The 121896-nt window shown below is 59.3% G+C and overlaps 1 protein-coding gene and 1 long non-coding RNA gene across 5 annotated transcripts; both read left to right on the top strand.

Moving 5' to 3' along the window:
* The first annotated feature begins 821 nt into the window (after positions 1-821).
* Positions 822-76806, top strand: TSNARE1 (t-SNARE domain containing 1). The gene is given in 15 exon segments (XM_057497673.1): positions 822-2042; positions 3359-3474; positions 9773-9819; positions 9821-9926; positions 11136-11559; positions 11561-11613; positions 25275-25352; positions 26146-26215; positions 38025-38115; positions 40720-40794; positions 41316-41375; positions 50905-51063; positions 63139-63211; positions 68489-68571; positions 71520-76806. Coding segments are annotated over 14 exon segments (1668 nt in total). The 5' UTR covers positions 822-2042; positions 3359-3386; the 3' UTR covers positions 71781-76806.
* An 11614-nt stretch (positions 76807-88420) lies between these two features.
* LOC130683138 (uncharacterized) lies at positions 88421-118933 on the top strand. 4 transcript variants are annotated; one of them, XR_008996742.1, is made up of 6 exons: positions 88421-88495; positions 89653-89717; positions 93622-93678; positions 101624-101730; positions 106772-106933; positions 108684-108909. It is a non-coding gene; the product is annotated as an uncharacterized LOC130683138 (long non-coding RNA). The 4 variants fall into 4 exon arrangements; XR_008996743.1 differs by lacking the exons at positions 106772-106933; positions 108684-108909 and adding an exon at positions 118454-118933; XR_008996741.1 differs by lacking the exons at positions 106772-106933; positions 108684-108909 and adding an exon at positions 114528-114638.
* Positions 118934-121896: the final 2963 nt, after the last annotated feature.

The following is a 121896-nucleotide window of genomic DNA, read 5'->3' as shown; positions in this document are numbered from 1 at the left end:
GCGGTGTATCTGGGGTTGGGCTGAGCCCTCCTGGGTTCCTGCGCCTGCCTGGGTTCCGCATGGCCACCTAGGACGATGCTGGTAATTTTCTGGGGCCGCCTCCGGGGACTTGAAGAGAGCATTGGGTCCTACCTGGACCATCTCCTCAAGGCAGACACCACACCCACAGCCTCCACCCTTCCTGCACTGATCTTTACAGGTGATGATTTCACTAGAATTTTACAAATTAAGCTTTAAAAATTTAAGATTATGCATGCACAAGGTTTAGAGAATAAATGAGTTTTACGTGGTTAGTTAAGAAAAAGCAGTTATCCCCAGGCCCCCCTTCTTCCTCTCCACACGTCAGTGGCTTCTGGTCCTTGGGTCCTTACCTCTAAGAGGCATGCCTGAGTCACTGCTCCTTCGTTTCCCTCAACATTTGCACGTTACTTATTGACTCCCGAGATGAGGAGTGATGTCTTTCCACGTGTGGGCTTGCTCTCACATGCGCAAACATGTGCAAACATGCACACCCACTGTCACGCACATAATTGTAGATGAGTATGCACCTATGCACACATGTGTACACACCCACATGCATGCCTCGCATGTTGCTCGTGCACACACATACACATACCTATACATGTGTATACACAGCTCACATGTGTGTATACACATTGCATATGCTCACACACACACATGCACGTGCATGCCTCCCATGCGTGCATGTGCATACACTAACGCCTTGCACATCACACATGCACATACACATGCATGCCTCTACATGTGTATGCATACTTTGCATGTCACATGTACACATGCAAAGGACACTTTGCACATCACAGATGCACACATTGGCATGTGCCCTCCACTCTGGGCATAGTTGTGTGTTGTGTCATGCCTGCAGGTAGACAAGGCACCTTTTCAGTGCAGCTGCATGTGCTCCAGAGAGTTGGGCCTTGTGAACTACGGGTCAGGCCCATGCGGGCCATGTGTGTCCTGCACATGGTTCAGATGTGTTCATTTGGGGATTTATTTTGTGTTTTAGCTCGTTTCTTTCCCTAGGATTCCTCTCATCTGGATTCTTTTACTTGGACTTGGGGCTCTGGGCTGGTCCCGTTTCCTCTGTCTTTGGCTCTACGTTCTACTCTTTCCTCGTGCTTTTCTACGAGTTCTCCGTTTCTGCTCCTGTGGCTTCATTTCTCGGCTCTCCCCTGTGTTCTCTGGAAGTCCCTTTTTGTAGCGCTCCGTTCTGGTTTCAGAACAACACATGCCGTCCTGGGGATGGCAACGAGGGCATGTTGTGTGGAGCCTCCTTGGAGGCCTGGTGCAGTGTGGCTCAGACGTGAGTGCGCCTGGTCGTCTGGAGCCTTGTCCTGCTGCTGTCGGCTGCATGGCCACGGGCACGTTCCCCCTGACCTGTGCCCAGGGTCCTCGTCTGCAGGGTGATGCTGTCTTCGCCACCTGCAGTCTGTGAGCATTAGCCTCTCTCCTTATGACCACGTTTTCATCTCTGGTGATGCTGTTTCCTCCACGCTGTGCCCCTGTGTGCCTCGGGCTCCGCCTGCCACCTCAGCCACCTTCAGCTGTGGCCTGAGCCTGCCAGGTGCTGGGGAGTGGGTGAGCACGCTGCTCCCAGCCGAGACCTGCACTCCTCCAGGGCAGCATGCACACCGCCAGCCTCCTCTCTCCCTGCTGACTGGGCATCTCCTCTCAGGAAGCATCAGGAAAGTGAAGGGAGGTCCAGTGGCGACTTGGGCAGGCATGTGGGATTGAGGCCTGAGGGACCCATGGAAAGGCAAACCGTTTTGACTTCATCAGGGATTGTCGAGAGTATGCACCGAGAATCCCTGGCACCCCCAAGTCCTTCTCAGGGGTACCTGAGGTCCTCTGTCGGCCAGCTCTCGCTGTATGGGGCTGGATTCCTTCATACGCTTCAGGTGAACTGCTGAGACCGCTTGTGCTGGCGGCAGGCATGGGAGCCCAGCGTTCCTGAGTGTAAGACTCTGCTGCTATTGGGGAAGATGTTATTTTTCATGAAGATATGCTGTTCACATTAATAGGTAATTGTCTGCTTTGGTTATCTAAACATGAGTTAATAAATCTATTTTTAAAACTTCATTTTACTTTGTAGTGTGGTAAATAGCGATAAAGTCCCCCTAAACCAGAGCTCTTTAGGGTCTTGGATACGTCCTAGCCATGGAAGGGTCCTGAGACAGGGATGTTGGGGCCCACAGTGTGGGCCCCACAGTCTTGCTCTTGCAGGCACACGGGGTCCCAGGAAGCCCACGCCGGCTTGGCAACTTGGGCCTGCCTCTCTGCCTCTGTGGCGCTCCCATGGCCTTCTTGCTTAGGGTTTTGTGCCGGGGAGTTGAGGGGAGGCGTGAGGTGTGGAGAACTCAGCCTGGGCTGGCCTGTGTGCCCCATGTGCCGTGCGGACGTTGTGAGGATGTGTCAGACCAGACAGAGGCCCTGACAAGCCTCTGTGCACACAGGCCCAGGTGTCCCTGCAGAGGCGTGCCAGCAGACACACCCAGATGCTGGAGACACTGTAGGTCACGGGCAGTGTTTAGGCTGGAGACACCCCACTACATCCTGGAGCCGCGGTTCACAGGAGGGGCAGACTGGGTGGTCATGATGCTGTCACCCGGGGATGTGTGGACGCCACAGGCCATCTGTTCTGAGTGCCTGCTGTTTGCCACCCCTGCTCTGAGTGTATCTGCTTCTTTTTGGCAACAGGCTAGGAGGGACTTCTCTTCATTGCCCTCATTTTACAGATGAGGTGATTTTACAGATGAGGTGACTGAGGCCCAGAGAAGCTGGTGGCCCAGCCCCACCGTCCAGGTAGCAGTGGTCAAGGCAGGCTCAGTGTCAGGCAGCCTGCTTCCAGCCCTCCTCCGTCCTGCGTGGCTTGTGAGGACCGAGCTGGGGGCTGAGACTATACACACGGCATGAGCCCCAGGGGTTCTCCACCGGGCACGTTGCTCGGCTCCTTTAGTGGGTGGGTGCTGACCCCCACGGGGGCCCAACAGTCTCAGAAGCCAGGAGGGGGGCGGGCTTGCTCAGAGGAGAGCAAGGGGAGCTGGGGCTCTGGTTGGCACTGCCATGGTCTTGAGAGGGTCGCTGTGGGGCACAGTTGTTCCTAATGTCCCCACACTAGGACTCTGGGGAAGAGGATGCTCGGAAGGGGCTCAGTGGGGCTGCTGCCCAGGGCTGGGAGGAGCCGGCTGGGCTGAGATCTGGGCTTGGGTTTGCCTGGAGTGAGGACCCAGCGGAGCCAGGCTGGCTGGTGGGCTGGGTGCACAGGGTCCCGTGCGTCCCCGAGTCTGCGTGCCAGCCCTTCTCTCCCTCTCCTGCCCTGGTTTTGTGTTTCCTCCAGCTCCGTGGGAAGGTGACCTTCCAAGAAGATGTCCTATGGATCCGTTGCTGGCAGCAGTGGCTTGGGGAGCCATGGCCCTTTCGGGGGACCCTCCAGACAAGGCTGTCAGCCCGTAGGTAATGAGTGTGTGGCAGTGTGGGCTGGGGAAGTGGGGGGTGGCAGGGGGTGGGTCTCTGCTGTGTCGTGTTGATGGCAGGCTCTGTCCCTTTGACCAACACTGCCTGTGACTAGGGCTGTGGGTGTCGGGCTGAGTCGGCACCAGGAGAGGGTGCCTGCCGGGAGTGGACCTGCACGTCTGCTGTCACCCCACACTGAGCTGGTGTGCAGCAGGTGCCCCAAGCGGGGCTGGGGGTGGTCAGGTGCTGGGTGAATGGCCCAGCAGGCACGTAGTCTGGTCTGGCCTTCCTAATGAGTGTTCAGCAGGTGTTACTTCTTGTAGTGTACAGAGGCCAAAACAGGTCCAGTGTGATGCCTGACTCCCCAGGGCCACGCAGCTGCTACAGGGCAGAGCGACACCCCCTCCAGATTTTTCTGAGCGCAGAGCCCCTGCCCTGTCCACAGAGCTGCATAAGCCCTCAGGCTGGCCCCGCGCCCAACCACGAGAGCCCTCCGTGGCCTCTGAGTGTGCTCTCCGCTGGCCTTGCCTGTCCCTGCTCCCCACCTCTGGCCTCAGCACCTGGGTCAGGACAGCCTCCATGAGCAGCTGTCTGGGAGGGGGAAGGGGATGGGATTTGGGGTCCCTGAGCCCTGTGTTTATCCCTGCAGACCCCGACTGCTACAGGCCCAGCCTTAGCCCTTCCGCTGGGGAGGAGCCCTGATGCCTGCGGCCTTTCTGAGGGTGCACCCTTTTCTTTCCTTATAGCTTCTCCCTGGCTCTCGTCTGGGGCTTGGTCCCCCAGGTGTGCCATGCAGGCTTAGCGAGGGGCTACTGCTGGCTCCGTGGCAGCCCCTTGAGGAGGCCAGCAGCATGTGCCCGGGCAATGGCCAGCCTCCTGTATCATCCATGCAGCAGAAGCATGAGGCCCTGTGGTCATCCCCGGTGCTGCCATGCACGGGGTCTCCCTCCTCACCACTGGGCGCATTGCCACCTCCTGACTCCCAGGGAGGCCCAGGCCTGGCTGCTGCGATACACTGATGCCTGGACCCGGGCGCCACCCCTAGGATGGTCCCATCATGTTCCTCCCTCGCTGCCCTTCCTTTCAGCTGGGCACCCTGATCTGGCACATCTGACCAAGGCCTGGCCTTCTCCCACGGCCGTGTCCCACGCCTTCCTTCTGGAGACACTTACCCAGGCAGCCTTGTCCGCATCTGGCATGGTAGAGGGGAAGGCAGGCACACCCTACATTCTGGGGCCCACCCTCTGTCAGGGGCCTACCTGGACTTAGGTGACTAAGGAAGGAAGCAGGTGGGTGCAGGGAGGAGGCCAGGCAGGAGGCCCTGGGGTCCTGGCGACAGGGTGACTGGTGTGGCAGGTGGGCAGGCTGGCCCGTGTGGCTGTGGTGATTTCAGCAGGGGACTGCGTGAACTGCGCAGTTGACGTTAAGCCCTCTGGGCTGTCCTGTAGACACTTGGCTGAGTGGGTGTGAGCATGCACATGATTAGCTGCAGGGTACAGGTTGGTGGCCCATATTCCAGGTGCCCTCCCCATCCTCCTGCCCAAGTGGCGTCCAAGGGCCTCTGCTCCTCTTCTTGGTGTGCTCCTGGCCTACACAGAGAAGCACCTTGCTGTGCACGCCAGGCTGGGCTGTGTGCAGTAGAGCCGACAGTTGCATTCCACTGTCTGCTGCTTTGTCGGCCTCACTCCTGAGGCCCTGATGTGGCTCAAAGCTGTCCTGTTCCTTGGTCCTGGTGTCGGAGTTCAGTTTCGTGCTTCGCCTGCGTGGGGTGCTGGGCGTTGCTTGCTGGTGGTGTGCCAACCATGCTTCTGCAGGCGCACGCCCTCTGTGCCCGGCCTGGCCAGCTCCACACCCCACGGGTGCCGCCTCCAAGCGTGTGGGGTGCTGTCCTCTGGTTCTAATGCGGTTGCCCTGCTCACTGATGGGCTCCATTGACTTGTGTTTACCCTACGCTTGGCCTCTCCCTGGGTCAACTCTGTTCACTTTTCTCCCAGGGTTGTCTTGTTCTCACTGATTTGCAAGGTTTTCTCACGTGCTTTGGAACTAAATCTGGTCGGATGTGCTGTGAGGTCTCCTTGCCCTTCGGGCGCCTGCTGACGAACAGAAGTTCCTCCGTGATACGCTTGTCATTATGACTCATGGTTTGCACTTTTCTGTTTACTGTGGTAAATTCTGTCCCAAGATGATAATGATGCTGTCTTTACTTTCCTCCAAAGCTTATAGGATTTGTTTTTATGGCTAAGCCTTTCCCTCCGCTGGAACTGAGTTTTGTTTACGGTGTGAGGTGGGGTGGGGAGGGGGCACCCTGCTGCCTTTCTCTCTGTTTGAGTAACAGGTTGTCTGCGGATTCCTCTCCTATGACCTGCAGCTCGGGCTCCATGGTAAAGGTTTCCATATAGGTCCCCTGAGTCAATTTTTCTGTTTCTGGGCAAAATCCCATCTTAATTTCTGTAACAGTTACTGTAATTTTTGATGTTTTTGAGGACAAGTTGCTCTACTTGTTTTTCTTCAGAAATGTCCTAGGTATTTTTGGCCCTTTGTTGTGGGTCACAAGTTTTAGAACCTCTGGTCATACTTGGAGTTTTGATGGGAAGTGCTTGGTACCCACTGTATTACTGTGTTGAGAGCTGGCATCTTTCTCATTCTCAGCCACCTAGTCCACTCATATGTATGTCCTATTTACTCATCTTTTAAAATAGCTTTCAATAAAGTTTTATAATTTGCTCCATAAAGATCTTCCATATCTTTTATTTAATTTGCTTTAGCAAAATAAAAACATTTTTTGCTGCCATCCTAAAAGGTACTGTTCTGAATGTTACACGTTCCCAACCTTTGTTGCGGCCGTTTGTACACACAGTTGGCTTTCTTAAGAAGCAAAGTCTAGAGATTTTAATTTTTCAATGTCTCCTCTTCCTGACTATGAAAAATGTCAGACACAGACAAGTAGACCCATTCTGGTGATGAGTGCACTGCACGCCTGCTCGTGCTCAGCTTCCCCTGGCACTGGAGGCTGGTGGAGCCTTGTAGTGCCATCGGACCCCCATAACTCCGGGTCATTTTGCACTAAATCCCAGGCAGTTGCACATGTCGTCTGTTAATATTCCAGCATGTGTCTTAAAAAAGAGAGTACATGTGTGATGCTCATCATACTTTCTGCATAACAAGAGTTCCCCTGGAACACACAGGGTGGCCATGGCACCCTGCCCATCAGCTGCCCGTGTGTCCCAGTGCCTTGCATGGCGGCCCACTGACGCCCTCTCATCTCTTCTCACCTCCAGGGTCTCCTCCACCTTTTCCATTTTGTCCCTTCAAGTTCATTTCCTGAAGAATTGTTTTTCCTGTCCAGTGTCACTGGCTTTGGTTCACTGCCTTTATGTCCGCCCATTTTGTTAAACTCTTACTACTTGTAATTGTTTGTCTGCAGAACCTGAAGTTAGCTTTCTGTTTAGACGGTACCGTTGGTATCATTTGGGATTAATGGTTTTTTTCCTCTTTTCCAATGCTCTCACCTTCCCCTTCCCTTCCCTGCTCTCCTGAGCCGACCAGAGCCTCTGCACAGTTTGGGTGGAAATGGTGCCTGTGTTGTGTGTGAGTTTTTGGAAGCCTAGGGCTTGTGTTCCTAAATGTGTCCAGGATTTTGCTGACGAGTTCTCTGGGCCTGGGGTTTTCTTGGAGAGTGTTTTGTGACTACTGGTTAATTTCTCCAGTTGCAAAAACTATCCATGCTCTCTATTTCTTCTTGGGTTAGTTTTGTTAAATTGTATTTTCCTGGATATGTATCTGTTCCATCTAAATGTTCAAATTTATTGACGTGAAATCATACAGAGTAGGAGCCCCTTGTCAGCGTAACACTGGGGCAGCCACAGTGTGCGGGTAAGGGCGGCCCCTGGAGCAGCCCCGCTGGCTCCTTCCCCACCTACTCAGCGCGGGGAGCTATGCCAGCCGCCTGGGACCCAGTGGAGGGTATGGGACCCCGCTGGTCATGGTGAAGAGGGAATGAGTGAACTGTGCTCACCTCCAGGGTTTCATGAGCTCATGGTGTCTGAATTGCATTTCTTCCTAATAGTGTTTTATTATACCTTCCCTGTTTCCTTCTTATAATTAATATTGACAGACTTAGCAGTTTTCTAAGACTCCCAAAGAACTGACTTTTGACTTTCTTGATCCCATTATATGCTTGTTTTCATTTGATTGATTTCTGCTCATAATTTTATTTTCTTCTTTTCTTTGTTTTGTTTTTCTGACTCCTCAGTTGGATATTTACCTCATTCATGTCCAGTTTTTTGCATCTAAGATTATAAATGTCCAAATAATTACTGCTTTGGCTGAATATCATACATTAAAAAATATATAGTATTTTTTATTGATGTTTAGTTTAAACAATTTATTTTCGTTATGACCCAGGATTTATTTGGGATTATAGCTCCTCATTTCCAAACATCTAGTTGCCTTTAAAAATGGTTTCCATGTAATTGTGCCATCAGAAGACAGTATGCATCATCCTGATTTGCTGACACTCGATGACACAGGGCCGCCTCTGGGGTGCTGTGTGGTCCTGGCTTCTCAGCCTCCTCTTGGGGGTGATCTGGGGAGGCTCCCTGGAGGCAGGGGCAGGGCCTCTTGGGCAGGGTGCCGGGCAGGCAGACCCGACTTCAGGAATGGCTGCTGTGAGGTACCAAGCCACCCCATAGGTTATGAGGAGTGTAGGGTTCTCCCCTCTTGGTAAAATCCTGTCACAAAGGCGGCAAAACCCAGCTGGCAGATTATTAACATGTAGAGAGCTCACGTGTTAGGAAGAAATCCCCAGGTCTGCGTACAGATGGGCCTGCTCTGTGGTGAGAAGACACTTGGATGGCTCACAGCCTGTGGGATGCGTTCGGTCTCACTGCCATCCAGAGATGCATGTGAAGTAATTGCCCACTGCTGCCAGGCTACACCCTCCTGCCCCCCAAACCCACACCCCCATGTGGCCCAGCCATGTTCTTCTAGATTGTCAGGAAAAGGGCAGAGGTGGGCAGAACTGGCGGCTGCAGTGTGGTTTAGGTGAAAATGCAGAATGGTCGTCGCTCCCAAGCCTGGGACCCAGCGGAGGGAGTTCTGTCCGTGATGGATGAGATGCAGTCGTCAGGGTCGCCCGAATGCGGGACGCCTCCGTCCACGGGGATATGTGATGGCGGATGTGGTGAATGAAATATCAGCGCCTGCCCACAGTCTCTGGTGTGCAGACCCTCACTGTACCTGCTAACAGCATTTACCTCTGCGTGCTGCAGCTGCACGTGATCTTTATTGTTTTCTTATAATTGTCTGCATTTGAATTTTTTCCTGTAACTGTGTGTATTATTGTAATAATCAGAAACAAGCAATTGTTGTCCCCACCCCCCACCCAAAGTTCAGGGTCATGTGATTCAGGAGGCTGACCAGCCTGGCCTCCCTACAGGTGTCTGAGGACTGTGTGGGGTAACCCGGGGAGGTGGGCAGGGCCTGGACTGCTCGTGCCAGATGCCAGCGCAGCGAGGCCATTGGGCAGCAACACAGGCTGCTGGCCAGGCCTGCAGGGGTGGCTCTGGGAGCCTGAGCGGGTGGTAAGCACTGCCCCTGGGTATGCGGACAGCTGTGTCTCCTCTTTGTACACCGTTGTCTGGGCAACAGCTGGGACTGGGGTTTCCGGGCCCAGGGAGCATCTGCCCACAGGGGCACCTGGCACAGCGTCTGGGGAGGAGACCCTTCCTGCAGGCTCCCCACCAAGGCCTTCAGGAAGAGGGAAAATGACCGATCTGCCCTCTTGGGAGATGGATCCTGTCCCAGAGGCTCACAGCCAGACCCTCAGACCCGCGGATGCCTGGACCTGGGCCTTGGCTTCAGCCCCATCCCAGGCCCTCTCTCATGTGCTGTGACTGCCTGGGGTTGCATCTGCCTGCCCAGACCCCACGGAGAGTTCTCTTATTCTGACTTGGAAAACCACTTTACAAGCAGTTCTCTGTGGCTTGGAAACCTCCTGCCGCTCTGTCCACCCTTCTCCATCCCTCCCCCAGCCTGGAGCCGGAAGAAAGAGTGTGCTTTGGGTGGTATGCTTGGAGGCAGGAGGATGGACAAGATGGCCTTTTGAGACCTCTACCTCCCCCAGGGGGTGACCAGGTGGGAGAACTCAGGCAGTCAGGGAGGACTTCCTGGAGGAGGTGGGCTTGAGTGGAGTGTCTCAGCGTGGATGTTTGGAGGGCCCAGGGTGTGTGCTGTCCTGCATGGGGGCTGCTCTGCGGGCAGGCTGGGTGTAACTGTGACTGTCGCTTGCTGTCTGTAGACTGTGCTAAATGTTGGACTGAGTATGGAATCCGCCACTTCCCCTGCCTGCCCATCGCCAGAGAGCAGCCCTCAGGACCCCGGTGTGGGCCAGGATGGGGAAGGTGACCTGGGCCCGGCGGGCACGCCCAGAGGCTTGAGGGCCAGGAGGCGAGGTACTTCCGCTTGGGTGCTGGATCTGGGGGGTCCCAGGGAAGGTCGCACCCAGGTGCAGGAGCAAAGTGCAGAGGCCGGAGGGCAGGGGTGGGGAGCGCCTGAGCAGCGTGGCGCTGAGGGGCTGGGGCAGGGGCTCAGCTGGTCTGCAGCCTCCCCACTTTGGCCTTTCCCTCTTCCTGGGATGGATGGTGGGGTGGGGAGCTGGGCCAGGGCAGGTGGTGCCTGGGGCTATGGGGGCCCATGGGCTCCAGGGACAAAGCCTGCCCGAGGGCCTGAGTGAAGGCGGTGTGTCCCGTGGCGGGACCAGCTCACAGCCTGGCTTCTCCTTGCAGGGAGGGCTGGGCGGGGGCAGCCTGTGGTGTGTGCCCCTGGGGCCTCTGCAGAGGTGGGCCTCTGGGATGTAGGGACCTGGAGAGATGTAGTAATGCTGCTGCTCTCTGAGTGGCCCTGCGAGGCTCAGAGGTCCTTCTGCCCTCAGGAACTCAGTGTTGGGGCTCTGTCCCTGCCTGGGAACCTGAAGCAGGTGGGGAGCCACCGTCTCTGCCCTTTTGGATAGTCCCCTGTCCCTAGGAGACACAGGCTGGCTGGTGATGAAGCTCCCAGATCAACATGGGCCTGGAGACCTTGGCACTACTGGCTGGCCCTGCCCAGGGACCCTATTTGCTGAGTGGAAGGCTGTGGGGCCCAGAGGGCCACCGTCCACCACCCTCCTGCCTCCCGGCCTGCCTCCAGCTCGCTGCTCAGGGGTCACCAGGGCTGGGGCTCTCTCAGCTGGGCAGGAGGGCTGGTGTGAGCCAGGGCAGCAGGGCCCGTCAGTGGTGAAGGCTGTTCCCAGGCAGGGGATGTCCTAGGAGTGGCCTGGCCCTGGCCCCAGCCAGAGTGCCTTCCCCCTGAGGACAGGATGGCCACCTGTCTCACTCCTTTGCCCCTAACAAGGGCTGCGGGCAGGAGGTGGGGCCAGAAGCGACCCTTTTTGGAGATGGCGGTGTGGCCTGGAGGTGCAGTGCCTTGCTGGATGGCGCCCCCCCAGGTAGCACAGTGGAGCCAGGACTCCAACCCGGCCTCTGGACGCCTGGCAGGGAGGGGGCGGTGACCCGGAGCAGCCCCCTGAAGTGGAAGCCAGAGAAGAGGCATCCCGGGAGCGGCGCTGCAGCTGCTGTCCCCACTGGCCCTGGGCCTTTAACACCCGCCTTCTGGTGCCTTTCCAGGGCCAGGGGCTGCCCCCGAAGGAGGTGGGACTCCGGAGCCCACCTTGCCAACCGCGACCAGCCCAAGAAGGGATTTGGCTGCTGGGATCTGGGGCCGGGTGGCGGGGTGCAGTGCCACCCGGGCCAAGAAGAGGAAGCCCAACTTCTGCCCACAGGAGATGGAGCTGCTGGTGAGCAAGGTCAGCAAGCACCACCAGCTTCTGTTTGGCCCGGGGCTGCTGAAGGCAGAGCCCACCCGCAGGTACCGTGTGTGGAGCCGCATCCTGCAGGCCGTGAACTTGCTGGGCTACTGCCATCGTGACCTCGTGGACCTGAAGCACAAGTGGCGGGACCTGCGTGCCGCTGTGCGGCGCAAGCTGGGCGACCTCCACAGGCTGGCCCGTGGTCCGGGCTCTGGCAAGCCCCAGGCCCTGGCCCTCACACCCATTCTCCTGCCAGGCCTCGTCCTCCAAGGGCCTCGGCCAGGAGCCCCTCAGAGGTGAGTGTCTTGCCCCAGGTCGCCCTGGTGGCAAGAGGGCAGGGACCCCTGGGCCTGTGGGGTGCCCCCTTTAGGAGGCCTCTGCTCCCTCCCCAGGGCCTGACACTGTGATGGCTGATCTGCTGTGCCAGCACAAGCACTCGCCCTGTGCTGTGCCCTGTGCCTCCTGCATCGCCTCGGCCCCCTGGGGTGGGGACCTGGCACACTGCAGAGGGGACAGGCAGCTTTCCTTCGGGAGCATTTGCTTCCCACTTTTGGACCATGAGCTATAGTAAGAAATACATTTTCCGGGGCTCCCCGGGGCACGCACAACTGAAACAGCTCTTCCCCTGCATCGTCCGTGCGAGCTGACTCCCCTGTCCCGTCCATCACAGGAAGGGTCCTGCTGACTTTCTGAGCTGGTTCTATGATCCAGTGGCACAGCCATGGCAGGGGATGCCCGGCTGTATTGCTGGAGTCTCAACACTGGCTGGGCTTCTCTGAGTGGCAGCATGGGTGGATGGAGGCCTCAGGGGGCAGCCCGTGGTGTGGCACCTCCCTGGCTGGGCTGTTTTCTGGGGAGTGTCGTTCTGAGGGGCTTGAGTTCCCCAAGAAGGCCCCAGTCAGACAGCAGCTCAGAGAGGTCAGCGGAGGTCAGGGTGAGCAGGACATCTGGGGGCTTGGAGTGCAGTGGGCCCCAGACAGGTGTGTGCTGCAGACACGTGTGCCCCCATGGTAGCAGGACCATGGGCCACCCATGTGAGGCCATTACAGCAGCAGCTGCAGGAGTGGGGTGCCGTCCCCATGCTGGACCCCTGCTGCATGTGTGTCAGGCCTCTCTTCCATCATGGAAGCTGCCAGAAGGCCGCACCTCATGGGACTGGCCTGCGCGGGGGCTGCGGCAGGTGCCCACTCCTCCCCTCAAGATACCAGCCAGCGTTGCTCTTGTGCTGAGCGGTGTGTGCAAAGTGCTGGCAGTGCTGGGCATGTGTCCCTGACGGAGGGCAGGCCTGGCAGGGTGTCTGGGGTGCATGGTGTGACCTCCCTTCACAGTGTCCTAGAGAAGGGGTAGGAGTGCAGCCCCAGACCAGGCAGGCTGCCCTTGGGCAGGAGGTTGTTCAGGGCTGGCTGTTCCCCTTGTGTCCCTGCCGGGACAGCCTCTCTTCTGGGATGCTGGGACTGGGCTCCCCTCCCACAGCCCTTGTGCAGGAGGTAGAAGCCCACGTTGAGCCCAGGGCCCCCCCTTTTTGTATGTGAGACAAGGACAGGTACCCAGTGGGGCAGGCAGTGTGGTGAGGAGGTGGGAGTGATGCTGAGGGCTGCTGCCTGGGCCCAGGGCCCCTGGACCTCTGCTTCCTTGTGGAGCAGCCCTCGAGCCTCCTCACAGGCTGGGGGCTGAGTGTGTGGCGGCCCTGTCGGGCCTATGGGAGGGCTGGGTGCCAGCAGATGTGGCAACACCAGGGGGCGCCATTTGGCCAGGGGGCTGACGCACTTCTCTCTGCCTTCTGTCCAGCCTCACGTCCCAGGCCTCTGGGCCCCTGGGCCTCTGTCCTGAACTAGGGCCCAGGGACACACCAGTAGGCTCAGGCCCCCAGGCCAAGGAGCTGATGCCCCGCTGCTCTGCCCAGCCTGCAGCTCATCCACTGCTGGCTCTTCCTGAGTCCCACCCATGCCCTCCATGACTGGCCTGTTCTGTTCACCAATGGGAATGCCTCTGCCCCTGCCTTCTCAGGGGACGGGTGTCTCGACTGTTCCCGTAGACACCCCGGACGGGCGTGGGGTACAGGGGGTCACTGCCCTCAGTGTTCTGTGTCAGTTGAGCCCTCCTCCGTGCAGGGCCCTGTGCCTGGGAGCAGCAGAGTGCTGGGGATGCCAACCGCAGGGCAGGCGTGGGTTACTGCGGAATCTGAGTGCTCAGAGTTAGACAGGAAAGGGAGCAGGGAGGCATGTGACCCTCCCAGGGGGCATTAGCCTGGGGCACCTGGGCACTTCTAATTCCTTCCCTAGTTTTTGAAACAGGGACAGAAAATAAAGAATGTGAAAAAACAGAAGCCATACCATGTTTGACCAGCAGCCAGAACAGGCTCTGTGTCCTTTCTCTGCTGCCAGCCCTACACTGTGGTGATGTCGGTGACAGGCCGTGGTCTGGGCACCACTGCTCATGTCTTAGTGGCATCTGGTGTCTGGAAAGTGCATGCCCTGCCTGGGCCGGGGTCATGGAGTTCTGGGGTCCCTAAGGCTGAGGGTCTTCTGCTCTGAAGTGGGGTGTGGGGGCCACAGGGCCTCTGTGGTCATGGGACTCTGCAGTGCCATGCCTTCAGTGCCCTGCAGGCCTCTGCTTCCCGTATTGGCTCCTGTGATCTTCCCAAACGGACAGGAAGGTCTGCTGGCCTCCCTCCTTGAGTCAGGAGCACTGCCCCTGCAGCCCGGCCTGGGGCCTCCCACCCCGCCACACACAGCTGTCTGCCTCCCGGGCTGTGCTGCACCCTGGCCTGGCAGCTGACCCCGGCCTGTCATGCGTGCCTGCCCTGCCAGCCTCCTGCCCTGCCCTCTGGCTGGGAACTTTGCAGCAGTCCCCCCCAGGGGGCCTGGTTCCCTGGGCCCTGTCCACCAGCCGCTCCTCCCGGGCTGGGTGGGGTCAGCCTTCACAGCTTTAGAGGGCCCACCCTCTTCCACCGGGCCTGCAAAGGTTAGCCCTCCCTTGCATGGTGACCTGTCATGGACTCCCGTTTCTGTGGCTTCTGGAGCACGTGGGGGGTTGGTAGTGTGGCCCAGGTGTGGCTTCTGGCGGCCTTCCTGTCTGCTGCTGCTCACTGGGGACACCCTGCGGCCTGGCCGGCCTTGGATCTGGTCACAGCTATTCTCCCCAGAGCACTTTGCAGGCCTGCTGTTCAGGGTGGGAGAAATGCTTGGTCAGGAGAAGTAGGGAGTTCGGCTTGGGCGCCCGCACCTCATCTGTGGTAGATGTTGCCAGTCGCAGCGCCATCAGCTCCTAAATCACGAAGCAGCCTTGGTGGCCACCCTGCTGTGGGCACTTTCCCGGCCAGGGGCCTGTCCCCCTCCCAGTTTTCCCAGCTGCAGGCTGCTGGCCATGCCCTCCTTCCCCTGGCCGGCCTGCGCCTGTCCCTGTGCAGCACGCCCTCCCCCTGAGATGCGGCCGGACAGTCTCTCCTTGCTCCCAGCCCTGTCCTGGTCCCTCCCTCCTCCCCTGCACACAGCATGGGCCCAGGTCTTGGCCCTGCCTTTGGGCCAAGCTCCACTCTGCCTCCAGCATCTCCTCTTGTCCTGTCTGCTGGGTGCCCTGAGCTTCCTGCTGCTCAAGAAGGATGCCAGTCCCCGGTGCCATAGTGCCACTCTGCTTCTGAATGAATGAGTGAGTCCTGGATGTTCGCTCTGGTCAGTGCAGGCTTGGGTGTGGTGAACCTTTCACAGCCACACGCCCGGGTTTCTCCTTTGAGGCCCACCAGTTGTGGCTCTCAGAACTTGGAGTGTATGACGTTTAGAATGGGGGTGTCTCCTGGGGGGTTAGCCCCATACCTCTGTACTCAGCCAGACTGACTCGGGGTCCACCGGGGGGAGGGGCCAGGCCCCAGTGGATTCCATATATTCCAGCAGCCACTCCCTGGGCCCAAGGTGGGAAGTCCAGGGTTTGCTGTGGGGCTGGCCTGTGAAGTGGGATCACAGGGTCCTCCAGGGCTCTGTCCTGCCCTCCACGGCTGGACTTTAGGGTGTACTCAGACCTGCCTCTTGTGGGAATCACTACGTGGGGCTTGCACACTGCTGTGTCAGTCTGCACCCGGGGAGCTCTGGGCCCCGAGGGTGTGGGAGCTGCCAGGTGAACCCCCACAGCCTGGGAGGAGTGGCCAGGCGGCAGCCCCAGGTCCTTCCGCCTCAGGAGCCAAGCGGGCCCCCCTTCCCTGGCTTGTCTGGCATCTGGGTACTGTGTTGTCACATGGCCTCCACCTGCGTGGGACCCAGCCCTTAGCCCAGCCCCAGGTGGGAGGTGGGGGGCGTCGATCGGTTCCCAAGGCCCTCGGGGCCTGGACAGCCGTGTAGGGTGCTCCCTGAGGCCGGCGTGGAGCACAGCCCTGCCGTGTGCCAGGGGCCGATGTGCATTAGGAGGCTTAATTTCTCTCCTGTGCAGCGGGCAGATAAGGCCGGCTGCTGTAAGGTGGAGATGTGGAGCAGTCGCTTTTTTGGGTCTTCCCATTATCTCAGCTCACAATAGAAGCAGAGGGTGGGGGTGGGTCGCCAGGGAGAAGCCCCAGAGGCTCTGCCGGGTGTTTGATGTTTGATTATCTTACTGAGTGCCTGTGAAGTGGTTCAGGTGGTGTGAAGAACCTCTGAGGGGGCCTTTGCTCCCCTTAGGAGTGTGGGAGGTGGAGAATGGGGCTCCCCTCCCAGCACTCCTTCAGGGCTGTTTCTGGAATAGCCTGGTGCAGAGAGGGAGGGTGGGCGGCCCTGCCCAGAAGGCCTGCCAGGAGGGGGTGTGGCTTTAGTGCAGTGAATCTGTGCACAGTACACTGTGCCCACGGAAGGGTGCCGGTCAGCGAGATGCACCTAGGATGCGCGCCGCGCCACAGAACCGCCCTGCCATCAAGTGTGGTGTAGGGCATCCACAGCTGCTCCTGTGCCCCTTCACCTGCCCAGGACCACCCCTAATGTGCCTTGTGCCACTCTGGGCTGGGTCTCTCTTTCTGGACTCTCCCAAACATGGGTGCTTGCCGTCAGCTCTCTTCCTGGGGAGACTTCCTTCACCATCCCCAATGCACCTGAGGACTGGCTGTGTTTGCTGGTGTCTGAGGCGTGCCCCGTCTTGCTGCTCAGGAGTGGGTGCACGGTAGCTCGTGCCTCTGCCTGTGGCAGGCGGTTTCATGGCTGCCAGCTTTTGGCTGAGTAAGAGCGATGCAAACATTTGTGTAAAATCTTTCTATCGACAAACATTGTCACTTTTTGGGTGTGTTAGGAAGGAAGGAACTTGGCTCGGTATGGCAGGGAAGTCAGATACAATGAGATGAGAAACCAAAGTCAAGAAAGCAAAGTAAGTTTAATGCACTCTGCACAGAGTAACAGATTGGGGCTGCCCAAGGTGAGACAGGCCCTGGTGCTCATTCTGAGGCTTCTTTTATGTGGTTTTGGCAGGGCAGAGAGGTCCTTGATTGACAGCTCTCAGCTCTCTAGGCTTGTTCTGACTGGTGAAATGGGGACGGGGGCTGTGCTGTGCCTGTGCCTCTGATGTTTCTTATCTGGGGGACCCTGGACATTTCCCAAGTCACTCTTGGCCCCTGTGGCTTCATCTGATTAACTCTCTAAGTCATTTCTGGCTCTCTGGCTCTATCTGATCCACTCCCTGAGTCATTTTTGGGGGCCTTCTCTCCTTTTCATCCCTCTCATTTCTGTCTTTCTGCCTAACAGCAGGATTGGATAAACACCTAAGAGTCAAATGCTGGTCATGTGTGAAGTGTAAGCCTGGCTTTTTAAGAAGCTGCCAAACTGTTTTCCAAAGTTGCAACCATTTTCAGTCCCTGTGTGGTATACAGAATCACCTGTTCTGCAGCGTTGTCAACATTTGGTGCTGGCATCACTTGGAGATTAGCCATTCTGGGGAGGGGGTGCAATGGGACTGCGTCGCGTTTGCCTGACCTTGAGAGCTTGCCGTGTGCCCACTGGCATTTGCACGTCTTTGCTGGTGTGTCAACACCCGCCGCCCGTTCCCTAGGGGCTGTGGCCTTTCTGCTCCTTCTGGGCTCTGGACTTGGGCCCGTCAGGTCTCTGTACTGCGAGCCACTCTCCTCTGGCGGCTCTGGCTTGTCTTCTGTTTTCTCAACTGTGTCTTTTTTGAAGGTCAGAAGTTTCATATTTTGATGCTATGCAGGTTTCTTTTATGGATTTTGCTCTTTGTGTCCTTCTGAAAAAGTCTCCCTGCTCCAAGGCCCGAATGTTGTTTTTGTTTTTTAAAGCTTTATGGTTTTAGTTTTTACGTTTCAGTCTACGATCTGATCCGTGCTGAGTTAATCGTGGAGTTAGGTTACATTCACACCAAGGGTCAGCGAACAGCTCATCAGTCAGTGCCGTCAGGTGTAAAGACAGTCCTGTCCCCAGCGAGTTACCTGCGTGCTCCGTCTGAGGCCATGTGGCTGTCCCCAGGGGGTGCTGACCTTTTCCGCCCGGTGCAGTACCACATCGGCTTGACAGTGATGACCGTAAAGTAAGTCTTACTGAGGGGGGAATTTTCTCCTCCTCTGCTTTCTGAGAGACTGTGTAGAATTGGTATTATTTTTCCCTCAAGTATTTGGCAGAATTCACCAAGGAAGCCATCTGAGCCAGTGTTGCCATCATGGAGATTCGAAATCACAGCCTCTTTAATGTTGCAACACTTCTTCTCTGGTTCTTGAGTGAAGTTTAATCATTTGGGTTTTTCAAGGAACTTCTTCATTTCCTCTAAGTTATCAAATTTATTGGCATGAAGTCGTTCATGAAAATCTTTTGGTGTCATTTGAGTGCCTGTGTGATTGACGAGCACTCTTGTGTTAGTGCTAATTGGTGTCAGCTCTGGTTTGTTCTTGACCGGTCTGACTGTAAGTCTATCTTAATTGATTGCTTCAAAGAACCAGATTTTGATTTCATTAATTTTCTCTATCCAAAATCAGTTTAATTGATTTCTGCTTATCTTTATGACTTTCTTCCTTTACCTTACTTTGGGGTTAATTTACTTTCGTGGGGCCATTGACATTGAGACTTGAGACCTTCTGAATACACGTGTTTATTGCTATAAAATTTCTTCTGTATCACTAACTTCCATAAATTTGCATATATTCTGTTTTCATTTCATTCAGTTAAAAATATTTAAAAATTTCCTTTGTGATTTCTTCTTTTACTAATGGTTATTTTGAAGTGTGTTGTTTAATTTTCAAGTAATTTTCTATGTTTCCAGCTATCTTTCTGTTACTGACTTTGAGCTTAATTTTGTCGTGGTCAGAGAAAATTTTTGTCTGATTTCAACTCTTATAAGTACATGGAGACTTGCCTCATGGTCTGAAATGCAGTGTATCCGGGTGCGTGCCCACCTGCCTTTGGCCAGAGTGCGTCTGTGTTGTGCTGGGTGGTGTGTCCTGTGAATGCCGTCCAGGTCAGGTTGGTGTCGTTGCAGCCTTGCTATCCGCACCGATTCCTGTCTGCTCATCCTGTTAACACGGGGAGGGCTGACGTCTCTGGTGTGCCGTGACCTTGTCCGCCCCCCTTTCAGTTCTGTCAGCTTCTGCTCTGTGTATCTCCCAGGGGCAGCGTCAGGGCCTGCATGCCCAGCCTTGCTGTGCCTTCCTCAGCCGGGGGCCCTTTATCATCGTGGAGATGTTCTTATCCATGCTCACGTGGACTGTTCTTACTTCAACCATCTGATATTCGTGTGGCCGCTCCAGCTTCTCACGAATGCTGTGTACGTATCTCCCAGTCCTTTATTTAAAATGACCATGCCTGGGTTAGAGTGGGCTTCTTGTGTCCATTGTAGACTTTGGTTTTGATCTGGTCTGACCATCTCCACTTAGGATTGGAGTGGCCACAGCGCTGCGCACTAGACGGTGGAGCCGTAAAGTGGTCCGCCCTCCCCAGCGTGGCGGCCATGGCCACATGTGGACTGTGTTGGGTGACTAGGTTGAGGTCATTTATCTTTGGAGGAAATACCAATATGTGTACGTTTACATCTCCCATCTTGATATTTGCTTTCTGTATTTTCCCTTCTGTTCTCTGTTTCTTTTCTCTCTCCCTTTCTTCATTTTTTTGGAGTGATTGAGCGTTTAGGACTCCATTTCACCTCCTCTGCTGGCTTATTAAGTAGACCTGTTGTTGCTTTAGAGTTCATATTTATGTCTTGGCTGCTCACAGCCTGCCTTCAGGTAATACCCTGTCACTCTGCCTGCGGCCGCGGCCCTACGGGCAGGGGATTCCAGTTCTCCTTGCCCCCGACGCTGGTCACAAGTCCACCGCTGCACGTCGTCAGCAGCACACTATTGCTGGCAACATGCTGTTATTGATTTTGCTTTAATAATTACTTGTCTCCTAAATAAAAATTAGAAATGAGACAGAATGTCTGTTTCACCTACCTGCGTACCTACCACCTGGCTCCCCTCAGTTCCGGATGTAGAGCCACGTTTCCTTTAGACCTGAGGAACTTCTCTCAACATTTCCTGTAGGGCGATCTGGCTGGAACAGATTCTCTCAGCTTTTTTTGTCTAAAGTAAGTCTTTACTTTGCCTCTGTTTTTGTAATATATTTCCCCTGGGTATAGGATTCTGGTTGAAAGGCTTTTTCCTTTCTTGCCGCCCTTTAAAGGGGTCTTTCCTTGTCTTTTGGGTCCCATGGTTTCTGGTGAAAGGACAGAGTCCTTTTCTGTGTGTCCTTAGGAGGGTAACATGCATTCCTCTCTGGCCCCTCTCAGAGTTCCTTCCTTATCCCAGCTTTCTGTAATTTTGACTATGATGAGGCTTGGGTTTTTTATTTTTAATGTTTATACCCTGCTTGGGAGTTATGCCGAGGAGTACATAGTTGCATAAAATTTGGGTACTTTCGGTCCTTTTTCTTGAAATCCATTCCGTTTGCTCCCTGCTCCCTGCACGCCAGATGCCACCCTGGGGGCACGTGGCTGGGCCTCTGTTGTCATCTTCTGTGTTCCTGGTCCATTCGCAGAGGCATTGCCCCGCCCCCAGCTGCTGACCCCAAGTGGGGGTTCACTCAGATGCCTTCCTTGTGTTGTCGGAAGTCCCTGGCGCTCTGCCCGCCAGCTCTCCTGGCTGGTGGGCTCCCTGCAGCCTTGAGGGCTCTCACGCGGTTAACACGTCCTCACCATTGGGCTGTCCCTGTTGTTTCTGTGTCTGTGAGTCTGTGTGTCTCTGCGTCTCTACTGTCTCTGCATCCCTGCGTCTCTGCATCTCTGTGCCTGTGTCTGTGGAGGGTTCTCATGCTCGGGTCACGTTCTGCTCCTGGGTATGTCCTTCTGCTCTGGGTTTGGTCGTCCATCTCTGTGGGAGGGCTGGCATACGGCTGCTCGGACGTTGGCGTTTCCCCGAAAGCTCTCCTTTGCTCCACCCTGTGTGCACATGGGCGTGTATTTGCTCAGAGACCCAGGAGGCGGTGCCGTCGCTGGGCTGCTTCTGCCCCAGGACGCTGGCTCCGCGGCTGGCCTTGCCGGGAGGAAGCAGCTGGGAGCCTGGAGGCTGCTCTCAGGGCCGCGGCGCTCCACTGAAGCCGCCCACGAGCGGGCGGATTCCCCTGGCTGCCGGCTTTCAGCTGCTTACAGGGGGAGGGCTGCCCTGGCGCTGCCCCCTTATGGCAGAGGCAGGGTGCTCTGAGGAGCTCCGCACGGTTATTCTGTGACGACTGGGGCTAGATTTCTTTATACCATTGGCCCCCAGATCCTGTGCAGTGCACACCGCTGACCTGGGGCACCCCTGTGGTCCACGGCTGGCAGTAGACACCTCACCTGCCCCTCAGCCAGAGTGACTATCCCTCTGTCCCTGTTGTACTGACCAGACACCTGGGCTGCTGGACGTAAGGACACCTGTCCTCCCTCTCCCTCAGTTGTTGGGGCTCCCTGACACCCCTGGCCTCCTCTGTACCTTGCCCCTGCCCACGTTTGGGCCTGTCACTTGTCACCCGTGCTGAGTGCACAGGCCCGACTATGTCTGTGCTGCCTGCCTGCCCGTCAGGGGCCACCCTGGGTAGTGAGGCCCGGAGCGTCCGGGACAGCGCCCAGGAGAACTGGCACATGTCAGTCATCTGTCCCTTGTGCTGGGCTCAAAGTGTGCCGCCTGTTGCTGAATGGGGCTGTGTGTGTGGTTGGTGGTAAGGAGGCCCAGCTGCTGGGGCAGAGCCCCGAGAAGGCACGGCTGCGTCTCCCTGTGCAGCCCAGCGGCCAGGCCTCCGGCAGCTCTGCCCCAGGGCCCAGGGCCCAGGCCCCCTCCAGCTTGTGGCTCTGCCCCCCCAGCTGCCCTGGTCTGTTGGATGTGGTGCCCCATTGCCTGCCCGCTAGGGTGGAAGGGAGAGGCAGAGGGCGTGCAGTTCCTTTTGGGGACATGAGAGAAAACCACACTCCACTTCCCACATTCCAGAGGGGGGATTAGTCCTGCGGTCCGTGTGACTGTAAGGGGGTTGGGAGATGTCCTGTGCCGTGTGACCAGGGGCCGAGCCCATTGGAAAGGCTGGGTCTAGGAGGCAACTTGAGTTGCCTGACAGTGCAGCTGGCATCCACCCTGGCATCTCTCCAGCTGAGGTAAGAGGCCCCCACGCCCTCGCCCAGGTTCCAGTGGGGGAGGGGTGGACCTGGTGGGGGCCTGGCAGTGGTCCTTGTCCTGGCCGGAACTGCCTTACATCTTCACCCAGGAATACACACACCACCCCAGCCCTGGGTCCGCAGCAGCTCCAAGGCAGTGGCTGGCAGCCCCCACCCATGCCCCCAGCCCTCATTTCATGCCCGCCCATGGTGACTCTAGGTGTCTACAAACCCCACAGTGGTATCAGAAATAGCCACCTGACCTTCTGCATCTGTTGCAAGACTGGCACGCCCACCGTGTCATCCTGAGGCAGGGGTCTCTGTGGGCCGCTCACAGGGAACTCTGTGATGGAGGCTTGGCATCTGCCCGCTGGCTGGGGACCAGACCTGCCCTGGACCGTGCCCCTCAGGGAAGCTTTGCCCAGCCCTGCAGCTCCTGCCCGGCTCCCGCCTCCTGCACCCCAGGCCAGTGGGGGAGCCTCTCTGGAAGGACCTGCTTGGCCCCAGGGGGCTCTGCCCTGACTCACTGCTGGAGCAGGGGCTGGTGAGCTGAGAGCCTATGTGGCTCCGGGGCAGCTCCAGGCTCTGCTCCTTGCCTGAGGCCTCCTCACTGCTGCTGCGTCTCCATGGGGCTCTCCCTGAGACCAATGGCTGCCCATGGGGTAGTGTCACCTTTGTGAAAGCCGCCTGCTGTCCCTCCTGGCACCTTACTAGCTGGTGCACTGAGCCACCCACTCAGCCTCCTGGAGCTCAGATGCCTCATGCCCAGATCCGAGACAGAATGTCTCAGAACCACAGTTGTCTGGAAAGATGCAGGCCACTTCATGGGTCAGTAGTTTTATGACAAGGACTTGGTTCCAAGTGGCCCATCAGGCCACTGCCACAAGGGCAGGACGTGGTGGTCAGAAGACAGGGCTTGAAGAGGTATCCAGAGCCCAGCCTCAAGAAAGGACAAGTGTGGGGTACATGCCCCCACCCGTCTGCCCCAGTGTGAGGGGCTTCTGGAGTCATCCGCAAGCATGTGGAGGGCAGGAAGGATTCTTAGAGCTGAGTAGTCCCTCTGCCTCATGTTGCAGACGAGGACAGAGGCCTGGGAGCGGGCGCCGCCTGAGCCCTGTTCCTTGTGTGTGTCCTGTAGAAGAAGCTCATGGGCTCCCAGGGGCATGTCGCCATGTTACAGGGGAGCTCCAGGCTCACCCTCTGGGTATCACCGCTGCAGGCTCCGCTCCGTGTTTGTGCGCCTGTGTGCGGTTCCCCGCTCGTCTCCATGCTCTCCTCTTTCCGTTCAAGCCTCTTGGTCAGAGTGCGACATTGTTACCATTCTCAGGGGACCTGCCAGGTTCGGAGAGGGAGCCCCTCCTGTCCAGGCTGGAGGCACCATCTGTACTGGGGACTGGGGACGGGGTGTGGCAGTGGAGACACATAGCATGGTCCTGACAGTCTGGACTGTGTGTCAGGGAGACAAGGGGTCTGGGGGACTTCCCAGGGGCTGGGCTTGGGCTGGCCAGGCTGTGACTCATGCACCCCCCTCCTGTTTTGTGTGTTTATTCATCAGTGAGGTGGTGCCTGGCAGTGTCCAGCCTGGAGCCAGGTGGCTGAGAGGTGGTGGTGGGAAGAAGCCCCTCCGTCATGGACCTGCCTCCTGGAGACCACTCCGGGTACCACCTCGCCCCCAGCCTGCATGTGGGCCCTCCGAGTTGGTCACCCTGTGCTCAGGGGCCATGCTTCCTGGTGGCAGCAGGACAGAGATGGCTGAAGGGTTGGGAGCCAGAGTGGGAGGCGTTGGCGGTTGGCAGGATGGGCCTGCAGGCGGCCTGTGTCCTCCTGGGAGCCCCACACGGGAAGTCTGTGCTTCTGCCCTGGGACGCTAAGCAGAGCTGGTTGGGGCCTGCATCCTGGTGTGTGGGCCCAGGATGGTGGTGTTTCCCCTATGCCAGGTCACCACAGGCTGGCTTGGGAAGGGTCCCCACACTCCCAGCCCCTTCCAGACCTCACACCAAGCTCCTTTTTTATTGCATTTACCTGGGGCATTTTAAACACACAGAAAAGTTGGAAGAATCACACAGTGGCCACCACGTGCCTACCCATTGTGCTGCGTGGGGTTGGTGGGAGTGGGCCGCCTGCCCATCATTGATCCCCTTACTTTTGCATGTGTTTTGGAGAGAGCTGTGGGTCTCAGGGCACACCTCCTAAATATCCACGTGTCATTCATTTCTCTCTTGTATAGTGAGATGCACAGATCCTAGGTCATCCAGGGGCTTTGACAAATGCATGTGCCTGGTAACCCTTACCCGGAAGTCCCCTAGCCTCCCCCCAGCCCAGGGCACCAGGTGACTGTTGTCTGCTGAAACGTGCTGTAAACTGGCTTGTGATGAGTGTGCTCTGGGGCCTGGTCAATCCCCTGGAGGCAGAGCTGTGGGATCACTGTGTGGCCTGTCCTTCCTCCGTGGCTCGGTTGCATGAAGGGACTGTGCCTTTGTGTTCTGCTCATGGACAGTGGCACCCTTTCCTGGTGGTGGGAACATGACCTGTGGCCATCTCAGCCCAACTTCTGTGGGCGTCATGTGTTCCTGTGCACAGTGACTGCACGTGGCTGGGCCGCAGGGTGGCCCATGTCCGGTCTTCTAAGGGATGCAGGGACCTTCTTGTGGCACGTGCTGTTTCGAGCTCTTCAGCAGGGTCTGGCCATTCTCATCCTCGCTGGGACTTGGCAGTGTCTGTAGAACATTCTATATGGAGTTTTTGGTTTGGTAAAATTCACACAACAGAAACTTTCCTGTTTTGGCCGTCCTGGTGCAAACACTGAAGTGGCTTTAGTGCATTTGGTGTTGTGCCATCACCATCTGACTCCAGAGCATTTTGGCCCCAGACAGCAGCCCCCACCCTGAGCAGTGTCCCCACCCCCGGCCCAGTCCCACAAGCACAAACCCGCTCGGTGCCTGTGGGCTGGGGGTGGGCGGTTCACGTGAGGGGAGCAGGCGACACGGTCTCCCCTCACAGGACGACTTCAGGCTCCCCCGCCACGTGAAGCATGTCATGCTCATTTTCGTGGCTGGGCAGTGCCCCACTTCCAGGGTGGACCACGCTTCTTCACCAGTCGGCGGGCCTTCTGGGTTGCTGCCCTGTGTGACTCACAAGTACAGCTGTGGTGAATGTACTGCTGGCCTTCATGTGGGCCCGGTGCTCGTCCCCTGGAGTGTGCCCAGCAGTGGAGTTCCTGGGGGCTCAGGGCAGCTGGTGCCCTGGGCTTGCCCTCCCGAGGAGCCTCCCTCTTTGCTTTCCCCTTTCCGTTGGCTTGTGGGGGCTGCACCCCTGGTGCCCGGCCCGACCCTGAGCCAGGGAGGGGGTGTGGTGCTCTGGTGCCGACTTCTGCAGGCAGCCCAGTGAATGTGTGCTCCTCCCTCCTGTGGTCCTGCAGCTGCCCAGGCGGAGCCCGGTGACCTCCACAAGCTGTTCCAGGACACGTCGGCCAGCGTCTCCCGAATCAGCTCCAATGGTGAGTCTGTGCCCAGGCCCACCTTGTGCCTCCGGAGGTCAAGTCACACGGGGTGGTGGGTGGCCACAGCCTCACCCCACTCGGCACCCTGCAGTCAGACCCCGAGGCCCCTGCTGTGCCCTGCACCCCCCCGCCCACATGGCTCCTCCTGTGGCGTGTGATGCAGGCGAGTCTCCGTAGGGAGGGAGCTTGTGAGAGCGTCCCTCAGCCTGGCAGGCCAGGCCCACTCACAGGTCACTGCGGCTGGGGGGCGGGGCAGGAGCCATAACAGCAAGGCCAGGCCGGGGCCTGTCCTCAGCTCCCACAGACCTGGGGACACGGGACAGGCAGGGCTCGCTGCACCCTCCTGGGTGAAGGGTGGTGTCTGCCCCAACCTGGAGCTGTCAGGCCAGTAAGAAAGCACTGAACAGGAGCGAGATGTGGGGGAGGAGAGAGGCAGCCCCTCCCCAGACCCAGGGTGAGGTCCCTGGAGGCAACTCCTAAGAGCCATTGAGCCCCACATGGACCTAGGGGTCTGTCCCAGGACAGGCGGGAAGAAGGTCCCTGCCCAGGGGTGTAACCGACCAAGTGTGGGGTTGGGGGCTGTGCCAGCCCGGAGGCCCCCAGCACTGCCGGGTCCTGATGTCTTGACCCTGGCAGGCCCTTGGTCCCTTGGGTGGCCCCCTGGCCTTGGCATGCTTGTCCTGAGGCTCCCTCTCCTGCTTGTTCTGGGGCCGGGGGCACACCTGGAGCTTTGGGGCTTGCGCAGTGCAGGTCCTTCTGCTCCTGACATCTCTGCTCCTTCTCTCGGCAGTGACCTCCTTGGAGCAGAGCCTCCGGTCCCTGGGGATGCCGAGTGACACGCAGGAGCTGAGGGACAGCCTGTGAGTGTGCAGCTGTGTGCAGGTGCCGCCTTCACGGGGCACACCGTTGCACCAGTGCCCCGTGTGGATGCCTGAGTGGGCGCACACACAAGCAGATGTGCACTCGGGTGGCGGGGCACACATCTTTTCGCACGCTTTTTCCCCAGATGTGTCTGCCTCGCACCAGAGCTCGTGGGCAGGGTCTGCACACCTGTGAAAGTACCTGTGGACATGATGTGGCACAGTTGTGCCATTTGCATAGCTGGTTTGCCAGCAGTGGACACACAGGCTGGTTGGAGCGGGGCTGGGTGATTGACTCTGCCCCTGTGGGGGTCCCACCGCATTTCCTTGGGCTCCTTAGATACCGGCTCTGGGCCTGGCTGGGTGAGGCAGCTGGTCTGTGATGAGGTTTGGCTTCTGACAGAAAGACTCCTTGAGTGCTGGGTTTCTGAGGAGGGAACAGACATTTCTGCAGGGGACCTGGCAGGTTCGGGGTGGGTAGTTGGTGCTTAGTAGGCCCTGCCATCGGGGCCAGGCTGTACTCCACAAGTTCTTCTCGGAGAGCTTTCTATCCCAGCATGGTGCAGCTTGGGGAGCCCCAAGGGGAACCCAAGGCCTGTGTCTGAGTCCCAGTTCCCTTTGCCACCTCCTTGCCAGGGGACCCTGAGCTGGTCAAAGCACCTCTCTGAGCCTGAGCCAGCCTGTCTAGGAAAGGGAACAGGGTGGGCTGGTGGACAGGCTGGGCCCTGGGGCTGGGCTAGGGCTGATACTGAGTGCCTTCCTGTGTGGATATCCCCTGGTGAGGTCACAGCCCTTGTCCCACGTGGCCCCCATCCTGAAGCTGCCGTCCCTGGGAGCCTCCAGGGGCTGCTGGCTTCCTGAGGAGCCCTGGAGTGCTTGGGCCAAGCTGAACCTGTTGTCCCATGCACGGACCTGAGGAACTTCCCTGTCTCTTCACATGTCCCATTGTCGCTCAGCCTTGCGCCCCTGCTGACGGCTCTGTCAGACCCACTCCTGGCCTTCTCCTTCCCCTTCCCACCTTTGCTCTGGGCAAACTGGGCAGTCTGGTGGCCCCTGGAAGAGAACTGGTACACTGTTTTGTGGGTAGCAAGCATATGATGGCCAGTCCCTTGGGCAAGGAATCCCCAGGGCCAGCGCTTCCTGACTCCAGGCCAGCACCTTGTGCCTACTCAGTCTCAGTAAGTGTCCGCTGCCAGCCACCTTCCCTCCCTGTCTTCTGTCCATACAGGACCCTGGCCAGCCTCCCCAGCAGGGGGCCTCAGAGTTTGGGGACCCATACTGCTTATACTTCCGAAATCTAGGCCAGTCGTCTGTGGGTTTGGAGTTTTCTGTCCTGATGATTCTTGATGCATTTGGAGTTAGCCATCGAGGAAGCACCGAGCCCCACAGATGAAGACACTGAGGCTCTCAGAGGGGTTGGGTGTGGCCAGGACCACACCCTTCTGACTGGCAGGCCCAAACCCACCTGCCCCCTATCCATCACCTGCCCATCTGCTCCCCACCTCACCTTTCCTTCTGTCCATCTGTCTATGTTAACTGCACCACCCTTCCAAGTCGGGGTTCCAGAACTCGAGGCAGCAGAGAGCCCTTTGCAGATTTTATGTACAATTATGTATTTGATTATCCTTCCTATTTCTTTTTCAAGATGAGCTATGTTGTTTCCTGACTGTGAAAGTGACACATGTGAGTTACAGGGAAAATGGACGTTGGAGCGTCTGAGGGGCACTGCTCCCATTTCTGTTTCCTGCCTGCCTCTTCTCAGTCCACAGTGTTTTGTGAACTGGGTTGAAGTGAATAGTGTTCTGGGATCCTGCTTTTCACTTGGGATGGCGGGGTGCATGTGCCCTCATACACGCCGACGACAGGCCTTCAGAGGCATGCGGACACTGTCGGATCCGCATGATTATCGCGTGAGACTCTGGGCCACATCTTCGGGCCCCTCCCGTCTCTCAGTGTCACGCACAGGGTTCTCAGGGGGTGGTGGTGTGGGTCATTCTGGTCTTGCATCCCGTTCTCAGGTTAGGTCCCTGGAGTGGTGTCCCTTGGGTCACACTTGGTGTTTTCAGGGCCCTAGGTCTTGAGTGTGTTTCCTGGGCGGCCTTGCCCAGCTGGCTGGAGGGTGACCTGTCCAGTGTGGGTCTGGAGAGGAGCGCTGGCTCCTGGGCCTTCCCTGCTGGACACCGGGCTTGGCCCGCGGTGACTGGCCCACAGTGATCGCATGTCCCTGGGCCACTGCCCCGTCAGCCTCTACTTTCTGATGTAGAAGCCCACCACTTTAGCGCCTCCTGCCTCCCCTGCCCCCAAGCCCACCCCCTGCAGAGCCCCGACCCTCTTGCTCCCCTCCTGCAGGGCGGCTCCTAACCAGGCTGCCAGCCTCACTTTCTAGCCATGGCCTTCTGGGACCTTCCATGACCTATTCCAGGTGGAGTATATGTACATCGTGGACTGTTAGCATTTTGAAATGACTAGAGGCCAACGTATGGTTGCTAACTCAGTATTTTCTCCATACTGACAGCTGCCAGCTTTTTTATTTGCCAGGTAAGGACATAAAAAGCTCAAGTACCCACCATCCATTACTGCCAAGGTTTAACAGGGGAAAGGGCGGTTCAGTGTTCTGGAAGTAGGGCATCTGCTCTCAGGAGAGAGGACAGCTCTTTGGACGGAAAGATTCGGCTTCCTCCGGCCCTGGCAGGGCCTGACCTGCCTTCCTCACCTGGCGTGGCGTGGGTGTGGGCCTTGTTTCTGCCAGCCGCCCAAGGGGACTCTGCCCTGGTGCCCCCAGCATGGGCTCCCTGATGGCCGAGGTGGCCGGTTGGTGATCTCTGCCCCCTGTGGGGTGAGGCTCAGTGGTGGTGGGGCTGTGCTTGTCCCTGTTGGAGCCCCTGGGGAATGGTATCTGCATGAATGGATGGCCATTCCAGGAGCCCCATCCAGGAAGTCTGCCTGTGGGCCCGGGCCCTCTGCCCTCAGCCTTGTAATTGTGCTGTGGGGCAGCCCTGGCTCCTAGTCTGTAGGCCCAGGGCATAGAGCACGGCAGCGACGATGGGTCCAGGCCTGGGGCAGGGCCGCCCTGCACCTGAGCCCACAGCTGGCTCTGGTGAGGCTGTGCTCATGGCAGGTAGGGAGGCTCTTCCCAGGCCCGGGGGGCTCTCTGGCCCCAGAGCTCTGGGTGACCCGGCCCCTCCTAATGAGTGTGGGGCTCACAAGCAAGGCCAGGGTCCTGTACTGCACTGTCTGCTTCTCACAGTGCCCTTGGGCCCCCCATATGGTCAGACCCCCGACAGGCCCTCCCTCTAATTCTCACGCTACAGGACTGTGGGCACCAGCCTCACTCAGGCTCGGGGAGGGCCTCGCCCAAGGCCTGGTGCAGCGGGAGCCTGGGCAGTGGGCTGGGTCCCCTGGATTAAGACTAGCACCCAAAAGGGGCAGAAAGTGGAAGCAGAGGGGGCCCTGCCTGGGGTGCGTGGGGTGCATGCCAGCCGCCCCCCTCTCTCTTTCCCTCCTTCCTGTGGGGCACCTCTTCCTCCAGGGCCCTTCCTAATGCTACCTCCCTCAGAGGCCGCATCTCAGCTCTCCCCACCAGCAACAGCCCCTGTCCTTGGACCCCACTCCCTGTTCATAGCCAGCCTTGGGGACCTTGTGGGGGTACGTGCCTAGAGAGAGACTGAACTTCCACCCTGAACTTCTAGGGTGGGGACGTGAGTACCCAGCGTCCCCTGCTGGGGTGGGGCAGAGAGGACCGTGTCCCCAGACTTCCTGGTAGGTTCCCTTGTATCTGCAGGAAGTCCTGTGTGTGTGTCTGCTCACCTGTGCACGTCAGGGTGGCCCGAGTGGGGGTGTGCTAGGAGGTCCACTGGGGGTCTGCTCAGCCACCCCAAGGGGTAGTGCGGGGGTCCAGGGTGGGATCCTGGCTCCCGGGAACAGGTTTCCCCTCCCAGTGGAGATCTGCTTGTCAGGTCGCACAGGGGCCAAGGAGGCTTGGCCCGGCTCAAGCCAGGGCTGCAGGGGCCCTGCTGCTCTGCAAGAGGCTCAGTGCTGACAGCCCTGCTGCTGTGAAGGCCGCCGCAGGCTCTGTCTCCCTCCTCCCAGAGCTCAGCCTGGAGGCTTCTCACTGCACCCCAACCATGACCACGTGCCTGCACGTGAAGACCTTCTGGGCGTTTGCTTAAGAACCAGGAGCAGGGAGAGTGGGCTTCCCACCTCCTCCTGTGCCATCTGCCGGTCATCCGGGGTGGAACTCGCCCTGCTCCCCTGGGCTGACCCACATCCCACACTGACTTTCCAGCGTTCTGCAGGGCCCAGGCTCACCAACCAGGGCACAGCCTGGGGGGTCCTGCCAGCTCGTGGAACCCAGGCCCCTCCTGTAATGCATGGGGCAGGAGGCCAGGAGAGGGAGGGGCTTTCCTGGGGCTGCAGGGCGAGAACCGAGGGGAAGACGCTGTCTGGACGTGGGGTGGCGGCTGCTTGTCGTCTTGGGCCTGGAAGACACCGTTGAGAACTGGATGTGGGTCGGACCTTCTGTCTCGAAGGGGGAGCCTTCCAGCAGCCCAGGGCCAGACCCCAGCCTCCAGGCCGGGGGTGGGAGGCCATGGAGCTGGTGGCTCAGCATCTGGCAGGTGCAGTGCGGAGGGTCGTGTCAGCTCCTTGGGCCTCGGCAGGACCACCTGAAGCCTTGGTGCTCCGCAGTGGGGGCTGGAACATCTGGAAGCTTCCTCACCCACACGACCAGCAGGGACTGATGCTGAGGTCACCTGCGACGTCCCTGGAGCATCTGCATATGGACTTTGTGTGACTGGGGCTCCCCTGTGGCTTGGCATCCCCACCGTCCCCAAACTTAGGTGTGGGCCGAGGCTCCAGCACAGACAGCAGAAGCGACGTCACCCCTGAGGACTAGCGTGGAAGTCATGTGGCATCACTTCTGCCATTCTGCGTGGTCAGAGCAGCCCCCAGCCTGTCCTTCAGGGAGGGACTCCATCCCCCAGTGGGAGGAGCGGCAAAGAACTTGGTGGCTGCTTTTTTCAAACTGCCGCACGGCCCAAGCAGCAGCAGAGATGGTCTGTGTGGGGAGCCAGAGGAGGGGCTGCGGCCAAGCCTGGCATCAGCGAGGCAGGCACAGGTCGGGCCTGGTAGATTGTTTGGGCTTTGTTTCCAGAGCAGTGGGAAGCCAGTAGAAGGGAGTGGCATGATGGCTGGCACTGAAGGCAAGTCCTGACTCATGCAGAAGCCCTGTCTGTGGACTCAGCCCTCTTCAGTGTAGTGGCCAGTCCCTTGAGGCAGCCAGGACATGGCCCGCATGTGCCTGGGGGTGGCAGGCAGGCCGGGGCATTGGCCACATCTCACTCCATCCCTCCACTCCTTTCCTCTGCCTGGGTCACTGACAGCCCAATGTAAAGGGTCCCATGTGAGAGAATGGACTTGGGCTTGCTTGGCTTGTATGAGGGCTCCCTGGGGCCCAGGTGGTGGGCAGGTGGTCCTCTGGGTATGAGGGCTGACCTGGCCCGGCCTCGTCTGTCCTGCCTGCTGCCTAATGGGGAGCTCGGAGGGGGTGAGGCCAGCCCTGCTATGGGTCAGGGCCCCCTGCACAGGGACCCCTCCTCTGGACAGGGCAGGCAGTCACTGTGGGGGGCGGAGACCAGGGAGGAGCCTCACCTTGGCCTCGTAAGTCAGGCGTTGTGCTGTCTGGCCAGTGGCTTCAGAGGCACAGACCACCCCCAGGCTACTGGGACCCTCCCAGCACCCTGACTGAGGGGCCTGAGCAGTGTCTGAAGGGCTGCCCTGCTGCTGGTGGGTGGGCCTCAGCCCCTGGGCTGCTGGGGCGGGCAGGACATCTGCCCCAGGGGCTCACCGGAGGTCAGTGAGCTCATGCCAGGCACAGCCTTGGCCTGTGAGGTGTGAGCTGTTTCCTGTTTCTCAGAACCTTCTCTAGGGCAGGCTCCAGGATGGCAGAGCCACCCCCACCCAGGCCTCTACCCAAGCCTGCTGAGCCATTTGGATTTCTCCTGGGGGGGAGGCTGGGGGTGGGGGGTGAGGGAGGGATTTCTGGGTGTTTCCAGGAAGGATGGCAGTAGAGAGCTGCCTGCCAGATTTGGCAACAGGAGGCTGCTGGTGACCTTGAGAAGACAGGTGCGTGCAGTGCCCACGCTGGAGCGTGGCCCAGCCCTCGTTCCCGTGGCTGACGTTCCATCGTGTGGAAACTCTGAGCCCAAAAATGATGGTGTTAGGAGGTGGGACCTTCGGGAGGTGATAGTTCACAAGGTGGGCCTCATGCATGGGGTTCGTGCCCTCCTACCAGGGGCCCAGAAGGCTCCCCACCCTGCCTCCACACAAGGACATGGCGGGGAGGAGCCTGCCGTGAGTCAGGAATGCTGCCCTCACCAGACATCCCACCTGCTGCCGCCTGCATCTTGGACTTCCAGCCTCCAGACTGGGATCAGTAACTGAGGGCTGGGGCCTGGGGTGTACCCGGCAGGGGCGTGGGGGCCCACCCTGACTAGCAAGCCTGTGGAGGCGGGATCCCCACTGCAGTGGGCCACGGGGGGCAGAGCACAGAGCCAAGGTGGGTCATCCTGAGCTTTGAGGTCTGGTGGAACGTGACCTGGAGAGGAGGAGCCGTCTGTGAGCCGGAAGAGGACACTTAGTGCACACCGGGTCTGCTGGCGCCTGGGGCTTGGGCTGCAGCCTCTGGTGTCGGAGCATGACTGCCCTTTGTGAGCCCGTGTGGGGCTCTGACAGCCCCTGCGTGCACCAGGACGCCCTTCGTCTGTGGATAGCTCGGGGGTTCTCTGGCTGCTGTGAGTCACGCTGCCAGCAAGGGCAGTGTGCAGGCCTGTGTGGGCATGTCTCCAGCTCCCCTGGGAGCATGCCTTGGCTGGAACCGCCAGGTCTACTGCCTCGAGGAACTGCCAGCCCGTTTTCCCGAGTGGCGGAACTGTTTACGTCCCGCCAGCAGCACGAGGCGTTCCGGCTGCCCTTCCCGAGTGCTGGGTGCTCTGCCTCTGAGCCGACCGCCTGCTGGGGATGAGGGGCCTCGCCCTGTGGATTGGTCTGTATTTCCCGATAACTGTGACACCGGGGTCTTCATGTGGTGCTGACCATTTGTGTGTCCCCTTTGAAGGCCAGCCTATTCAGATCCTATGCCTGTTTTTGAATTGGGTGATCTGTGCTTTTACTGCTGAGATGCTCCCTCTTTCTAGAGGCTTCTCCCAAGCTGTGCCTGGCTCTCCTGGGCTCTGCCTTCCCTCATTTGGGTCATGGGTCAGTCTCCTCTGCTGGCTCCTCCACCTTCTTCCAGCCTCTGCTTCACTGGTAACCTTCCTGTGCTGGGGCTCCTGCAGTGGCCTAGAGACTGGGGAGGTGGCCATGGGCACCCCTGCCCACCCTGGCCTGTGCTGTTAAAATGTGTCTCCTCCTCCCCAGCTCCCACCACCCCACGGCCTCATCTCTCCCGGGACTGTCCAGCCTGCTGGGTCCTGCCAGGTACGGGGTCAGTTCCTGGGCCTGGGACCCCGAGCCTCCCTCCCCGGCCGGCTGCACTGCTTGTTGCCTTCCCTGGCCACCTTTTATGTGCAGTGCTGCCCCCTCAACCCACCCACTCACCTGTTCCCACCTCCACCAGACCACCCCTCCCCGGACTTGCCTGGCCACCCCAGGCTTCCTGCTGTGTGTCCCGGGGGGCCCCCAGGTCCCTGCCTTGGGCACAGAGTGCTGCATGAGGTACGAGTCCAGGCTAATTAAAAACACTCTTACCCAGTTGTCCCAGCTCCATCTGTTGAGAGGACTACCTTTTCCCCATTGAACACCTTGGCACCTTTTCCAAAAATCACTTGGTCATGCATATATGGGTGCATTTGGGGACCGTCCTGTGTTGCCGACCTGAGCTGTCCTTGTCACAGCACTGCTCCGTCTTGATCCCTGAAGCCTCAGAGCCTGAGATGAGCCTTGCATCCATCCCACAGCCTTGTTCTCCTTTTTGGAAATTATGGATGCTTCCAGTCGTTTGTATTTCAATACAAATTTTAGAGTCAGCTTGTCTATTCCTGTGTTTTAAAATGTCTGCTGTAATTTTAATTGAGATTACATTGAATCTGTGGATCCATTTCAGGAGAATTGACATCTTAACAATCTTGAGTCTCCCCACCCGTGAATGTGGTCAAGCCTTTTATTTATGTGGTCTTCCATTTCTCTCAGCAGTCCTGTCCAGGTCTTAGTGGACAGGTTTTGCATGTGTTTTGTTATATTTATCATAGCAATTTCACATTTTTTATACTGCTATATTACTACTATTTAAATTTCATTTTCCATTGGCTGTAAGTACACAGAAATGCAACTAATTGTGTCTGTTGCCTTGTGTATGTGACCTTGTTCGATCCCCTCATTAGTTCTTGGGGCAGTTTGGTTGACTCCTTAGGGTTTTCTTGATGGATGAGCATGTTCTGTTTGAATGGAGGCAGTTTTACTTTGTTTTTGATCTTTATGCGACTTCTCCTTTTCTGCTTAAATGTTATGAGTGTGTGATTTCAGAGTGTCGAAGCTTGTAAAATGCCGAGGGACAGCAGAGAAAGTGCGCCTGCCCCCCGTCCCCATCTTAGGGGCGGCGCTGCGTCCCTCCACAAGCACACGCGTGCTGGTTTGTTTTACAGGTTCCTATCAGCTTGAACAAATTCCCTTATTTTTTCTAGTTTTCTTAGCGGTTTTATAATGAATAGGCATTGAATTTTGACAAATGCTTTTTCTGCATGATTTATTGAGATGATTTTCTTTTAAAAGTTATTGTGTTAATCTGAGAATCACATTAATTGGTTTTTGAATGTTGCTTTCCCTGGGTGGACCCCTCTAGGTTCTGATGTATTATTCTTCTCCCATGTCCTTGGATTCAGTTTTCCAGTATCATGTTCAGTATTTTTACTACTGTGTTTGTGACTGACTTAGAGTGTTCTTTTCTTTTAGATTAAGTTTGGGTTGTGGTGCTGCCGGCCTCATGAGAGGTAGATGCCGTGTGTATTCTGCAGACATTTGTGTGGTATTGGCATTACCTCCTTAAGTGTTTGGCAGGGAAGCCCCTGTATGTGGCATCTGTGGGATGCTTTTAAGGACAAGTTGTATTCCTTCAGCAGCTGTAGAGCTATTTAGGTTTCCTCCTTTCTTCTCGAGTCGGTTTTGATGATACATGTCTCTGAAGAAACTTTTCTACATCATCAGGGTGTGGAATTTATTGATGGAATGTGAGCCACAGTCCCTCCTGACCTGCCCTTTCCTGCGGGCCTGGAGGCCTGGCCACTCGCTCCTCATTGGTCACCTGGGCTTTTCCTTGGCTCGTCTGGACACAGCTGTGCCGCTCTCTGATGCTTGCTAAGAGTACCTTCCCGTTCTGTTGATTGTTCCTGTCATTGGTGTGTGTTCTGCATTGTTAATTACTGAACTTCGCTATCTCTGTCTTTCCTCTTCCATTGTGTTCAGCTTGCTAGCTGCTTAGGTAGACGGTGCAGACACTACTTACCCTTTGCTCTTTCCTGATGGAAGAATCTAAGGTCCCTTTAAACTCTAGCTGCGTCCATAGCTCACTTCTTGTGTTTTCATTACCATCTAGTTTGTCCTCTTTTTGGGGAGGGTGGTTGCACCATTACCCCTCACAGCCGTCAGCTTGGAGGTGGGTCATCCTGGCCCCTGCAGCTTGCCGCCCTGCCTCGCCCGGTGCACTTCCCCCACCGCGGGCCTTCACTGCTGTCTGGCTGTGCTGGTCGCATCCTCTGGTTGGCAAAGGCCTCAGCAGAGTGGCGTGGCACTTTGGAGTTGCAGGTGGGTGGGGAGGCCTCTTGCTGGGACCCTGCACAGCGGATCCCACCCGATCCTGAGGGAGACAGCCCTGGGCAGACTGCGTCTCTGGCGCTGCTGTGTTCTGGCTCTGGGCCTGAGAAGCCGTGGGCAGATGGCGCAGGTGAAGCTCTGCCTGTGTTGAGGTAGGGTTGGGGAGGGGAGAGAGGCCGCAAGAAGGGCCAAGTGGGGCAGCTGTGCGCCAGCCCCTCCCGGGTGGCCTTGGATTCGCTCCCTCCGCACCCCGAATCCCCACCATCCAGGTGGCTGTTTCTGGCCGTCGGAAGCTCTGGCACAGCCGAGCATGGCAGCAGCGGTAGCCGTGGGGCAGGAGGCACTGAGGCAAGGACTGTGGGGTGTGGGGGTGGTGAGCATGGCGTGCCAGGGACTCACGGAGGGCTCTGGGCTGGGAACACAACCACACTCCCCTTTCATAGGCTGCTACAGCTGCTGTGTGCGGTGGGCACAGGGTGGTGCCTGCACTGGTTGCTGGGGCCCGGCGGTTACCCCGGGGAGGCACGCGGGAGCAGTGGGGTGTGGGATGGATTCTGAATGGTGCCCCGTGGACCTGCTGATGGGATGTGCCGGTGGGCCGGACGGAGGGCTGGGAGGGGGAGGAGCCACACCAAGGCTTTCGGTTCTGGGACGGGAGGGGCGGGCCTGCCGTGAGCCGGTCCAGGCCCCGCGGGACAGGCGAGCTGGCGCAGGAAAGCCAGTTTTGGTCCGTGGAGTTTAAGATGCCTGCTGGATATTCAGGTGGAGAGTCCAGGGGGACATGGGACAGGCCAGTCTGGAGTTGAGGCCCAGGTGGGGATGTGAGCAGGGATGGTGGCACACAGATCATGAGGCCGGATACGTCACTGGAGAGAGTGTGGGCTGTGGGCCATGAGGTGTGGGGTGGCGTGCTGGCCACAGGGAGACGTGTGGGCCATGATGGAGAGGCATGCGGGCCATGGGGGGTGTTGTGCAGGCCACGGCTTGGGGAGAGGCATGCGGGCTGTGGTGAGAGGTGTGGTGAGAGTACAGAGGGTTCAGTGGGGTGTGACCCTGAGAGTGACCTTGGGGGGAAGTTGATGCAGTGCCTTGGCAGCCCCAGTGGGGAGGGCCCTCAGCCCATGCCCTCAGGCTGGTTCTGGTTCTCCGCTTTACCCCACCCCGTGTCCCTTCCCGCACAGGCCACTGCCCCTCCCTCGGTGTGCTGCATGCTGTGTCAGGGCCTGGGGCCCGCCTGTTGTCTGCAGGGCATCCCCCTGTCAGGTGGTGCCTGGCTGTATGGGTGCCTTTCGGGCTGTTCCCACATGTGCAGCCCCATGGCCTGTGCTGTGCCCCCACTCCCGCCGCCGCTGTACGAAGGCATTGGGTTGCGGCTTGCAGGGTCAGGAGGGTCTGTAGTATCTGCCTTCACTCACCTGGGTGTGTGCCCACAGAGGGCCTGAGGGCAAGCTCATCCCCAGGCCCCCTATGTCCAGAGGGGCTGTGGTCACCCCACGCCGGCGAGGGGCTGGCCTTTTCAGCCCCTTAGTGGTCACACTCGAAGCGTGCCTGCAGGCTGGAGTGACTTGGCCTGCAGGTGGGAGTCTCACCACGGGCCCTCAGGGTCCAGCTGAGCGGGCTGGGATTTCCGCACTTGTGGTCCACGGATATCTGTGTGGCCACCTGTTCCCTCCAGGTTTCTGTCTAGCTGACCCCCAGGGGCCCTTCCACACAGAAGGCTCATGAAGGGCCTCCACAGGGGCAGGCGCTGAACCCACTGGGCCAGGGGCCCGGACCACGGTCCGGATGCAGCTTGTCTACAGGTCTGGGGTGGCTGCAGTGGGCAGCAGGTGCCTGACCCTCACTGTGTACTCTCCGTCCTTCTCCAACCCCGGCTCCTCTGTCCCTGTGTGTGGGCCCTGGGCCTGCGCCCTGCCTCTCCTCTTCCTGCCTCCTCCCGTCTGGCCCTTTCTCATGCCCTGCCCTCTCCCTTCCGGCCTCGCCTGCCTCCGCCCCGCCTTCTCAGGCGCATGGTGCAGCAGGAGACCAACAGAATAGTGGCCACCAGCGCTGGTGCCCTGAAGCAGATGGCAGAACTCCTGCAGGGCTGCCCCCAGGTACGTTGGGGAGCACAAGGGCAGTGGGCGCAGTGGGCAGCCTTGGCGGGGCATGTGGGGGACCGCGGCATGCTGGTGGCACTCAGGCTGCCCGGGACTTGGCTGTGCGCAGCTTGGGCCAGAACCTGCTGGGCTCACCCATTCATAGGAGTGGTTTGTGGGGCTTCTGCCAAACGCCAGGGCCTGGTGGGTGCCTTGGCTCCCTGCCTGGTTGAGGGCCCCGAGTCCTCTAGGCTGGGTGCCTCCAAAGGGAGGTTGGCGACACCCCTCCCCTCTCCCGCCTCCCCGGCCCCTGACCTCGGCATGCACCTTCCCTGTCCTCACCATTACTGTGTCCTCCCCCGCATAGTCTGTCATCAGACCACAAATGTTACCACTGTGGTCACAGCCACCACTGTACCGGTGCCCCTGTCCCTCCACAGCTCTGACAGTCACCTGTCACTGCAGCCCTCCCCGACCCCCATCACTTCCACCATTGGCCTCATATCCCTCTACCCACCCTTGCCAGGGCAACACACCCGTCTTTGTTACCTGCACCCCATCGAGGTCCCCAAAGGTTGGAGGGCATGTATCCAAAACATCCAATCCTGTTAAACCTTCAAGAGAGCTGGAGTCTGCTTTCACGAACAAAGTTGTGCTTGCTTGACACCTGCTCATTTGCACATGGCCCACGGCTCCGTGTGAGCTACTACAGCCAAGTTCAGTGGTTGTGATAGAAACTGGCCTGCAAGTCCTAAAATACGACTGGCCTCTTACAGAGAGAGGTGGGGCTCTGGTGGGGAGGAGGCACACGGCATGCCACCGCCTTCTGGAGGATGCCGCCCAGCAGTCAAAGGGGTGGAACACTGATACTGCTCCAGCCTGGGGGTCCGCCAGGCCCAGACGCTGAGCAGGAGGCCAAAGGCAGAGCGCATGTCCTGTTTATGTGCAAGTCGAGCACGTGCAAACCTGGGGGTCAGACAGGAGATGAGTGGTGGCCTGGGCTGGGGCTGGGATCTATGATTACCCACAGGACACGAAGGGACTCTTTGGGGCAATGGAGTTAGATTAAAAGTTGCCAAAGTGTATACTGAAAATGAATAAATTTTATTTCATACAATTTAAATTATACTTTAATAAAAGTAGACCCAGCTCCAGAAGTTGAGTTAGACTTTGATAAACCAAATATGCTAAAAGAAATTTCACAGGCTGGGAGTCAGTTGTCCGTGGATGGGGTGGACAGCTGGTGCCCGAAGCCTTGCAAGTCCCACGGGAAGCTCAGAACTGCTCTGCACAACTTAACCACAACTGTCAGTTGTTCAGGATGGGAGACGAGCCCCTGGTTCTGGACTCTGCTGGAAATCACCATGGCTCTTAGGAGGAGATCACGCAACACCGGGCCAGGTCTGAAGTGGTTTTGTGGCAGTGGCACTCACAGGTGGCCTTTTCATGTGTGGCTTTGTTCTTGACCCTGCCTGCCTGCCTCATCCACTGGGGTGCTTATTCATTCCTGGACATGTCTTGGGAACCTCTTAGGTGTGGCCCTGTGCTTCTCCCTCAGTCCTGCGGACCACCTGCTGGCTGGTGTTCCCACCCGCTTTTTGTGGAGAAGGATACTGGGACTCAGTCCTGCCCAAGGCGTCTCAGCCAGGGATGAGCCCTGGGCAGGTTTGAACTCTGGCCCTCCTGGGCCCACAGCCCATGTTCTGTCCTCTGTGTGTGTCATGAGGGCCAGGAAATCATAGCTTGAGCTCCTTGGGAGTTCCAAGGGTCACTTTTAGCCTAATCTGTCCTTCTTTCCACCCACCCACTTACCCACCTGTCTATACACTCATACACCCACCTAAGAACCTGACATTTATTGAACACCTACTCTGTGCTAGATATTGGGAGGAGGATACAGCCAAGACCCCCTTTGAGGCTCATAGTCCTGTGCGTGGTGGCTTGGCTGACTTCAGGGGACAGCGCAGGGAGGGCTGAGGGTGGAGCCTGTGTCTGAGGGGTCTACCTTGACAGTCCTGCTCGCTGCTGTCAGGGCAGAAAGGCTGTGCTGATCCCACGGAGCTGGTGGTGGGTGATGGGGACTGGAGAGCTGCAGGTGTTCTGCCCAAAAGATCTAAAGAGCTCCCTGGGCTCTTGGCTCTGTTCTGGGCACACATATGGTGCGAATTACAAGAGGCTCATGTGGACACTGAAACAGGCTCCACAAATCTGCAGCCACACAGGACTGTTAGGCCCAGATACCACCAAGTGCCTTTGAAAGGTGTCCATTGGAAACCAGAACTCACTGAAACACAACTCACTGAAATACTGGCACATCTGTGGCTCCCTCTCATCTGTGGACTTGCATGGCAGTGTGTGGTGGCAGTGGAGGGGTGATTCCAAGCTCAGGGACTGGGTTCAGGTTGAAACTACACAGAAGTCCCCAGGCTGGGGTGGGCTTGGTCTGTGACTTGAGACATGGGGTCTGGGGAATGGCCAGGGCCCTCCTAGGAGGTGCTGGGGACAGGAGGGGAGAGCATGTTGCTGTTCTGGTTCAAGGGTGCTGGGCACTGACATGGCTTTGTGCCAGGGCTGTGTGGAGTTATGTGAGGGCTGGTGGTGACACATACCCTCTCTTTGTAGCAGGAGCGTCTTCGGCTGAACTGCCTAAAAACTCATCTCTCAGATGCCATTCAGCACTACGGAGTGGTGCAAAAGGTGAGAGCCTATGGGTAGAGGTTGTTGACCAGGTTGCGGAGGGCTTGGTCCCTTAAGCACCCACTCTGGCTGTCTTGTCCCTGAGTTGGCCTGGTATGGTCCCATCTCTCAGAGCAGAGGGAAAACCAGCCTTGGGAACATTTGACAGTTGTCAGGATCAGGCAGGCATGGCTTCAGGGGATGTGCACTGAAGGGCATTTATTTTCTTGTGCTGCCTGAGGGGCATCATCCCCATAGCATCCTGGGAGGTGGGAGGAACAGGTGTCACCCCATTCAGACAGGTGAAGAGACTGAGCCCCAGAGCTTAATGTGTGGAAGGAGGCCATTCAGCAGATCATCAGCAGAGCCCAGCCAGGCCCCCAATTTTCCTGGCACTCCAGGACTGCTCTGTGTCTCAGGAGCTGAAAATGTGCTTTGCTGTCAGTCACTGTCAGTACTTTGGGTTTTATCTGACTGTATCTTTTCTCTTCCCCACCTTTCCTGTCCTTCCTGTCCCCTTTGTCTTGTACTTTTTCCAACAGAAAATTGCTGAAAAGTCCAGAGCACTACTTCCTACAGTGCAACGCAGTGGCAGGCAGCAGGTGGGTGCCGAATATTTACTGTGGTTAGTGGGGTTTAGGGGACAGCACAGGGAGGAGCAGGGAGGACTTGGGGCACGGCCCCCATCTGAGGGGTCTGCCTTGATAGTCTTTCAGAAATTGGCCTTTGACCTTCGGTCTCTGGGTGGGGGCCCAATACAGGGTAAGGATTGTTGACAGTTCTGCTTGTTCTACAGAACTAACCTGCATTGGACCAGCCCTGCTGTGAGTAGAAAATGGTAGGAAGGAAATACAGAAGAGAGTGATTGGAGCCCTGGATAAGCAGGAGGGAGAGAATTGACAGAAACAGTGTTTGAAGAGGTCATGGTTGGGAATTTTCCAAACTGTCCAAATAGTTCAAGCCACAGCTTATAGAAGCTCTATGACAAATAGGGTAAATGTATCCTATTTCTTAAAACCACCCGTAGTTGCATCAAAAAATGTTGGAAAACCAGAGACTAAAAGAAAACCTTAAAAGTAAATGAAAGCTGCAGAAAAAAGTCACATTATTATTATAGGAGCAACAAGACTGACACCTGATTTCCTAAAAAAACCAATGGAAGCCAGTGACAATGGAAAGCCATCTTTAAAGCCTTTAAATCCCTGAAGGGAAGTAACTGCTCACCTGGGATTCCACATCTGGTGAACAATTTTCCAGACATGAAGGTGGAATGAAAATATTTTTAGAGAAACAAAAACTGATAGGATTTATCATCAACAGAACTCTCTAAAATTGGAAAAAGGAAAATGATCCAGATGGAAGCCCAGAAGTGGAGAAAGGAATGCTAGCACTGAGGATAGTGAGATGCAGCTGCATGTCAGTTGAGGGCCCCTGGGAGCACTATGGTGATGACTGGTGGGGTTTGCGACATGCGGCAGGTGAAGACACTGGGACGGCAGGCGCACAGAAGACACAGAGGAGGTGGGTGGTGTTAGGGTTGTAACGTCCTCGCACCATCATAGACGTGACAAAGATGCTATCTTAAGGTGGGTGGTTCTAAGTAGAGGATGCACGCCTGTTACTAGGTGACACTGAAAAGACAGTACCGAACCTACGCTGTAAAGCAAGCTAATAGAGAGGAACACATGAGATGACAACACAGCATGATTAATTTAAAAGAAAGCCAAAGGAAAGCCAATAGCAAATGGGAGAAGTAGGAAAAAAAATTGTAAGATGATAGATTTATACCAAATTTATTTATAATTACATTAAATTAAAATGGCCTACCACCTCCAATTAAAAGGCACAGATTGACAAACTTGGTTAAAAAAAAAACAACCCAAACTTGTATAGTACTTACGAGAGACATCTCTTAAATATAATCCAGAAAAATGTTGAAAGTGAAAGGATGGAAAAGATAGATAGCTATTGTGCAGCCAAAACCAAAGGAAACTGGCACAGCTCTATTAATGCCAGAATCAGCAGGTGTCACACGGAGAGAGAAGTCTACTGGTGATATAGAGGAGCATTGCATAAGGGCACAATGTTAATTCAAATGTAAGATGCAACTACATTTATATGTACCGAATGATATAGCCTTAAAATGTATAAAGTAAAACTGACAGTAATAAAAGGAAAAATAGCAAATCTGCAATTATAGTTGGAGATTTTGAAACACCTCTCTCAATGACTGATAAAATAATCTGAAAACAATTCAGTAAGGATGTAGAAGAGTCAGCCAACACTACTAATTGATGGACTTGGATCTCATCAATGTTTACTGACACCATCACCAGCCACAGGAGAATGTGTCTTCCTTTCAAGTACACAAAATGTGTATGCTGCACTGCAGAGCAGGCTTCAACATAGCCCAAAGGGTCGACATAACACGGAGTATGCTCTCTAATCAGAGGGAAGTGAAACTAGAATTTCAGAACAAAAACGAAAGTGCCAAGGGCTGAGAATTTAAAGAATACAATTTAGATCTCTATGGATCAAAGAGGAAATTACAGTGGCAATTAGAAACCATCTTGAACAGAACAAAAATGAAAATGCAAGGAATCAAAACCCGCAGGATGCAGCTAAAGCAGTGGTTACAGAGGAAATTTCTAGCTTTAAATGCATATATTAGAAAATTGGAAAGTGTGAAAATTAGTGATTTAATTCTCCATTTTGAGAAGTTAGAACAACAGATTAAGTTTGAAGACAATATATAGGAAAAAGCAGAAATCAGTGAAATATAAACTAGATGCACAATAGTAAAAGCTTAGAAAACCAAAAGCTGGTTCTTTAGAAGGATGAATAAAATTATTAAAACCTAGGAGATCAATGAAAATATATATAGAAAATTCAAGTTACTAGTATCAGGAATAAAAATGACTACTTTGTTTTAGATCCTACAAATTATAATAAAGTACTACGAAGCTCTTATGAACAACTTTATGCCAAAATTTGGCAATTTAGATAAAGTATACATTTTTTTAAAGAAAAATGTAACAACCAAGATGTATAGAAAATCTGGAAAGTCCAGTATTTATTAAAGAAATGGAACCCATTTCTTTTCTTTTAGTTAAAAAACATCTCACCAAGAAAACTCCAGACCTAGATGGCTTTACTGGTGAGTCTCTCAAATTTCAGAGGGATAAATAACACCAATCTACCCAAACTTTCACAGAGAATATGAAAAGGGAACATACTCAACCTTGCTCTATGAGGCCAGCAAACCAGCAGATTCTTAATGAGAATATCATAAGAAGGAGAGTGACTCCTGACCGATGTATTAATAAGCTAAGTCTGGCCTCATATAAAAAGATGGCACAGCATTATAAAGTGGGGTTTATTCCAGGGATGCAAAGGTGGTTTACATTCAGAAATAATCAGTCTAATTTGCCATGTTCATGGACTAAGAGAATCTACAGGATCATCTCAGTAGATACAGAAAAACATTTGGTAAAATTCAACACCAACCCAGGGGGCTTAAAACTGTCAGTGTAACTAGGAATAGATAGGAATGCCTTTAATCTGATAAAGGGTATCTTCAGAAATCCTACATGTAACATCACTCTTACAGAGATATTAAAATCTTTTCTCCTGGGATCAAAGATAAGACATGGAGTCTAGTTTTAAGTCTTCTCATCCCCATTGTGCTGGAGGGCATGCCCAGGGCATGAAGATACGAAGAGTAAATAAAAGGTATGAGAGCTGGGAGGAGAGAAAATACTTCAGAGACAAGATCGTGTCACCAGAAAATGTGAATGCATCTGCAGATAGCTTAGAACTAATGAGTGAACGTGACAGGATTACTGATACCAGGTCAACCCCCAAGAAAATGGTATGTGCAAAGCATACCTTGGAACTGCCACTTAAAGAGCGATGCCATCTGTAGTGCCATGAACACTGGGGAAGATGTCAAAAGCTGTTTAAGGCCTGTATCTGGAAAACTGCAGACCTACACAGTGGAGGTATATACCATGTTTATAGATTGGGGAACTTGGTAATGAGATGTCAGCTCTCACCAAGAGGATCTGTAAACTCAGTACAACCCAAATAAAAACTCCATCAGGTTTTGAGTGTGTGTGTAAATTGTCAAGCTGGTTCTAAAATGTGTATGGAAGTGTAAAGGGCCCCGAAGAGTTAAGACGATTTTGAAGAACAGAATTGGGGAATTTACTCTACCAGGTATCAGAATACGATAAAAAGCAGTGGAAATGGAAACAGTGTGGTGTTTGTTGAAGGCTAGACAAGCAGACAGTCGGAGAGGAGGGATCTAGAAGCAGAAGCTCCCACCCACGATCGCCTGGTTTGTGCAAGGTGCACTGCTGTGCAGTGAGGAGTGGAAGGTGTATCTGGGACTTGATATTGGGTTGGCTGGGTGCTTGACCTGGGGAAAGGATCCTGCTGAGAAATGGCAAGTCCGCGTTGAGCACCGCTGCCCCACTGCATTTCAGTATTGGAGTTGCCAAGGAAACAGTGCAGCCAGTCACTGACGGAGGAACGCTCTGCTCGCAGAGAGGAGAGAGCCAGGTCAGCTTCCACAGTGGGTACCATCCCCATGGCCATCCTCCTGGCAGCCGACACAGGGCCGCTGGCCTGCATGCACCCTTGTGCTGTAGCAGTAGGACCCTGTCTGCAGCAGGGAAAGACATTCTCACACGAGGCCACAAGCCCAGCCCAGGCCAGGGCTCTGTCTTGGTGAGGGGGCGCTCCAGGCTCACAGCTCATCCTGCCTTGGCTGGGAGGGCGCCAGAAGACTGCCATTCCCAACAGACCCTCTGCCATAACTCACCCCCACACAAAACCCTTCAGCTAGAAGTAAGCCTAAATGTGAGAGACAGGGCCATGAAGCTTCTAGAAGATATGTAGGAGGTGATCTTTACATCTTTATGGTAAGCGTACAGACGAAAGAGGACTAACTATAAAGAAAAAGTGACAACCTGACTTTGTGAAATTAACATGCCATTGAGAGAGCCACAGGGCAGCCCGCAGAGCGAGAGAAGGTGTTTGCAGAGCCACGCATCTGAAAAGGATGTGTCCAGAATGTATAAAGGACTTTCACCAATCAGTAAGAAAAACGCTCACAGTGCAAAAACACAAATGGGCAGAAGCCTGAGGTGGACACATCACAAAAAGGGTCACCCAACTGGCTAAGAAATGCACCAAGGTGCTCAGCGTGTGGCATCAGGAGGCAAAGCTATCCCGCGGTGCTCTGTCAATACACACCACCAAAATGACCACAAAAACCACAAAAACAGGAAAATACTGAGAGTCAGTGAGGGGTGGGGCTACTGGGTGTCTGGCACACCACATGAAAACATCTCCTGAAAACAAAATGTTAAATGTCTCTTACCCACGACCTTGCAATTTCACCCAAGTGTATCCCCAGCTCAGTGCACACTCATGTTTTCCGGAGTCTCGTGGGAGAGTGCTCGTAGCTGCCCCCCCGCAGTGGCAGAGGCCCGGGAGGACTGCCCGTCTGCCGTGGCAGGGGCAGGTCATCCGTGCGGAGTCTGAAAACGGACGACCGTGGCAACAGATAGAATGAACTGTTGCCATCAAGGCCACCAGGCTTGGACAGGACGTTGAGCCAAAGGAGCCTGACACCAGAGAGGGAGAGAGGGCAAACCAGGCTGAAGAGACATCCCGCTGCAGCCAGGCGGCGCCTTCCTTGGCTGGGGGCAGCGCGGTGACAGGGCGGCGGGCGGTGGGCGGGACCTGCATCCTGGCAGGGTCCGGCATCTTGCCTGGGAAGTCTTTCCTTTGTAGAATTTAGACCATTTATGATTTGGGCTTTTAACTGTAGATGTTTATATTGCAGTAGAATTTTTTTAAAAAGGGAGAGAGTGCTCAGCAGTGCTTCCGAGAAATTAGGAAGATTAAATATTTCCGGGGGTTTGGCAAGCTGTAAGCGACGAGGGGACGTGCTACCCTGTCCAACATGGGGATTGGCCACTGTCTGCAGGCCGGGAGTCCCCGCAGGAGACAGTGCCCGCCGCCCGGCTTCTCTCATCTCAGCCAAGTGCTGGCTGTGCCCATGCGCAGGTCAGCCTCTGTGGAGTCAGCCATCCAGGGGCTTGGCCGCAGCCTCCACCAGGCCCAGTGCCAGTCGCAGACCCAGATCAGGCCCAGGGGCATCTTGGGCAGCTCCTGCCCTGAGGCGAGGCTGCGACTGTTGGGGTCTGGGCACAGGCCACGTGTGTGCTGTGCTTGGCCAGCTCAGCACAGGGTCCCAGCAGAGTTCCATGTTTCCCTGGGCACAGCAGTCTGAGATGTGCTTCACCCTCATGGGCTAGCTGGGCATTCCCTGGCAGTGGCTCTGTTTGAACGGGAGTCGGGAACCATTGCTACAGTCAGGCCAGTTCTGCCATCTGGGCTTTGACAAGCCTCCAGAAACTTCCAGTGGTTAACAAAGTAGAGTCTTCAGCTATTTGGAGAACTCAGTGGCCAGCCCTGGGCTACTGACCAGCAGCTGTGTTTCTCAGATGGGTGGCTGGCTCGTGCCTGGTCCTGCCCTCCCACCAGCGTCACGAGTATTCCCACACGGAGCCCTGGGTCGGAGTGCATGAGAAAGTGGTCCATTTCCCAGAGCCCCTGAGAGCCCTGGGGCCACGGTGTGTCCTCCCCGAGCATCGGCAGGGCTTCGTCTCTTCTCACGGGAACCGCTCACAGCCCCGGAGCCCAGCTGCCACACTGAACTGTGGTCTTCTCCCCTACATGCCAGGATGGGACCCAAAGCCTTGGCCTTGGAGGGAGGAGAAAGCTGCCTTTGTTGGCTGCCCCTCGATCTGGAAAACCATCACACGGCCAGCCCCTCGCTTTGCCAGCAAGTCCCTAATCCCAGCTTCAGAGCTAAAGACCCGAATTGGGCCTTTGTGAGGAGAATAAAGGGGTGCTTTCTGATCCTTCCAGGAGATCAGGCATCTAAGCTATTTCTTTCTGCCCAGTGTCTGGTCATGGGCTACTTGGGGAGCGTGGCCCAGTTACCTGTGGAGGTGAGGGTGTGCAGGCACCCTTGGCCCTCAGCTTTCAAGGGGCCTCCCCTGAAACTCCCAGTGCCAGGGGAGGTCGCCTGTAACATCCTGTGCACTTCCTCTGCCCAGCATGTGGGCTGGCCTGTGGGGCTTGCGTGGACGTGCCAGCATTTTCCCAGGGCCTCCTGCTGGCAGGGCTTTGCTGTCACAGACACTGCAACTGAGAGCGTTCCTGGGTCCCACCCTGGGGTGCAGGGACCTGTGCACAGGGGATCGCCACATTTTCCTGGGGAGCCCTGTGCTGATGGAATCAGAGCGGGGAGTAGGCCTCCGTGGGGCGTGGGGCTGAGTGCCCTATTCTAGAGCAGGCCCCTTTGTGGGGGGACATCACTCTCTGGAGGCCCGTGCCACAGGCCCCTGGCATGGGGTTGGCCCCCTCCTGCTCTTGCTCCGCTGCCTGGCACCACCCCCATACACACTGGGAAGGGGAGGTGACAAATGCCACTTGTCCACAGATTGCTCAGATCTTTTACTTTATAGTCACCTGTCCATGTATATACATAGAGGCCTCTGGCTTCTGGGGAGCGTGGTGCACTGGAGAGTGCTGGCTTTGGGCAGAGAGCTGGGTTGGCATAGGCTCCACCATTCCCCTTGGGGGTCTGGAGAACTGACCCTGACAGTGACAGCCTGGCCCTAGCAGGGCTGGCGGCAGGATGAGGGGAGCAGCCGGCCCCATGCAATGTCCCTCATCACCAGCGCTTCCTGTAGGCGGGTCGCCTGGCCACCTAGATGTCCCCTGTCCTCTGTCACACTTTCAGTGTCATGCACCCACCCATGCTGGCGTTTGTCACAATATGCTGGAGTCATTTGTGCCATTTGTTGTTTCTGTGGCCAGCTGAGTAGTCTGTGCACCTCCATCCCCAGGCCTGGCACGGGCAACCATCGTGGGAAAGGATGAGTTTCCAGGCTGTGTGCCCCCACGGACGAGGCCATCTGTAGGTTGCCCTGGCGGGCTGTGTGGGGCCACAGTGGTGCCTGCAGAGAGTGGCTTTGCTGGGAGGACAGGCAGGTCCCGTAACTGCCACCTATGAGACGGGCTCACTGGGGCTGCAGGGGCGCGCTGCCCAGGTTCCCCTGGAGTCCTATGGGCTGCCCCCACAGGCGTCAGTGTGGCCAGTGCTGTGTCACATGGCCCTGCACAGGAGGGTGGGAAGGTGAGCACGTTTCAGGCAAATGTCAAGGGCCCCTATAACGAAGAGATAGGAGAAGACAGGCAGGTGGCAGCCTGTGCAGTCTCCTTCCAGGTGACCAGTGCGAGCGTCCTGCACATGTGGGCCAGCAGAGGGGCGTCTGCGAGCCACGTCCAGCCCTGCATCTCCATCCTGTCCCCATTGCCTGGACACCCACAGAAGGGGCTCGAGGAGAGTTCTGAACTTGAATTGGGTGGGTCAGAGGCGGCAGCTGTGCCTGCCACCTACTGCACACCCAACACTGACTTTCAGAGTCCACAGAGTCCCTGCCACCAGGATGGCACTGCGGTGGCCAGAGGAGAGAGCAGACTCGGTACCCAGACCCAGCCGAGGGTGTCACCAGCTTGGGCCAGGGGAGGGGTGGGGACCCCTGTGCTGCTTGGCGACTGGATTGGCAGGGAGGAAGCCATTCCAGCCAGGACTCCTGGTGGCCCTTGGGCACCCCTGTGTTCGGGCAGCACCAAGCTCCTCCTGGTCTTGTGGCTCTTGCCTGGAGCTCCTCTGTGCTGGAATTGGAGCCTGCAGCTCCACCTCCGGTCTGCGCCGTCCCATCCCAGGAGCTGCGGCCTGAGCCTCTGTGTCCTCCTTTGCAATAAGGGCTTGGCGCCGCACCTCGCGGGGTGGGTGGGAGCCTCAGAGATGCTGGCATGCCTCCCTGGAGCCTCAGCCGCCCCCCCGGGCTTGTGTCTGTCATCTGGGCCTCTGCCTGCTGCCCTCTGGATTACAGACATGCACACACACACACACACACACACACACACACACACACACACACACATAGATGTATTGACTTTCTCACATATAATCTCACGCATTCACACCCATACACATGCTCACATTTGCACACATTCACACGCTCACACTTGCACACACGCATTCACACCCATACACATGCTCACATTTGCACACATTCACACGCTCACACTTGCACACACCCCCCACTGTGGAGAAGAGCCATGCCTGGGGCTGGGGTGGGCGCCGGTGTGCCACCCTCTGCTTCCTAGAGGGGCCCCAGGGACCTGGCCAGGGACTTCCATAGTCACACATTTTCAGTTTAATTTAAAATGTCATCCGTGAGAAGCAACAGCTCCCATTCTCATTGCAGCTCTCCCCTCCCCTCTGCAGGCTCCCCCACAACCCCACTCAGGACCTGATACCTGAGGGTGAGAGTTAATTGGAGGGAAAAGCCACCACTTTATTGAAAGCATTTCTCAGGTTTCCCTCCCCCTGGGGACCATGTAGCATGTGCTCTTCCCTGTGGTGTCTGTCCCTGCTGTGTGTCCATGCCTCGGTTCCTCGGTTTCCACAGCCGCAGCCCGGCAGCTCGACTTGGTCCTGACTGACTCGGAGCAGGCTTCCGGGGGGCTCAGCCCCGGGTGAGCAGCTGGAGTTCATGCTTGTGGCCTGCGTGTGGGTCCCAGGCCTGCCGAGAGGCACATGCCCCCTGAGGGCTGCGAGCGTAAAGCGTCTTGCTCTGCAGGGTCTTCTGTGTGGCCCTGGCTTGGGCAGGCCGTGGGGGTCCTGCCAAGTGCTCCAGGCACCGGGCCTGGGGTGGCCGGAGGTGGGCACGTGGTGTCCATATGTCCCTGACCCCTGCCTCCGCGTTTGCAGCAGCTCCAGGGCCTCAGCCCTGCGCAGATGTCCCCAGGCCCCAGGCATCAGGATGAGGGCCCGGGGCCCATGGCCCCTTGGGCTGCAGAGCCCGGGGCTGCCTCCTGTCCCCTCCCCAGGGCTCGGGGGTGGGGGGCACGTGGACTCCTGGGGGCTTCTGGGTCCTCTGAGCCCCGACTCAGCCCAAGGTGGAGCTGCCTGCCATAAGCACCCTGGGCCTGGCGCTGAGACACGCCCTGGAAACCGGTCTGTCTCTTCAGCAGGGTCCCCAGGCCACTTTTGCTGAGCTGGCTGACGACGACAAGATCCTTAGCGGGGGTGACAGCATATGGCAGGGCCAGGAGCAGGTGCTGCTTCCCGAGATCACCGAAGAGGACCTGGAGGCCATTCGGCTGCGCGAGGAGGCCATCCTGCAGATTGAGGTGCAGGCCCGCATGTGTGTGTATGTGTGTACAAGTGGGTGTGCAAGGGTGTGTGTGGCCTCCTGTCCCTTGATGCTGGAAGTGCATTTAGAATGCAGCAGTTGGACGGCTGGCTGGATCATGCTGCCTCTCGGTGGGGTCCGGCCCCGACTTGTGGCCGTGGGTGGTGGGGTCTGGCCCCTGGCCATGTGCTTTTGCTTCACCCTCTGGGCCTCTGTGTCCTCGTCAGCAGACGTTGGAGCAGGTGCTCTCTGAGGGCCTCCCTGACCTGAAGCTCACAGGGGCTGGGCTTGGGAAACAAATGTCCCCTAAAAGCAGCTTCTAGAAAAATGGACCTGGGCGAGTTGGTAAACCAAAACACTGGCTCAGGGCCTGTCGCTGCGTCTGCTCTCCTGGGAGGTGTGGGTGCCCTGCAGGGAGGTGGGGTTCGGCCCTTATATCTGGGTCCCCCACTGGCCCTGCTGCCTTCTCCCAGCAGCCCTGGCGGGATGCAGCCTGGGGAAGACAGGCCTCTCCCTCTGGCTGTGACGGCCCAGAGACTGACCGAACACATGGGTGTCATGACAAGATGGGCTTTTTCTGGAGAAGTGGAGAAAGGGATCTAGGAACTGTTGCCCCCAAAGACTTGGGGCTCTGGGAGGCAGAGGCACCCACTGCTCCTTCAGTTCAAAAACTGAAACCCCTGGGCAAGGGCCCCTGACAGCCTCTCAGGCCCCGGGAGGTGTCTGGGCTATGGTGGGTGGTGGGAAGGGGCTGGAGGCTGGGGGCGGGGCTCTGCCCTTGATTGGTTTGGCCTTGGCCTGGCACCCAGGGAGCAGGGGCTGTGGCAGGCTGCCCCCCAGGGAAGGCTGGCGTTCCTGAGCAGGAGGGGGCTTACCTCTGCGGGCAAGATGGGTCATGGGGTTCCAGTGTGACACCTTGTTAGGGGCCAGCGTGCAGCTGTGTGCCAGGGCAGCAACCCCTAGGACGGGTCAGATGGCTGCCAGCCTGGCTTCTGTGCTAGCAGGGTTTTCTCATGCCCTAGGCAGCTGGCCTGGGTGCTGCTCTGCGTGGTGAGTACTTGGCAACTGGTCAGCTGGGACGGAGGGGCCCTCAGTCTTGCTGTGGCCATTAGAGCCGAGCTGGGGGTTGGCCGGAGGACCGCGTGGGTGGTGGCCAGTCTCTCCTCGTGTCCCGTTTCCTCATCAGGAGCACAGGTCAGGAGACCTTGTGGCTGGTCAGGAGGTGCTATGCACTGACCACCACACCCGGGGGTCCTTGGAAAGCAGCTGTCATTGTGTTTGCAGGGCCCTTCTTCAGGTATCCAGCCTGTCCTGGTGACAGTGCCTCCCAAACATGGCCAGTGATGGGGGCCTGCAGCACCCACCAGGAGTACGTGGAGTGAGGTGGCAGACGCCTGGCAGTCTGAGGGGCAGGTGGGCGTCCCTAGCTCCTCCAGGGCCAGTCTGGAGCCCACTGCTCGGGGGTCTCAGTAGTTGCTGTCCAGAGCCACGGCAGACAGTGGCTGGGGTAATGGACCGAGGTTCGGGGCAGGGGTTTCGGGGAAGGGGCTGTGGGAAGCCCACACTGGCTGCCTTCAGACTGTTGCTGTGGGACCGAGCTGGCTGCTCACCCCCTCCCACTGTTCCCGAACTCCATCACCTGTGTCCCCACTTCCCCCGGCCACATTTGGGGGATTTTGGATTTACGAGATGATGTGTTCATGAAGTCATAGAAGTAGACTTGGGGTCCAGCAGAGCCCCCTTTGAGGCCCTGATCTGCTCTCAAGAACTTACCTTATTGGGTAGGGGGTGGGGGTGTTGACAGATGGGGAAACTGAGGCCCAGTAATGGAATTAAGGTTGCAGTAGCAGGCTAGTGTTTCATTTGATTCCTGTGTGCCTGTCTGTCTGTTCTGACGTGGGGGGCATCCATGGGGTGGTCACAGGCCTTGGTGCTGAGGGTCAGAGCTGATATCTCCACTCAGTGTCCCCCTCCTCACGTTAATCCTGCTGGGGTGCTGTGTCCTGGCTTTAGTCCCACTGACCTTGAACCTGCCATTTGCCTTGGTTGTTCCATGTATGAAGTGGGCGGGTGGAGGGGTGGCCTCTCTCCAGGGCTGTGCTGTCTCAGCCTGCATGTGGCAGAGTGTAGCAGGCCCTCCGGGGGGCTGTCCCAGGCCCTGGAGGGTGGTGACAGCCTGTCGGGAGCCAGTGGAGTGCCTTGGCTTGCAAGGGACTGGAGAGTGAATGAGCGGAGACAGTGCTGACCTGGGGGTGTGGGTACCCCCTCTGTGATCCTGGGCCCTTCCTTGGCCCAATGGGCTGACCTGGCCCTGGCCCAGTTAGGTCCTGAGTGGGGGTGTCCTGCTCCCAGGGCTCTGTAAAGGCCTCCACCCCACCTCCCAGGGCAGCTGTGCTCTGCCAGCACAGCGTCCTTTAAGACCTTTGAGGGCTCCGCCTGTGAGCTCACCCTGTGCTCCTCCCCCAGCCTGGACACCCAGGGACAGGCTCTGTTGCTCCTCGGGCCCCTCGCCCCCTGTGTCCCCTGATGCCCGGAATGGGCCTCACCTGCGCTGCTCCGGCTTCACGCCAGCTTTCCCGCTGCCCAGAACCCTCTCCCCAGAGCCTGGCACTGCTGGCTGCTGCTCGTCCTGCCCACCAGCACCCTGAAGGTCGGGCCGGGCTGGGTGTCCTCCAGAATGGGTCTTCCCTTCTGGTGTTCGGGTGACCCCCAGGGCCTGCAGGCACCTGCTTGGCGGAGGGCCCCATAGAGCTGGCAGTGCCCCCAGGCCAGTGGTCATGCTCCCAGTGATGGAGGCCTGCCCTGCGCCCCACCTCGGGGTACGTCACTGTCCACCTCGGTGGGTGCCGTTGTCCTTCGGCTCACTGTCGTGGTGGCTTACTGTCTGGGTGGCTCACTGCCTGCTTGTCCAGTCCCGGGCACACTTTTTGGCAGTGTTGCTGTCCAGGGGTATGAGGGGGCCCTGGAGGCCTGCAGATGGACTGGGCACCCTGCTTCTGCCCCTCAGCATGTGTGAGGTGCCTGCATGGAGCCGTGGTACCTAGGTGCCCCTCCCACCCCCAGGCCAGCTCCCTTTGCCTGTGACCAGACCCTTGCCCCAGAAAGCCCCATGCACTGTCACCTCACCCCCTGCCTCCACTTCCCCAACAGAACTATTTAGCCCTGGGTGGGGTGCCCCCGCCCTTCTCAGCCCCAGAGGCCAGGGCTGCTCAAGGCACCCTCCCCCAACTGAACACACCTGCCCCAGGGCCTTGTCTTGGCTGCCCTTTGACCTGAGCCCTGGCCTCCCAGGCCTGGACCACACATGCTTTCCCATTCTGGGCTCCACTGCACACTGCCATGTACCAGCACTGTGGCCTCCCTGCCCCAGCAGAGGGCAGTTCCAGGCCCTTCCTGGGCCTCAGTTTCCCTTCTGAGAAGTAGCGGCCTTCTCATACTGGGGCCACCAAAGTGTGTGGAGTGCCAGGGAGGGGCCCGTGGAGCTGTGCAGGGTGTGTGCAGCCAGGACAGGAGGTGGCACCAGGAGGCTGGGTGGCCTGGGAACACCCACCCCCCACACTAAATGCAACCCCTCTCCCGAGTCTGCAAGTGGGCGGTGGGCTAGTGAGTGGCTCCCTGCTGTCTTCAGAGCCCATGCTGGGCTTCTCTCTTGTCATGTCCTGGGTGAGATGGGCTGAGCAGCAAAGTGCCTGGTGCAGGGGGGCTTCGGCCATCAGGAGCGTGTCCTTGGGTGGTCCCTGTCCACTCACTGCCTTGGGAATGGCCTTGCTTGGCCTGTGGACCCCTTGGAGCAGGAGGCCTCAGTGGCCAGCCCCTTCCAGCTGTAGGAGCCCAGGGGTAGCCTGTGCCGCAGCGGGCAGACTGTGACCTGCCACACCAGCCTGGGCACAGGGGTCCCAGCAGATGCTCACGGGGAGGCAGGACATCATCACCCAGTTCCCGATAGGGCGGGCACACAGCTGCGTTCCCCAGTCTGAACCCTGCCTTGAGCACCACTGGCGTTTGACCCGGCATTGCCCGGCCTCTCTGGGCACCGGAGCGTCAGGGGGGCCAGCCAGGCCTGCAGGAAGGTCTCTGCGACAGGAGGGGTGAGGGCTCTGCCCGCGTCCTGCCGAGTGCTTGGGCTCCTCTCTGGGGCTCCTTCTCCCTGTCGCTGGTCCCAGGTGGGCCAGGCCTTGGGCAACACCAAACCAGGGTCCGTGGGTCAGGATGTTGGGTGCTGCCAGGCTGCGAACTGGTAGCCTGTGGCCTCCTTACTCTCAGCTCTCTGTGGAGTGAAAGAGAGGGGGTGATTTCCACCCCGTGATAGCAAGCGTGAGCCGGGACGGGTTTGGCAGTGCCGAGGCCGGGACTGGGCAGGGGGACCCAGTCAGGCCGCGTCCAGGGGCTGTTCCCCGCCCCACTGGGGCTGCCGGGTCCCAGAGAGCAGCGGCTCTGCAGGCCCGTTTGCTGCCTCTTAGCGGTTTGTCTACCACTGCTGTGCAGGTGCCGCCAAGCCACGCTTCCTCCGGGGCCTCAGCCCTCCCCTCGCTGGGGCCTGGCCTGTTTCCACTGGCCGTGTGCCCTCTACAGCTGGCATGCAGGGCCCAGGAAGGGTGCTGGGGTCCCCGTGGCCAGCCCGGGTGGAGCCCGCTCAGCCAGCCGGCAGCCTGTCACACCCCTGTTGCCCCGAGTCCCTGTCAGCTGTTTCCCAGTCCTGTGGGTGGTTGGAAACAGGGCGCCCTCAGATAAATGGCCTGCGGGACACTTTGCCAACTGGAATGTGGTGGCTCCTGAGGACCAGGTGACAGAACTGTCTCTCTGGAGGGGCAGGAGGGGTACCTTCAGGGCCACACAGGCCTTCTGGAAAAGTCAGACCCTCGGTGGAGTCCCCTCTCCTAGGGGTGTCCTCCCAGAGGACAGAGGGAAGGTGTCAGGGCTGCAGGTTGGGGGGCCCCTTCCTTCTGCTGGAACAAGGCTCCCCGCAGAGCTGGGGCCTCCCTCTCTCCCCGAAGGCTGCACGGGACAGTGGCCTGCCTGCCCAGTGTCCCTATAACTCCCTCCACATGGCCCTCGGCCCCCCACCGTGAAGGGTGCCCCCCACCCCACCTCTGCAGGGCTGCCCCTCAGCCCAGCCACGGGTCCCTGTTCCGTGTTCCTGCCGCCTCCACCTCTGCCTTCCCCCTGGCGGCCCTCCTGGGTCCTCTGCGGCCTGCCCTCTCGGCCCCTGGAGCAGTCAGCTCCACCTCCCGCCAGGGCCTCCTTGTCACCCTGTGGGTGGGCGGCCAGGTGCCCCCCGTCTCCTGCCCCCAGCCTGACTCTGTCTACAGCCCCACGGGGGTGCTCTCTTGGGCTCCCTCTGGACACACGGCCAGGGCCCACCAACAGGACCCGTCAGCTCAGACCACCCGTGGTCTGATGTGCCCTGTCACCACCGGAACCCTGGTTCCATGGGCAGAGCACCCTCTCTGCACACAGAGGGCAGGTGGCCTGGAGGGAGAGGCAACTCAGGACCCGCACTGGGGACTTGCTGTCCCCTTGCCAGGAGGCGCTGGCTGGCTTTGGGCTCCTCCTGGGAGCAGAGGGCATGTGGGAGTCTGGCCCTGGGTCCCAGGCCCAGCCGTGCCCCTGTGAGGCCATGGGACCCCGAGGAGCCTCTCTTGGAAGCCTCGTTTGCTTATCTGTAAAGTGGGCACAGTGACACCAGTTGAGAGGATTAGGTGGACACGAGACCTTTGTCAGCTGAAAGGTGAGGCTGCCGCAGAGGCTGCCTGCCCACAAGGCACACCCGTGCGGCAGGGGATGGTTAACATAGCCCCTTCCCTGCACATCCACTCCGCTGGCTGAGGGTTCGTCCCAAGGGGACGCTGGGCTGTAACTGAGGCCCCGGGGTGGTGTGGGGGCATTTTCCTGGGGAAGGAGGCTCTCGTGTCTCCAGGGGCTATGATCTAGCCAGTCTGCACTCGGAGAACCAGGCTGCCTGGTGACGTTGCCCTGGAAGGCATGCAGCCTCATTGGATGTGTGCCAGGGTCACTAGGAAGAGTGTGGAGATGGGTGTCCACTGGTGTGGCAAGGGGGCAGCCAGCCACTGCAGCCCTGGGACTGTGCCATGCTAATGCCCACCCCCCTCCCCACCGTCCCTGGCTGCCCCCTGCAGCCGTGTCCTCCCTGCTGGGCTCCTGCTCCTCTGTCCTCTGCACTTAACTGTCGGGGACCTTGTCTCTCCAAGCTTGGGCAGCTGACTCCCTTTTGCCTTCGAGTTTTGTCCCAGATGTTATCCATACTGTTTAATGGTCTTGTCTTCTGAGAACACATGCCCCGTGGGGGCATCTTTGTGATGGTCACTGCTGTATTCCCAGGGCCCAAAGGGTCCAGGACACTATCTGGGCATTCGGGTACTGTTCCCTGGTAAGCATGGATGAGTGGCTAGGGGGTGGATGGATGAGGTGGGTGGGGGATGGATGGTGGGCGGGGGTGGACGCTGGGGTGCCGGTAGGTAGATGGGTGGGGTTAGTGGATGGCAGGTGAATGGTGAGTAGGTAGTGCAAATTGGGACTCACAGATGGTTTGTGTTTTAATAGAAGGCTCTGCTGCCTTTATTTATATGCATCTTGTCATCAGCCCACACGAAGCCCTCTGGGAGCGAGCGCTCCTGCGTTCCAATTTTAACAGAACTGAAGTGAAGAGGAGGCTTGGAGAAGACACAGTAGGGCCCAGGCCACACAGCCTGGGTGGCAGAGCGGGGGCTGGAGCGCAGGCTGCCGGCTCAGGAGCCCTTGTCCCAGCTGCCATGGCTGACACTTGCCCCTCAGTCAGCCTCCTTTCCAGGTGAGGAGGCCACCGAGGCAGCCCACGAGGTAGTGGCAGGGCCCAGCAGGGGAGCCAGCCCAGGAGGCCAGCCCCACCCACCCGAGGCCAGCCGTGAGCCTGGTCAAGGCTCGTGCAGTCTGGGGCCAGGGCAGTGCTGCCTCCCTGCGGCGGGGGCGGGGCGAGGAGGACGGGGGGTGGGCTCTGGTCTGGCCGCCTGAGCTGGGCCAGGGCGCCTGTCCATGCCTTGCTGGGTCTGCCCTCTGCCAAGCCCGTCTCACCTGCTCTCACCTGGAGGGCTGGAACTCCCTGCTTCCCGCCGGAGTACATGTGCCACCGAGCCCTTGCGCAGGCCTAGGGCTCACCAGCTGCTCTGTTGCCATGGCTGCCTGGCAGGCCTAGGAGGAGGAGGCTGGGATGGAGAGGGGGCCAGGAGGGGCCTCCAGGATGGGCAGGTCCCCTCCCCACAGTCGGCATTGTGCAGCCGAAATGCAGGGGGTGGTTGGTCTGGCCAATATCTAACTATAAATACATGAATAAATCAATAAAGTTTGGCTAGTCCATTACCTGGAACAGTCTTTGTAGGTGGCTGGTTGCCAAGATCCTAATTATAAGGAGACATTATGTGTTAGAGAAAAATGCAGTGGTATTTTCTTTTCTTTTGTAAAAGTGAAGAAAACACACATGTGTGTGTGCACACCCCAAGGTTTTATTATGTCCCTTGCAAGATTTCTATTCCACGGTGCCAGTGAGAGAAGGAAGATTCTAGGACTGGTTTTAGAAGTAATCAGGAAAATAATTGCCTAGCTTCAACATTTACTAAGTTGAGGTGTTTTTAGTGTCTCCCTCTGCCGCTCACCCTCAGGCCCTTGCCCGGGCCCCTGGCTGCATGCACCTCGGCTGAGGCTGTGCCATAGCCCCAGAGGGCTCCATCCTGTGGCAGTGAGGGGGCTTCTGGACCCCGTTCCCTCAGGCTCAAGACCAGCCTGGCTTTGAGCTGCACCCCAGACTGAGACTGGGCTTCTGCCTGGAACTTGACTCCTACCCAGGTTCCTGCAGAGCTCCGCTGCATGCCCGAGGGGTGCCCTTGGCATCATTGGCCAGGAGCCACGCCTGCCCAGGGCCCTCGCACCGTGACTACAGGGACCCCGCCGTGCCTGATGCTATGCCCAGCCCTCTAAGCCTGTGCACTCTCCCTGCCGCTGAGGTTGCCCTCCGCACCCCTCCTCCTCTGGCTGCCCCCGTGCCTGCCCAGGCCTGTGGCAGCTACAGGTCGACCAGATCTCATCGCCTCTCCATTCTGCAGAGGGTGTTGAGTATTGGGGTGAATAAGAGACACCCCCTCCCCATCCTGAGGTCCTAGGCCCTGTGTGATCTTGTAGGGGGAGGTGCACACCTGAGAACACCTGTCTGTGGGCACAGCGTCCCAGCTGCTCCATGGTCCAGGGCCACGTCTGCCTGATACTACTGCGAAGTCATCAGGGCTGGGACTTGTGGCTCCAGATCTTTCTGGCCACTGGAGACTGAGTCAATAGGCTGATCTGGCTGGGAACTGGTATCCTGGGGTTCCTGGACTCTGAGTAGCTCCTGGGAGCCTGTCTGGGCCATGTGCTGAGGTCACATGGGAGGCTGCTGCCTGGTCTCCAGGAGGGGCCTGCAATCCCAGACTCCCCACCAGTTCCCACAGTCTTGTCTGCTCCTCATGGAGGGTGCACCCTGCTGACCCCATCAAGGTGTCCGAAGGTCAGGTTGGGCCCCACATGTGACCACCAGAGAGCCAGCCCTGCACAGCCACCCTTGGTGTGGGGAGGGGGCTGGCAGTCAGGATGTCATGTCCCTAGGACGTAAGCGCATCACAAGAGGTGAGGAGACAGGGCTCTCCTGGGCAGGAGGGGCTGCCCAAAGCTGGAGGGGCAGGGCAGTGGGGAGGGACATCTGAGGGCTGTTCTCCGGCTCCAGGCCTGGGGAGGGCAGAGGCGGGACTCGGATGTGGGGGCCACACCTCCTGTGCTGACAGGTTGGGGGACAAGCAGGTCAGCTCATGGTAGACGGACCCATTGTGGATGAGGGGTCAGGTCTGGGCCACACGGGGAACACTTCTCTGCAGGATGCAATGCAGGCGCAAAAGGGTTTCATAGTGTTGCTGTTTTCAGGAGCCCAGCCTGAGCTTCTGTTCAAGACAAATCATGTTTATTCATCGCTGAACAACTCAGAGGGTCACGGGCCCTGGGTCTGAGGGGGCGAGGCAGGGCGTCAGATGGTGTGCCGAGGATGTAGAGGTGGCCTGGCTTCCGCACATCAGGGGCACATCTGCTGAGAAGTGGGTGAAGGTCTGGTCTGGGCGGCAGGCATCTGGAAAGGAGGGAGGTGGGAATGGAAAAGGGGTGTCTATGTGAAACGGGTCTGGGGACCTGCTGACTTCCAGGGACCAGTGAGCAAGACTTCCCTGGGGCACAGCCCTGATGGTGAGGGTCCTGAAGCTGAGGCCCTGGGTGCACCATCCAGGGTGGGTCACCTGCATAAGGACCCCTCTGTGCTGCGGCTTTGCCCGCCAAGCTCTCAGGGCCCGGAGCACAAGTGAACACCGGGATTTCAGCCCACACCGGGGCTGCTTAGCTCCACTCTCCTAGCTGCCTATCTGCAGGGCCAGCTGGGAGCAGACAGGGACCTGGCCACAGCCCGCCTGGCTCCGTCTCTCCCACTCAGGGCAGAGCCCTGTGTGTAGTCCTGGCAGGTTGGCTAGGGGACAGCAGGGACCTGGACTGGGCACCCCCAGCCTGAGACAGCCAGCCCCGGGCCTCTCCTGGCAGCCATCTGCGGCCACAGCTCTGGCTGCATGCCGAGGGCTGCTTGTTGGAAGGAGCCAGGCCCAGGTGGACATGGCAGAGTTTGTAAGGCTGGTTGGTGGCCATGGTGCCAGTGTGATTGCAGCGAGTTGGAGAATTGCTTTGACCACTGCATCTCCAGAGGAGGCCTCCCCCGAAGTCCAGAACGTGGGCTGCACTGGGAACACTGCATCCGAGGCTGTGTCGGGTCACTGGGGCCGGTGCTGCTCCTGGCGGGGGACACGCAGTGCAGTGGCCACTCCTGCCCCAGCGGGCAGCCTGAGGGCCCCGAGGCCTATGTCCCCTGCTCAGCGACATCCCCTTGCCTTCTCCTTCCCTGAGGCTATGCTCCTGTAGGCAGGGAGGGCCCAGGGCAGTGCGGCACCAGCCATGGCCCTAGCTGCCCCTGCCCCAGAAAGGGGTACAGCATGTGCACACAAGTCCCTCGCGTGTGGGCGGCTGTGCTGCATGACCTCTCTGGGAGTGAGGCTCATGGTCCCTGGGAACCCACCAGGTGCTGTGACTGCCAGGGGTGTCCCATTGCCAGCAGTGACCTGGGTGGTGAGGCCTGAGTAGGTGGTGACCTGCATCAGGTCTGCCCAAACCTGGGTGTGAATGCTGGTGTCCTTGGGAGAGGCCCTCCTTCAACTCTCCTTTCCCTGTGTGCCCTGTCTTTGATGTGGGGGCACCAGCAGGTGAGCTCACACTCCGTGTGGGGGGCCTGAGCTGCCCTAGAAAGTCTCCCATGAACCCGAGTCCGCGTGCACCCCAGGCCAGCCTCACGTGAGGGAGGCCCTTGTCTGTGGCAGGCCTGGGTGTGCTCAGCGGCCAGGCTCAGGAGTGGCGTGAGGCCAGAGCCCAGCGTCTGACAGGATGGGTGGGGCCTTGAAACCTGGAGGTGGGGCCGGTCTGTCCGAGGCCTGGCTGACCCGTAGCCTTTGTCCCCTGATCTCACTGTCCGACCTGCGGGTGCAACCTAAGCTTGGCCTCCCAGGAGGCCTTGGGAAGGTTGTGGAGATGCAGATCCCAGGAACGGGCCCAGGCCTGGGGCTGCCCTGCCCCCACCATCAGTGGCTGCATCCCCAGAGCCCAGACCCTAGGCACTGCGTTTGCCACCACTGGCCTGGCCCTGGATGGCTTTCCCGCAGAGTGGCCACGGCCCTGCGCTGTGTGTAAGCCCAGTAATTGAATTGATGGTATGTGTTGGTTTAAAATAACACTAATTGCTTCATTTCCCAGAACACTCTTCAAAAGAAAATGAGTTTCCCTGTAATATTTTGCTCTGGGTGAAGTGACCCTTGTGGAAATCACTCCAGGCTCTGGAATGAGCTGCACAGTGGGTGGGCACTGGGGCAGGGTTCCTACCCCCACCCAGCCTGTCTCACGGTGTGAAGGAGGCTTCCCTGGCCTGGACTCAACCCCGGCCGCACCAGGCACTGAGGGAGGGGGGTTAGGCTCTGCTCAGGTGCTGGGTGTGGAAGCCGGGCTCTGAGTCGGTGGCTTTGCCCCCAGTTGCGTGGCTGGCCCTGAGGAGTTGTCTGTGGGCAGGGTAGCAGTCAGGAAAGGGGTGGGCTTGCTCAGGAGGTGGCAGTCCCAGCTCTTCCCCTTTGTCAGAGGCCCCAGGGGCCACGGACCCTCTTGAGCCCCACAGCACCTGCTGTCAGATGGGCGCCATGACCGACCCTCGGGTGCTGCCCGGTGTGAAGGTGGCGGTATGGGACATGCTGCCAGCCCAGCTCCGGGTGTGTGTTGTGTGAGAGGGGTGGCTGCTGGGTCTCAGTGTCACTGCTACTTTGCTGGGCAAGTAGAATTAAGAAGACACTGGGCAAGAGGCCAGTGTGATGTGCTGGGGTGAGGGTTCCCCAAAGTCCTCCCGGTCCAAGTTTCTGCTTTTTACCCTGTTCATGAGCTTCATGAGGCCACTCAGTCTTTGGATGACGGAGGACTGCCTCTCCCACCCCTCCTCACCCCCGTCCCGCTCCTTCAGGACCCGCTGAGCAGCTGGGGTGTGTCAGGTGCTGGGTGTGCAGAGGGGGACGTAGGCCTGTCTGCCAGGGAGCCCCGGGACGTCCAGGAGCAGGGGTCTGAGCACTGAGGGCCTGTGCGAGGTGCAGACAGCGCTCTGCTCTGGACGCGCTCTTCCCGCCCCTGGTCAGGCCTGCAGGCCGGTGTTGGGGGTGCTGCCTGCACTGGACTGCAAGCCTGTGCATGTCCTGCTTCCCAGGGGCCCGCCCGGGTCCTCTGTCCCCAGTGAGGCAGTCGCAGCCCCGGGATCCTTGGCGAGCTTGGAGTTTGGTTTTGGAGTCAGGGGACAGTACTCACATCCGGCTGTGTCTCTGCCTCCTGGGGTGGCCTTGGGCCTGTCTGGTCTTGGCTGTCACAAAGCACCCACTAAGGCTGGACCCTGCACCACTGCTCCTGCAGCCCCAGGCACCCGACCAGCACCGTGTTGTTCCCACAGAGCAACTTGTTGGATGTGAACCAGATCATCCAGGACTTGGCCTCCATGGCGTCAGAACCAGGAGATGCCATCAGTGGGTACCTACGGCACCCTCTGAGTCCCCTGCTCCTCACCCTCTGCCCCTCCCTCCAGGCGCAGGCAGAGTTGCCCCCTGGGTTGGGGAGGCTCAGGGCAGGTCCTGGAGGTCTCAGCCTCCTGTGTCCCCCTCCGCCTGCCCGGCCACCAGCCCCTCAGGAAGGCCAGGGCGGGAGGCTCACAACCCACCCCTTCTGTTCATCTGAGGGGTTCTGGCCTCCATGCCCCCACAGTGTAGGGACACCTGTCCTGGGGTTTGAGGCTGCAGTCAGCACCCCGAGGAAACCCCTGGGGATCCGGAGCTGCCTTGAGTCCGGGCTCTGCCATGGGCCGCTTCCAGAACTGGTGTGGGGCTGGCCAGGCTGTGCCAGCAGGGGCCGACGTCCTGCTGTTCAGGTGTTCCTTCCATGAGAGGACCTTAGTGCCACCCAACCTGGCCCATCCACACAGCGTGGCCATGGGGTTCCTCTTGTTCCTGCCCTGAGAAGACAGGGTAGGGACTGGCAGCCCTCTATCCTGGAAGAATGAGTCTGGCTCTGGTGCCCAGAGCCACTTGGCCGACAGAATCAGCTGCCAGCCAGGACCTGGGGGCAGCCCACCCCCAACCACCCCCCATCTCCCTCCCATTCCTGGGCCGAGCCATGGCCTCACTTGGGGCCTCACGGCGGTGAATGAGCGTCCTTCCTCTCAGGCCTGGGGGCCGTAACGCTTCTGAGGTCTGCATGTCCTGCTGCCCAGGGCGCTGGCCACCCTCCTGTGTGGTGCCACCCCCAGAAGAAGGGCCCGGGCCGATGAGCTTGGCTGTTTTCTGGACCGTGCCAGCAGGCTTGCCCACTACCCTTCCCAGGGCCTGGGCTCTGCATGGGGCCCTGCATGGCCTGGACAGTTCTCACTGCACCTCCACGGCGCCCTCTCCCAGGACCCTGCCCTTCCCGCATCCTCCCACCACGCCCATTGGCCTCCGCACGGAGGCTGCAGGCATTCAGGCTCCGGTTGGCCGGTTCATGGTGGGGTGTGCAGGATGGTTTGTCCACTCCACTTTTCACCCAGGCGGTCACTCAGTCCCGGCAGTGGACTGATGGAGAGGGACTGTCTCCCAGGTGGGAGAGGAGGGGCACGCAAGGCCAGAGGAGCTGCGACGCAGGCCTCTGCCATGTGAGTGCCCCTGCTGCCTGGGCCCCGGTGAGGCCCGTGGTGACAGTGTCAGGGACAGGCCCCTCCTGCCCCTCAGCCTTGGTGCCTTTCCAGGGTCCAGCAGCAGCAGGGCCCTGTGCCGGGAGAGCTGCAGCCCCGAGCTGGCCATGGTGGCCCTGCTGTCCTTTCCGGGCTGCGCACCCCTGGGGCCGGGCCCCCACTCCTGCACCAAGACGCGCAAGCCCAACTTCAGCCCCCAGGAGATGGAGGTGCTGGTGCAGAGGGTGACGCGCCACTACCCGCTGCTGTTCGGGGTGCTGCGCGGTGCACCCGCCCGGAAGCACCGCGTGTGGAACAAGATCCTGCAGGCAGTGAATGCGTTGGGCTACTGCCGGCGGGACCTGGGTGACCTCAAGCACAAGTGGAGGGACCTACGCGGGGTGGTGCGCAAGAAGCTGGTGGGGCGCCCCGTGGCACTCAGCCTCGTCCTCACGCCCATCGAGCACATGGTGGCAGAGACCTTCCCAGCCCCGGCGACCCCGGGCGGGAGCCAGGCCTCCGAGCCCCTGCCGAGTAAGTGGACCCCTCCCACGGCCCGCGCCCCTCCCCACAGCTCACGCCCCTCCCCACGGCCCACGCCCCCCAGGCCTGCCCCCGCACCTTTTGCCTCCAGCACGTGCCACTGAGAGCAAGACCCTGAGAGAGAGAGCTGGAGGCCTGTGGACGGCCACTGGCCCTTGGCCCTGCTGTTTGTAGGTGGAGAAACTGAGGCTCGGGGCCCGGGCGGGGCTCGCTGTCTTGGGAGTGAAGTCGCTGGGGCTCCACGTCAGGTTCCTGCTGGCCCCAAGCTCAGGGTCCACCTGGACCTGCCCTGCCGTGACGTGGTGTGGCCAAGAGGCCCCCAGAGGCCTCATGGATCCTCGTTCGCCATAGGAGCCAGGATCGAAGGGACTGCCTGGGTGCCCATGGGCCTCACGTGGCTGGGTGGCTGGGCGGCTGGGCCCCTGCCACCTTCATGGACCAGCTCAGCTCCTCTCCCCGCCCCTGTCCTCTGACACCCCCTCCCAGCGCCTTCCTGTGCCTCACTGTGGGAACCTTCCTCCATGCAGTCGCCCAGCCCCCAGACCAGGCCAGGGCAGCGTCCGGTGGCCCTCTGCCCCCAGGGCACACTGACCCCCCTCGGCGCTAGGGCCCACCTTTGCCAGAAGTTTCTGTGCCTGATGAGGAAGACATGGAGCTGGGCTGGGCTTTCCCTGCGTCACATGCCGCCTCTGGCCCCGGGGTGGTGCTGGCCTGTCTCCTGCTGCCGCCTCCTCCTGCCTGTCCTCAGGACGCCTCTGAGTGTCCCGGTGGGAGCGCCCTTTGCCTGTTGTCCGTCTGCACGTGGTGGCTCCACCACACTGAGCCCCACTGGAGTTTTCCTGGTTTGCTGTTGGAAGAACTTTGGGGACAAAGCCATGAGCAGGACCAGCTCACCTGTGAGGGCCATAGAGTGGACAGAAGGACAGCTGTGTGGGGAGAACCAGGGGCTGCAGAGCCCCAAGGGCCACCATTGTAGCAGAGCTTCTAGGGGCTGGGTCTGCACAGAGTGAGCCTGGCTGGGCCGGGAGACTGTGGACCCCAGGCCTGTGGTTCGGCCTTCGTCACAGGCCTGGGCGAGGGGTGGGCGGAGCCTCCTGTTAGCCAGGGAAGGCTACCCCACTCTATAGGCAGAGCCCGTCTTGGTTGTGGGGTGCTGCAGGCCAGGGTGTGCTCACTGTGGGGCTGAGAAGGGACTGGGGTGGCCCTGGGTGCCTGGACCTGTCCGACAAGTCCCCAGCCTGGGGCTTGGCTGTGTGTCCTGGCGGTCTCCTGTGCTGGACTCGGCAGACCCCTTCCTAGTAAGGCCCAGCCCAGCCCAGGGATTCCTGGCGGCCAGGTGCCCCTTCCGCTGGCCCCACAGCCCTCAGGCTCGCCTGCAGGAGGGCCGCCGACTGGTCCCCTAGGGCCTCGAGCTCCTCCTTGGACAGGCCTGCTCACTGAACTTGGGATGAGCAAGGGGCTGCCGAGCCTGGTTTGTGGGGGCAGAGACCCCTGCTGAAGGCACAGGTCCCTCCATCTCCTCCATCTGGGTCAGCCCAGGCCCAGAGCTGGGGCAGGGCAGGCCGGCAGGGGCCTGTCATGCCAGGGGGCTGAGGGCAGCTAGTTGACAGTGCAGTGCAGGAGGCCTCCAGGGAGTTGGTGCCCTGAGGCTGCTGAATGGGCAGTGCTGCCACCTTCCCTGCAGCGCTCTGCCCATGTTTGGGGGAGCAGTGCTAATGGGGGTTCTCTTTGGCCATGGAGGCCTGGCTCAGAGTCTGGGTGTCCAGTAGGCCCCTGGAGCAGAGGCCCCCTAGAGCAGCTCCTGCAGAGCTCCCCCTTCCCTGGGGCTGGGGGGAGCAGGGGGGCCTGTGCCCTGCAGAGCTGCTCCTGGCTGACCAGGATCTTCAAGGCCCAGTGAAGACCATGGCCCAGGGCCGATGAGGTCCCCTTGGGCTGCAGGCCATGTGGAGGAGGGGGTTGGCTGCAAGCCCAGGCACCTGCTTCTCTGATCCGGGGTACTGTGCTGGCCGAGTGCACTCACAGCACAGGCACTGGGCCGAGATGGGCCTCTGCTGCCACGATCCCGCGTCTCCAGGCAGTGCCGTCAGTCAGACTCGAGTCCCACCTGGGCCCAGTGCAGACAAGGGTCGGGCTTTGTTGGAGTCCGAGGGCAAGGTCCCAGCACAGCGCTGGCTGTGCGTGGGTATCGGGCCGGCCAGGACGCTGCTCCTCTCCTCCCCGAGCTCGGCGGTGGCTGGTGGTGGCTCTGCTTCCACCCCTCTCTGTGGAGGGAGCCAGGCGGCCCCGCTGCGACAGGAGGCTGGGGACACAAGGTGGCTTCTTGGCATGGGAGCAGGGGGATGGCAGGGCTGGGGCCTGGGTGGGCCCCTTGGCCTGGCAGGGTTGGTCCTACCTCAGTGGCAGCTCTGGGCTGGAAATCAAATTTCTGGTCCTGTCTTTCTTTCCTGCCCCTCTCCTGGGCTGGTGAGAGGGCAGTGACCCTCAGTTTGACAACAGTCTCTCCTACGGGGGCAGTGCTACACAGAGGGGAGAAGCCAGGGTGCCCCAGCAGGTGAGGGGCTGAGGCCCACCGCCCACACCTTTCCCATGGGACTCCTTTCGTTGGGGCTGGCCTCCGGCTGGGGCAGAGCACATGCCCTGAGCTGAGGGACGCTGTGGCTACGCAGCACCTTCCTTTCCTGGGACCTCCTCTGCCGCAGGCCTCGGGCCTCCTGTGGCCCGCCCAGCAGGGGTGCTGCCCGCGTAAGCAGTGCTCCGGGGCAGGTGTGCGATTTGAATTTGGCTGTTTCTGCCTCCAAAGCTTTCACCAAAGTCAGAGGCACAAATTTGGAGGCACATCTCTTCCTTGAAGAATAACTTAGTGCATGCTTGCATCAGGCAGTGGTAATGCAGCTGGTGTCTGCGGAGGGCAGTGCCTGTCGCCCTGGGCTTCCTTCCCATTGGCAGGAGAGGAAGCAGCATAGACAGTCGCCCAGGGCCCTCACCTGGATTCAAACCCGGTTCCCACTGTGGCCCAGTGTGACAGTCTTAACTCACCACTGCCCGGCGCACCTGAACCTGGCCGTGTTTGTAGGGTCCAGGATGGATTTGACACACGTTTTACACAGTGCCTTTTTACCACCAGGATCACTGAAGAGTTGCTGGTGTGACCTCTCGGGGGCTTGTTCACACCCCACCAGGCCCCTGCCCGAAGTGCCCGGTCTCCATTCAACCCCACACCATAGTCAGAACTGGCCCATCAGTGCCAGAGGGCATGGGCAGCACGTGCTGAGGCCCAGTGCCCTGAGCTTGCGGAGAGGCGACCAGATGCCTGACCACGGCAGTCCCCACAGCAGCTGTCCTGACGGCTTGGGCCACCCGTGCCCTCACCAGGCTGGCAGCCCAGCACCCCATCCCTGTAGCCTCGGCTTTGGGGGCTGGCTCCTCACCTTGGCCTCTGAGGAAGCCAGCATGGGCCTTAGTGACTGCTGGGGGCAGGCGCCAGCTGCCCCCGGGGCTCACCCTTGGGGTGCCCACAGGGTCTCCACTCCATAATTGCTTCTGTTGTCTTGATTTGCAGACAGTATTGAAGCCAGCCTTGGGGCTACGTCCTTGCACACAGAGGCAGCCAGCAAGCTCCTGGTTGGAGCCAGCCGGCACCAAGTAAGTCAGTGTGGAGGGCAACCCGGCTGGCCCCGAGGCCCCTCCATCCTTGCCGCATGCCTGGGAGGGGTGGACCCACAGGGCCCTCTCTGAGCCAAGACAGGCTGGTGCTGGGGAGGGAGAGGCGGGGGCTACGGGGGCTGTGCCCAGGGTGGGCCCCACCGCCTCTCTTGCCTGTACTCTGCCAAGGGGTGGGGGCTGCCCAGTGACTCAGCCAAAACTGGAGAGCAGGGCATGGAGAGTGTGAGCTGGCCTGCCTGGAGGGCATGGCCGTGGTTCCCCAGGGGTGTGGCATGTCTGCTGGGCACCCTCCAGGGAGTCCTGCAGCTCCTCCCCTTGTCTCGGAAGGTCAGGCTTGGCCTGTCAGTGTCCACCGCCTTCCCGGAGGATGTTGGCTGCAGAGAGGGCTCACCTGACCCTCCCCCTTTTCCACCTGCCAGGGGGGTCCTAGATGGCTCCATGTCTGGTCCTGGGCTGCAGGCTGGGGGTCCTTCCCTGATGGGAGCAAGCAGGACTTGGCTTGGGGCAAGGCTGCTGGCTCAGAGGGAGTGACAAATACACAAACATCAGGCTTGTTTTCTCGAGCCCTGTTGGTGTGCGGCCGCAATGTGAGCGCCTGACTGGGGTGGGCAGGCTCGGGCCTTACCCCAGCCTGGAGGGCCCAGTGGCCATTGTCCACACCTGTGGCCGCTCTCTCACCCTCTGCTCCTCACGTGGCCCTGACACGCAGAGGTGGACTCTACAGAGCCCAGAGGAGCGGGAGTCCCAGGGGCGGCAGTGGGGGTGCACAGTCCTGGAGGTGAGGGCCCTGGGGCTGTGGGGTAGAGAGGGCTTCCTGGGGGGGCGTGTGCTTCGTCTCGAAGTTCTGTCCTGTCCTGGCAGAGGGGATAGCGTGCGCAGAGGCCAAAGGAGCCGCCCAGGAGAGCTCAGGGTTCCCAGGCCAGAGGCCGGCAGCCGTGTGAGGGCCTGAGCACAGGAGCAGGGCAGGAGCACTGGGAGAGGGGGGCTGATGCTGCCTCATTTTTGGGGGCTCTGGGAAGCCAGCACTGTGCTTGGAGGGGACTCTAGCAGCCTCGGGGGCGGATGGAAGTGGGCAGTGACCTGGACTGCAGCAGGCGTGGACCGGGAGAGCAGTGCGTAGACATGGGAACGAGCGAGGCCCTCCGAAGACCAGGCATGCCCCGTCCTGTGCCTCCCCTGCCTTGGGGAGCCAAGCTGGGCAGGACGCACTTGGGGTTCGGGGGCCACAGGACCAGGTGTGCGCTCTGCAGGAGGCCCACTGCTGGCCTGCCCTTTCTTCTGTCTTTGGCCACTAGACTCAGAAGTCAGGGTGACCAGGGTGGGTTGCACAGGACACTGTTGAACACCCCGCCAGGAGAGGAAACAACTGTGCCGTGGTCTCCCGGGCAGGGTGGGGGCTGAGGCCGGCCTGGAGGCCCCCCGCATGTGTGCCGATGCCAGCTCGGGGCTCTCCGCCACAGCCCATGGCCCCCCGCCACATTCCCGCTGCCACCCAGGACCTCTGCACCAGGTTTGGTCCTTCCAGTCCCCCCAGGAAGAAGGTACAGGCTGCATGTGACCCTTGAGGTGGACCCAGCAGAAGCTCAGGGCTCAGGCCCACTCTCATGGGACCCTTCTGAGTGGCAGCACCTGCCAGGGACCCTCGTCCCCAGAAGGACTCACCTCAAGAGGGAAGTGACAAGGCCGCAGGGTGGTGCCTCTATGAGCCGCGGGGGGCCTCCGGGCCCGAAGGACAGACGGATACCTGCATCTCTGCGGGAAGATACACCAGGAGGAGAAGCAGGAGGAGGCGACACGGGTAGCCGCCTGTGCCCACTGACACCTCATCAGGCTCAGAACCCCTGCCCGGGGCACTTGTGGGCCCGGCCCATGGGTGATGCTGTTACCTCCCCATTTCCCTCAGAATAGGAACCCCTGTGCCCTGGGGTGCCGGGGGCTCAGACCCAGGAGGCACAGCCCAGAGTCACTGCCACCTCTACTTGGCATGGTGGGAAGTGTCTGGCCAGACGGACACAGCCACAGCCCCATGTCCAGGCCCACTAGGTTGTTCCTGGGAAGTTTGTTGACTAACTCTCTGCACCCAGATGAGTGGAAGGGTTACATGTCCCTACACCCAGGCATGCACTTGCAGATCAGGGATTTGAGGCCCAGAGAATAGAAGGGTTTTCCCAAGGTCACACAGCCACCAAGAGGCAGAGCCAGTCTGGGAGCTCAGTCTGCAGGATCCCACACCCAGGGCTTCCCTGCTGCCCCTGGGGTGCTCTTCTCTCATGTACGGAGTCTCTCATGCACTCCTTGCCCTCTCCCCCCGCCTCCCCGGCCTCTGTGCTCCCAGCGGCCACATTCCCAGGGAGCTTCCGGCCCTCTCCTGGGACATCTGCTTGGTGTGGGGGCAGGTGTACAGACGGATGGAGAGGTGCCTGGCTGCATAGATGGATGGATAGATGGGTGGAAGGAGGGACAGTTGTATATCCAGGCAGGTGGATGGATGGCAGAGGCATGGGCACGTGGATGGAGGACAGATGGCTGATGAAGGAGTGGATGAGCAGGCAGGTGAGCCAGTGAGTGGGTGACTGTGTGCAGACAGGTGTACTGACGGAGGTGGACAGGTGATGGCCAGCGGGTGGATGGAAGAGTGGAGACATGGATGGCTGGTGCGGGTAGGTGCACGGGTAGCTGTGTGGATGGGGGCAGATGGCAGCGTGGTGGCTGGGCCCTAGGCTTGGGGGCCTCCCGGGGAGGTTGCAGTCTCAGCTGTACTGGAGTTAAGTCTTTTGCCCTGAGTCTCAGCCCACTTGTAAGGGTGCTGCAGATGGACATTATGTGCACAGAGCCCCAGACAAGCACTCCTGGCCCCTCCCTGCCCTTCCCAGTGCTGCCCTGGTCTTGGCCGGGGAAAACTCATGCTTCCTGTCTCCCTCTGCTAGTGGATGAGGAGGACGAGGCCCCCAGCTCCATGTGGCTCCCTCTGTGGACCCTGGATGGGCCCAGCCTGCCCGAACCCGACCCCCTGGACCTGCGAGGAGCCTTCTCCGCGCCCACCTCCTCGCCCTCTCCACCCTCCTCCACAGCACCCCTGCCCTCCGGGAGACCCGCTGAGGCCTCTGAGTTTGAGCTGCGGCTGCTGGACTCCCACCGGCAGCAGGGTGCCCTGCTCGCCTCCTGGTCCCGGCAGCAGAACGCGTTGATGGCGCAGCAGAACCTGCTCCTGCAGCGGCTGGCTGAGCAGAGCCAGCGGCTGGCCAATGGTGTTGAGGCCCTCAACCGGACCCTCGAGAGGCTGGTGGAGGCCCACCCGATGGGAGGAGGTTCACCCCTGGTCCTGGACAGCACCCCTGCTGGCGGAGTGGCCCAGGGACCTGCCAAATGCAGCCCCCAGGACACCCACATGGGCCTGGAGGTCTCAGGGATGATCCTGAAGGTGGAGGAGGCCTAGGGTCTGGTCCCTGGGGACCATGGACAGAGCAGAGACATTAGTCGTCCTCCGTTTAAGGGGCTGAGGGAGCCGTGGGTGAAGACGGGGCCTCGACGGAGCCAGAGGGGGCGTGGATGCCTGCCTGTGGTCGCCCCTTCCATGGCTGGCTCTGCGGGGCTCGGCGACGCGCTGGGAAAGGCTTCCCAGAGTCGGCCTGCCGGGGGCCAGGGCAGAGGCCACTCCGCGAGCTGCAGCCGGAGGAGGCGGAGGGGCACTGGCCGAGAGCCCGGCCTCTGGTCCTCACCTGCCTCTGACCAGCTGGGTTGAGGGCCAGGGAGGACACGGCGCCTCCGGCCGCTGACAGTGAACGAGCAGGTGGCCGCCCCTGCTCTCGGGTGGGCCGCCCTCCGTGCTCCCCGCTCAGGCCCTGCACGGAGGCCGGGGCCTTTCCCGGCTCCCAGCAATTCCTCTGGCCGTTCCTCCTCTGGCCCTTGTGCGGCCCCTTGGGATGGCGCCAACTTCCAGCGCTGCCGGGCAGGGCTCAGGCCGCAGCCACGTAGCATGGGAGCCGGTGGGGCCGAGGGGAGAGCATGTGGCCCTGTCCGCCAGCCTCGTGGGCCTGGCCTCATGCCCTCTTCCCCTCTGCCTCCTCCTGACCCTGTCCTGGCTCCGCTGTGGCGCTGGTGGTCTAGGATGCCCGCTTTCCTGCTCTGAGCAGCAGGACTGGCAGGGCTGATAAAAAGCCTTATCCGGAAGCAGGAGGCGGAAGTACCAGCGGGGGCTGGACAGGGTGCTGGTCCCAGGATGCCCAGGGGAGCCCCAGGGCCAAGAATAGCCGAGCCCAGGGGTCACGGGCCCAGTGGGAGGGATCTCTTCCTGCTTTTCGGTTCCTACCACCGGCCGGCAGCATGCCTGTGACCGTCCGCGGGACAGCCTCCGCCGCAGGACTCCGCAGCCGCCCACCCAGCCGCCGACTGCCGCACGGCCCGCTCGCCTGCCACCCCTCTCCTTCTGTGGGTCCAAGTGGCACCACTGATTCCCCGTGGCAGCCTGTCACTCACATGGCTCCTCCTGAGCAGCTTTCCTTCCACTCTACGAAGCCCCCTCTCCATCTCAGGGCCGAGAAGCCCTCGAAAATCCTCATTCCAGGGGAAGGGATGACCCTCCCGTCCACTAACAGATGCACACGGTAGTGGACGTCTGCTCCCACAGCACCGAGCGCTGCTCCTTGGCCCCTGTTCCAGTGTCTGCCAGCCGGGCCCTGGTCGCACTGACCCTGACCTGACCGCGGTCCGCCCCGTATCCCTACCTGGCCAGGCCCTAAGTGCTGAGACAGCGGAAACACCCCGCCGGGGAGGGCCCTCCTCCCAGGGCCGCCATCTGCTGTAGACACAACACTAAACACGTGAATGGTTGTTTGGTAACTGTTACTCTGAGTTGAAACTGGGTTCAGCTGCATCTGACAGAGGCCCAGAATGACGTGTGTGGATGCCGCAGGCATGGATCTTACAGAAGAGAAGGTCGGTGAGGCAGAGCTGGCAGGTGTCCCCACGGGCCTCGGAGACCCCAGCGGTGGGCAGTCTCCGCTCCGCTGTGGTGCTGGTGGTCCAGGACGCCTGCTTTCCTGCTCTGAGCAGCAGGACTGGCGGGGCTAAGAAGGGTGCACCCTCCCGCAAGGACACCTCTGCTTGCGTCACATCCCTTTGGCTGGAAGTGGGCCAGGTGCCCAGGCTGTGTTGCTGAGAAGCCAGGAATGTCTGTGGTGTTGCCTAACATGGAGGTTCTGTTACTGCGGGGGGCAGGGGGTGGGGTTGCCGAGCAGGCAGCCAGCAGCCCACTGTGGGGCTGACGGGAGACCCGCCATCCTGAGGGCAGGGAGGCCTCTGAGGAAGGTATCCAGGCAGAGGCCTTAAAGATGACTTGGCAGCCATCAGCGGGGGCAGGAGGGTGAGGGGCACGGCGTGGAGGGGGGCCAGCAGTGTGCAGGCAGAGAGTCAGCAATGAGGTTGGGGAAAAGCCACCCGCCCCTGCTTTGGGCACAGAGAAAGAGCATCTCCAGAGGGGAGCCAGCAAAGGCTGCAGTGCTGGGGTCAGGCAGTGTCCTGTGCCTCCAAAGGGCCCCGGGGCAGGGAAGGAAGGGTCCTGATTTGGAGCTCCGGGAAGGTGTCAGTGGCCACCCCAGGACATGGTCGTGCGGCATCCTGTGACTTGACTGCAAGGCCTTTGTGGCATGTTCCAGAAGCAGCAGGCAGGAGAGTGGCTGGGGTGGTTCTGTTAGAGCTCGGCAGGCTGCAGGTCCCCCCAGCCCTGGCCAGGTGGTCAATGTGAGGCTGGAGCAGGGATGATATTCAGGGTCGGGGGCGCCAGGGGCAGGCCTCCAGCCGGTTTCAGTGCTCCAAGTTCATGCCCTTTACCCACACCGTGCTGCCTCCCCAGGAGGTGAGCCTCGTCCATCCGACCCGGGATGAGTGAGACCAGGTCCCCTCACTGGGGGTACTTCAGGGAGGGAGGGGGGCAGCTCAGACCTCCTGGCCTGTTGTGGGTTACGTAGCCAAGCGGATCTCCTGCCGCAGAGCAGGAAAAAACCTGCGACTTCAAATGCTTTGCTGGCCCACAGAAAGCAAATAAATAGCCAATAGCCAGTCTCCACCCACCCCCATCCTCCAACCCCAGCCCACCACCCCAATCGAAAGGGCCTATATGGGAAGCGAGTGGAAAGCTGACCTGAGATCCAGACCTGGCCGAAGCCCTTTCTGGGGGAACGGGCCTCGGCAGACCCCGGGTGCTCGGAGTGCGTGAGCCACTGAGATGGCTCCGTCTGTAAGGGGGGCAGGCTGCTGGGGGAATGGCAGAAAACAGAACAACAGTGTAAGGCCCTATTATGGGCTGAGTGGTGTCCCCAAAATTCATATGTTGAGTCCTAACCCCCAGCACCTTACAAGGTGGCTGTGTGTGGAGATGGGGTCTTTACAGAGGTGATTAAGGGGAATGAGGTCATGTGGGTGGCCCTGGTCCAGTCTGACTGGTGCCCTTACAACATGAGGCGATGAGGACGAAGACCCGCACAGAGGGACGACCAGGTGAGGACATGGGGAGAAGGTGGCATCTGCCTGCCAAGGAGAGGGGCCTCAGGAGGGCCCAGCCCTGCGACACCTGGGTTGTGGCCGTCCAGCCTCCAGCCTGGGAGACAATAGAATCTGTTGACTGAGTCCCCGGCCTGGGGGATTTGGGAACGTCATGCAGTCTGCGCAGACCACCTCACACAGCTCAAAGGATGTCAGCTGTGGGAATTAGCTGGGTCACAATGTCAGACAGTTTCTAAGAAGTATTTTTAAAAGATGAGATCACAAACATGAGCAATAATAGATCATCAGGAGTCACCGAGTGTGTGTGGAAAGGATCAGTTACAGACTTTAAGAGCTCAGTGCGTATGTCAGGCAGTGCATTTGGTCCCAGATGAGCAAGAAGTGGCAAGCTGGAGGCCTGTCTGGAGGAAAGTGCGTGGCGAGAGGGAGAAGGGGGCTGCGGCAGAGGGACCGAGACGGAGATGGGTGAGAGACCCCACACCATTGGATGGAGGCCGAGGAGGAATGGAGCTACTGCAGGAGAGGTGGCGAGGCCGCACCAGCCAGCCCTGGGGCTGCACGAACGCAGGAAGCACCTGATGCCCAGCGGTGGGAACAGAAGGATGAGGCCACAGTGAAGAGACGGCGGATGCTGCACAGAAGGGACAGAAGGGGTGCGCGTCTCCTAGCCAGAAAGGGAAGGAGGGATGGCGATCTGCTCACAGCGGCTCAAGGTGGGCAGCCGGGCAGCAATGAGGTACGTCTGCAAAGCAGTGGGAAGATCAGTCAGTCGCCCTAGGGTGGTGCGCCCACAGAACTGCCTGTCAAGAACAAAGACAAAATGCGGACATTTCCAGACAAGTGAAAACTGTGAGGGTTTCCCACCCTCAAAGAGACTTTTGCTAAAGCAGTTGCTGAAGGGTGGGCGGCAGTTTGGAAACCGGGCTGGGAGGCTGGGAGGCTGGGAGTGAGGACGCTGGGCAGCGTGTAGGCAGACCTGACCAGTGACTGTGCAAGTAATAAAGCTAGTCTGTGATGAAATAACCATTCTGACACGATGCCTACTTTGTGGGGTTAAATTTTAGAAAGGACAGAACAGCAGCCAGACAGTGATTACGTTTGTTAGGGGCCCGAGCTCGTGTTTCTTACAGGGAGGTTAAATGCTGGTTGATTTTAGCTCGTTAGTAACTATATGTGGGGGAAACTCAAGGGTTCCTTCATTAAAATTACAAACTTACACTCCATAAAACACCCTGTGAAGAGGGTGAAAAGACAAGCTACTCCCTGGGAGAAAGTACTCACAGCTCGCACATCCGATAGGCTTGTATCCTGAGCATCGGGAACTCGGTTCTGCAGAAAGAAACACGATTGAGCAAGAGAGCAGGCCCAAGGGGTGAGCAGACCCTCACCGAAGGGGGCATGGGGTAGTGGGCAGGCATCCGAGATGCTCACCACCACCAGCCACTAGGAAACTGAGCCACAGCGAGGTGCTGCTCAGAAAGGCTCAGACAAGCGACGGGGGCCCCCGGAGGGGCTGGGCCATTCTTGCACTGCCGGTGGGGATGTGAGGTGCCAGAAGACTGGTGGATTCTCAAACATTTAAGTATACACTTACAATACTGCCCAGCAATTGCACTCCTGGGCATTTATCCTAGAGAAACAAAACAGTCATGTTCATGCAAAAACCTGCACACAGGTGTTCCTAGCATCTTTACTGTAACAGTCCTAATTGGAAATAAACCAGGTGTCCATCCATGATAAAAGGTTTACCTGGGGTGTGTTCACGCCTGGAATGCTACTCAGCGACAGAGGGGATGAGCACCGTGGAGCGCCCATAGAGCATGCTGCTGCATGGAAAAGCCCGTCCCCAAGGGCCCTTGCTGTGCAATTCCCTGCGTATAACATTCTCAAAGTGACAGAGTTACATTTCGGAGACAGAAAACAGACCGGTGGAGGCAGGGGTCCAGGCGGCAGGGTGGGGGGTGGGAGGCCCTGGTGGGTTGGAGTAGTTCTGTGCCCGCTCACAGCAGGGCTGACAGGAACCCAGGCCTGTGATAAATTCTTACAGAACTATGTGCATACATGCAAGAAACTAGTAAAAACACAGAATAAAAATTAAAGCAAGGGTAACCACTTTAAGAGTAGTGTTAGCATGTGTAGCTTCCAAACCAGTAAAAATAGGGTAAGAACACAAGCAAACAAAAATCCTTACTGACTGACAAAGGAAAAGGAGAAATAAAAGCAATGTACAAGGAAAAACAGGATAGAAAACAAGGCAAGCTTTTGGAATCATGTCCAGTAAACAGTGCGGGTGCATTAAAAGACCACTCAGTGTCAAGGCTCATCATATTGGAGGAAAAAATACCTCTTTGCTGTTTATGAGACTAAGACAGCAGAATGTGGCAAAGGTGGAAGGAAGGCTACACAGGAAGTGTGCCAGGCGGACGCTAAGCACAAGAAAGCGTGGTGGCAATATCACCAGGACACTTTCATAAATATTAATGATATAAGTAAATACACTAAATGTATGATAAAGAGAATTGCTTTATAACAAGCTCAGCTCATCAATGATGCAAAGCCCTGAATTTGTATATACTTAATAGTTCAAAATAAATAAATAGATCAAAAATTTCTCTCCTACAGACAGAATTCATCGTGATAGTAGGTTTTAATATGAGGCACATAGACCAGTAAAGACAGAGACCATTTCAACACAGATTAGCACTTGACTTCCTGGACATGTACAAAACCCTGTACAAAGCAGAGGACACCCACTCTTCCAAGTACTACCTGTGATGTTTACACATTTTGACCACGGATTAGGTCATAAAACAATTATCAAACTTCAAAGAGTCAGTAATGCATAAAACACATGCAATTAGAAAAATGCAATCCATAAATATTGGCAGCAAAAAAATTAGAAGTTCCTTATATGTTTGGAAATCTAGACAGTTGTAAATAACTCAGAGGTCAAAGTAGAAATCATGAATGATACGTAAAAAAGACAATTGAAAATACTGCATATCAAAGCCTTCAAAAGAAATTAATAGCCTTAAATGTTTATATAACAAAAGAGGAAAGGGTGAAAATTAATGTATTGGGATATTAAAAAGACATTACATAAAACGAAAGGGCTTCAGGGTGACCCCAGAGAACTTAGAAGAAAGCCAGTCATAGGAATGTGAGCGGGATGTTAAGTTACAGGAGGGGCCCCGGGGAGCCAAAGCTGGTTCTTCGGAGAGACCACGAGGGCAGATAAGCCGCCAGTAGGCTGCTCCAGGAGGAAAAGAGCAGAAATTCCCAAGCAATAAGAGAATTCCTGCGAACAGCTTTATGCCTACCGATTTGGGAACTCAGAAGATGCTGGACAGGTCTCCTGGGAAGGTGCGCTCCCGGGCACGGGCCTCGGTGTGGGGACCATGTGGGGAGCTCTGCAGTCACCAGGGGCCTGGCAGGGGAGGGGGGCCTCCCTGGTGCCGCCCCAGCCTCACAGGAACATCCCCAGAGGGCGGACTGCTGGCCGCAGGCACAGGTCAGAGCGGAGTCAGCTGTGGCCATGGGGGGAGTGCTGGGGGCCGGCTGCGTTGTGAGTGTGGCTGGGTGATCCTAAACACTGCGTGAGCCGGCCTCGCTCCCTGTGACCCGTCTCCTGGGCCGGACTCTGCCGTCGGGGGGATAGGCTGTGCCATGCGGCCGGCCAGAGCACCAGAGCTGTGAGGGCTGCCTGAGCCGCGGGTGCGCAGCTGCAGGCTCCTCTCTGCCCGGCCGCCTGCCCCTTCCTGCAGCTGCCCGCACCCCCTCTGGATGCCCACTCCCTGTAATGACGCGTCCTCTCGGGCACAGTCTGTCTCCTGAGCAGCCATGAGCCCCACAGGCAGGGCTCCGCCTGCCGCAGTGACCGTCCCTGAGCACGGAGCACGCCACACCTTCTGCCTGGAACCGGGTGCGGGGGCACCGCCTGGGGTCACATGCGGCCTGAGGAGCTTGGACCTGTGGGCTGACCCAAGTCCAGCAAAGGGCAGGACCAACTAAGGACCCAGCTGGCCGCCCTGGCCTGGCCATGGTGCCCGCGCCTCCAGGGAGGGCGACGGCCTGGCGGCCCAGCCCAGCCAGCCCCAGCGTGCTCAGCCGCCTCTTCATTCCCTCCCTCCCTCCGTCTCTCCTTCCTTCACACTGTCCTGAGCTGCCCTGTGCCCGGTCGGGGCTGGATGGCTGGGGATGACTCCACCTTTCCTGTTTCCTTCTCTGGAAAAGGAGGGGTTTGGATGTGGTCAGAATCTCAGACCCTGTGCTGGGAGCCCGCAGCCTCAGGCTCTGGGTTCAGGCTGCCGAGGCCCGGGAACAGAGTCACCCGCCAGCCCCGGAGAAGTGCCGGGGACGCCTCGAGAAAGGGCCTGTGCCCGGAGCCCGGAGCGACTGCACAGGCGAGTGGGGGAGCCTGAAGGTGCCCCCTGGGAGGGTGTGTGGGGCCCGGACCACGTTCCAAATGCCTGAAGGACAGGTTTCCTCTGGCACCAATGGAAGCTCCCCCACCAGGTGCCCCAGGAGAAGGCTTTGCCCAACCCCATGGCAATGGCGGTTCGCTAGAGCCTGGAGGGGCTGCACCCCAGGCCGTTTGGGTGGGCCCTCTGCTGCCCAGGCTGGGCTCCGCGTGGGCACCCGCCCCGGGGGAGGTGAGTGTGCTTTGGGGCCGGGAGGGGAGGCTGCCTTTTAATTTGGAGGCTGAGCAGGTTAAATAAGCAGCAATTGGGTTTTGCTGAGGCCCGAGCCAGGCGATATCCCTGGGCGCAGAGAACACAGGAGAATCTCATTTTCGTGATCAGATTTTTATGGATTATCTCTCCCATCTGCTGAGAGGTGTAAATGAGTGTTGTTCCAGGCGCAGTGCCGGCAGCTGCTGGGGACACGGGGGTAGGGTGGGGAGGGCGACCCCATGTGCACTAGGGCCCCAGAGCCCTGTCCTTTCTCCACCGGTCCTGCTCGGAGTGAACCCCAAGCGGAAAAATAACCTTAGGCGAGATTTAAATCAGTCTGCTCAGTGTTTATTAAAGACCAGGCTCTTGGAGCCTGGGGGGACCTGCTGGTCTCCTCCCTGTTCCTGAGGCAGGTGCTGCCTGACTGGGGGTGGGGGAGGGGGGCTTAGCGACACTGTGTCATGGAGGTCACGGGTCACAGCACTCCCAGTGAGGGGTGGGGGCCCCTCGCCCCCCTGCCAGCATAAAGCAGTCGAGGCTCTCTCCCTGTTCTGCCAGGGGCCCCAACCACGGACCCCTGCCTACCACTTGGCCCCCACCTGCCCCTCTGTGTGCCTGGCTGCTTGGAGCAGCTTCCCATCCCGGGGGTCTGGGTTTGGGGCCAGCGCCGCCGTGGCCCAGCTTCACTGACTCTGGGGGGTGGCCCGCCCACACTGTTTCTCTGAGCCTGCCGTGCTGTGCCCTGGATGTGGGGGACGTGGGGTGACACCCCTGCGGGCAGGCTGGCAGTGGAGCAGACTCGAGGCGGGGCATGCGAGCCTGCAGGCTTGTGGGGACGTGTGTGCAGGTCTGGGCTGTGCTTGGGGCTGCCCTGGGCTGAGGCGGTGGGCTCTGGGCTGGAGAGAGTGACAAAGCCATGAGCTCCTCCTGCAGCTGACTGCCACCAAGGCTGAGCGAGGAGAGGCGTGGGTAACTGCGGGCCCCTCAGCCCCTCGCAGGCGGAGGCCCATTGCCCTTTCCTTATCCCTGACGAAGCCTGCTGAGAGGGAGAGCGGGGCTGGCCCGTGGGAGTGGGCGTGGGCCCGTTCTGCTGCCCCTCCCCTGTGTTCTTCCTGCCACACTGTTGGAGGAAATGACCACTCACCCTGGGTGTTGGGAGGGTCACCCAGTGCTGGCAGCCAGGCTGTTGGAGAGGCTTGTCCGATGCACAGTAAACATGCCGTGGACACAGGCTCACGGCCTGGGGAGACAGGCCTGGGACGGCATGCAAGGTAGCTGTGAGCTGTGTGTGCATTTGTGTGCACGTGTGTGTGTCATGCACATGTGTGCATGCACATGTGGACCTGAGTGCTGCCCGCCTACAGGGTGGTGGTGGGATGCAGGGATGGGCGTGCTCCACTTTGTAGACGTGGGGCCAGCCAGGTGGGCATAGGGTTCTCTGGGTGGTGGCTGTGTCTTCAGGAAGCTGATGAGGGCTGAAAGGGGTGCGGGAGCTGGGTGGGGTGGAGGAATAGCCGCCCACCTGGGTCAGGCCTCCACCCCTGAGCTGTCCACCCCACCATGAGAGGAGGAAGGGGTGTCTGGCCGCATCTCACCATCACCCAGGTCACTTCTCAGACCCCTGTCAAAGGTGGACCTTCAGAGAGGCCCAGGGTCTGTCACGGGTGCCCCGGATGCTAACCTTGGGGACCAGCTTTAGAGGGTGGCCCCAGCAGTGGGTGGTCCTGCTGGAAGATGGTGGCCTGCAGGGCCGAGGAGACCACAGAGGCCCTTGGGACGGGCGGCAGCGGTCAGCCTGCTCTTGGGGCAGCACCTGGCATCCTGCCCAGGCCAGGTGTGCAGATTCACCAGGCTAGCTACCAGCTCCAGGGTGCCGTGGGCTCACAAGGAACTCCTGCCACATGAGGGGGCCCTCCTCGGCATCTCCCTGCAGGAAAATCCGTCCTCCCACCTGCCCCCCGCCAGCTGTGCGTGCTCCCGCTGGGAGGGCTGTGGAGGCCGGGGCTACTCCAGAGAGAGAGCAGGGGTCCTTGTTTAAGATTGCCCCCCAGTGGGGGCTGGGCTGCCAGTGGGGAATTGGTTCCTTCAGAGAGGTGATGAGCGGACACCACCACACAGCGGGGTGACTGGGGTGGGTGTGTGCGTGGGAAGATCCCTTTCAGCGCAGACACAATGCAGCTTTGAAGTGGTGGGGAGTCTGGGCTCATTTTCAGCAGCTGTATGCAAATTATATGCAAATGAAGCCTTTCCCTTCTAGTACCTGTGGCCCAGAGCAGCTGTGTTCCAGAGGCCCAGGGTCAGCCCAGCATCTGGTCCCACTCACAGCAGGAATGCCCTTCGGAAGCTGTGCTGGGCGGGGGTGGCTACTGCTGTTTATTTAACAGAAGAGGATGGTGCCAGGAGTCAGGCAGACTGGGTTCTAGTCCCAACTCTGCCAGTGACTACCTGTGTGTGACTCTGAGCGCACTGCCTCATCTCTCCGTGCCTCATTTCCCTTTTCTGTGGGTTACATGCCAGTGTTCCTCCAGAGGGCTCGTGACGCTGTCAGCACAGGGGCCTGTTCCGATGGTGGTGGTGGTGGTGGTGAGCCCTCCAACCAGGCACGGACGGTCAAGGTGCTGGGAGAATGAGGAAAAGACATGCACATCTGTGGGATGCTCGTGTCTTATTCAGAGGGCTGCCCAGGTGGGGCCAGGGTCCCAGGCTGCGTCCTTACCCCCGAGCACTGAGGACTCCTGTCCATCACAGCCACGGTCTTGATGCCTCTGCACCACCTCCTGTCCTCTCGGTGCTGACAGGTGCCTGCCTTCAGGGCCATGACCCTGGTCTGCAGACCTTCCCCTCCAGAGCCCCTGCTGTGTCAGGAAGGCCGTGCCAGGCAGTGGGGCACAGGGGCGGGTACAATGTAGTCCTGGCTGTGAGCCACAGTCTGTGGGCATGTGGCCCACCATCAGTGCCACACCATACTGTCCACTTGAACTGCAGCTCTGCTGTGTTCTGAGCCTCCCTCTGTACAGCAGAGCCCCCACCCCAGTCTTCATTATGCTGTAGGGGCTGCCTCCCTCCTGGCTGCCAGCTCCACAGGGTGGCCACCCTCTGCCTCTCCCCTCTATCCTGGCAGTTGGCACAGGGCTGAGCACAGACCTGCCAGAGGGCCTGGCTCAGCCTTCTCAGAGCTTCCTGTGGCAGTGCCGGGTGATGGTGGGTGGGCACCAATGATAGCACGAATAGCCCCAGACTGTGGCCAAGCCCTGGTCCCATCTCACACCAGTACAGCACTACCAGGGCACGTTCTGCCCACCCATTTTGTGGGTTGTAACTGAGACTCAAGGAAGGCTTGTACTTGCTCCAAATCATGCTCCTGGCAGGTGGTGCAGCTGGAACTCGAGTTCCAGTCCCTGATGGCCAGGCTCCGCAACTCCGTGTACCTCAACGCTCTGAGAGCCAGATCGAGGAAAGGCGGGTGTCTGCCGGAAGGCCCAGCTGTGGGCAGGAGCCAGAGAGAAACGCGGAGCAGATGGCCTGTGAGGCAGCCCACCCCGACCCGCTGGGCACGGGGTCCTGAGCTTTCTGGGTGCTCAGGGAATATTTGGTCTGCTGATGTCTCGAGCCGGAGGAGGAGGTCAGGAGAGGGGCAGCGGGCTTGGCTGGGTGGGGCAGCTTCCTGGGGGGCTGAAGTGGGCTGAAGGAACGGTCAGGGCTAGGGGGTGGACCTCCGCATCAGGCTGCAACGTGCAAGAGGGTGCGGGGGGCAGTTGCAGTCCCAAGGATTGGGGAGCGGTGGGATCCAGTACACTGAGCCCCGCCTTCTGCAGACAGAGAAACGGGTTGCACTGAGGAACCTCAGCACGGCCAGGCTCCCAGGACCATGGCCCACGGCCTAGCAAAGGGGAAAGGGAGAATTTTATTGCTCTCTAGGTAAAAAACCAGGAATATCTGCATGGCACTGATTTCTGTCCTCTGGAAAAGGCTGTTACCACAGCCCTGCCTCCCAGCCTGGCCTTGGGCCTGAGGGCAGCTGGGTGGGCTGTGCGGTGGGGCGACCAGAGACCTCCCCTGCAGCTCCCACCAACCTCTTACCAGCGCTGTTGTCTGTGTCAGTGCCCCCATCCCGGCCGCAATACAGGAGCAAGGTCACACCTGCAGCGGCCAGGCGGGTGGCCAGTGCTGGCTGCAAAGCCCTTCCTGAGTCAGCACCGCCTCGCAGTCTAGTCTCCCTAAAATGCCGCTGCCCTGGGAGAGACGCATGTGGTCTGAGGCCCCCTGTCTGTGTGAGCCATCAGATGCCGTCATCAGGGTGGGGCGGCCCCGGGCGGGGAGGAGGGGCCTTGTGCCCCAGCTGTGTGCGTCCGCGCCCCTGGGCAGGACCTGAGGGAGACCAGGCCTGTCCACGTGTCACTCAGCTGAGCCTCCTAGGCTGGACGCAGGGCAGGAAGCAACGTGCCCACCATATAGATGAAACGGCAGAGGCACGGCAAGGCTGGGGGACCAGCCCGGGGCACGTTACCCCAAGCCCGCTTCCACACCGGTGCACACAGAAAAGCCGGCAGCAGTGGCGGCATTAAACAAACAAGGACCCTCACCGTGTTGCCTGGTCCTGACCGGCTTCAACGAGCAAAGCTTGGAAGTGCCCGGCTGCGTCCTGGCTGCTGCGTGACTGAGGAAACTGTACCATCTGAGCCGCCTCGCCTCTCTGGAAATGCCCCCTTGCCAGGTTGTGGGGGTGTCCACGCAGGTAACGGCCGTCAGGAGCCCAGCACGTGCTGGCGCCCTTCCTGTGCTGGGCACTGGGGGCCTGGTCACCGCTAGCAGCGCCTCAGACCTCAGACTCGAGAAGAGGCTCGGAGAGGCGGGGCACGTGGCCTGGGTCGCACAGCAGGGTGGCGGCACAGCAGGGTGGCGGCACAGCGGCCCTTCCTCCTCCTGCCTGCCGTCCTTGGGGAGGCCAGGTGTGCCTGATTCCCTCTTGAGAGCAGAAAGGGAAGCCAGCACGCGTAAGCAGACAGACTGCCCGACATCAGACAGGCTCTCGCAGCGCATGCTCTGCAGAGAGGAGAATGCGGGCGCGGAGCGTGGCCACCGGCAGGGGAGTGACTGGAGGGTGGTAACCGCGCCTCCTCCTCTCCTCTAACAGCCCGGGCTGGGCTTGGGTGGGAGCACTCCCGGGCCTGACCGGTGCCTTCAGAAGGCAGCACCTCCCAGGGACAGACAGTCGCCTGCCACTGCCAAAGCTCCGCGTTTAGGGTTGTTTACGGGACGCATGGGGACGCGGATGGGGGGGCGAGAGGAGAACACACGCGTTGCCGCCCCTGCCAACCTCCTCGTCCCTCAGGGTCAGGGGGGACCCGCTCTGCTTTCTTGACTGAGGCTTGGGAGCTTGTCCTCTCCCTTTCAGCTCCAGCTGATGGGACCCGCAGTCTCCAAGGAGCCCTGAGTGGGCGCCCCTAGATGCGTCCCTGGAGCGAGGTCGGTCGGGAGCTGGAGGTCAGGGGTGCCTGAGGGCGGGGCGGGCTTTGATGCGGACCACGTGGACGCGACCCCGTCACCGCCTCTTGTGCTCCAGGACTCAGCACCTCTCTCCTCCACGTGGTCCGTGGAAGGAGTGTCAGGCATGAGCGTCAGCACCACGGACAGCCCCAAGACTGCCGCAGTCCAGAGGCAGCCGTGGTGGCCACTGGGTCATCCTTCAGGGTCCCTGTGCCCTCCTTTGTGGGGTGCAGACTGCAGGCCTAGGGAAGTAGTGATCCCCCTCGCCACTGCGGGGTCCCAGGAGGGAAGGACTCACCAGGGTTGCCTTCCGTGCGAGGCTCTGCACGTTCCCCCGTAAGCCTCCCTGCGTCCCGGGACAGAACCTGATGTGCACATCACAGGTGTGGAGGCCGTGTCAGGCTGACCCCCGTGTGCCCCAGCACCGGCGGCCGTGGCTCTGCCTCCTCACACATCTGTGGGCTCCCGGCCACCTCGGCCCGTGCCCCCCACCCTCGCACTTGGCTGCTGGCTCCAGGACCTCCCAACGAGGGCGCCTCACTGATGCTGTCATTGGGACAGTTGGAAGGGCGCCAAAGGCACACAGGAGCCAAGCGGACGCCGGGGATCGGTGTCACTGAGCTGTCCTGGAGCAGGGCTTCCGCCACCAATGTCACAGCCCCGACCTGGAGGCCCCTGTGCTCCCCCCGGTCCAGCCTCCGTTGCTGTCTGCTTGGACAGGGGTCACGTGTCGGCACCCACCTGGAGACCTCACACCACGCAGGCTTGCCCCGTTGTCCAGGGAGAGGCCTCATTACAGCCCCGTTTGAGGCTCCCTGTGCCCGCCTGTGACGGGGAGCTCATCACACCCTGCTGCAGCAGTCAGCCCAGTAACCAGTGAGCCCAGTCTCAGCTTTGGTGTTTGCTTGTGTCACATGCCCACAGCGGGCGGGAGGTGGCTTTGCTCCTGTGCTTCTGCCTCTGGAACGCAGCCCACAGGGCCGCCCCTGCAGGCATCGCCGGGCTCCTGGCGAGGGACGGGAAGCAGGAGGGAGCTCACGATGGTTTTGCCTGGCATGTGCACGAGATATCTGTGCTCCAGCACAGTGACAGAGCATTCAGCAGGCCAGGCACCCCCAGGGCAGCAGGCGGGCACCCTGAGAAGGAAGGGCGGTGAGCAGTTTTGAACAACAGTGCAGCTAGCTGCATCCTCAGAACCACCCCCCGCCCGGCGGGGCCTCCGCCTCAGCGTCTGTTGCCCACTCCTCTCTTGCCTTTGCCCAGGCGCTGCCCTCCCTGGGGGTCTGGGAAATCACCACCCACTCCTCCCTTCCCGGACTTGGTCCCAGGAGGGAGCTCCTAGGAGCAGCCGGTTCCCCGGACACCGCGCTCAGCAGCCCTCCAGGTCGCCTTCCTCCCGCCAGCTGGGCCTGCTCTCGGCACTGCGGCCCGCGGCCTCCCACGGAGCCAAGGCTCCCCTGCCTGGGGTCTGCCGAGCACAGCTGGGCCGCACTGCCTCATCGCGCTGGCCCTGGGGACCGCTTGGCGCAGCCGCATCCCCGATCCATCCTAGTCCTGGAGGCCCCGTCCTCAAGGCTGCCAAGTGCCAGCATCAGCCTCAGGCCCCTGGGGGAGCCCTGCCTCCTGCCCCTGCCCCATCCAGCGCCCTGGGGAGCCCAGGACTAGCCTCCCTAAAGGGCTGGCTGTACAGGGTGCCGGCGGGTGGCAGCTGCTCCAGGCCCTCCCAGCGATCGCTGGATGAAAAGCAAAAGCTCGAAGTGTGCAGGTCACGGCCACTTTAGGAGGCAGCCTTTGTGACATCCCGTTCATCCTGTGCCCAGACACACAGGGCGTGTGGCACGTAGCAGGTGCTCCCACAAGTTGGCAGAAATGCTTACAAAAGGAGGTATGTTGGGCTACCCGGAAGGTGGAGGGACCCCACACGTTTGGATTCAGAATCAACTAGCTCTGCCATGTGCAGGTGTCATGTCTCCTACCGGGCGCGGTGAGCCCGGGGTAGCCCACGTGTGCCTCCAGGGGAGACAGGGCCAACGCTCAGCATGCCTAAGGGGCTTTCCCCACGTGACACTTGACGGGAGCCCTGTCGGCTTGAGCCTAGGCTGAGGCCCGGTCAGGCTGCCTTCCTCCTGGGGGCGGAGAAGCCAGGACTGCCCTGGATGCTGGGGAGGGGAGGGTGGGAGTAGGCTTGCCAGGGCGAGGGTTTGGAAACTGGCTCTTGCCTCCTGCTCTGGGGACAGGCTGGGGCTGGGGCTGGGGCTGGGGCACTCGGCAGCTGGAGCATGTTTGGCTTGGCCCAAGAGGTGGGACCTGGCGTACTTGGAAAGGGGACCCCGGAACATCAGTGCAGCACAAACATGCATGCACCCTCTCCGCCCCCGGTACCCCGTGGCCCACCCTGCTATCTTGGGGGGCCACCTTTACAGGGAAGTGTAGCTGTGGGTTGTCCTCTCAGTGCTGCCAACGAGGATGGGCCCCATGGCCTTGGCAAGCGGACACAGCCTTCTGGGACCTTTGTGGGATGGGTCTCTGGGGCCTGGCAGCGGGAAAGTAGCGCTGGGATGTGAGAGCCTCTGCCTGTGTTACGCAGCATCGCTGGACAACGAGGGGCGTGGAGTTCGTTCGCAGGCAGTGAGGGTCGCTCTGGTGTTCAGAGGTGTCTATGAAACAGTTCTGGTCTCAATATTGTCACTTTTACGATCTTTTTCTAATATATTATTTGATACTTACACAAGGCTGTACATACCATATATTTGATATAAAGTGTAGTGATGTGATGCATTCCCATAAGCACTCCTAAGCCGACATCTGAAATCAGCGCCGTACCTCTGTGGGCGAGCTCAGCCCTCCCCACCCAAGCTCTTGCCCTACACGACTCCTCCCTGCATGTCATGTCTGTGTCATCCTTGCGTTTATACTGTTTAAAATAGTTTTGTGTCCCTTTATGCAGACAACGTTGGTAAAGCATGTTGATTGTTAGTTTTGGTTATTTTTTAGCTCCATAAAAAACCCAGCCACGCTATTTATGTCCTTCCAAGATTTGCTTTTTTTCATTCAACTTCCTTTCCAAGATTCATCCGTGTGCCTGGGCACGGCTGTAGTTCATATTTCTTGCTGATGCATAAAATTACATAGTGTGAACATATCACAATTTATTTGTCCATTCTCTTCTTCACGGGGATAGAGAGCTTTTCCAGCCTTTTGGTAACGCAAACTGCACTGCCGTGAGACGGGGTCTGCCTCACGTGAGTACGGGCTTCTGCGCATCTGTGGCATTTCTGGGTCTCGGCCGTGGACGGCGCGGCTTTATCAGGAGACCCCAACCTGTTTTCCGGGGTGCCTGTGAGTGCACGCTCCGGAGTTGTGAGCTCTGCCTACCCAGTATTTGATACTGTCAGATTCCCGAATTTCTGCCAGTCTGGCGGGTGTAAAATCATATCTAATTGTGGCCTTCATTTGCATTTCCCTGATTACTAACGCGAATTTTTCATATGTTTATATTTGTGTCGCCTTTGCTGTGAAAAGTCTGTTCCTGCCTTTTGCCCATTTTAAAATTGGATTGTTTGTGTTTTCCCTCGTTAATGACTTGGCGAGGGCACACTCATCCGGGTGAGTGTGTTTTCCAGTCGGAGGCTGACACTGTGTCGGACCGCATGGGTGGGAGACACCGCCTTCTGGCTGGTGCTGCCCCCCCATGTGGTCTCTTGCTGGTTCCAGTTGCAAACCCCTATATCCCAAGTCTGGAGGACAGTCTCCTGGGCTTTCCAACCATTTACGTTTGCCGATCCGTTGCCCTGCTCCGCGCTAGAGAGACGCCCCCTCGTCTTCACTGTCTGTGTCTCTCCCCAGCCATTGCTTCCCAGCTTTGGGTCAAATGACGCTCCCTGTGGGGACTCCACCTACCTCTTTATTTCGAGGGGTGCCTTGAATCTCCTTGGCCATTTGCTCTTCCATGTATAGTTTGGAATCACCTTGTCAGTTTCCATAAATAACCCCGTCAGCGTTTTTACTGGCATCGTGTTGACGCCACAGATCAGTCTGATGTAAGAACTGGTATCTTTATGGCACTGGGTTGGGTCTTCCTGTTTATGAAAATAGCACATATCCCAATTTATTTATGTTTTCTTTAGTGTTTTTAATACATTCGAACAATGACTTTCTCCATATATACCTTTTTTAGATTTATTCCTAAACCTATATTGTTTGCTTCTATGAAACATGTGTGATTTTTTAAGTTGAGTGGATAGTCAGCCAACTGTTAATGTCTCATTATTTCTAATACTTTGTCTAAGAATTCTTTTAGGTTTCCTTTGAAGACAATCCTGTTCTTACCAAGAATAACAGTTCTATTTCTTCTCTCTCCATACTTATGCCTTTAATTTCTCTTTCTTGGTCATTGTAGGGCAGGGAGCCCTTTGCAGGGGTGACTTAGAAGAGTGACAGAGGACATCCTTCAAATTTTAAAAGGTTTGCTACAAGTCTTGGGCTTTTTTCTTTTTTAATCCTGGATGGGTGTTCAGTTTCATCAAATATTGTTTGATCTGTTGAGATGACTGTTCAGTGTTTCTCCTTTAATCTGTTAATGTGGTGAATGACATGTGTGTATTTTCTAACATTAAATCACTTGCATCTCTAGGATAAATGCAAATTGGCCAGAGTAAATAACAGTAATAGTAATAAGTCACTTTCACTGAAGGATCTAATTTTTAACATTTTATTTAGGATTTTTGCATCTTTCCTGGCTGCTGCATTCCCCTAATTTCCTGCTCTTGTCTGATTTGGGTGTCAGGGGTTAGTCCCCTTCTCTGTTATATGTTAGATATTACATATATTATATGTATACACAGTATATATGTATATAGCATATACAAGACCATTCAAGTTCTCTTCTATTCTTGAGTCTGTCCATGTAAATTATATTTTTATTTTTCTAGGAATCTGCATATTTTGTCGGGTTTTCACATGCAGGGCGTGAGCATGCTCATCGTTTTCTCTTCTTACCTGTACCATCTCTGCTCTCTTAGAGCTCTGCACCTTTTCTATTCTAACATCACCTGTGCAGTTACTTCTGGCCTTGATCAGCCTTCCTAGAGTTTTGTCTTTGGCTCTGTTGCCCTATTTTATGCGGGTTTCCATTTTGATTGGCTTCTGGTTTTTATTACCTCCTTCCTTTCTCTTTCTCTGAATGACTCTGCTGCTCTGTCTTCTCGGCCCATGAAATTGCAGCCTTTCTCCTTTTCTACCACCAGCATTTAGAGTCTACAAACTCCTCTTTCAAGGCCTGTGTTTGCTGCCTGACATGTCATCCATCGTATCTTCATTACTGCTCAGTTGAACATATTATATCTATTATGATTTTTTCTTTGACCCACGAGGTATTAAGAAGTGAATTGTAAAATTTCTAAATGCATGGAGATTTTAAATTTACTCTTGTTATAATCTTCTAGCAGTTGCATTTTGTTCAAAGAATGTCTTTTGTGTGATACTGGTTCTCTGAAATTTGTTAAGACTCGTGTTAGGGCTTAGAGCTTTCCATTTCTGTCAGCGTTCCATGTGCAATTGAGAGGAGTGTGTACCCTTTAAATATGAATACATAGAAAGTTCTATTAGTGTTCATTAAATCAAACTTGGTGATTCATACCTTCTTTATCTGTATCTTTTGTGCTCTGCCTGACCCAGCACAGGTTGAGAGAAATATGGGTAATCTTGTACTACACTGATGGACTTGGAAATTTTTCCCTATAGCTCTACCAGCGTTTACTTTATGTATTCTATGGCTATTTTTTTTAGGTTGCATACAAGTTTAGAATTGATGTATCGTCTCGACAAATTGAAACTTTCAGTGTTATGAAGTGACTTTTTCCATCCTACATGATGTGTTTATCTTAAAACCCATATTGCCTGTTATCAGTGGGTCTCTACCAGCTTTCTTTTGATTGATGTTTTCACAGTGTACTTTCCTATTCTTTCATTTTCAATATTTCTATACCATTATGCCCTTGATATGTCTCTTGTAAATATAACTGGATTTGAAAAACCCAGGGTGACAGTCCCTGTCTTTTCACTGGTGATCTTAACCATTATTATACATTAGCACTTATTTCTCCTTTCTTGCTTTTTGAATAGAACACAGAGTTGCCCTATACCATTAACCATATCCCCCAGTTGTTAACACATTTTTCCCACTTGAGGGTCAGCTACAATGCTGTGTCCCACTAGTCCTTAACAGTTCAGCATACGATTAGTATGTGCTAGGACACACCTCCACATACCGTCAGCAAGAGCAAATTAGCACTAATCAAATATTACTCTCTCATCACAGGCCCCATTCAAGTAGCACCCGTCCCAACCAAAATAGTCTCCAGAAGTCAAGGGTCAAATTTAGTGTCCCCGTTGCAGTTAGTTGTCATGTCTCTAAGCAATTGAGTTTTAAAAAATTAGTTCATTTTTTCTTATTCTGTTTTTTAAAAATTTACTTACACACTTTATTTCCATCTTCCGTTTGTTTCCCTTGCAGTTTGCTAAGTACAGGAGCCTTTAGACAGTCAGCTCTGAGCCCTCCCTCCCAGCTTCCTTGTTATTGTTACCTGTTGTTTCCAGTTTTTGTCCTTTTTTACTGACCCCACACGTTAGATACTGTTATTTTGTGCGGCCAACACTGATCTCACCACACTCCTTTATCTCAAGTCTTCTGGGATCTTCCTTTTCCCTGGAATGTATTCTTTAGCACACATCTCTGGGTGATACTTTCGAGATTTTGTTCATCTTTAATGCCATTGTGCCCACAGCTGTCACAGAGTGTTGCTCAACAAAGATTTCTAGTTTGAGTGTGACTTTTGCCCAGTGCCTTCCGGGGTCCATTGTTCCTTTGAGGGGTCTGCTGTCCATCTACTGTCCAGCTAACTTCCTTCTTTTTTTAAAGGAATCTTTTTTCCTGTGGTCCATTTAAGATCTTGCCTTTGTATTTAGAGTTCTGCAGTTTTCCCAAGGTGTGTTTAGGGATGGATTTTACTTCTGCTGTGTGTGTCTTTTGGATCAGTGGATCCCGTGTTTACAGGTTCTGGAAGACGGCCGCTGTCACCCTTTACGTGGTTCCTCTCCTGCACCGTCTCTGAGGCTAACCGGCCACCATTAGCTCTTCCTCTTCCATCCCTGCATCTCGTAATGTCTCCATGTTTTTCAGCCCTTGTGTGTCTTGTTGGATTACATGTTGGGTAATTTATTTGGATGTTTTGTAGTTTGCAGCTGGGCCAAATATTCTGCTGAACTGGTCGGCTAAGTCTTCCACTTTAAACAGTATTTTTTAATTTCTAGAAGTTCATTTCTTCTTCAAATCTGTCCATTCCTAATAGTCTCCTGCTGCTTCTTTACAATCATACTTTCCATTCTTCAGACATTTTATCCATGCATTCACCCCTTCTTACAGTCTTTGGTTGTTTAATCTATTTCTTGATGTGTCTGCTTCCTTCCTCGTTTGCTGATGTTTGCTGAGGAGCCCTTGGCTGCCCTTTAGTTGGAGCTGGGCACTTCTCAAACAGGCAGCATTTAATTCACTCTCCTAGTCACCAGGGCCACCCCCATGCTGTCACCACCACATCAGCTGGCCTTGGGAGTCTGGCCTCCGTCCCCTACAGTGGGTGGAAGGTCATGCTCGGGGCAGCTGTTGGCCGCTCGGCGTCCTCTCCTGCCGGCTGGCAGCTCCTGGTCAGCTCCGCCTCCTCGGTTCTGCTGAGCTCGGGTACTGCTCTCTGAAAGAGGGGCTTCCTTGGAGACCTCCCCCACCTCAAATGGGACTAGCCATGTCCCAGAGAGTGCCCTTTCCAGGGGCCTGCGGTGGGGGTGTTCCTAGCAGCCCCTGACCAGCCACAGTGCTGTAAGCTTCCACACTGAACTTGGGGTGACAGGATCCACCTTGCACTGGAGCGGTAACTCCACTGCACCCGCAGCCCAGGCCAGGAATTAGGTGGGTGAGATCAGCTGTGGAAGCTGGCAGGCACACCACTGGGCAGGGCTGACACTGTGTTTAGGAACATTAGATGTGTCCCTGTCATTCCTCCCCAAGAGATTCTAGTGGTTCAGATTCTAGGGGGTCTGGGTCCTTTTTAACTGAAATCAAAGGAAAGAATCTCAAATAGTGTGATTCTAATTATCCAGAGCAGACTTGGTGTGGGGGTGGCATTCTCTGGGGGTGGGGCCTTCCTGTCAGCCACTGCCTTTCCTGATATACTCCAGGAGAGGTGGCCCGAGTGTCGGCATCTGCAGGTGCCCCCCGTCTATGTCCCTGGCTACTCTCCTTATTTGTGGGGTGGGCACAGACTGGGGTCTCCTGATAGTCAGATACTTCATTTACTGGGTGGTTGTTCATTCACAGGCTCTGAGCTCGACATGCACCATGAGGACCTCATCTAACCTTCAACAGTTCTGTAAGGTGGGTGGACTCACCCTATTTTAGAAGGGAAACTGAGGCACAGTGTTCCTCAACTTGCCAAGGTCAGAGCTGGTAAATGGTAAAGTTGGGGTTCAAGTCAGGGGTGTCTGGCCCCAGCACCTGTGTCTTTGCCAGCAGACCCATCCCTACACAGGACAGAGGACGTCCCAGGGCACCCAGAGGGCATGCTATGGGCCGCAGGCTGCCTGCCCACCCCGAGCGGCTCCTCTAGGCGTGTCTCCCTCTGCTCACATCTTTGGGTTCTGTCGCAGGCTAGGGGTCCCCAGGGCAGGGGCTCCCCAGGACAGGGGCCAGGCTGCCAGGCTGCAGGGTCTCCAAGAGCTCACAACTGGCACAGGGACTGACAATGACCAGTCATAATTCTGTAATTTTCCCCCAGCAGACTGCACCTATTTCAGTAATTACAGCATTTGTGATCCACTCAGAAAACACGATATTTTTGATGCGAACACTTAAGAAACAATCCGTTCCACACCCATCTATCCAAATGGCTCAGATTTTGAATAATTCTTTTGAAATGGGGTCTAAATATATACAAATAGATGTTTCTGAAATGTCATGTATTCTGAATACATTTGCATGGGAAATAGCTTCTGAGGAATGGGGTGGGGGCTGGGGGCTTCAGAAGAGGGGCAAGGATGCTGTGGATCAGAGGAGAAGGGGGTGGGGGGCTGAAGGCAGAAAGACTGAGGATCCCAGCTGGACAACCAGAGGACCCGTGGCTGGGGGCGGACGCTGGGCTGACCACGGGGGTCCAGCACGTGCGTGTTCACCCGGTCCTTCACCCGGAAACCTCGGGGCGAGTCACCGCCTTCTCTGGGCTGTGTCCTTGTGGGGACTGTGGGACCACCCCCCCAAGGCCCTGAGTGCTGGCTGGGGTCCCTGCACTTGGGGTGTCCTTTGTCCTACCGAGCCCCATGCTGGCACTTGATGCCCAAATGCCCCTTGCCCTTCCCCTGCCAGCCCCTTGGCCCCCTGCTCCCTCCTCCCTGAGCCTCCTGCACAGAGCCCCTGGCTGCTGAAGATGGGGGACTCCAGGCTCTGCCCAGCCCTCTGGTCCACTGTGACCTGGGACAGCAAAGCCCGGAAGGGCGAGGACCACCCAAAGTTAGAGGCCACAGGGTAGAGGTGACCTCAGGACCCTCCACCCTCCTGCCTCCAGCTTCCCCAGGCCCCAGAGAGGCTCAGGCTTTAGTGAGCACCCACTGTATGCAGGCCCTGCTGGGACACCTGGCTGCCAGCCCTTGAGCTCAAGGCCAAGGAGATGGGTGTTCAGAGAAATAAGTGGTTCTGGGCCCAGGGGTCACAGGCTTTCTGGGAAGCCAGGCGGATGCACCATCACCCTGATTGTCACACAAGGAAACTGAAGCTCAGAAAGTGACGGAGACCGCTCGGAGTGACAGGTGCAGTGGAGAGCCAGAGACCTCACCACCTGCTGTTCTGTCCCCCCAGAGGGAGTCGGAAGACTGGGGCGGGGCAGGGCAGAGGAGGGAAGTGCCCTCCGTTTTCCCTCCCGGGAGGACGGCTATAGGCCCTGCCCACAGGCTTCCAGGCCTTTCTGGTGCCCAGCCCTGCTCCTGCTGGTCAGGCACCTGGGGCTGTGGGCAAAGCAGCAAGCTCACCCCTGGACTTCTACCCCGTGCTTGCACCGCCCGCAGGACCCCCAGGCGGAGGGTGTGAGCACCCAGCCTTGGGTGGCTGCCTCCCCTCCAGACTGCCTGGAGGATGGGTGCTCTGCCCGCCCCTTTCCTTTGCTCTCTGAGGACTGCTGCTTATCGGAAGGGTCCCTGACTGCTGCATTTCCTGCTGCTTTGAATTTCTGTTGGTTTCATCTCTGTCTTCTGGAATGAACGTGCTCTCCAGGGCCCCTCTAGGTCTGCTCACATTTAAGGCTGGGGCCCTAGCAGGAACGCTGGTCAGGAGGCACGTGTGCACACTGGGGACATGGCCGAGTGCAAGCTGCCGGCTTCATGGGGGTCCGAGATGCGTGGGGTCTCCCTGGGGCCCTGTGGGTCCTGGCTGGGGGCTCTCTCGCAGCCTCCCTCCCAGGTTCATGTGCTCACGGCCTGGCAGCAGGGCAGGGTGGACAGGGGGTCCAGGTCTCCTGGCCCTGATGCTGACTCCCAACTCCTGCTCCGACCCACCGGAGCTCTGAGCCCTGGCCCCTGGGGAGGGGCCACCTGGGGGTCTTGGCTCCCAGCCTCTGAGGCGGGCGTCCAGAGCCACGTGGCATGTGGGCCTTGTGCCTCACCTTGTCTGTGCCCGTTTGCAGGCCCAGAGCTCACCCCTTCAGCGCGGCTTAGCCCGGCACATCCTGCCCAGTCTCCAGCCCTGCTGCCTCACTGTGCCCAGGTGTACGCGGAGCACCCGCATGTCAGTGGAAGGAGGCAGGCAGAGGCTGGCACCTGTGTGCATGCCCATTGGGCTGAGGGCGCAGCTCCGCCTTCCTCACCGTGGAGAGAACTGTGGGGCCTGGGAGTGTCTGGGGAACCCTTCCCAGGTGCCATCTCATTTCCATTAAGCTCTGCCGAGTTTGGGCAGCAGTCAGCAAACATCATGCCCACCTTCAGAGTTCTAGTGTGAAGGAAGCAAGGGGCTGAGCTGGCTGCAGCAGCGTGGAGCAGGGCACAGGGTTGGGAGCATCTGGGAAGGCATCTTGGAGGTGGTGGTGCCAGCAGAGGGACAGGATTGAGCGGTCTGTAAGCGAGGAGGGCAGAAGGCCGAGGCAGGAGCCCGTGCAAAGGCGCTGCAGGGCTGGGACGTGCTAAGGAAGCCCCTTCTCACACCCTAACTCAGACCCCCCGCCAGCAGGGAGGGGCCGGAGGCGGGGGAGGGCCACAGACTCTCTGGGAGGGGGAGCTAAGCCTGGGGGCTGGGATGGTGCAGCTCTTCCCCACCAGGGCATCAGTTCTGCAGTTGTTGCACTTGAGCTTCCGACCCAGCACAGCTGACACTAATTGGGCCCCAGTTAAGAGCGTAATTCAGGTTAATTGGCCCCCCACCGCCAGCCCCATCAGCCTCCTTCTATTCCGGTTTGCTGTGGAGAGTGATTAATGACAGCAGCTCTTTGGAGCGATGCAGGCTGGGTGGGGAGTGAGGCTGGCAGGGTCTCCCTGCTCTTTCCTTCCCCTCTGGTCACTGGGCAGCTTTGTCCCCAACCACTCCTGAGGGGCTGCGCTCCCCAGCCTCAGTACAGGCACCTCTAAGGAGGGCTGTGCAGGCCCTGTGCGGGCTGTCCCGAGGGTGAGCGAGTGGCGCCCAGCACCGTTCCCAGGAGGACGCAGGTGAGCAGCCAGCAGGAGGGGGCCACGCTGTGTCTCAGGAGCCCCTCCTGATGGCCATATGGGAATGGGCCCCGGGGTGGAGGGCTGGGGACCTCACCCACCCAAATGTGCTCCTGGAGAGTGACTGGTGGCCCCAAGGGACCGCCACTCAGGGGTGTGCCACCTCAGGAGGCAGGATGGTCTCAGCCGGCCCCTGCCCTGGTCCTGGAGGCCTTGGTGAAGCACAGCCCCCATGTGGGGTGCATGGCTGTGATGCACCCAGGCCCCCACTCCTCTACCCCTGCCTTTGGGGGCCTTGCGATCCTGTCCCTGGCTCCCAGGAGAGCAGGGGCAGGGCCCACAGCATCCAGGGCTGCAAGACCTGTAGGGTGAGCTGGGTGGATGTCCAAAGGGCAGCTCGTCTCTTGCCAGGGGCCCCCAGGGCTGGGCTGGACGAGGCCCGCCAAGAATCCGCTCAACCCTCGAGCTCTTTGTCAGGTGTTCCTGGGCTCCCAGATTGACACCACTCCCCAGGGTTGGCGAGGAGATGGCCAGGTCCAGGGCTCCTAGTCAGGGGAGGCCGCAGCAGCCACCACAGACTGGGAGGCTGAAACAGCAGTTGGTTCCAGAGGCCGGAAGTCCGAGGTCAGGGGGACTGCTGGGTTGGCTCCAGAGGCCAGCCACGCATCCTCATGACCTTGCAACTGAGCTGCACAGCCTCACGGCCTCACAGCTTTCTCCCTGTGCACCTCCTGTGTCCAAAGTTCCCCCTCCTGTGAGGATGCTGGTCACAGTGGATCGGAGCCACCCAGGGACCTTACTCTAGATCACCTCTGCAAAGGCCGCATCTCCAGAGGAGGTCACCTCTGAGGTCTGGGGGTTGAGACCTGAACGTACCTTTCCTAGGGATGCAATTCAGCCCATACTACTGGACCTCCCAGGCCCACCACAGCGCACTCTCCCTCCAACCACAGGGATGGGCAGTGCCCATCATACGGGGCCAGGAGAGCTTGATGTGCAAGAAGGCGTCTCCTCAGCAGAGTGGGGGGGTTCCCAGTGGGCTGCCCGAGGCCCCAATCACCCATCTGCCCTGCGGCCCCTGCCTGGGCCCCAGGACCCTCCCGCCTTTAAACCTGGCCTAAGCTCCATGAAGACAGCTCTTACCCCCGGCCTCTCCAGGCTCCCCCTTGTCAGATGCAGGGTATTCAACAGGAAGCTGCATCACAGCTCCTTAAGGAGGGCTCCCCCGTGCTTTACCACTAGGTCACAGATGTGGCCGATACCTTTTCACCAGGCAGTGGAGAAAGGTCAGCCCATCAGTAGAGGCTGTGTCCAGCGGCGGCCGGAAGCTCCCAGGAGCTCAGGGAGGGGCACCCATCTCACTGGGTGGTCAAGGAGGTGCGCAGGGCGGCCCCCTCCCTGCCCAGGGCCACCCCCTGCCCCTCCTCCCGCTGCTGGGGACAGAGAGCAGATGAGTCCAGCAGCTCCGATGGCAGCCCCTGGAAGGCCACTCCCGGCAGGAGCTGGTTCCCTCCCGCGGGTGAGGGTGGGAGGTGGCAGGTGCTTGGGGCTGGAGAGAGGTGTCTGGGGGTGGCAGAGGGCCTCGTCAAAGGCCTGCCTCCGCCTCCACCGCGTGTCGCAGCCAAGCATCTGGCAGCCCCTGGGCCCTGCCCGCCATCACCCCACCTGCCTCTTCCCCTTGGGTGGAAGCCCAGCGGCAGTTTGCCGGTGTGGCCGGGCTTGGTGGAGGCTGGCTGCAGGCTTGCAGTGTCCCCAGTGTCCCTTACCTCCCCCCTCCTCTCCACGTGGCCTCTTGCTCCTCCTGGGATCATTCTCCACCGGAGCCTGGTCCCCTCCCCTGCTCCTGCGGCTCTCGGCACCCCCTCCCCTGCCCCCGTGAGGTGGAAGGATGCGGCGTGGACATGGAGGGACCAGGAAGGGACAGGCCTGAGTGGGGATCACCCCAGGAGGTGCTTGGCTGCTGTCCAGCTCGAGGCCAACTTCGGGGTCCCAGTAAGGCTGATGTGGGCCCACACTGGGCAGGCACAGACATGGCCCTGGCAGATGGTGCCTGCAAGCCCGGTGGAAGGCCCCGTTCACTCTGCTCTGCCTGGGCTGCTCAGAGGGGAGAGCTGGGCCAGCAATTCTGGTACCTAGATCCCCGGGAGGCCAGCCACATGCCTCAGGCCACAGTCAGGCCGTGACAAGAGCACAGGGCTTGAAACCAGGCCTTCCAGACTCCAGCTGCTGTGTTCCTTACAGCCCGTTGCCTCCCTCACAGGTGCCCAGATCCACGTGGGCAGATGGCTTGTGGCGAAGCATGTAACTGGTTCTGTGCATAAGCTTCATTTAGCAAATCGGGCACGTGAGGAGGGCTGAGCACCCTCAGGGCACACCCAGCTCTTGTGTCAGCCTTCTGGGGGTGCGGGTGTGGAGTGGTTAAGAGCAGGCTCTGCTGCTGGGCACTGGCCTTGCATCCTGACCCTACTGTTCACAAGCTGGTGGCTTTGGGCAGGTCACTACCCTTCTCTGAGCTGCCATGTGCAGACCTTCAGTGCTGGGGGAGTGTGGGGCAGGGAGCCCACACAGATGGTGTTTGGCAGCTTGCAAAGCTCAGGAAAGGGTGGCTGTCCTGATGAAGATGGTGCCGTGAGCTTGCACCAAGGACAGATGCCCTGGGGTCCCCAGCTCCTAGCACAGGGACCGTGGTCACCCTTCTGGGTCCTGAAGCTCTTTATGGTGGCCTGACCCTGCCAGGAGGGCTGTGGGTTTCAACTGCCCCCGACCCCAGCCCTGAGCCCCTTGAGGGTTATGTCTGATTTGCTCAGCTCCCCTCCCTGTCCCCTTCCCACACAGCATGACTCATGACAATGGTTGGGGGTGCAGGGAGCCCTGAGCCTCAGATCTGGACACAACGTCTGTGAGGCCTGGGCAGGTCACTTAACCTCTCCAAGCCCAGTGTCCTGGCCTAGAACACAGGGCGTTGCTCCCAGGGCTGGGAAGCAGGGCTGTGCCAATGGTGGCTGATCTTCAGGCTGGTGAGTGGGTTTTGCCCAAAGTGAAATGACACTGACATAACTTGAGGGGGCTGAGTTGGGGGCTGGGCACCCACCCAACACACAGCAGACCAAGAGAGCACCCTGGAGCAACACCTGGGTCTTCACCCCAAAACTCATGTGGGCACCATCCTCCCAAAACCCAAGTCCAGTCCCACTTAATCCAAGAACCCTCCTGACTCCCCCTGTCCCTGCCAACCTTCTTCCCTCCCCTGTAGCTGAGGGCCGTGCCTCCCTCCCAGCACCTGCTGTATGGCCACCTCGAGAAGGTGGATGGACATAGAATGGAAGATGGATGGGTGACTGGTTGAATCAATGGATGGATGGGTGGGTGGACGGGTAGATGGGTGGATGGGGGTGGACGGGTGGATTGGCAGGTGAATGGACTGGTGCGTGGATAGGTGGGGGTGGATGAGTGGGTGGGTGAGCGGTGGGCGGATGGGTGCGTGGATGCGGGACGGAAGGATAGCTGGGTGGAGTCGTGGATGGATAAGTAAGCGAGCAGCCCCGACATCCACCTGGTGGCCCCAGTGGGCGGCTGGACTCTTCCTTGACGCCTTTGCCTCCCTTCCCTTGCGTGTCTGGCCACAGCCAGGTTCTGGGGATCCCCTCCGCGTCTTGTCTCTGTCCCTTCTGACACCCCCTTCCTGCCTTAGGCCCCCCGCCCTTCCTTGAATCTGCCTCCCTCCTGACTGGCCCCGTCTCCTCTCCCCTTTCCTACCCGTCCTCCCACTGGCTTCCTGCATGGCCTCCTCACTCACACTCTTGGGCACGTCGCCCCCTGCTCAGAACCCCTCACCGTCCTCTGTGTGCCCACGGGTGCTGCCCGACCCCCTCCCTCTCGCCTCTCTTCCCCTTCCCGGCCCCACCCCTGCTCTGGCCGCTCGGTGACTTCTGGGTCATTTAAGCCTAGGCTTTGCCCTGGCGCTGCCATGCCCCCCTCCTGCCAGTCTGCCTGGGGAGCGCCCGGTACCAGGGCCTGGATGAGGTGTCACTCTTCGTGAACTCTCCTGACCACTCCTCCCCACCTGTAGCTCCCTGGCACAGGTCTGTGTGTCTTCTCCTCCAGGAGGCCCTTGTGGGGGAGCTCAGAACTTGTTAAGTTAATTGTGAGCACAATGGCGTGCAGAATAAGAAGGCCTGTGATGAACACACATCTGGCATTTGCTGGGCCGCAGCTAGGTGCCTTCCATGCATCATCTTAACTAAGGATTTCACATGTCCCCCTGGGGTCCATGGCCTCATCCTGTGCTTACAGAAGAATCCAAGGTGCCAAGAAGGGATGTGGCTAAGATCCCCCAGCTTGAAGGAAATGAACTGGGACTCGCACCCAGGCCTGGCTGCCCCTGGAGCGAAGACAGTCCTGCGGGCTTTCCTGCCTCCCTCCTATTGGGCCTGGCTCCAGGGCCAGGCCTGAGCTGTTCTTGACTGAACGTGGGTGCCAGCTCAGGGCAGAGACCCTTGCAAGGGGCAGGCTGTGCCTGGGCCCTGCCCCGGGGAAGGCCCAGCTCCTGCATGCCACCGCCCAAAGCAGGCATGTATCAAATGCCCCCAGGATGGGAGGCTGGGGTCCAAGACATGACAACAACCTCTCTTCTCTCCCAGCTCCTGAGAAGCAAGGTCAAATGCTATGTCCTGTCAGCTGGAGTCACCACTGTGCTGGTCATCATCCTCATCCCTGCCACCTCTATCTGAAGGTGATGCGACCTGTGGTAGGTGCCCCAACTGCCTTCCACCCATCCGTCCACCCGCCCATCATCCATCCATCACCTGTCCTTCCACCCGTCATCCATCCATCACCCACCATTCCACCCATCCACCCATCCATCTTCTGCCCATCATCCATCCATCCACACATTCCTTATCCGTCCTTCCACCCTCCATCCTCCTCTGTGTCGGGCACAGGCTGGGCCCTGGCCACCTAGCTGTGAACATGGCAGATAGGCTGGAGCTAACAGGCCGGGGGGCTGGCCCGCTGGAAGCTCCCTTTATGTAAGCACTGACTTCTGGAAGGCGTGACTGGCAGTCCGTGGGCCAGTCATGAGCAGAGCATGCTGGGTTGGGCAGCGGGCACGTGCTGGCAGCCCAGAGCAGGGGAGCGAGGCCCCTCATGGGGAGAGGTGCCAGGGAGCTTCACTGGCTCCTGTGCACAGGGACACGTGGGTGCTGAGGCACTGTGGGGCCTGGGGTTTGGGGGCATTCTCAGGGCCCAGGGCTCTAGGCGGGAGTGGGCTGGCAGATCAGGAGGTTGTATGTGATGCCCCTCCAGTGACAGGTCATTGTTGCTGTGGAGCAAATCAGCCTAAAACTTACTGGCCGAACACAAATAAACATTTATTCTGAGCTCCTGTTGGTGAGGAGCATGGAGGTGGCCTAACAGTGGCTCTGTTCAGGGCCTCTAGTGGCTGTGCCGCGTCACCTGAGGTCCTGGCTGGTCCTAAGCTCCTCCTGTGTGAGCCCTGCTGCGCCCCGAGAGAGGGGCCCCAGATAGCCAGGCAGACACCATGCTGGTCATTCTGTGATATCCTACAGCTCCTGCAGGGCCGGCCCCACTGCCACTGGGGGCCCCCTCCCAGGGCCTGATTCCAGGGAGGAGGCCCTGGGCTGCCGTGGAGGCTGGGCACGTACTCTTTGGAAGGACTCCCCTGGCTTCCGAGAGAGGAAGAGGGCACAGAGGGAAGCGGGAGCAGCCTGCAGAAGGGAGGCGAGGTCAGGGCGGCCGTGAGAGAGGGGGGCAAGGGCAGAGCTGTAGCACTAGGGGGGGAGGGACAGTCACGGGTCTGACGTCGCAGTGTGCTCACCTTCCACTGCCTGGTGTATCTCCTCTGGGCACCCCGGAGCTCTGGGGCATGGCGGAGGTTCAGCAAGGGTCTCAGGCAGAGCAGACAGGCCGCTGAGCTCCGAGACCACCCATGGGTACCCCTAGGCATTGTCACCTGGGACCCCCCACAGCGTGATGGCATCTGGCACGGGGGCCAGCAGGGGAGGGTCTTCAGGCAGCTCTGCGCACGGCCACCTCGTTCCAGAGCCCCTGGGCTCCTGGATTCCAGACATCTAGAAGTCCGGATCTCACGGCAGGGGCTGCTCAGATGAGGCTGAGACAGACCCTGGGGCAGGGGGCCCTGGCCTGTTCTTGGCGGGCTGCTCCTGACGGGATGCCACTGCCCCCGGGGCTGGGCTGGGACGCCACCAGGGGAGCTAGGAGCCAGCTTCTGGTCTGCACTGAGCACTGGAGCTGCGGGGGCTGGGGAGGGAGAGTCGCATGTGTTGTTAGCCCACCCTGCGAAGGTACGGAGCCAAACCTAAGACCCCTATCACCGCAGCTTGTCTTCCTGGCCCCCTGAGATGGTCCCAGCACACCTGGGCCCTGGGGCCAGGAGGACCCAGATCATAAGGTCTGGGATTTCCCTGGGCACACTGGGAGGGAGCTCAGGGCAGGAGGCCCTTGAGCCCTCGGAAGGGCCTGCCCCAGGCAGCCTCCCTGCGGCTGCCCGTGCCCTGGGGTAAGCAGGACTCCCAGAGGTCTGGATGGGGGCAGGGGCTGCAGTGTCTGGGCCCCTCCCCTTGCTCCTCCTCCGACGTGGGGCGGGCATGGCTCCCAGTGCCCAGGCCGGGCTTGCAGAGGGTGTGGCAGTCAGCCTGGTTTCCTTATTCCCCCACTTGCCTTCTCCCCACATGTCCCTCCCACCCCTTCCCCAGGGTGCGGGATCAGTCAAGGGGGGAGAGGGGGGGCTCGGCCTCGCTCCTCCACTGTACACCAGATCAGACCCCGCACCAGGACTGGGCACCACTGAACCCTTTCCTGTGCAAGATGGCAACCCAAGGATGGACCCTCGGGGCTGGGGGTCTCACAGCAGCTCCGGCAGACCCAGCGGGGACCCTGATCCCCTCCCAGCAGGCCCCTAGCTGCTCAGCCACTATGATGGCCCCTGTCTGCTCTGGTCACATGGTCAGCCAGTGGCCACTCTTGTGACCCTTGGGCACAGAGGATTAGAGAGAAGATCTCCAGCTTCTAGCAGCTCACAGGCCAGTGGTGGGGGGCAAGTGGGCAGTTCAGACCCCAGCGGGACCAACCAGAGGTTCCTGGCCCTACAGCCGGACCGCAGGCCATCTGGGTGGAGGTGTGTGGCTGACGGAGCCCCAAGCCCACGTGGGAACCTACCACCTCTGAGCATGAGCCTGGCTGGAAGAGAGCAAGCAGGTGCCCCTGCCCAGCACCCCCGGCCACCGTCTGCCCCCACAGCCCAGGCTCAGGAGCTCGCCCCCTCTGGGCTCAGCTTCCCACAGCGAAATGGGCCGAGGCACCTGCCCCGTTCCCCACGCGGAGTTGCTCTGAGGACAAAGGCGGGTGACGGCTAAATATAAACAGCGCTCTGAGGAAGGAAGATGCTCTGTGCGAATGCAGGGGCATTATTCCTGCAGACAGAAGTGGTGTTTGGGGGAGGAGCTCAGGACGCCAACAGCTGCGCACGCCCATTGCTGCGTGTTGGCTGCAGTGGTGCCATCTGGGGAGGAGCCCCCATGACCCTGTCTGGGACACCCCACTAAGCACCCTGCCTTGCTTCCACGACTGTGAGCCTGTGTGGGCCTGCTCTTCCCGGTGCGGGGGGCTGGCAAGTCGGCCTCCCACCCGGTCCTCACAGGGGCCTGGGGGCCGAGTCCATGTGGTCTCACCCCCAGACAGTACCTGCTGCCACCAATAGGCCCCTAAGAAGGACAAATGTGGAGAGTCTCCAAAGTGGGGAAAGGCTGTGCCCGGAGAGCCCCTGGGCTCAGTTTATAGCTGGCATAAAGGCTGGTCTGGGACCAGGGTCAGGGCTCCGAGTGTGCCCAGGGGCAGTGCTGGGGACTGGAAGATGAGCTGTGGTGATTCTGAAGCCCTGGCACTGCCCCTGGTATGAGGCGTCCAGAGGGCTCAGGGCCCCACCTGCTGAGCCCAGCAGTGGTGACTCGGGGGCACAGCGTGGTGAGGGGCAGGTTGCAGAGGAGCCCGTGTCCCTGGTGCCCAGGGCACTGCTGGCCCACAGTCCACTGCAGGCTGAGCAGTTGCGCAGAACAGCCACAAAGCACCATTGACCAGGCCTCAGCTGCGGCTCATCTGGGGAAAGGGCTGGTGGGACCTTGTAGAAGGAGGTGAGTCCTTGGACCTGGAGGCCCCCCACCCTGCTGTGCTCCTGGCACCCACGTCTGCAGTGTCCAGACCCTCAGACCTCTTTGGCAGCTGGGAACTTGCCTGCAGTCCTGTGGGATGTGAGCTCTGGGGTCACCACACCTGGTGCAGGACATTGGAGAGCGAGTGAGGGAGGGGAGGGGGCTGCTGGAGTCACGAGGCTGGGCCTCAATAAATAGGAAATCGCAGTATCCAGGCAACAATCAATGAAGTATTTTTCATGAGCACAAAAAATTTCAGGGACTAAATGGAGGCTTATAGCAAATCATGTTTTTAATGTTTTCTGAAAGCTGCGAAATATCGACCAAATCCATTGATTTCCGTTTGAGAAGAGTGTGGTGGGGTCTTCTCCACACTTCTCCACTGTGTGCGTGTGCATGTGCATCTGTGTGCATGCACATGTCTGTGTGCCTGTGCCCACACGTGAGTCTGTCCGTGTGCAGGTGTTGAAGTTGGGAGGGACAGACCCTTTTAAAATTGCTCACTCCCCCTTCCCAGAGCCTGCAGGGTCTGTAACTTGAAGGAGCACCCTGCACGTGTCATCCTGGAGGGCAGGAGACGGCTGCGGTCTGCATGGGTGTCTCATCCAGCACTCAGTAGGGCCTTTATGTGGGATGCTGTCACGTGTTCCTCGCCACAGCCCCATGGCGGAGGTGCCGGAATGCACACTCTTCGGGTGGGAAGGCTGACGCGCACATCACTCGGAAGCAGGCAGTGGGCTGGGGCGGTCTTCCTGCAGCTGGGGCTCCTGGGGTGACGGCTGCCCAGAGGTGAAGCGGGGTCACACAGCCAACAGTGCCAGCGCCCAGGTGACGTGGGCCTGGTGACCCTGAGGCCTGAGGCTGAGGAGCCAGGGTCTGCGCATTCCAGTGGCCCTCGGGGATCCCGTGGTGCCCATCATCACGGTGTGGTCCTTAATGGTGGCACCTTTCATCTCAAAAGTTGGGGAGATGCATTAGACGGTCCCTCTATGCCGAGCCTGTCAAAGGCCTGTGGGTCTGGTCACCTCGGATCCGCTGACTTTGTGCAGCCCACCTGCCCTGTGTCCCCATAACCATGCCTGCCAGGAGGGGTCATGTGGCTCCTACAGGTTTATATATGGCAGTCGCTGCCCTGAGCTCCTGGGCACCTCCTGAGCTCCCTGGCAGCTGGACATACAGGTTGGCCAGGCTGGAGGCAGAGCTGACCAGTGGAGGGGGGCCTGTGGACTTCAGCATGGCCCTGGTCTGAGCCTCAGTTTCCTCATCTGTAAAATGGGGACAGACATAGTGCCGCCTTTTGGAGTTGCTGTGAGCATTGGTGAGGAAGGCCTGCCGGGCACCTGGCTGGAGGAGACCCACCCTCGCCATCGCCATCCTGGCGCTCAGCCTTGTATTTCTGCTATCATTTCCCTGCTCTGGCTCCTGGAGACACAGCTGGCGGCTCCTCCCTGGTGTTCCCTCGTGGCCCTCGGGCCAGCAGGGCCTTTCTTTGTCTTCCCTGTCACCTAGGGCGGGGTTCCCAGGCACAACTCAGAGCAGCCCAGAGGCTGGTGATGCGTCCCTCTGATTTGGTAGACACCCAGCCCCTCCTTGTTGCCGCAGGTGGAAATCAGGCTCAGCACTGCTCTGATCAGCTCACGGTCTCAGGGAGAGGCTGGGCCCTGCAGCCCTTGAACTGCCAGGAGCCCAGTGGGAGCCAAAGAGGGGCAGCTCTGCCAGGAGGGCTTCCTGGAGGAGGTGGCCCTTGGAACTGAGTATTGAGAGGTGGGTATGGGCTCCTCTACCAGACAAGGAGGAGGGCACTGCCAGCCTAGGGCATGGCGCAGGCAAAAGCATGGAGGCACCATGGGGGGGGGCACTGAGGCAGGAGCTAGCCCTGAAGGATTGTTCAGGCCACATTCAAGACGGGGGCTGGCAGTGGGCCCAGAGGCTTCCTGGGTCACTTGTCAGGAGCAGCATTCTTTGCCATACAGGATGGGACCCCTTCCCTTTGCATGTGTCTGCTCCACCCCATGGCATGACCCCATGGCTGGGCAGATGGCCTTGTGAGCAGGGCTGGTGAGCCAGCCAGTGGGAATGGCAGTTTGCCGGGAAAAAGATGGAAAAAAATAAAAGCATGAAAGTGCTAGTGGCTGGCAAGCAAGGCACCACGTGTGAAATGCTTGGAGGGGCTGATGGACAGGATGGAGCTCGCCAGTGAGGCCGAGGGGTGCGGTGGGGGCGCTCGGCAGCGGGGCATGACAGAGGGGTGCGGCAGGGCCTGGGCTCTGGGGCCGGGGCAGCTGCCCCGTGGTCCCTTGGTGGGGCTCCAGGGCCGTGGGGCTGCGGAAACACAGCTGGGCCTGCTGCAGTCTGGGGTGCAGTGGCTGGAGCAGCTCGGGAGCCAGACGACTTCCTACCTGTGTGGCGCTGGCCAGGCTGTGCGTGGGGGGTGTTTCCTCCTCAGTGGGCCCCAGGCATTAAGACCTTGTGGGGGGCTGTGAGGCTTGGTGAGGACCTGGATACTCACGGTGCACACAATCTGTGCATGACAAACGTGCTTGTCCTCCCTCCCTGCCCTGGCCTTGGCCTTTGTCCTTGTCCTCTTACATCTCCTGGGAATAGTCCCCAGACTGGCCACTGACCTGCCCCCACCACACAGGGGTTTGGGTACCCCTACTCACTCCTGAAACCGAGGCCCAGATATCATCCCCTAGACCTGAGCCTCCAGGCCTTTGTCCCCGACATGGGGAGGACATGTGAGGGCTGCTGGCCCGCTCCATCCCAGCTCCCGGGGAAGAGGCTGTGGCACCCCATGTCCGTGGGGCAGCCCCAGCCCTGGCCATCCATCTCCCCCGGCCATTTCCTAGCAGTGGCCTCAGATTTAGTGTGAGACTCCTGGCTGTGGGCCGGCACCCGCCCCATGGGCTGTGCTGGCCCTTCAGGGACCAGTCGTGGGACACACGCAGCACGCCACAGCCTGTGGGCTGTTCCAGGGCTCTGGGCCTTAGTGACCAGGAGGACGGGAGCTGGGGGCTTGCAGCACTTCCTGCTGGCTGCTGGCTGAGGCTCAGGGGTGCTTCGCCAGGGTGGGGAGAAGGGCAGAGCCGGCCAGCCTCCGCAGCGACCTGCTGGTGGGGCAGCGCTCAGAGCGCCCTCCCTGCCAACCAGTCCTGCATCCATTTCACCCCTTATGCACCAGGCAGAGGAGGCTGGTGCTCACCCACCCCAGAATCTTTATGCGTGCCCCAGTAGCAGGGTACTGGGCACCCCATCTGAGGGCCAAGTGCAGGGGAAAGACCTCAACTGTGTGGTAGGATGGCCCTGGGTTTCAGTCCCTGCCCTGCCATTTCCACCCAGGTGACAAGGACCAGTCACCAAACTTCACGGGGCTTTGGGATCAGGTCTGAGAATGGGACAGTCCCTCCCTCAGCACAGGGCCATGAGGACGGGGCAGAGGCCAGAGCTGGGCGGTGGGTGGGAGTGAGCACCTGGCAGCTGTCCTTCCCCACCCCTTCCTCCCCTGCTTCTCCAGGCCATGGGCTCCAGAAGGATGCAGGAGGGGGGGGCCTGCCTCCAGGAACCCCCATAGAAGCCAGGATCCTGGCCCACCGAAGGGAGCGTCCTCGGCCATTCCTGACACAGAGCGGGTTTCTGCTGCAGGACAAGAGACTCAGTGGAACCGGGAGGCGCCGCTGGAGAGAAGTCTGCCAAACAAGCATTTGAGAATTGGGGCGGCTTTGGTGGGGGTTCCCCCAGCTGTCTCTGTGCACAAAGCAGACAGTTTGCTTCCGGTGCTTCTCGGTGGTTGCAATAATAAATTGAATAATTAAGCTAAATCCACAGAAGAATATTAAATATTAATTTCTAATAAGCTATTCAGAGAGTGTCACCAGCAGGGACCAGCAGAACGTGTATGCGCTGGGCGCTCCCCTGCCCGGCCCCCAGACCCTCCCTCCCAGGGCAGGACTGCCCACATCCAGCTTGGCCCAGGAGGGCGCAGGTCAGCGTGCCAGCCCCAGATTCATCAGGCGGCCGGCAGGCCCACGAGGCTGGCATAGGCCCGCCAGTGGGAGGAGGTTGCCCACATCCTCCCTGGCAGCTGATATTCCCCATCTTCAAGGGAGGGTGGCCAGTGCCGTCTGGCAGAGTGGAGTGTGTGAGAAAATGCTGCACCTGAGGGTGCTGATGGTAAGCTGAGGGTGGGTACCATCCCTCCGGGGCCGTGGTGAGCCAGGCCCTGCATGGTGCCTGCGCTCCAGGGCCTGTCAGCTGTTACGATGCAACCCGGCCAGCTCATGGGGTGCTCTGAACCCGGACAATCAAAGGCAGGGCTCCAAGGGGGATGCTAAGCCCTGACCCTGGTCACATGCTGACCTCTGTCCTTTCCCCAAGATGAATCTGATCTGGCTGTGGACGCAGCCCTGACCTTGCTTCTAAGAGAGCAGTAAGCAGAGGGCGTGCAAATGGTGTTGGGCTGCAGCAGAAGGGTGGTGGCGGTGGGAGGCGGTGGCAGGGTTGCCTTTAGGGGGTGGTGAGTGCAGGCCCAGAGTCTAGGCATGGCCCAGTATTGTAGAAGCGCTGAGGGTGTTTGGAGCCGGGCACAGTTGTGGCCGGTAGTGGAGTGTGGGGGCACACAGGTCCCTATGAGGATGGCCACTGCCCAGGGGCATGGCTGCTCCTGGGAGAGCAGATGCCATGTGCCCAGGGCAGGGCTGGTGGATAGGCACTGAGAGGGGCTGGTCCCCTGTACAGACCCCTGGGGCCAGGATAACCTGTGCTGAAACCAGGGTCTGTGTTCTGGGCCAGGCCTGCAGGCTGCCCGGGCCACTAGCTCCAGCTCACAGTCCACTCAGCCGTGGGGCCTTCAACCAGTGGGCATGGTGGGGGACAGAGCAGTGGTGGGTGCTGGGTGGACACCCTGCCAGATTTAGCAAAAGCAAAACAGAGTCCAGTTAAATTTGACTTTCAGATAAAGAACATGTGGTCTTCTGTGTAAGTCCATCCTGCATGGTGTTTGGGGCACACTTAGGCCAGGACAGCCATTCATGGCATCCTGCACTCGACCTGCCAACCCTGTGGGGCCACCCACCCCTGCCTGCGGCTCTCCTGGAAGTGGGCACCCAGGAGCGGGGAAGGTTGGGAAGTCGCAGAGACCCTTCTGTCTGGGCTGGGTTGAAAGGAGCCCAAGGCCTGGGTTGGGGGCCAGTAAGCAGCGGCGAGCACCCAGGAAGGGGGCCATCTTCCTAAGCCTCACTCCCTCTCACCTCCCTGCCCTCCAGCCCCCTGGACGTCCAAGGGTAGGTCAGACCTTCCGGCTGGGGCCCCATCCCAGAGGCTATTTAAGGGACAGTGGGGAAACTGGTGGGGCCTCTAGTGCATGCCAGGCGAGTGAGTGCCTGCCCAGGGGGTGGGACTGGACACAGGCGGGGTCTGGGCCGGGAGTGCCCGGGCTCTGCAGGGACTGCGTCTGCGGGTGGGGAACACCCGGCTGCTGCCCCCAGGGGAGGAGGAGGAGCAGCGGCCTGTGGGAGGGGGCCGGCACCTGCGGAGCAGCCCCGACCTCTGGGAGCCCCTGCTAGCTCCGGCCCGGGTGAGGGCCACCACGTGACCCCGGCCCCGCCCACAGACCCCCCGTTATTCGTTTACTCCTTCACTTCATTGGCCTTGGGTGCACTTGGTGCCAGACACTCTCCTGGGTGCTGGGAAGAGGGGCCTCCGCCCTGGCGGGGCCACCCTCTTACCAGCGGAGGCCCTTGTGGCTGCCCCACCGGGCAGTGCGAAGGTGTCTGGCTCCAGGGGCTGGAGGGTCCCACCGTTGTCAGTATCACGTCCGTGGCCGGTGGCCTGTGTGCTCACCCCATCCCCGGGCCCTGCTACAGCTCCCGCGGGGCATTTGGGCTGCCAGCACGGCAGACTGAGCAGCAGGCACTGCCACCCTGGGCCCCTGTCTGGGGCCTGCGCCAGCAGGACCAGCCTGTCAAGCCACTGCTCTCGGCTGCAGCCCCAGTCGCCCGGTGCCCAGGGGGTTTCTCTGTGGGTGTTGGTTGACCGTCGGCCTGCTGACCTCACGCACCTGGGTCTGGGGCGTCCAGCCCGCGTGCCGCATAGGAATGCTCAGTATACCTGCTGCCTGCGAGGAGAACCAACCCCCAGCCAGAGGGGCGCTGCCGACGTCCCCCATTTTATAAGCAGAGGGGCTAGGGGTTGGTGGCCTGCCACGGACGTGCAGCTGGGGACGGCTGAGGCATCAGGACTGGAATCCGGCCGGGCCGCCCCTGTGCCCTGGCTGAGGCTCTGTCCTTGGGGTGCCGGAGCCAGAGTGTGGACGCAGATGGGGAGGACGCGGCTGTGTGCGAGGCCTTGAGAGAGTAGATGGACGGGGCAGAACGGGGTGTGGGAGAGGGCCAAGGGGCAGGGCAGCCCTGGGGAATGGCAGAGGAAGAGGCCACTGACCAGTGGGAGGGGCAGGCCGTGCAGGCCGGGCAGGTTGTGCCAAGCCTGGAAAGGCCCACGCCCTCCGGCTGCATTGCTCTGAGAGCCTGGCTCCATCTCACCGTGGGCCTGCTGCCGTGCAGCTCCCCGCCCCAGCCCCACCCCCAGCTCAGCCCCGGGCCCCAGCCCTTCCACATTCTGCCAGCATCCTCGCTTCTGTGGGCTCCCGAGCCTCAGCAGCATCCGTTTATGTGCCATATGGCCCCTGCTCAGCGTGCAGAAGGGACGGCGGCCGGGCACCTGGGCACTGGGGGAATGCTGGCACAATGCTGGGTGGCGGCTGCTGCTGCCCCGGGCCTAGGGGTGAGGAGGCCAGTCCATGAGGCACCAGGGCCTGGAGGAGCTGGGGAGGGAGTGGGTTCCCCTGCTTCCCGTCCTCTGAGACCCCCACCTGCACAAGGCCACTCAGCTGTGGGTGCCCCGATCCACAGGGGTGGGTGGAGGGCTGGGGCAGCTTTGCGCAGGGCCCGGGGGCCTGAGTCTCCTCCGCGCCGCGCCTCAGACAGTGACTGCTGCCCAGGCCTCCAGGAAGGGCTGTGCTGCAGGTTCCGGGAGCCGCAGAGCCAGGTGAGGGCGCCAGCTGAGAGCTGCCCCGTTTTACGGACCCGGAGATGAAGCTCTGGAGGGCGTGGCCTGCACCTGCGCTCAGCACAGCCGCCCTGGCCTCCAGCATTTGCGGGGTCCTCCTGGGGCAGGCCCTTGGTGAGCTGGGACAGAGAACGGCAGAGGGAGCAGCAGGTGGGGCCCGGAGATGCTGAGTGCGAGTGGGGGTGGGAGACGGGGGGCCAGGCCTCAGAAGGCGGGGACGCCTCCGTGGTGGGGCTGGGCGGCGGTCACTCTTACCGGCCACCGGCCTGTATGGAGGGGATCCCTCCAGGGGACCATTGAACCCCTTGGGCCTGCCCTCCCCTCCTGGGACTCAGCATTCCCCCCAGGTTTGAGGGTGGGAATGGTTTCTCCCAGCAGGTAAGAGGATGGTCCCAGGAGAGGTACGTGGAGGGGTGCATTCCCCTTGGGGTCCTCACCTTTGACCCCTGTGGCCCCAGCTGGGGTCAGAGGTGCTTGTGGGGAGGCCAGGGGAGGCGGTGACAGTGATGTGGGGACCCCACCTGCCTGGGTGCTCCCTCAGGGCCTCTGCAGGGGCCTGGTGGGTGACCAGATGGAGGGGCCCAGCAGTCCCAAGGCCTCGTTAGCACCTTTACCACAGCAGCTGTGGACCCCGCCTCCACATCTGTGGGCCCCTCCTCATCCGCCAGGTGGGCTGCAGGCATGGGGTGCAAGGGGGTGGTGGGCACATGGCTCCTGACCTCGGCACTGGTGTGAGGCTGGTTGTGATTTCAGGGCTCGGGAGCCTCACTGAAGGTGAAATTAGAGATGCTGACCGGTACCCCAGGGAAAGGCATTCCAGGCAGAGGGAACAGCATGCACATGCCATGAGGGGGCCTCAAGAGTGGGCAGAGCACAGCAGAGAGTCCAGCATGCTGCCAGGGAGCAGGCCAGCGGCCAGGGTCCCAAGGGTCTTGGCTTTGACTCCAAGAAATGGCACCCTGATGGGCTCTGCTGCAGACACCAGCCTCGGGGGACCAGGACGGGTGGTGGGGAAGCAGGGCAGGGAAGAGACCAAGCCAAGTGTGGGGTGGCCGAGCCGGGTGGCCGGGACTGGGCTCCGGGTGTGCTGAGGGTGGACCCTGCCAGATTTGCTCATGGGATGGGGTGAGGGAAGGGGGCCTGGGGTGGCCCTGTGACCTAGGTGGGGGGATCAGTTCTGCTCTGACTCATTCCTTCTGAAACTGGAGGCCCGCCTGGCCCTCCCTTACCCATGCCCAGGGCAGGGCAGCTGGGGAGGGGCTGTGGACCTGGGTCACACCCAGCTACCAGACCCCCTCATCCCTCCTCCTGAACCTCTGTGTTGTCAGTCAGGCTGTCCTGACGCCTCCAGACCCTTGCAGTGCCTACCGCCTGCCCAGAGGAGTCCTGCAGAGAGGTGGGGGCTGGCATTTTATGAGCGAGTCTTGGAAAGGCCATGCTCCACCCCAGGCTGAGCAGGATGACAGAGCCCAGGCAGGCAGTGAGCGCCTTTGTCTGCCTTCTGGGTGGCCTTCCAGTGTCACAGTGCTCAGCACCCTGGGAGCCCCCACAGTGGGGCTCGGAGTCCTGCCCTTCCTCCCCTGGCCAGCTTGGTACAATCCTCAGGGACGGCCCAACTCCCAGGAGCTGGTTGCCCTGGAGTCCTTTGGGGTTTTGTTTGCCCTCCCAAAGGGACTTTGTCCTGCGGCCCCCAAGTCTGCATAGGAGTTGGCTGGCAGGGACAGTCTGGGCAGGGGTGGTTGGGGTGGGCTGGAAGGGATGGGGGGAGCCAGGGGCAGCTCCCAGGTGTGTGGCTTTGAAGGCAGGTGGAAGGTGGTGTTCCCACTAAGAGCAGCACAGGGTGGCCGCTGGGCTCGGCTGGACAGGGATGGAGTGCAGGGCCAGGCGGTGCGGGGTGCTCAGGGTGGGGTGGCAGTGAGGCCTGGACGAAGCTGGAACAGGGCCGGGAGAGTCCATGGTGGCACTGGTAGCCATGGGCAGCAGCCTTGCCTCTTAGGACCGGTTTTCTCACCTGTGGAATGAGTGCCCAGACTCACCCTCGGGGGGCAAACCCAAAGCTGGCAAGAGGAAAGGGCAGCAGCTGGCCTGCCTCCAGCCCCCTAGGTGGGCAGGAAGGTGACACCCACCTTGACGGCCCTGCCTCCATGGGAAAGCTGTGCGCTCCCAGAGGAAGGAGGCCCCGGGGACCGGGCCTGGGGGTCAGCGCTGACTCCCACTTGCCCTGCGGGCGCCCTGGCCTCCCCGCCCTGGCCCTCCCTTTCTTGGCTGGGAGTTGATGGAGCCCATTGTTTTGCAGGTGGATGCTGTCACCTGGACCTCACAGACCTGCCTGCCTCCCACCCATGTGCTGACCCCACCTCCCCCTAGCCCCTGGACAAGCTGCCCTGATAAACTGCGCCGCTCTACAGCCCAGGCATCTGTCCCGGAGGCGTCTGTGCGCCCTGGGGCCCCACAATGGGGTCTGGGCTGCACTGGGCGGGAGGTGAAGTGGTTAGCGTGAATGTGGGTGCGGTGGGTGTGAAAGCTGCGATGTGGTGGCCGGGGCAGGAAGCCGCCTACCTGGGGAGGCCCAGCCCAGCACAGTGGGCCCTCCAGTGCCGCACTCTGGGGACAGTGGCCCGGGCCGGATGCTGCTCTGGGGTCCCAGCTTCTCTGCCTCCTGGAAAGGGTCAGGGCGTGGAGAAGGGGTCCAGGGCAGGAAGAGTGGGGGCGTGGGACAGGCACTCCTAAACTAAGGAGGCTGGAGGCAGGGAGGCCACTGGGAGCAGCCTGGGCCCTGTGGGTGGGAGAGGACAGGAGGCAGCTCCCCGCACTGGGGAATGGGGGCTGGGCTGGCAGACCGAGGCCCTGTTGGCACAGCACCAGGGCTGGCATCATCCTGCCCTGGTCCCCACAGAGCTCGGGGCCCCACACGGGTGGGGGCTGCACACCAGAACCCCAGGGTGGGTGGAACCCATGGCCTCAAGAGAATGAGCTCATCTAGGAGGCACGTTTCAGAAAGGTCTGCAGGGAGCTGCTTCGGGATCAGGTGGGTGGGAGCAGGGGCCCCCTCCCTGAGCCCCGCCCCCTGCCTTCCAGCACCCCCCTGCCCCTCCCCTGCCCTCCCCTCCCTCCACCCCGTCCTCTGTGAAGAGGCTCCGCAGCCTGGTGCGGGCTGCTGGTCCCGGAGGCTGCCTCAGGGCCTTCAAAATTCTGTGAAGCTCCGAGTTTCTCCACTCCTCCCCCAGGGGCCTGGGCAGCGCCGAGATGGCTGCCTCAGCTCTGACCAGATGGCACCGGTGCCAGGCCTCCGGTGGGGCAAATGTCTCGAGCAAATTGGATTTCACACCTCCTGCTGCAGGTGTGAGGTGCCTGTTTTTCTGTGGCTCAAGGGGCATCTGGAGGTCACAGTGCCAGACGCTGGATGTCTGCGGGCTGCTGGCTGCTGGCCAGGCTAAGGACAGCCTGGGGGCAGGGAAAGCCCTGGATTTGGGGTTGGAGGAGCCAGGAGATCCCGGGCTCAGTTCTCTCCCACCCAGCTGGGAAACCCAAGTGGCAGAGGGCACTGGTTGGGGGCCTTGGGCAGAGTCCCTGGGCTGGGGCCCCCATTATGCAGATGAGGAAATTGAGCCCCAAGAGAAGAGGCTTCCTGCAGGGAGGCGGGGGTGGACCGGCTGCTGGTGGGGAGCCAGGCCATGGCTCCATCTTGGCTGCATGGCCCTGAGGTCCGGGGCAGCTGCTAGCCAGCCCTCCTGTGGGACACACGGGGCCGAGTACCCCCCGTCGGCCCCGTCAGCACTCCTGGGGGCCACAGTGGGAGCAGCTGTTCCAGGGTGAGGGGTTTAGGCAGGCGGCTAAGGGCAGCGCGAGGCCAGGAGTGGGGCACCTGCCACTGCCCGGCTGGACTCTGAGCCTCCCTCAGGAGTGAGGTCAGGCATCCTCCCGGTCCTCCTGTCTGGAGCGGCTGTCAGGGCCCAGCAGCCACGGCCAGAGAGGCCAGCCCAGCAGATCTGTGCAGGCACGGGACAGGCGGGACAGGAGGTCCGGGGGGCTTCTGCCCCCTGGGGATGCTTCTCCAGAGCTGCTTCCCTTCCTTTACCCCTGTCTCATCTGTGACGTCTCTCCTAGCTGCCCCTCTGCCACCTAGGGTACATGGGTGCTGGTGCGCACCCACCCACTCAGAGCTGGCTGCTCTGAGCCTGTTTTCTCACTGTAAAGTGGGGTATCAAAGCAGAAGGGTGATGGGAGACAGGCGCACGGAGCATGTTGGCTCAGACTGCAGGCCATGCCGGCCAGGCCTGGCACCTTGCTCACCGTGGGAGCCCACGGGGACCCTGTCATGAGGACCCTCTGTCTAGGAGCTGGCCCTGGCGCGTTGGAGCCCCTTGGGCTGTGAGCTGTGGATCTGCAAGGACCCCTGGGTGAGCCAGCCTTCGCTGACGGTCTCACAGGAGGCCTTCAGCACCAGGCTGCACCGAAAGATGCGTGTGATGTCCGTAACACCTCTGGCCTCAGGATGCAGTTCCTGCAGCAACGAGGCAGAAACAATGCCTTCCCTGCCCCAGGGGGTGCACCCCAGGTTTCAGCCATGTACTCATGCCCTCCATGAGAAGATACCTTCTCATGCTGTCCCTGGGCCATTGCTACTTTCTGCAGTTTATGGATGGAGCAATGAACGTGACCTCCTAGCACAGCCCGGGTGGTGTGGTGATGTGAGGAGGGGTATGGGGGGCAGAAAACAGCAGGGATCCATTACACAGACGGCTAAGGGAAGTGAAGTACAGCCGCGGTCAGTAGTCACGATGTGGAACAAACACCCCAAACCTGTGTGTCGAGGCAGTGACACCAGTGGCCCCAGAGGGACAGCTCCCCTATGTTCCCAGACTGGGGTCACCTGGGGGCTCCCTCAGACTCCTGGCCGGTGGGGTGCTGGTCTGCGGTGCTGGTAGGACCCGAGTGGGCTGCTGGCCGGATGCCCTCCCTGTGGCCTGGGCTTCCTCGCAGCACAGTGGACAGTCCTGGGGCTGGGTGGGGAGCATTCCAGGCAGAGGGCCAGGCAGAAACGACACCCTTTATGAGACTCCTTCCCAGAAGTCATGCTGCTTCACCTCCACTGTGCTTGTGTGACTCTGGGGAGCAATCACAGCCCTCCCAGGTCCCGGGGAAGGGAGGAGACCTCGCCTCTTGGCAAGAGGAGCAAGATGATGACTTTTGGGAACTCCAAACCCCCCAACTCCCCTTCCATCGCTCTCAACATGCTGGGACGGGGGACTCCAGCCTTCCTTCTGGGGCCTCAGGGCACGCAGGTCCTGCCTGGCGGGGCTGCGGCCGTTCCACTGGGCACCCCCTGTGCTGGCCCACTGCACCAGGACTTCCCCTGGGCTCCAGCCACTGTGCCCTGCCCCCACGCTCAGGCCTCTCGCCCTTGTTAGTCAGGGCCAGTTGGCTGGTCACTGCCTTTTGCCTGTAACTGGGTGGCCCTGGACAGTGGCTGGCACAGCCCCACTTGGCAGAGCCCCCCTGTGACCACCAGAGGGGACATGCCTCCCCTGGGCACTCAGGCAGCCCCTGGGACAGAAATGTGACTTGGAGGGTGTAAGCCTGAAAGCCGCCACCTGCATGGGTCAGACTACAGGAGGAGGGGCTCCAGCACTCAGCCCGCCCTCCTGAGGTGTGCCTCCTGGGTGATGCTCAGGCCTCTCCATGGTGCTCAAGGCCAGTGGCCTCAGTGGGGTGCAAGGCCAGTGGCTCCTGCGGGGCTCAGGCCTTTGCCCTTTTGGCTTTGAAGAGAGCTCCTTGGTGGGAAGCTAAGAAAGGCTCCGGAGTCTCAGGTGCAAAAGTTACTGCACAGGAGAAGTGGTCACCTGGCTTCAGTAGCTCTGAAAACATCTGTTAGTCTGTTCAAGCATCTGGAATCCCCCCAACCCCTGATCCAGCCACCAAGCCACCCAACCACTCATCCCCCCACCTTATCCATTCTTTCCTCCACTGTCCACCCACCCACTCATCCATATCCATCCATCCATCCACCATCCATCCACCATCCATCCATCTACCATCCATCCATCCATCCATCCATCCACCCACCATCCACCCATCCACCACCCATCCACCACCCATCCACCATCCATCCACCATCCATCCATCCATCCATCCATCCATCCATCCATCCATCCATCCACCGTCCATCTATCCATCCACCATCCATCCATCCATCCATCCACCCATCTGCTCTGTTGACAGCTGCATGTTCTATGTGTCCCCTGCTACCTGGGCTTGGCTCATGAAGTAAACCAGGACCCCTGCTCACCAGCAGCTCCCAATGTGGTGAACAGAGAAGCCACAACTCCTTGTGGCAGCAAGTGGAGAAGGTACCCAGGAACCAAGGTGACACAGGGCAGGTAGTGATGTGCTCCAGCCGGGGTCTGAGATGGCATTCAGAGGAGGTGGCCCCTGGCCTGCAGGCTGGGCAGGAACACGTGCCCTCCTCCAGCTCAGACCCACCTGTTCAGCGGGGCAGCGTCAGGGGCACGGAGCCAACTTTTGGCCTGAAGCTGTCTGTCAGTTTCCCCTTTAACCAAATCCCTGTTCCTTTCCCCAGCAAGTTTCCAATTTAAATACCCAAATTGTTTACTCACTGAAATCAATCAACAAGGGACCAGCTTGTATCTGGGATTCAATTGACTATGATACACTGTATTACAATTACACCAATGTATTTCTTTTCAATTTATTTTTCTCTTAACGGTCTGTTCTGCCAGTAATTCCAGACTAATTGTCCTCACGATTACCCTCATCAGCCGGAGAAGGATAATGAATTGCTGCAGTTCATGGGGCCCAGGTTCGGCTTCTCTTTGTCCTCCCCTTCAGATGGCCCTCGCCTTGGGTCCCAGGTCCCCACAAGACCTGTCCCCCTGGCAGGCTCCACCGTAAAGCTTGGGACGGGCTGAGCGAGGTGGGACACCCCGCCGCAGGCGGCTGCTGCTCTGCGCCCGGGGCCGGGGCCTTTCCGCTCCGTGGGCCCGTGCAGCTGCTGGGAGCTCCTGAACAGAGTTCCCCCCTCTTTGGACCTCCGTCTCCTCTTCCACAAGGTGGGCCCGAGGGTCTTGGGGTCCTGCAGTGGTGACATTCTGTGAGTCTGTGTGTGGCAGGGCTGTGGCATCTGCACCTGCCCGTAGTCCCCACTCGATGCTGGGCCATGGCCTTCTGGGCCGCCCTGTGCCCTCTCCATCTCTCCGCCTCAGTGCCCCATGTTGTCATGCTGGGGGAGCTGCAGCGACAGCCACCCTGTGAGATGCCCCCTCTGTTCCCCTTCTCCACTGCCACCCCAGGGGGACTGTCTGCTCTGGGTCCATGCCTGGGATCCAGCTCTGTGCCAGACGTGCCCCACCTTGGCGTGCCGGGGGGCATCACCACCAGCCCCACTCTCCAGACGGGACCCTGAGCCGCAGAGGGACCAGAGAGACTGTGGCCTTGCCCGGCGCTGTCGGCTGGGAGCCCTGGAGCCAGGTGGGTCCCAGAGCTGGGTGGCTGTGCAGGTGCTGTTCCAGCTGCGTCACCACTGCTGGCCAGGCCCAAAGAGCGCCTGCTTCCGCTTTCCCAGGGGCCTGTGGGGGGCCTGGTGGGAGGGGCCTCCCAGAGGCCTCATGCCCTGTGGGGCTAGCTCCGCCTCAACACCCCCGTGCTGCGCGGGCATGGCTGCCTGGCCTCCAGGACTGTGTGCGAGTGTGTGCACGCATGCGAGGATGGTCGTTCTCAGAGCTGAGGGGCTCGTGCCCTGGCCCCCACCCCGACGCCTGGGAGGCCTGGGGCAGCTCACGTCCCTGTCTGGGGTCCGTTCCCCATTTGCAATGTGGTCTCTTAACACAGCCCAGGTGGCCCTTTATAGATGAGCAGACATGATCGGACCCTCCCCAAGTGTCACCTGGCCATGACAGATGAGGGAACTGAGGCCAGGGGTCAGCTGCTGAGCTGGCCCAGAGTCCAGTCTGCCCCACAGTGCCCGCCCCACCCCACACATCCTGGCACGCGGGAGATGAACAGCTTCCCAGGCCTCCGAGAGGATTTATCTGGCAGCCCCAGGAGTAGATATATCCATGTATTAGGTACCTGTGGAAACACAGCCTACTAACTGCATCCTGTATTGCCTCTGCCTGAAAAACTCGCACAACGGCAATGTTTTTGCTATTTTCGGATATAGATCTTTGCAGAGCTGAGATTCCATTTCCATTATGGGTGCCACGTCTGTGAAAAGGAGAACCAATAAGGGGGGTGTGAAGGGCAGTGGGGACGAGTGAGCGGGGCCCCACGCTGAGCCTGGCCCAGGGAGTCAGCCCCCCGAGGCCTCCCGGGAGGTTCAGGGGTCGGGGGGGCAGGCCATCTGCCACCTCTGGCCACACTGGAGCTGCCACAAATGAGGTCAGCCGGGATGCTGGAGGCCCTGGGCTGCATGGGAGAGAGGGTAGGAGGCCCCTCAAGGGCAGGGCCATGCCAGGCACGGGCAGGCCCTCCCCCAAACATGCCGGCCAGAGGGAGACTGCTCCCACTGCGCCAAACCCCGATGGGACTTGACAGGCCTGCTTCGCTGGTTGCCCACCCTGGGCCTCGCCCTGCGGACCCGTGTGTGGCGTCTCAGCACCTAAGCCCAGCCCTGGGTCCTGACACTGGACTCGATCTTGGGAAAGTCAGGTTTTCAATTTCATGTTCCTTATCATAAAATGGGGAAATAACCTTACCCTGAAAGTGTTGAGCAGATGACATGAGCTAATTCCGATCCCTACTTGGTAAGTGTGGCCCTGATCTGTCCATGCTGCCTGCAGCGGCTGAGCCGCCCGGAGCTGGCGAGTGCCCTGTCCCTGGAGCAGTGCCCGCAGGCCTGGGAGATGGGCCGAGAAGGCCTCTGGCACCCTTGCGAGTGGGGTTCAACACGGAAGGGCAAGGACTCCAGGGCCCCAAAGTGGCCCGGCCCTTGCTTAGGAGCCTGAAGTCCACCTTGGAATCACACCTCCTCCCCGGATGCTGTGGCCAGCAAGCACCGTGCTTCTGCCCGGAGCTGGGAGGGGCTGAGTGGCTCCCAAGTGGGCCATGGTACAGGGAGATGCCAGGGAGTCCAAATTCAATTACACACTTGGTGTTATGTATGTGGTGCCCCATGAATGCATCGATCCCTCTGGGTGACAGATTGGTTATGAATCGGGTAATAGACCAGCGTGTAAATGAAATATATCAGGCTGTGCAGGTAGGCAGGCTGGGTATTGGCTTGAGGGGACTGGGGCAGATTTACGGGCCTGGAAGGGCTTTTTCCAGGCAAGGTAGCCAGGCGTTGTTGTTCACCCAGGACAGCCACTGCCCCCTCCTCAGCCCCCTCCCCTGACTCACACCTGGGGTTGCTGAGCAAATCCCACTTCACGAGGGCTGCATGTTCCAGGGACTTGCAAGGGGTTACCTTGGTCCCTTCTGATGACCCTTGCACCCAGGAGTCTGGTGGCCTCATCATCCATGCTGCTACGCAAGCCAGGCTCAGAGGTTAAGCAAGTCCTTGTGTCACACAGCAAAGGGGCAGACCAGGGTTTCAAGCCAGACAAGCTCACTTGTGCCGGTCCCCTCCTGCTCACTCTTCTGAGCTAGTGAGGGACAAGCAAGGGCAAGACCTCTTGGAGGGGGCTTGGCTCAGCTCCAGGGCCTGG

The sequence above is a fragment of the Manis pentadactyla genome, chromosome 3, assembly GCF_030020395.1.
Source record: "Manis pentadactyla isolate mManPen7 chromosome 3, mManPen7.hap1, whole genome shotgun sequence".
Lineage (NCBI taxonomy): Eukaryota > Metazoa > Chordata > Mammalia > Pholidota > Manidae > Manis > Manis pentadactyla.
This window is presented reverse-complemented; position numbering and strand designations above follow the sequence as displayed.